The 144,179-nt window shown below is 45.1% G+C and overlaps 1 protein-coding gene and 1 non-coding gene across 2 annotated transcripts; one reads left to right on the top strand and one right to left on the bottom strand.

Moving 5' to 3' along the window:
• Positions 1 to 36,849: 36,849 nt before the first annotated feature.
• Positions 36,850 to 143,056, bottom strand: LOC126527524 (uncharacterized). Its single transcript, XM_072284478.1, has 9 exons — positions 142,900 to 143,056; positions 117,521 to 117,976; positions 53,100 to 53,210; positions 51,027 to 51,233; positions 47,571 to 48,026; positions 46,152 to 46,445; positions 44,097 to 44,420; positions 41,465 to 41,794; positions 36,850 to 38,772 (listed from the first exon to the last, which is right to left on the bottom strand). The coding sequence occupies exons 2-9, from the start codon at positions 117,951 to 117,953 to the stop codon at positions 38,516 to 38,518; spliced, it is 2,412 nt and encodes an 803-aa protein (XP_072140579.1). The 5' UTR covers positions 117,954 to 117,976; positions 142,900 to 143,056; the 3' UTR covers positions 36,850 to 38,515.
• TRNAS-GGA (transfer RNA serine (anticodon GGA)) lies at positions 127,846 to 127,920 on the top strand. The gene has a single exon. It is a non-coding gene; the product is annotated as a tRNA-Ser (tRNA).
• Positions 143,057 to 144,179: the final 1,123 nt, after the last annotated feature.

Here is a 144,179-nt window from a genome sequence, read left to right as displayed (position 1 = left end):
GCCCTGGGACTTGTCCTTGCCCTTCGCCATGATTCATGAGGCTCCTTGCACAGCGTATCGAACCACCAGCCTCTACTGTCGTCTTCTTCTGTCTCGAGGACAGGAGCTGGCTCGTGCCCACGAGCTGGTGATGATGGCTATAGAAGAACAGCCGAAACGGAGCAACAAGGAGCCTGCCGGCGTCTTTAGAGAAAGAGAAAGCTGAGGCTGGATCATGGCACGAGGGTGCGCTGTTAGATATGGGGCCGTTTCCTGAGCCTACTTCGAGTTCCCCAGACCACATCGAATCGCACCACTGCTAAGTAAGGAATGCAGAAGCAGATGCCACATTCCTGAGGCAATGCGCCGTGACAACCTGACGGCTGTAATGCGCCGTGACAACCTATCAGCGTCGCCCCCGTCCGCCTTTCAAGAGGGCATTGCAAGTCAGCAAGGCAAGACCGCAGGGAGCCGCCGGGTGGGACACCACCGCACGGGCGCCTACCATTGGCCGAAAATGGCGTCACCTGAGCGGGCTCTCCCATTGGCCAAACGTGACGTGTCTTCCAGAAATTGAAGGGCTTAAAAGACGCAGACCGGGAGCAGCAGGAGAGCATTCCTAGAGGATTCCAGAGCATCCCTTGATTCATCTCTCTCGAACTTCTTGCCACGGGCCGCAGCGTCCGAGTTGCTGCCGGCCCGTAATGACTCTAAGACTGTTAATTGACTCTCACTGTAAATAATGTAAATAAACCTCCCAAGTTTTTTTCATCTCGAAGTCCTCCTCAACTCCTTCAACTGGCGCCAGCGCTGGGATTTTCTCCAACTCCTACAGCGCAAGCATGTGGGGCTTGGGCTCTTTATTCGCCTCCATGTTGGCGATTAATGGACGTCTCAATTTCATGTTGGGAGCACCAGTATTTTTCGTTACATTTGTTGGCGCCGCAAAGCCTGGGACCGCCCCTCCAGAGACCTCCCTTCACATTGGGGGTATGGCGAACAGGGACCAACTGCGGAAGAGTGGCTCAGTCGGAGGTGTTGTCACGTGAACCCCACTGCTATTGACGGACCTGCTGCAATAACCGGATCTCAACGCTCCCCTGGTCACTTCGACTACCTCACGACGAAAGGAGCTGAACTGTCCAGCTTGCACGGTATCATTCTTGTGGCCACGGATGGAAAGACCCTCGACCAGAGAGTAAAATGACGGGGCTTTACGTGCCGTAGCCGCGACCTGATTATGAGGCACGTCGTAGTGAGGGACTCCGGAATAACTTGTACCACGTGGGGTTCTTAACGTGCGCCTAAATCAAAGTGAACATGTGTTTTCGCATTTCGCCCCATCGAAGTGCGGTCGCCGTGGTCGGGATTTGATCACGCGACCTTGCGCCTAGCAGCCCAACGCCATAGCCACTAAGCAACCATGGCGGGTTCGACCAGGAAGTTGTAATGGTGCATAACTAAAACGAAAAGATCCTGTACGCCTTAGCGCAAGCCCTGTTCTGGATGGAAGAGCATCGACAGGCCGCCATCACGCATGCTCAAGCAGCTGGAAGCGCGCCGGGTAACGTCATCCTTCAAGGCTCCCCAGACGCTCCGGGCCAGGGGGAGGAACCGAATCATAGCTCTGTATACCAATATTCGACGGTAATCTGAGTTGATGGCAGTCCTTCTGGGATACACAAGAACGCCGCGCAGCCCCCTTGCATAAAAACTTGCTTACGTACTTAACCTGTAGCGCTAAAAAGGACTATCGAGGGTATCCGGCAGGCAGAGCAAAACTACTACATCGCAATCAAGACGCGCACTGATCACTTCGTCCGCCGAGGTATTTTTGTTAATGGCACCATGGATTATGTGTTAGCGCTGACACGCGTGAAGAGCTCATAAAATATTCCGAACCTTGGCCTACTTCACGACAGCGTAATTTCGTGTCAGTGCTTTGGAAGGTTCAGGAGTGTCCCCGAAACGGAACTCCGTGCTACTTAACCACGTTTCGATGTGATGCTCACCCGAAGACTCTGCCATTACGTGCCAACATAAGGCTGAGGAAGCTGAGTGCGCATTCAGCAGCGCAGAAATTGCCGACGAGAAAATGCGGCTGGCGAAGTGCATATGGTAATCGGGGAGAAGTGCCGGCTCACAGAGCCGTCGTTGATCATCGGACGTTGAAGACTTGAGCCTCATGCCAGAAAACCACGTGTGTGGCGCACGACACACCTATTCGGCTTAAGTACTAACATGATCTACCTTACCGGTTGAGCCCAGTTTGCCCTTTGTGCAACAGCGAGAGGTGCAACATTGGAGTCTACAATGACAACCTGTCGCAGACAACAAGAGGGCAAGGCTGCAGATAGCTAACTGCTGTTTCCGCTGTGGAACGCGTTACTACGTCGCCAGATTGTGTAAGAAGTCCCGCAGTCTCACGTGTGGCAAATGCCAGCGCCGTTAATTACCTGTCTACTCCGTGTGATATCTCCAAGCTAGCCAGTGGTGCATGCATGCTCAATGCTCCTTTTGCATTGGTTCAGTGATGGATCGCCCCGTGCAATAACTGCACGTCCTCAGAGAGTCGGATTCCCTTTGACCCAGCGTTGAAGTATGTGGAAAACCAGCCGAAACAGACACAACACCTCGTCATTGAGGTTAGATCGGGCCATAAGGATACGGACACGTGCAGGGCTTGGCCTCTTCAGCTCCGTATGGGCAATAAACGAACGTCCCTATTTCAAGTCTAGTGCGCCAGTCCTTTTGCTAGAATGACTGTTTCCTAGGCTGTGGCACATACTCACAACGGGGCATCGGTCAAGAAGCGGGGGCGGTGGGTATAGAAAAGAATAGAAATGTATAAATTACAGGCAATAGAAAACGCAAAGAAGGGAAGCGCAAGAGGAATCGTGCAGAATTTGCGGAAGACGAAAGAAGCAAAACTCGGAAGTTGCTTGAAAACTCCTGAGAAATTAAAATCTGGAAGAATCCATCTGCCAATGAATGTGGACGTCAGTGCAATTAGCATTGAAGCCACGTAGCTACGCATAGTGTAGTTATTTCTATTACGCCGAACCGTGATGTGCATGAGGCGCTTATGCAGGCGGGCTCCTTCTCTCTCACCGCTTCCCGGAGGACACCCTGCGCTCTCTAGCGGTGTCGTCACCATGTCAGCGCGTGGCACGTGGGTTGACACAAATTTTTGTTTCTTGATAGTGCCTGCCCATCTCGGGACCAATATAAGAGTGGGAAGATACATACAAAAATGTACAAACGACTCACGATCGGGATGAGAACAAAGCAAGTCGCAGCAAACACGCAAACGATAAGCCCTTATTAGGCGGCTACGAGTATGGTATGCTATAAAAAACTTTATTCATGTCCTTCAGGTCGTGCTAGATTCCTAGCGCGAAGCGGGCCATTCCCAGGTGCAATAAATTATACTCAGTCAAACAAGCACAACGAATATACAGAACATACGTACACAATATATATACAATTCCTCACAATAGACATGGCAACAAATCAGTAGCTAACGAATGCGTAAATGATGCCTGCTTTCCTAGGTACTACGAAATACGATGCCCACGAGATGGCTTCAATACACGTGTGGCAAGCTCGGTTTCGCCCATCAGCGGGGAAAACTTAAGTGGTTCCCCGGTTCATGGATGAACATACCGTACCTAGTGACACATGGGCAGTGTGCCCAAGTTGGCGTGAAGAAAGTTTTCTTGTAATATATAGCCTATGCCTTAATTACGATTCTCACGTAGTCTTTGTGTTTCCATATTTGTGGTATACTACTTACGCATGTGTTAAATCTAACATCGGCCTTTTGTGAATGCCAGGTGGGCGGACCGCCGATTTTGCGTGTCGATGAGTTCATGTTCGTGCAGGGCACGCGCCTACGTGTTCGCACTTATGTGCGCGTCCATTGCCACGATAACATTTACCGAGCACTCCGTAACAAACTACGCCCACGCGTTGCCGCCAAGCCAACATCACCGAAATGTCTTCAGGAGTCGTCGATGACGATTTTCGACGGGTCAGTGAACTTCTGTCGCCTTCCATGAAAGTACCGCATGGTACTAGCCGATGCCGCGGTCCTGTTGGTCTCACAGGCACTATGACATGCGATAAATACGTAAACTAGGCTGGTCGTTATGTTAGGGCGCGTTTGATCCGCCAACAATCCAGCGGTTAGAGATCTGCAGCCGATAGGCATGCATCTTCATTGGATATCTTCACACAATATAACAAAGAAAACAGTTGTTTGATTTCTACTTTTGAAAGTTTGGGGTTAACTGACAACCTGTGAAAGGCCTCTTTATTCTTGTCGGGAAAGCACGTGGTAATAGTAAACTTCTAATGAAGAGTGCAAGAGTCACCATAACCTCTCAGTTGCGACTTAACCACCATTGCTCTTAAAGAATTCTTTCTTCAATAAATTATGAATCATTTGAATAATAATTAGGAATAATAATTATGAATGAATTATGAATAATAATTATGAATTTGCCCCCACTACAGTAACTGTCATCGCATGCTTACGAAATGCAGAAAAAATCTATTGGTTGAAGGGAGACGTCCAGCAAAGGTATGGATTGCAGCAGAAACTGCGAAGCGTGAACAAAGACCAAGCGTAGAAAAAACATTGACGCTTGAGTACACGTAGGCCGACGTTGAGAAAGGTGAGATAAATTTGGGAAAAGTTAGGGATCTAAAAGCTTAGAGCGAACTAGACTCGCCTCGCTGTCGCGGCCGTTGTTTAACTCGACATCTCCAAACTACCGCGAACGTTTCTCTTGACGCTAGGCAGTTTCTCGGAATGCAGAGCAGAACAGACAAGGCTAAATAAAAAGTTCAGGTACACTCGACGAGCTTTGGCTGGAGAGACGACGCGTGGGTAACTAATGTGGCGCCCCCTATCGAGATTGTTCTGGAACGCAGTTCCCAAGGCGAAGTGCAGCGTGGGCGCTAGTTGGAGACGTCAGGTCCACTTTCGCGCTCCATTGATACGCGGATTAGGGTCCAGGCACGAGACGTAACTCGGACCACAGTAACTTAGGTTCTGAGTGGAGCTGCATTTTCAATCCTCAACTGCTGGCGTTCAGGTTTTCTTTGAGTTGTCGCTGTTTTATCAACGTTTATTTATTTTTTAATGTTTAAAGACAGATGCAGCAATATGCTTCTACTTCCCGTGAAAGATTACCCAAATTCCGTTTCACAGCATATCAGATAGTAGGGGATCATGGATATTCATAGCGCGCTATAGTACTGTTGCTGTCAGGAATTCCCTCGCAAACTAGAGGAAAAAAAGAACTCAGCTGTCGTTGACGAATCAAGCAAAGGCCGAGACGAGAACGGAAGGGGATGAAAAAAAAAAGAAACGTCAATAAAAAATTATGCGCAGCTCTGCTGTCGCAAACACCAGACACAAGTGGAGCTGGGGGAAACCCAGTAAAGTAGTGCCAAACCGCATGCAAGACACACGAGCGCCGGCAACGCGTCCATACGGCGTCCGCCAACTAACGCGTCTGCGATTCGCCTGGCCAACGCCGTATGAGACGCCGCGGTCGTCTCCACTCTGTACGGAGCGGCGGGCGAGGAGGACATCGAGGCACCATAGCAGCCGCCGGAGAAGAACGTCCCTCCTCCCTCGCCTGACCCTCCTGCCTCGCGCGTCACAGGAGAGGACACGCATCCGGTCAGCGTTCCTCTCTCGCTGCTTCTCACCCATGGTTTTAATCCAGGTTCTCACCCAGGTTCTAACAGCTCCACTGTAAGAGAAAAAAGGGATATCGCGCGTACTGATGCGCGCATCATTCTGGGAACAAAATTTGCTGTAAGCTCTATGGCTCTGTCGCGGGCCAGTCCCTTCGTTTAAAAACGTTACTAGAATGCCTGGTTGGCATGCCTCGGGAGAAGTACGATGTTCAACAGAGACCTGCCGTACGCTACAGTGAAACCCCGAAAGATCTAGTATATGGGCTACCTGGTTAGCCGGCTGTGACACTGTATTGAAGAATAAGTTATGGCTTGAATAAAGCAGAAGAGAATACGGGCTCCAGCCGTTTGATTTTGACACCGCAGTGCTCAGTAGAGGACGTCACAATAAAATTTGCACACCTGTAAAGCGCGTTTCACGGCATGAAGATACCTTTTGTGGCAGAGCAATATTTACGAGTTCCAGGAAGTGTATTACTCAGCGAGACTCGGTAATCTTCCTAGACGATATCATTCTTCTCAGCTCCTCGAAGCAGGACAATTTTGCCTAAGGAGTATTTGCAGCTGAGAAAATCTTGTCACTGCAAAGCACAGCGTTGCCTTACAAAGAAGTGTGGAACCACGCAAGGAACACCTCCTACAAGACAAACAAACACTGTTGAACTTCCTGCAGCAGGTACCTCGGTCGCGGACCCTGAAATGATATAATCGGTCCTATGGCAAACTGCCGCAAGGATAAGCCGCGCTATGACGGCCTCAAACGCCCATTACTCTTTTTCACGCATGCGCACTTCCTGAAAGAAATTTTTCTATCCGTCTATATTCACTACAACGGCAGGAAGTACGAACTCGTACAGCCTCTTTTTAGACACCAAATGTAATCGTTTGCACCGCTGCAAGTACAGTTGGCTCCAAAAGTTTAAAGACTGCCTGATCTGAGAAGCTGAATAGTCCTGCAGCCTGGCCACGACGCCTAAAGTCCGCATTCCCTGCCGGTGCTACTATAAGCGAAGGACACAATGTTGTACTGTTTCACAGGGTACGGTTAAAGCTTGGCAAAAATTCATCGTTGTATTAAATCCCGTAGTCCGCAAACTTTTGAGGTGAACTGTTACCTTCTTCCCAATAGCGAATATATCGCACAGTAAGGTGAGGTCGTGGCTTACGCTTATATATTTATAAGGTAAGATAAGGTCTTAGCTTACCCCTATATATATATATATATATATATATATATATATATATATATATATATATATATATATATGTGTGTGTGTATATATATATGTGTATATATAGTATTTGCATAACCCAAACAAGTTCGTGGTATCCGAATGCGAGACCGGCCGCTTCTTGCCTAAGAAAAGGCAATTTCGTACACAAGTGCTCCGAAACAATAGAATCTCGGTAAACGGACAAATAGCCTTTAATTTGGTTTGTTCTTTATTTGGAGAATGTAATAATTTTTTCCAAGTGGTAAGGGAACCAAGAGGCCAGCCCTGAAGTATTATTTTTGGGTAATTATTTTCAGAAACAAGCAGATTTTTTTTACGACACTTGTATTCTACGCCAAAAGCCGTCCCTAAGTTGTGGTGGCCAAGACTCAATCGCGCAAAAATAGTTAAATATTTATTACATAGCATATGTACATACGGCCAACTTGTGGGCACTGTCACTCGCCCCATAAACTGTCGAAAAAATAATGACTCTAACTTCAGGCGCCTTACCAAGTGCCGTTCGATAAGGTGGACTACACCAACATGACCTCGTGCTAGTTCAGCCGCCGAGTCAAGTAAAAACAGCGATTTTTCAGCTTTCAAAAGGCGCCGGCGCCTCCTCCTAAGCAAAACTAGCAAAGCCTAGTCAATCCACAAATCTCCGACCGTGCCAGAACCATGGGACCAACTAGATAATACATACACGTCCTCATGCCCAACATTCCTAACACTGCTAGCACGGTGTATTGCATATGGTGCTGCACATCAGCATTTATTTCGCATTAAACGGAACTCTTGCAAGTGGGAACATATGCATACGGTCTCTTGAGGTTCAGTTGAACCGAATTCTACTTACATACGTTTTTATACGGAACGTTTATACTCTCTGTATGTAACCTATAAATAATGACATTACCTACGTGTTCTAGGTGTTAAATTCCTTTACAGCAGTGATATTAAAAGACGACGCAATAAAGCAAGAGAAAGAGCTCTAATTGAAGGTATGAGCTGAGGCTGCTATGCGAAATGTAGTGTTGTTTCATGGTCATTTGATTTTGCCCTACAAAATATAATCATCAAGAGAAGGAACCGATCCAGGGACTGAATTTTTGTGAGTCGATATCACTTCAAGGCCGCGGATAGGTCAATGCAGCTTACTTATTCTACAGATATTCACATATGCATGTAACCCGTACGTACGTATGGCAAGTGCTTTGTTACATAGGTAACTATGTAAACAACGCAAACGATGCAAAGAAACTATCGAATCATAGGTGCAAACAAAGAAAAACAAAGATATCGCTTATCATACAAGGTGGTGTTAAACAATCATCCATTTTTTTCCCGTAGATCAACTCTGCTTGCAGTGCTGATTCGTGGCAAACAAAACACAAGTACACTTTCTGTTCGAACTGTGCCTGCACAAAGAAGCCCCATACCGTGAACGTCAATGCAAAACGCAAGAAAACGAACGGTGTAGTGCAGGCGCATCAGCTATGAAAGAATGATAATTTCCCGAGAATTACGGCTGTTTAGGTAGATATCTAAATAAGGCTGGTGGCTATGAAAAGCATGGGTATGGAAATAATGAGCCAATAAATTGTCTGTTGGGTCGAGGGTCTACATCTCTGCGGGAAACTCTATATAAGATTGCCGAAACACCATAGCGGCTCGTTAAAGACCACTCGGGCAAATTGTATGTCGATTCTCTTCGCAAGAAGACCAGAAAAAGAAAGATAAAAAATAACAAAGCCGCGAGTCCCACCCCTACTGGTGTCTGCTCACAGAAACCATGTTTATGTAGCAGCGTTATTTCTTAGTAGTGAATAAAATAAACGTTATAATAGAAGAGTGCGTATACCACGATGACGGTAAAGAGTTTAGTTTGAGACCGCTTTGTTTACGCACAAATAAAATTTTAAAAATAATCTTATAAAGAACAGAGACGCGAGCTTGGCACTTCACAATCAAACAGTTACAAGAGGCAAAGGTACTTGGAAAGTACTTTAGCACAAGCAGACAGGATCGATAGGGACAACATTGACCCCACGGTGCTCTGAAATCGACATTTTATTATCTGATTTCACACACTCATATCAGCCTGCGCTATGACAATTTCCAGTGGCAAGAGTAATTGCTTTCTCGGCAGTTTTAAGTCGTTCTCGGAAAAAAAATACCTCGTCAAGATTGCAACAACAACGACGACGACGACGACAGCAACAGCAACAGCAACAGCAGCAGCAGCAGCAGCAGCAACAACAACAACAACAACAACAAAAGTCCTAAAGAGAAAGCGTTTGGGATTTCATCGAGTAGCCGGCACTTGGATTCTACTGCAGCAACATTTCGCGACAGCAAAGTACCTTTCATTCCCTAATCAAAGTAGTAGGCGCTCGGCCTCGGCTCGTATAATATTCAGAGTGCAGATTGTTGGGCACACGCTCGGGTTGTGCTCGCGACAGCGGTGGCGAAGAGGAGACAATCGACCATTTCTTGTTGTCTTGCAAACGTTTTTCTATTGTAAGAAAACGACTACTCGAAATCCCGCTTCACTCTATTGGTCTAAGTTAATCAGTGCCTGTGATGCTATCTTTCGGAGCCTCCATTATGGGGTTCAGTCACAGAAATGTTTGCTTGGCAATCCAAAACTACCTGATTGAAACCAATCGATTTCCATGTTAGACTGATAGTTCTCCCTCCCCACCATAGCTTTTTTTATTTCTTATTTCTTGTTAATTTCTTATTATTTTTCTTCTCTTTTTTGCACCCAGTTTCTTTTCATAACTTTTTTTTCAAACACTATACGTTTGCTTTTAAACTTCAATGTTCAAATTAACTACCTTGTTATTAGTATTTTTGTGCACCTAATTTAACCACCCGATTCATGGGCAATTCCCCACTGTGGGTATGTGCCATGGCCACTCAGGCAACAACAAGAACAAGAGCAACAACAACGACGACGACGACGATGACGACGACATAATTTGTTGTTCGTTACATACATCTCCGCACATATTCCGCACATTTCTCTATCCCCTGAATGATAGTGTGAAAATGGTCTATTGTTGAGTAGTCTTTACGAAATCCAACCAAAGGACCAGACAGTATTTCGTAAAGGCTACTCAACAATAGGCCATATTCGCACTATCAATCAGGTGATGGAGAAATCTGCGGAATATAACCAACCCTTATATATAGCTTTCATTGATTACAAGACAGCATTTGATTCAGTCGAATCCTCAGCAGTCACGCGGGCATTAAAGAATCGGGGTGTAGACAAGCCATATGTAAAAATACTGAAATATATCTATAGCGGTTCCACAGCCACCGTAGTCTTCCATAAAGAAAGCAACAAAATCCCAATAGAGAAAGGCGTCAGGCAGGGAGATACGATCTCTCCAAAGCTATTCACAGCGTGTTTACAGGAGGGGTTCAGAGACGGGAATTGGGAAGAATTGGGGATAAAAGTTAATGGAGAATACCTTAGTAACTTGCTATTCGCTGATGATATTGCCTTGCTTAGTAACTCAGGGGACCAATTGCAATGCATGCTCACTGACCTGGAAAGGCAAAGCCGAAGGGTGGGGTCTAAAAATTAATTTGCAGAAAACTATAGTAATGTTTAACAGTCTCGGAAGAGAACAGCAGGTTACGATAGGCAGCGAGGCACTGGAAGAGGTAAGGGAATAGATCTACTTAGGGCAGGTAGTGACGGCGGATCCGGATCATGAGACTGAAGTAATGAGAAGAATAAGAATGGGCTGGGGTGCGTTTGGCAGGCATTCTCAGATCATGAACAGCAGATTGCCATTATCCCTCAAGAGAAAAGCGTATAACAGCCGTGTCTTACCAGTACTCACCTACGGGGCAGAAGCCCGGAGGCTTACGAAAAGGGCTCTACTTAAATTGAGGACGACGCAAAGAGGTATGGAAAGAAGAATGATGGGTGTAAGGTTAAGGGGGGGGGGGGGGGCATAAGAAGAGAGCAGATTGGGTGAGGGAACAAACGTGAGTAAATGACATCTTAGTTGAAATCAAGAAAAAGAAATGGGCATGGGCAGGGCATGTAATGAGGAGGAAGATAACCGATGATCATCAGAGGTTGCGGACTGGATTCGAAGAGTAGGGAAGCGTAGCATGGGGCGGCAGAAAGTTAGGTGGGCGGATGAGATTAAGAAGTTTGCAGTGACAACATGGCCACAATTAGCACAAGACCGGCGAAGTTGGAGAAGTATGGGAGAAGCCTTTGCCCTGCAGTGGGCGTAGTCAGGCTGATGATGATATACATCCATTCTATTTTTGATGTTTATTATTCGCCCAATTCTTATCTTAACCATATTGTATTTCGCAATCAATTACGATTATGCCCATCGGGTGTCCTTTGGCCGTCCTACGACGTACGAGAAGCTCATTGTATTCTTCAGAATTCTCGGCACACCACGCAACGGTGTTGGGCGACTCTCTTCCGATAGGGCCTCCAAGACAAGGTAAATTGGCCAATAAGACACTACCTGACGTCCAGCGGCTCTTTGCGGGCGAGATACGAATCACGCATTTGGGCGAGACGGGTCTGGCGAGCTTCGACCGCGTTCTTAGCGTGGCTGCCGCAGTCAGCCCACTTGTGATCCTTGTCGGCACTCTCACTGGTGCGCCGAACGCGTGTAGCCGCGGCGCACTTGCATTTTCTTTCTTCAACGTCAGCAGCTGTTTTTTGACGTGGTGGCACGTTGCCTTTACGGATGCCCCAGAAACAACTTGCATGACGAGGGTAGCGATATGGGCTTGTTGGTCGGTCGTCATTGACATGTTGTTGATAGCTAGCGCTTGTCTTCGTCTTCGTTTCTTCTTGTGTCCTTGTTGTGTTGCGCTACACAGATACCTTGCAACTTACATGGCTGCATTAGAATAGCCCCGCCCCACTACCTAAGATAGGGGTCCCCTAACGACTAGCGTCTCTCAACAGCCCACGCACCGAACCAAAACTGTATCTTTGGGTTTAGCTCTTAATTTCAGAAAAAAAATTGCGCGGAGGTTTCCAAACGCCACGAACCTGATTGGCGCCGTCTCGACGTCGCCACGAACATCTCGCCAAACACGTCAACGCCTCCTCATTGAAGATATTAAACTCTCAAATATATTTTTCAACCTTAAGAAAATATGACGGATTCCATTATTTTCTCTTTCTTCTTTTTTCTCTGGCATTATGTATTCATGTTCCTTCCGCGTGCAGGATGGGCGCTACAATCACGTGGCGCTGACGCGAGCCAGGAACCCTATTTAAAGTGATTTCACCGTGGGGCAGACAGCGAACGCAAAGTGATCGCTCGTTGCGGGGAACCCTAGGCTCTAGACCTTTATTTTAAGCCTAACTAGAGCCTGGCGTTCTCAGCATGCCAGGCAGTGGCCGGCGAAGTGTGATACGTCACGCCGGCGACGCCAGAATTGAAGGATTTTCCCCTGCGTAGCCCGCGGCGCGATGAACGCGGCTCGCTGTGGTGCAGCAATCAAATTGTTGCTGTAGCGCATGCGTGGAAGTGGGCGGCGATCGAGTACTTTTTCAGAGCGCTCCAGACTACTCCAGGTAAAAACTCGGGAAACGACCGGTTCCGTAAATCTGAGCATGTCACTACCGGCGGCTGCTACGGACGCCACATGGGCACCGGTATCTTGAAAGTGTTCCGCGATGTGCACGAACTGCGCGGTCGAGCGCACCCCATCTTAAAAAAAATTAAATTATCGGATTTTACGTGCCAAAACCACTTTCTGAGGCACGCCGTAGTGGAGGACTCCGGAAATTTCGACCACCTGGCGATCTTTAACGTGCACCTAAATCTAAGTACACAGGTGTTTTCGCATTTCGCCCCCATCGAAATGCGGCCGCCATGGCCGGGATTTGATCCCGCGACCTCGTGCTCAGCAGCCCAACACCATAGCCACTGAGCAACCACGGCGGGTGACCCCATCTTCAAAGCGATCGGCGGTGTGTACAAAGTGCGCCGAGTGCTGAGGTAGAATCGCATGCGCTGGGCTTCGTCACGCGTGCGTCCCAGCGCGCGCCCCTGCCGTTCCGGTGGAGAAGTGGTAGACGCTCTGCGTCTGCCAAGTTATCACGCGTCTATGAAGGCTTCCTTCGACTTTCGTCGTGAGGCGCCACCCAGATGGTGCTCTCGCCCACGATTGTAAAGCAGGCGCGAACACTAGCCGACGGGGGAGAGCAGGAAAGGACGGCAGAATGGAGTGATGAACGGTTGGATCGGCCGCATGTGGCTGGCATCGAAAAAAAAAAAAAAGAAACAGGAGGCAATGCCCCAGTAAGGAGTAGCAGGCTAGAAACACGCTCTCCAGGCTGACCTCTCGTCCTTTCTCTTCGTTAAAATATCCTCCTCCTCCTCCCTCATTTCATTATTTCAAAAGTTAATTCGGTATCGGTTAAGCAAAGTATTTTGAAAAGCAGGGAGGTAAGACGCACGAAAAATTGTATAGAAGTGGTTTAAGCCTGTTAGTTTTTGCACCAGATTTCGTGAAAGCCTACTTTAATTTCGTCCTAGCCATCGTCGCAAACAGCGGGAAGCAACACCCCGCCCGAGATTTAAATTACGACACACGAAAATCGAGCATGAGAAATCTGTATTCAGACAAATAAAGGCGGCGTTTACCGTAAAGAACTAGTGGGGATGATTTTGCTTGTTCATATACGCAGCTTTCATTATCACCGTGGCGCGTGAAACAAGCAAATGAGGCTTTTCACGTTCGCACAGTATAACAGTCGGTTATAAAAATCGACGTGAAAATCCATTACGTCCCTGACGTGTCTCCAGGTCTCGGGTGGTTAATTGCACTATGGTTTCGCTAACAACGTGTGCTGCAGCGTTTGCAGAGTAAGCCAACCTGATATTACGCTTAGCCGCCTCGATGCAAGCCATATCGAACGAAATGCCGGAAGCATCTACGAAGCGCTCGTGTGAAAGCAATATCACATGCAGCAGAGCAGCAATACTACAAAGTGCGTCACAAACATTCCTTTACACCACAAGTCGAGGTCCAGGCAGCAAGGAAGATACAATGTCACTGCTCGGGAAGATAACTCGCTTCTGTTTCAGCGATGCGCTTAGTATGCAGCCATCGTTCGCCTGTACGTGTCTGACTTAAAGGAACAACGTGTTGTGACAGGGATAGAAGGAGATCTTGTTGCAAATAAACAGACATTTTTGGCAGGAAGCCCCTTATTTCTAAGTGGATGCCGTACGTGATAGGTGCTGCTGTGGGAGAACACTCCTGCATGCCTCTGGCATATTGAAAGACCGAATACTCGATGTTTATTTCAAAGTTGTTTCAGAGACCTCCTGTTCAAGTACGTATCCCTTGAAAGATATGTTGCTTTGAAACCTTTGAATCGAACACCATGGTGACGGTGTATTTTTGAACGGAAGGCTGCAAGTATGGTGTGCGATTGATTTTACGCAAAATGTGTTCAAGGAAAGATGAAACGCTGTGTTGAGAGGGAGTACAAGAGATAGAGAGAGAGAGATCAGTCCTTTTTGCCAGTCTGCACTTCTTCCTTGTTGTTCTTGTTTCTATTGAGCTGCATTGCCATTCAGTATATTTTGCCCGAGAGAACTATTTAGTTCTGGCGCTCCTACTCCTAATATATGAAAACGGACGTTTTTTTTTTCCAGTGTAGTACAGTGCATCGTTTTCAATTAAACTTGATGCATTTAAAAGAAGTTGTCGCCTAGTAACCTTAACAAGCGATTTTAAGTTTACGCCAACCATTTCTTCGGGAAAATTCTTGAACAGTGTGAAGTATAAAGAAACAAGTATCAAGTTTAAAACTTCGTCACTTACCAACAAAAACCGACACTAGAATTTTGGGAACTGCACTTATGAAGACATCTAAAGCGAATATTATTGATGAATTGCACGCTGCTTTTAAATATACCATTAATCTATAAGCAGGACTTCCGCAGTGCCCCCGTAACCATTGTAACAATTTGACATAGGCTGTTATTAAATCGCAGGCTTTTGATTGAGATGGTCCAACACATGTACTTTTCAAGACTGCGATATGGTGAAGAGTTTTACACTTGTAAAATTAATGCGAATATCTTTTAAGCTTACCAATCTTTGGCACTTTCTTCATAAATGTCGAAATATAAATAAGAACTTTATTCTGGTGGAGTAGCCATAAATTAACACCGCAAAGTCCAACGTATGACTTTTGACATGCTGAATTTGATGACCAACCACTTTGACTTAAGCGCTGAAAACCGAATGACGAGCCCATTATAACATTCTTGATATTCTGGAGGGAGGTTGCAATTGTGCATAGTTCAGCAACCCAATGACCAATTACTCGCCGTGGTTGCTTAGTGGCTATGGTGTTGGACTGCTAAGCACAAGGTCGCGGCATAGAATACCGGCCACGGCGGTCGCATCTCGATGGGGGCGAAATGCGAAAACACCCGTGTACTTAGATTTAGGTGCACGTTAAGGAACCCCAGGTCGTCCAAATTCCCGCAGTCCCCCACTACGGCGCCTCATAATCAGATCGTAGTTTTGGCACGTAAAACCCCACAATTTAATTTAGTTTTATTTACCAATTACTTCATTGCCCTAGTAGTTATTCTTAAGAAATTAATATTTCAAAGTTTTCTTCGTAACAATAGACTCTCCATTACGAGAATCAAATATCAACATCTTTTAATTTTCTTTCATGTGAAATCGCATTAGGGCTGTGTGACCGTAAACTTCTTTCTCAAATTCAACATATTTCATTCAAATAGGTCTTGCGGTTGTCTCATCGAAGTATTTATCTATTTTGTGTGTATTTGAATAGGTAAAGTGGAGTCAGCCCAGAGCTAAAGCCGCCTGCTAATGTCAAGCGTACACAATTGCTTACAGGATGACTAAGCTAGCGCAGGAAAAGGTTTTATTCAACATAAGCTATAGTACCATGACAACTGTGTGGTCGACTTCTGGAAGCATGATACCAGATTACGTTAGCTCCGATGTGGGTCTTCACACGTCGCGCAAGTCATAATAAAAGTGTCAGTGCGCGACTATTGTGGTAAAGTTTTTCTACATTCTTTCTCCGTCTTGTAATACGAGTGAACTTCAATTGTTTGCAGCAGCACTTTGTCAATATACCTTACTTTATTTTAATTTGTTTGTCATGTTATAGAACACGTCGGTTGGCATAACAACTGTTGTAACGTCTGTGCTTGTGGCACAGGTTTCCTTGCGTTGTTATTACTTTGCCCAATTTTCTGCGCCCATTTGGAATATTCTGGATTATTTCGCATAAATGGCTTTCAAAGATTAAAGAAAGAAACGTACGGCACCCCTTCCCATACGCCAGTCCAGGCCTTGCGGCTCTTTTTCTATGTAGGTAAATGAATGAAATAAAAGATACACGAACAAATAAGTAAGCGAACAAAGATATAAATATATAGAGAGAAAAATTCACTGGCAAACTCGTAACTTTGGTGCTTCAATCGCTGACAAGTATTTTTGTTTGCTGTGGAAGGGGCACGAATTACTGCTTCCTTTCAATGCCAGGAAGTTTGTAATGCACACCCAGCGTGCTTAGTGCACGTACAAACTTTATAACAAAACAAAACACAAGCACTTGAAACCTTGAAAAGCTAAAGCTCCTCTAGTGTAAGGAAGCTCAAGAGGAGAGCTGTTTGTTCTCGCGATCATTTTACCGGGGTATTGCGGCAGGTTTCACTTATTCATAAGAAAATGAAACAAGGCACCATATCCGAAGATAAGAACAATTTATTATACCGACAATGGCAACGTAGCGTGACAGCCCTGCGCGAGAAAAAGAAAGCAGTTCATACAGGGGGATAAAACTTTTTCCAGCCAATCGCCCGAGCACCTGAGCTGCGCTTTGTCGGTGGAGATGGAGTAGGTTCACCGTTTGGCGCTCTCACCTGAAAAAAAAAGAGATGAGAAAAAAAGGAAAAAAAAAGAAGAAAAGAAATTGAAGGCGTATTCAGAAGTGTGGAGTGAGGATAGTGCGGCCAAAAGTAAAAAAGGCTTTATCCACGATGATGAATGCGAAGCAACCGTCAGCTCTGGCGAAAAGGGCGTTCAATCTTTTTAGGGGGTGCCTCGTCAACAAAAGAACAAAAGCCGAATTAACAAAAGCTTTTCTTTCGTAAGGGCTCATTGTCACTGGGTGGCTGCCTTCGCTAATAATACGTCCAGCATCAGTATTGGCTGAAGCTTTCTATTACGAACTATTCTGGCGTAAGAGTTTTGAGAATTTGGGCCCAGGAGCTGAGTAACCTCAAGAGACAAAAAAAAAAAAAACGATGGAGTGGTTTTTAAGTTAGTTGGCTGGCTCAGAGATGAAGCGAATTTCATTCATTCATTCATTCATTCATTCATTCATTCATTCATTCATTCATTCATTCATTCATTCATCAAGAGTACCGGCGGAACGTTACATGAGGATGATGAACATTTTAGATGATAACTCCTGGTGGCCGTTTTAACTTGGTACCATACGTAAATACGGTACCAACATGGGAGGTAAGGTCGTTCCACTCTTGCGCCATATTGGGGGAAGAAGTACTTCAGCAAGGCCTTGCCCTTGCTAGGGGTTCGTTCGGAGTATAATGCGTTAGGATGGCCATGTCGAGAGGTCAGAGGTAGGTACAGAAAAAAAAGGCAAAAGGAAGGAATACCTTATCCTCTTCTGCGCGTCATCCGTGTTCGGTGTTTGAATTTGATTTAGTTTTGTGGTTATATGCACGAAAACAAGAAGAGTCTTCCGTAGTGTGGTGGGTTCCTGGATAATTTCGACAACTGTGGAACGAAACGAATGACAGGCAAAACGTTAGGAGACGTTATGACAGCGGTGTGAATAAAAGAGCAAATGAGCAAATGGCACCAGGGAAGATCGACCCTGCGGTGCACAGTGTATCGTGTACCTACGCTCCTTTGATACCTCGAAGTGTAGACGTTTAGTACGCAAAACTTTGCCGCGTTGCCTATAACAGCGTTTTCGATACGCTGGAGTAAATTTTCAGTAGTGAATGGTTTGGCAAACGCGTTACTAAATAATAAATCATAGTCCTATTTACCTTACAACACAAACAGGACTAGTTTTCTTGTTGTCTTCTTTCTGTGAAAATGTGTTGTACAAGGCCAGAAATAAAGCTGAAGTTGTAACCTAACTTTTCTTGGCGTCAATAGGTGTTTGAGTATTACATGGTCAAGATGGGAAAAAAAGGAGTTGGGCAGGTGTACCTAACGCGTACGATAATGAATGTCTGGTTAGAATTCGATAAGGTTAAGCTAAAGCTGTGCGGTTGCTATTACCCTCGGAGTCTCTGCAATGGGCTTCATGTAAAACACACCTTTGTGAGAATTGTACTGACGCTGGAAACACGATGGCTTAAGCAAGCTTCATTTGTCTTCATTTCTGTGACCGCGCCACCAAAGTGTTGTTTCCCGGATGGGATTAGGCCACAGAAATGAAATCTGTGTCATGTTTTATTTACTCATTCGCGATAATATTGTCGGGTCGGCTTCCTTTTGTTATCGCTGAAAATTATTGCGCTCCTGATGTCTTTTTTTTCTTAGCGAGCTTCTTCAACTAAGAATCTGCATCTTATTCTGTCTTCTTCAGTTTCTATATACCCTGTATATTCATTGCACGGCCTTTATTCTCTTTTATGATCGACTACTCACTTGCCTATTGCTTCTCTGGTGTTATCGCAGCTTTCGTTCTATAACTCGATTTATATTTTCTGCTCCCCGTTACCGCTGGGTCCTGAGCACCTAACCACCGCTCTGGTTTGGGCCAGATTGTCCAGCACAAACTGCCTCCCGTTTTTACTGCTCGTAAACCATGCATCCTTATATCGTGTTTACAACGGGATTGGGTTAGGCCCAGAGTTACGGTTTTCTTCTTGCTGGGCACGTGGCTGCATGATAAATCCAGCGCCGAGACCGACTGTCTTTTACTGCTTCCTTGGCAGGTAGCAGCTGAGGTTCGTATAATCTTCTAAAGCAAGTACAAAAGCGAGCAGCGCAGGTGTGTGGCCATTCCTTTTTAGTAGCGGCCAGACTTGGTAGGGGCTCTTTTGAGAAGGGCAAAGAAATAGCTCACGCAATGAGAAAAAAAAAACGAAGTGCGGTGATCCAGGGTGCGTGGCACGGGATGCTCTTCGTCTGCTTTCGAGAATAACGGGGCGGCGTGAGACGTGATCCCAAGGGCTCTCCAAGCGTGTTGCCTTTCACCTTGCTCGAGGCCTGGTCCTTTGAATAATGACGTCCTTCTGGTTTCAAATGAAACACGCTCTTCAAAAAGGGCACGCGTTGCTTTGTAAGGGCGTCGCTGTGTAATCAGCGTACAGAGCCCCGGAGCTATATTCGTGATCAGCGCAATTAAATACGATGTAGTTATCACTGAAGCAGGAGCTGAGATATAGAAAGAAGCTGCTTAAAGCTATACTGAAGACGATATTTCCCACCTGCTAAAGCAGTTACACATCGAACGAGAACAGAGGGCGCGTATCGGTGACCAGAGCTGATAAACCGGATCGATATCGATAAACTGAGAAACCGAAATCGGGGTGTTGATTTCCGAAACCTCCCAATCCAGGGGAGCCCGAATCCCTGCTCCTTCCCCGTGCCTCGAACTTCCATAACTTCCCCATGCCTCGAAGCAAGAGGTTACGCTTTGTAGCTTTTACTTACCTCACGTACTTTCGTTAAAATTCTCTCATGATATCCAATCTCGTGGGGAGACTAGCGAACATTGTGAAGCTCATAGTTTGTCTTAATTTCTTCGGCCACCGAGCGGATATGTACAGTCCACGTGACGTTTTCGCGGACTGAGTAGGGCGTGAGCGAATACATATTGCCCAACAATTTTTAGCTTTCATAAGGTTCCGTCTCGCTTTGCTCGTTTTCGTTTGAACGAAATCACAAGAAAAGGACATATGCTCATGTTGATTACGCAATTGAAATCAGCATTCAAACAGAGAAGTTTCAGAGAGCGTTATATTTTATCCGAAACATGAATTGAAACATAAAATTTGTTGACCAGTGAATTAGGGAACGTAATTACGAACGAACGAACGTATCACGAAAGTAAACATTCGTAATACTCGCTAGAGTTCAAGGCAATGCGCGCTTCTCTTGTCGCGACTGCAGTAATTAAGGCGGTTAACGCGACTCGACTCTGCACCTAAGCAAATGTCCAGTGGTACTGGAGCCGAAGCAATTGACACTAAATTCCTTCTATATTCGGCGTTCTTTGTTGCAGGCTTCCAGCCATAAGTCGAAGCCCACATGCGGCACGTAACAGGACTCCTTGTTACTACCAAGTTAAACAAGTTTGCTAGAAGCAAGTGAGCCATATGTTTGTGCTTCGAACACCCCGGCAACACTCGTTAGAGAAGACTTCGCTGCAGGCGAACCCTGCGCCGTACCGCTGATCTCCAAAGCACCCAGTGTCGCGTACGCGAATGATCGATGGACTGGAAATGCGCCACCGCTTGGCTTGATAACAGAGTTAATTACTGGGCGCGCTCACGCTGGAACACGCCCGCAATCCATAATGCTAGCCAATGATGATATCGCGAGGGATCTCGTGTGTTGGAGGAAATACTCGGTTGAGTTGCGGTGAGCTGAGTGGTTGTAGGCTACTGGTGGGATTAGCCGTGCAGTTGCTGCCGGCGATTGCTCCACCGTAGCGACACTTAAAATAAGTACTCCCTGCTTCGACACCGCTTGAAACTTTCGGCAGACACAGGCAGTGAGCGTGAGCAAAGGTGCACATAGGAAGGCGTGGATTTGCTCGCACGTTGTAAGACATCTGTTCGAAAGATTCCTGTAGCTAAAACAGTTGGTTATTTGAAAGGACAATCCCCGTCTTTTTTAACCTCCGATAAGGAAGGTGGCTTTGTTGTAATGCCGAAAGGATTGTTTCGCTCAAAAGCATCACAAGCTCTCTCATGGGTTTTTAAGAAGTGCGAAAAAAGTGGTCTCTTGCAAAAGTAAAAAGCAATGCCAAAAAGCTGTGTAAGAACCTGAATTTTACGAAACTGATGACCGCAATAGAATTGGAGAAAAACTGGAGCCGTGATGTATTCTTCACGGCGAAAACTCATAAATTTAATTGCCCCTTCCAGGTCATAGTCTCAGAAAATGGGTCATGGCAAAGACAGGTCTCCTTGTTTCTCCAGCAAAATTTGAGTAGACTACCCATTGACGACCCGTTTCGCGCGAACAATTCTGAAAGCGTCGTAAAATATATCGCGCAGAATCAAAACAAAACGCTATCCGGCTTCTCGGTTGACATAAAGACTTGTATTACTTGATACCGCAAAATGAATTGTTGGAATGCATCACTGACTGTATCGATAAATTTGGCGCAGTTGCTTTCCAGAACGCCTCAGGCATAGCAGTAGGTTCCTTTTGGAACTGCTGTACTGCTGGAACCTGAAGTCCACGCGCATAAAATGGAAGGACGACGTCTTTCTACAGAAAGAGGGCGTGTGTATAGGTACGTGTAATGCCCTTGTTTTAAGCGACACCTGTTTATGTTCAAAAGGCATGTTAAAGCAGTGCTTATAGGGGACAAATGTGATGCAGATCTTTAGATTTGTGGGTGTTTTTTTTAGTGTTCGTAGATTGTGACAGTCCAGCATGGGAGACCCAGTCATCATTAGTATTGTCAGAGTTTAAAACAGCCTTGCATCCTCTAACCATGAATCACGAGCTTCCGGCCGATAACTGTTTAAGATTTTTAGATGTGCAGATCACTTTCTCATCGTGTCTTTTGTTCTGGCAGTTCCAGCCAAGGGCTAGCAAACCTATCCTCTCCTACCATTCAGCCCACTCAAAAGTAATAAAAAGAGGCATCATTCAATCATGTCTAACCAACGCACTTAACAAGTCTGCGTGCATAGGCTGCAAAGCAGTTTTCATTGTCAGGTCAGCCGCCCGAAAGGGCAAGTTATCCTCACCATGTGATCATATCTGTTGCAGAAAAAATGCTCAGGCACCTCAAGGAACTTAACGTTGTATACCAGGGTCGAGCACGCCCTTCTGAAAGCAGGTGTGCTATCTCACAATCTGAAAAAAAGTAGGCAAACGAGCTGGTGTGCGGGTTTTGTTTACCGCTCCGAAACGTCTTGGCTTGATGTGTGCCAAGGTGAACGCAGGACATCGGAAAAATAAATAGGTGTGCGCAAAAAAAAAAAAAACATGGGCAGAAGCATGTAGGTTGTGTAAAAAAAGTAGTTCATTCGATTTCCTTGTCGTGTGGTTCATCTTATGTAGGCCAAACGGGCAGATGTCTGAATGACAGATTGTATGAGCATCGATATAATATGGAAAACCAGCTCTCCAGTCACATAACTACGCATTGTAAGGCTCACAAGTGCATTCCAGGTTTTATTAGAACCTGTCTCTTGAACAGAGCTGATGATCAACTGACAAGGGAGATATTGGAAGCGCTTGAGATCAAGAAGTGTGGTGACGATTGTATCAGTGAAGCCTCAGTTTCTCTTTCGACAAATGAACTGGTGTATCTTGGGAGCGGCACTTTGAAGTTGTTCTGTATCGTGGTTTCCCTGTGCGATGCAGATGATGGCCCTGTTCCTTCTTGTTGTTTTGAGCCTTGAAAGCAGCAATTTATTCATGTCTCAAGAAAAAAAAAACGCTCAATGGTTAGTGCGCCTAATTGGTTGTCTCGTGTCTCCTTACTTCGTCCGTTGTTTTATTTGGCGCCTTCGGTGTAATCATGTATAACCAACTCGTCCACCAGCCCGTGGTCAGTGCTAATATTGAAGATAGCCATGCGATGGGAAGAAATTCGTCATTTATAAACGTGCTTCTACGAAGTGCTTAAAGCAAAGTCTGTTCATTTTCTAAAACGCCTCAAGTATTCCAATCTACGCAGTAAATTCTTCTTTAATCTCTGATTGCTGTGCAAAATTGATTTGAATTTCTCATATTTTTCTTTTCCTTCAGGCTTCGGGCAAAATTTCGAATGAGATTCTGCCCCGAAAGGTGTGCGCATCACCTGGTGCGCAAGGCCAGGCATGTAAAAATTACCCAGGCTTGAAAATTATCACTGTATAGAAATGCTTAAATATGCTAATATATTAGACACGATGGAAGAAAGCTTGGGAGCATGCGCCACCATCTCGTTTCAATAGTTATGATCACGCAATCATCATTGTCATCATAACCTCCTTCGCCGTCGTCGTCATTATCATGATTGTCATCAAGCTTCTTGTTATGTTTCCACGATAATAGGCATACATTAAGAACTAGCAGTACACAAGATATCGCTCGTTAATCCGATCAGAAACTGTACACGCGGAGAGGTTCTCAAAAGCTCCTTAACCCTACCGAGATTTTTTATTGCGATAGCAATTACATGCACACTCCAGACGCATTTCTGCCGACGGCGTTGGCGTTGCTGTCGGCGTCGCTGTGAGTTTCCATATAAAGTCCAATGGCACTAAAATCATCATCGTGCGCCGTATGCCGTACGTGCGAGTGAAAACGTGCGAGGGTGAGAAGGCGAACGCGGTTCGATGTCGCGCACGCGAGCGAGGTACGCGGGCCAGAAGCGTACCCTCTCCTTTCGCGCACGAGACAGGGGCGCCAGGTGAGGGAGGAGAGTGGTTCTTTTCAGGCGGATGCTAGGGTGCCTCGACATCCTCCTCGCCCGCTGCTCCGTACGGAGTGGAGACAACCGCGGCGTCTACTACCGTAGGGACGGGTTGCCGGCGCTCGAGTGTCCTGAAAGCGGGCTGCGACGTGGATAAAGTGCGCGTCCGCGCGGGACTCGTCTTCAAAGCGATCGGCGATGTTTGCAGAGTGCGCGTAGTGCAGGCAGCTTCGTATGCGCGGCGATTTCGACGTTTCGCTCGCGTTGGGGCGGGAGATGCAAGAACGTCAATTCACTTGCTTCTGCCGCGATTCCTCACTCCAGCATTTAGACAGCGAGTTTCCGCGTTCATCGAGCGAGATGTGTTCATGTTTACCTGAGCGCGTGTGACAACACGCTTTTCAATTTAGTTAAAACACGTTGGCGGGCTGGTTGGTTTGAATCTATGATAGAAGTTCTAAACGCGACTGAACAAGGACGTAGAAAAATAGCAGACACACAAAGACAGTGCTTTTTGTGTGTCTGTTTCTTCTTACGTCCTCGTTCAGCCACGCTTACACGTTCTATCATTGTTAATTTAGTTAGTAAGCGAATCTTTAGAACATTATACGGCCTTTAATACCATCTTTACTTCGCACCGCTATCCACTAATTTGCTATCGCAACCGCTGCTTCGCCTAAACAGCCTCTTTTCTCAGGAAACAATCTGCTTTGAAACGTCGCTGAGTGAGCGACAAGCGCGAACGAACACACACAGAGAAGCGACGACAGATAGGCTTTTTGTTCTCATTTTCGCATTTATGCTTCTTGGCGCCGGTCATCTACGTAGTCTCGCAACAAATTTTGCCTCACGAAACAGCAGAACACATCTTTCCTGTTGAGCCTGCGTAGCGTTAAATAAAGCTCCCGTATATTACTTTCTGAATGTCCATCTGCGCTTTTCTAAGGATTTGCCGAGGGTGTCCGCTCTATTTTCCCCAACCGTCGAACCCCCCTTCTCCTCGCACCACACCCACAAAAACGCACAACACACCTTCGAGACGGCTGTCTGCCGGCGAGTGCGTCGGCACTTGATTCGCCATCTCGCCCTTGCGGAAACCACGTGATGTGCCCATTTCCCGAGACCCGCCTATCGCGAACTCGAGCGTCGGCCTCGACAGCCGTCTTTCGCGCACCTTTTTACACCGGAACAAAACGGAAGACGAGGCTCTTCGAGCCAGCATGCGCCGCCACGTTCAGCAGGGGGAAACGACCTTCTCTCTATGCTCGATTTGCGCTCACATTGAGAAAACGAGACCGCCAGCGGGCTTCGCGCGCGGTATGGGGATGTTTTTTGCGGCGGCAGAACACAGCCACCGGCTGAGCACCGCCTGGCTGATTGCGCAAAGGCTGCAATCTGAGTTGCGTGGTCCTTGTGTTTGTGTGTAGCTGCATTGGTGTATGCATTGGTGCATGCATTGGAAAGGGCATGCGTTTCCCCCATTTCATCGGGAAGCAAGGTATAATGACGTTTCCTGATTTCTTATACTTCCTTGATTGTCACTGACGCAGTTGCGGCTGCTTTTGTGTGGTTTCAGTTCCGTGGAAGGCTCGTAATTCCAAGCACGTGTTTCTTAATTCACTATACTTCTTTTCTTGTTCCGACGTCGCCCGTTTGTGATTTCTGCCACCGTGATGTTCGACAGGAGGAGAAGGAGGAGGAGTAGATTTTAATGAAGAGAAAAGAGGAGAGGTCGGCCGGGAGAGCGTGTCTATAGCCTGCTACTCCTCACTGGAGAAATGGGAAGTGGAAATATAGTGAAAGGTAGGTGGCAGGTGATTATGTTACGGTACAATGAGATAATATAAACAATGATGATGTTCAACAACCTGCGAATACACCCTGAACCTGCACAGCGAGCTCATTTTCTCCACACTATTCCATTTTAAATCCGCGGCGTCTTGCAGGCGATATTCCACAGAACGCAAGTAATGGCTTCAAGCCTACTGAAAACCTTTCGTGAGTATTGGTTCGGGTTAAATGATTCAACAAGCGAACTTCATCAGAATTCTATATCTGCCATTGGAGCACGTGTATGTCATCAGAAACTTTGTGGTGAACATTTTCTTACTTTCTGGCATCGAATTTGTTAAGTGGAGCTGTGCATTGCTTTTTTCGTACAGCGGCGTGGAAGCGCATGGTCATCACCAAATGTAAACGTAATGCATCTTGTGTTGCAGCCCCGAATTTGCTCTGTAACGTAATGACCAATGACTGTAAGACAAACAATTTTCTTGCGCACGTCTCACTCAAATACGAGGACGTTCCCAAAGTCAGCTTCGTCATTTATTTTCATATCGAAACTGTATTGCCAAAGAATTACACCATGGCATTAGGAACTATATACCTTGCACTACTTTTCCACATAGTCACCGCCGACATCGAGACGTTTGTCTTGGCGGCAATCAGTTTGAAGAAAACACTCTGATAAAACTCGGTGCACCCCTTTGATGCAAGGAATTGTCGCACAGCATTGGTTTGGAAGTGACGTCCCGAAAGTGCTCCTTCCAGTGCCGGGAACATTCATACCGGATAACAGCACGCACTTCCATTGGCGACCACGTGGTTGGCACACATCTGTCTGCCATCTTGGGTTGTACTCGAATAACCTCGAGCCCCACGCCGGTCTGCTGCTACTCTCTTCTTCGGCTCTCTGCGCATGCGTCATTCCTCCTCTTCTGACGCGCCTTCCGTCGTTGAACCAGCAACGGGCATGGATTCTTATGATGATTGTTTGTTTTATGTGGTGTGTCATCTTCTCCTTAAAAAAAAAAAAAATTGACGAAACTTACTTTCGGCATGCCCCTCGTAGAAGACAACATACATGCCAGTCTATTTCATTTCTAATTTTATTTATTTTTTTATTTTTTAATTTTTATAGCAATGTGTATTTTTTGTCCGAGGTCAGTTGGGGGTGTGCACGGCCTCGGCGTTGAGAGCTGACGTCACGGTGATGCGACGATGTATGCGCGGGAACCGACACCGGTTACAACCGCTCTTGAACACTGCGGCAGTTGCTGGGCGCTGCGTTCGGGCGAGGCCGTGAACCGTCGAACAGACCCCTGGTATTGTATTTTCCGGATTATAGGTCACACCTTGGTATAAGTTTCGCAACACTATCCCCCGATCCCCCTCACATACACACCCAGTTTTCGCAAGTTTCGAAATAATAATAATAATAATAATAATAATAATAATAATAGTAATGTGTATAAGTCGCACTGGTGCATCAGACCTACCTATTTTAACTATTTGTGGCACCAAAAAAAAATGCCAGTCTCTAAAGAGTCGCAACAATTTAATTAACCCCATAAAGCCCAACGTATCGTGCTTGATATGCTGGATTCGATGCCAAAAGATGTCATTTTGTGCTGTAAACCATACGCGCAGCCCATACTAGCCTTTTTGGATATTCTGGAAGGAGTGTCCAGTTGTGAATAGTTCAGCAAATGAATTGATAATTAAGTAATTATCATACTAATTCATTTTACTGAATTGAAATCTTACTGTCTTCTTGATGATATACTCTCTGTGACCAGAAATACGTGTGAGCAAGTTTTTTACTTTCTTTATTTCTCTGACGTGGAACGGTGTACGAGCTTTGCAGGTTTAAACTTCGAGTTTTCGTCTCGAAACCATGATGGGAGTGTGAGGCCTACAGCAGCAGGGAAATCCAAATTAATTATGATCACCTGGTGCTCTTTACGTTTCCCCCACCCCCCGTGGTTGCTCAGTGGCTATGTTGTTGGGTTGCTGAGCAGGAGGTCGCGGCATCGAATCCAGGCCACGGTGGCCGCATTGCGATGGGGGCGAAATGGGAAAACACCCGTGTACTTAGATTTAGGTGCACGTTAAGGAACCCCAGGGGGTCGAAATTTCCGTAGTCCTCCACTACGGCGTGCCTCATAATCAGAAAGTGGTTTTGGCACGTTAAACCCCATAATTTAATTTGATTTAATTTGACGTTTCACCCCATGGATGAAACACTAGCTTTTTTTTTTTCATTTTTCCTTTTCTTTATTACAGTACGCCATCGTCGGAATGCGCCCCCCACGTCCTGCATCAAACCCGCCATATCGACTGAGCTGCGCCAGTGGGTGTTTCACTATGTTTTATTACTTTGTCTTTTAAATGAGAGATATATTCAAGTTCGCTACGTTACTTCAAACAACACTCATCTTAAAGTACCTACGTCGTCTCGAAAATACTTCACCCCCTCATGTATATTGTGGTGACCTGCGCCCAAGTGACCACTTGTTGTTCTTGAAGCGCTAAATTAATTTCAGAAGCGTCTCAAAAAATTTACTGATACAGTCGCGGGATAGCTCAACTTGTGCTGCTTACGTCTTTCTTTGAGTGATTTCCCAATTGTGTTCTAAGCGCTTTTCTTCCTTTCCGTGTAAGACATATGTGTGCATGACTATGAAAATAAGCAAGCGCTTAGGCTCAGTGACCAGTTCCTATACTAGCGTCGTCGTGTGCGAATCGGTGATGAATTTAGCAGGTGGGATATGACGCTTAATACAATCTGCACATAGACGAACTGCCGGAGAAAAAAAAAAATAAACCACGAAATTGGAAAAGAAATATTCGCACGTAGGCAAGCTTTCAGACATCCGGCACAATGGTGACCGCAATAAGTAAAGAAGTAGAAGCGATGTGCACTCGAAAAAACAAGCGAAACAAAAGAATTATATGAAATGAATAGGTAAGGGAAAATGGAAACATAAAATTGCAAAGCCAATTAAAAAGAACAGTCATTAAGTTATTATAAATTAGCACATTGAACTGTTCGTTAAGAAACCAATTAAAGCTTTTCGCGCTTCGTTTCCCCTTGTGCATTATTACGATATTCTTAGTGTTTGTACTCCGTGGTTGTGCGTCTGCACGCGATCCGGCTCATTGCGCTCTCCTTACTTTTATAGAAGCCACTCACTAAGGTTCATGTTTGTAGCATACTGAAGCAGGGTTTAAGTACGGGATACTTGGTATTTCATTGTTTCAAACATACGTTTACAGCGCGCACATAGACAGGCACCAAAATAATGGCGAAGACAAGCGCTTGTCTTCGTAGTTCCTTTGGTCCCTGTCTATGTATGCGCTGTAAGTGGTGTTTGTAGCATATTCCCATTTTTCAAGTGACATGACCTCGGACACTGTTTCTTCTATATTAACATTCTTGGGCAGCGTGACCTGCAGTGACCGGCCCTACACTGTGCCTGCGTGACCTGTGCTGTGAGTGTTCCGCTTTATTCTTTGAGATTTGTCGCTTTGCTCTTTCTTTCCTCTTTCCTGCCCTTCTTCCTATCTTACATTTCTACGTTTCCGTTTCCTCCTTAGCTTGCTCCTCACTTTCCCTTTCTTTTCAAATGTATATTATGTTTTCAAATCAATAATAATATAATAATAATAATAATAATAATAATAATAATAATAATAATAATAATAATAATAATAATAATAATAATAATAATAATAATGATGATGATGATGATGATGCTAAAAATAATGGATTTCAGAAAATGGCTAGCCGGGCTTCCTAAAGAATGATAATGGACATTTGAAAGAAGAAAGACTGTTCTAATTTCTTCTACAAGCACCTGCACTGCGAACTTCATTTAACAGCACACAAAGAAGTTGAAATTCTAATGGCAGTACCCGCTTACGAATAATCATTCCGCAGCCATAACACGGCCGAAGTATATTTTTCTCAACCATTGTGGCGCGAGGAAACCACGATGTCTTAGGTAAGAGCTCGCGCTCCCATGCTAGAGCTTCCTCTCAAACCCTTCGTGAAGGCTCTGCGGGATATCCTGTGAGTTAAGTTTCAAAGCTGTGACAGCGTGACAGCCGGGCATCCATTATGCTGCAACATTCATGGCGTAGCGGGACGCACCCACGCGCTGGAGGATAGATGCCGTGGCGGCTTTGAAATTTGCATGCGAAACTCGTTATCCGTGCTCTGAAGGAGAACTCGCGGCACCAGTTTCACTGTTGTTATTTGCGCGTTACGCTAAGCGAAACTGCTTCGTTGACTGAACAACTCCGCGCAGTTTGTCTGAATACTTTCGAGCTGTTCTCCGAGCCTCACCTGTTGTAGCTGCTTGAACGCGTCGGTGGCGAATGCTCGCGCGAAGAGCGCTCAGGTCATCCTAATAACGTCGTCGTGTCGTACGGTTTACTTTACTCTTCATGTTTTCTACGCATGACGAATAATTACTCGCTGAGAAGCGCCATTATCTCATTCGGAAATAGCATTCTGCGAGGGAAACCGTTTTCATAGAACGAAACGAAGCAGTTCTTCGCGAAACAAGATTGTACTTGAAACTCGAAGCGACTGCCAGGTTCGGCGAACACACGAACGACTAATTACTAGAGCGCATTGCCTCTGAGTACGAAGCGTGTCTGCTAAGGTGGTCTAATTAAAATGCTTAAATGAAGGCTGCTAAACAAGCAAACTTGACTGGTCCCCCCTAAGCCTCGCAAGGTGTCTGTCGAAGCGTGCGACACAGGCAACTGGAGAAAAATGTTGTCCCCGGAAGCAGTGTCTAGGGACTTCGGCTTTACCTCTGAATAATTACCCCGGATCCTCTGCAGGGAAAAGTGTTCCCAAGGGGCTTAAAGTGCAGGGTTCCTTAAAGCTTGTTCTTCACCCTCGTAAAAGTTATCTAGAAGCGCACGTTGTGCAGTTTAACAGGCGTTTCAGTGTTCGCCTTTCTTAAGCCGAGGAACCAGCAAGGGTAGGGAGCACAATTATGCTTTTGTGGCTATGGCGAATGCGCGATTAAAGTGTACAGATACTGCGCATTGGCTGCGAATGCTCCTATCTATTAGTTTACAGGTTAATTTTAGTACATCAGTCGCTTAACGTTTTTAGAGCGAAGCTTTCTATTCGAACTTAGCGGCGGTGTTTGCTTATAGCGCACGAAATTAGGAAAGTAAGGACAGAGACGAGTAAAGTGCGCTAACTTCCAACTGGTCGTTATTTTCTACTTTCGTGCGCTACGCAAAACTCCGCCGTTATGAACCACGACCAACTCTCCCAAGCCTCTACCCTAACTCCTACTGGAACCCTCCTCGACATTGTTAACCATGGATGCGTCCGCGGTCTTGCCAAATATAACACCCGCATAAGAGAACGGCTTATATGTATACAAACATCTGCACTACCCCTACATATGTGCAGATGTCCGACTCTCTTCTCTACAAAACTACGCAGTAAAACCGCAGACGGTGCCTTACTGTCTCTATATAGTGCGACAAATACGAGCCTGCATGCGCATAATTCTGTAATTGAAGGGAAGCTTGTTATGCTCGCGTCCTCAGAATTTGGCGCGTATGCTGGGTCGGGTTCTTGCCGGAAAAGGTAGGCCGTCCCAGGAGATAATGGGATAGTGGACGGTGCTTACCGCGGAGATATCACGTGACGAAAAGTGCACCGAGCCCCGGAGACCATATAATCCGTGGTCGCGTGGATCACGTAGATCAAACGTTTCGACGTCTTGTTGATTTTCCGGACAGGCGTGCAATAGCTAAGCTGCCAGACGCGTTTGTAATGACGTTAACACTTTCATAGCATTTAATTATCCGCTTCACGAATGCATCGTTTCAAATAGGCTACAAAATGGACGTTGGAACTGCGTTTCTTTTTTTCATCTGGCACCTGCTTGTGATTGTCGGTGTCTAGCAGTGGATCGTCCCGAAGTTTGTCGTCTTGACAATAATAATTTCTTCTGTCATATTTTTTTGTCATATCGCGTTGTCACATTTATGCATATCACCCGCCGTGGTTGCTTAGTGGCTGTGGTGTTGGGCTGCTAAGCACGAGGTCACGGGATCGAATCCCGGCCGCGGCGGCCACATTTCGATGGGGGCGAAATGCGAAAACTAGATTTAGGCGCACGTTAAAGAACCCCAGGTGGTAGAAATTTCCGGAGTCCCACACTACGGCGAGCCTCATAATCAGAAAGTGGCCTTGGCACGTAAAATCACATAATTAATTAAATAAATAAATAAATAATTGGCACTTACGTTTATCAAGTATAACGTAATTCAGGTATCCAATATTCTGCATAATATTATGAGATTATGAACGAATGCGCGTCAATACGACATTGTTGGATCTATTGTTATGCATAACCACAGATGAAGCTCAATGACATTTTTCTTCTGCGCGTAAATATTGTTACGGAAGGATGAAAGAAGAGAGAGGATGAAGAAGATCGGAGACGCTGGCTGCTGTGTGTTGTTTGTGGTCAGCCATCTTAACTACTCTGACTCATCCTGTATATATATTTTAAATATAGTCTTTCGATACTCACAACATCCCCGTAACAATATGAACAGCTACCATTAGCCAAACCAGACAGCCAAATTAGCCAAACAACTTCGAAAAATACCATTTTCGGCAAAGTAGGCTTATGTAAATGGAAATTATATATCTGCAAGGAGAAGTACGTAGAAGTAAGTCTCCCCAAAATTCACTTTTCCTTCCAGAGAAGCGTGACTAGAATAATAGCGCTGTGGTTGCTAGGATAACTAAGAGACCGAAAAAGTTTGCTGGCCACACCGGAACTGCCTGCCGACGTACGGCCCACATTTCAACGTCTAACAGATGAACGGCGGGATAATGGGTTAAAAATCGGACTGCTTAGAGTAGAGCACACAGACAAAGAATTAAAAAAAGAGAAGTATTTACAATATTAATATAATATCTTATCAGTGAGAAAGACACGAGGACCCCAGAGAAGCCTCAAAACGTTTCTGTTTCATCGTTTTCGAAGCAAGTCAGCTGCTATGTAAGCCAATAATAAGCCAGGGAAAGCCGCTCAAGAGTCTCAACGTCAGCAACGCAAGTTCCTTTTGACAAGGGAACGTGTACCCAACTCTCCATGAAGAAAAAAAAAATGTGCGTTAATCTCAAAACCAGTACAGTCGGACCATCATTTTTAATAACGTTTATTTTCTTCTTCTTTAAAGTTAGCTTAGCGATATTTTCAATCTAAGAGTGCTGGAGGAACTTTCTATCTTTAAAAAATTGAGGGTGAGAATGACTCGCCTTATTACGTTTTCCCGAGTGGAACACTGACATTGACTGGAGAAAAGAGGCCACCGTGACGCTACTGTGTAATAATTTTTTTTTACAACTTTACATTACTAGTTCCAGACATTGGTCAACTTACTCTGAGCTATCAACTTGAGCTTCGCACATATGACGCCTCATGTATGAGTCGCTTCATCTTCAGTGCTATGCTTAGCTGGCGACGGGCTGGGAAGCCTTTCTCTTTTTCTTCTTGTCTTCCCCCCCCCCCCCTTCGGATTTTTCGATGCACTGGAAAGCCAATAACAAAATATTATTGAAAAAAATGTTATTTACGCAGCGCTACTACACAGTGACACTATGTTCTGTGGGGTTGACGTTAACTCTGGCTGGCTTTTTTTTTTTTGTAGACTTCAAAGTTTGTTTCGACCTGTGCACTCAGATAACCTAAAAGTGAAAGTACCTTTATTAAAGACTCCGTACACGGTTTTTCAATGTATGCAAGATACAATTCTAACTGTAGGGCGTAAACCCCACAACTCACCGGCCATTGCAAATACCGATCAGTCTGGGACAAGAGGATAGAGTCATACTGGGACGGCTTACCCTCCGATTCACTCGGATTTACTTTTGTAAGTTGATTGATTGATTGATTGATTCTTGATGTTCGCCTTCCTGATGAAAGAAAACTGACAACGTACACCGTACTGGGTTGCTTCGGATTTATTTTGACCAGGTAGAGTTTTTCAACAAGACACAAAAGAGAAAATGTAAATTGGGCAGTCTAGGCAAATATATTTTCTAGAATAGTCTGAAGGCCACTTTTACGATGGACTAAGGCTTGTAAAGGCATGAAAGATGCAAAAACAAAAGAAATGGCTCAACAACGGCTTGAAGTTTCCGCACCATCCAGCCGCTACGTCACAAATTTTGAGGTCCTTTGATCGGGCCTACTTACATTGGTAGAGTACAATGTTAATTTAAAAAAAGAAGGCCAGAAGCTAAGCTTAACAAGTTTCACCAAGTTTTCCTAAGCCACAGCGGCCAAAATACGTGAAAAAACTTTGAAATTCATGTCGTCGCACTTAGGCACCGGTACTGGAGATCATACGCGGAAATAAAGAAAAACAGAACTCCGACCTTGATTTCCTTTTTCAATCACCAACTGTAGTGCGCGAGCACTTTCTTTTTTTCGGCGCATGACATCAACAAAATTTGGGCATATCGCTGAGGTCAGGAACACGGCTCATCGTTCAGAAAGGAAAACACGGTGCACAGGCATTGGTGCATACTAGCTTCATCGTAAGGTGGCTGTCGTGATCTACAATCTAAGCAGCGACGTACAGAGTGCTCCAAAGCAAATCACCATAGCAACTAAGCAGCCGAAGCGTTTTACTATTACGATATCAGTTTATACGGAAGCTGGAGAGGCACTCCCGCCGTGGATGTTTTTTTTTTCGGCGCTGTCATGCTGTCCTACAAGCGAGGTGCGCATGCGCGAACCACGCACGGGGCAGGGTTACCAGGCCTTGTGCGACGCGCAGTGCGTTTTGGCCGCCAAAATAAGTGGTTGCGGTTCAACGTGGCTTGAACGTAGTTATACGAGCGAAGAAAGGAAAAGTGGAGAGGGAAAGTCAGGGAGGTTAACCAGTTTACCTCAACCGGTTTGCTACCCTACACATGGGAGCGGGATGGGGGGATGAAAGATGGGGAAGACAGAGAGAGAGAGCGCACATAGCACAACACACACATCGTCAGTTACAGTCCGTCGCTCTTGCGCGTACGAGACATCACTGTCACAGCTGCTTGTCCAAGCCCGTGTCTTTCAAAAACCGAAGTAGTCCCTTCGTCGCCTTCAGCAGCGATGTCTTCTGTCGGCGATATGTGAAAATCGTTACAACTGACAATGATCTATTGTTAAGGTGCGCTAGAACGGACGCCAGGAACTGTCTCTGAACATTATATTCAGGACAGTCCCACAGAATGTGTTCTAGCGTCTCCTCGCAAAGACAGGCATTGCAGATATCATTGTCGGCAATTCCAATGCGAAATGAGTAAGATTTCGTGAATGCCATCCCTAGCCATAGGCGATAAAGCAGTGGCCTCTCTTCGGCGGAGTCCAGTTGGCATACTTGGATGCATCAAAGAAGGCAGGTGGTATTGACGATTGCTTCGGTTGGTCTGGCTGTTTGGTGTGCACCATAGAGAGAGCGTGGTTAGACGCGGTTCATCAGTGCTTCTTCCGGGCGAGCTATATCAGCAGGGTGCCCAGACTAAGCCTCGCACCTGCGGCGAACAGTTGACGCCCTCCGACTGGCACGTGATTATTCCATGGCGAGACTGAGCGCGACCAAGCGCCAGCAAAGCAGCTGTTAAACCCCTCGCCTAGTCACGTGGTACACAGCGGCCAGGCTCGAGCGAGCGCAGCTGTGACGCCTCTGCGCAGCGGGTCACGTGACGTGACGTCACACCGTCACACTTTCCCGTATCCTCCCAAATTTGCGCGTGTGTGTCTTTTTCCGAAAAACTCGCAGAGTATGACTGCATAGGGGCTAACGTGACTGCAGTGTGCCGCCGATTTAAAGACAAGCGTTTATAGTTAGCTTCCCATGCACAGTAGCGGCAGCTCGCGCTCACGTAGCCCTTCGTGGAAGAGTATTATAAAACGAAAATACGCAGTCGTAGTGATCTGAAATACACGCATTTTCACCGATCCTTAGGAGTAAATCGTCAATTCGATACGCCTTTAATATTGCACCGTTTGCCGTGCATTGGTGGAGCGTTGGCGGAGGTCAAAACTAACCCGAAGTCCACCACTACGGCGTGCCTCGTAATTAAATCGTGGATTTGGTACCCGAAGCCCCAGAATTCATTCATTCATTCATTATTTATACAGCCTTACGAGTAAAGAAAAAGGCAACACGTATGAGGTCTAGTGCGCACTGCTGTAATTAAGAGGTTAATTTATAAGACAACATTTCGAATTTATTGATAGTTTAATGTTTAAATATTCACGTAGTGATTGCCTTAAATGTGCGAAACACTGCACAATGTAGCGGTCAAAATAACGTTATTTTTACTAAACTTCAAAGAGAGAGTTCGCGTCAGCCGACAGAGCAGCTTCCCGCCTCTGTTGGTGTATATTTGAACTTACCAGGAAATGGCGAACAAGTGACGCCTCAGCAGTGAGCAAATGTTTCAATACAAAAGTCGACACGTAGAAACGTTTAGGCCGTGCTGCCGGTGTTCTTGTTCGCCGACTGATGGTATTGGACTACACTGCCGAGAAGAAAAACAATAGAATTGACGCGTTTGTTTACCTGAAACCCTTCTTCAAGCAAAAAAGTGGACCACTGGCTTTGCCAGTTGAGGCATGAAAGTGCTGTCAAAACGTCACATCCGCGGTGGTTACTTCCGGACGCTATGGTACCTACTAAAGGTACCACCAGTTTTTCAACGTTGGGTATCCGTGGTACACGCTGTGGTACACCTTGTACCTCGCATGAGCCACATGTTTCTTCAAGGAACGCACCAACGAGTACCTTGCGTGCGTGCGCACGTACGTACAACCACCGCGGTGCCTTAACCGCTATATGGTGCTGCGCTGCTAAGCACGAGGTCGCGGGATTGAATCCTGGCCGCGTCATCCACATTTCTTTGGAGGTGACTTGCATAAACGCCTGTGCATAGGAGACACGTTAAAGATCCCCTGGTGGTCAAACTTGATACGGAATCCCGCACTACGGCGTGCTTCATAATTAAATCGTGGTTTTGGCATGGAAGACCCCATCTAACCACTCATTCATCCATACATTCCTCCATCCATCCATCCATCCATCCACCCACCCACCCACCCACCCACCCACCCACCCATACATACATACATACATACATACATACATACATACATACATACATACATACATACATACATACATACATACATACATACATACACACATACATACATACACACACACATACATACATACATACATACATACATACATACATACATACATACATACATACATACATACATACATACATACATACATACTACAATCTAATTTGTGCGTCAAGGGCTTGGTTTAGGCGTGGAAATAAACTTAATATATGGCCTATAGTAGCGTTTTTGATACGCCAGAGCAAATTTTCATTAGTGGATAGTTCAGCAAACCAAATACTCAAATTGTAATTCTCCTTAGGCATTCACTCAAAGACGATTTTATTCTATATTTTGTAAAAAATGCACTCTCCATGGCGAGATATAAAAGGGAGCAAGTTGTTTTTATTTTTCTTTGCGTGCAAGTGAAAGAGAAAAAAATATTTTTTTTACTAACCTACGTATTCTGAACAGCGCTTGAAGTTGAAGCCCATGCTTGACTGGCTCTAAATAAAGCCTGACCTGAACGCGCCGAAGGAGACACAATGAAAATCTTAGGTACATTCACTCCAGGCGTCATTGAGATGAAATCAAGCGTGGCTTCAAGTTAAGGCGCATTCTTTACCATGAGGGTAAGCCGAAGCACGGGGGCAGATTTTACGTGTACTAGTATGAACTCATTTCTGCAAAGAAAAAAAAACGCGTAGACGCCTTGGGTGGATCTCTGTAATGGATCATGTCATTAAGAGTTGTGAAATTTGGAAGGGGGCAACTCTTTCCGTATGGCCTCTTTGTCTACTGGGGCTTTCGTTAGTAAACGTTTAGCTCTACGAAATGCGTATTTCCTCCACACACGTGTAACAAAAAATTGAAACAAGTGCGGATAAGAGAGATGAGGACTACACAAGGCTTGCGTATAGAGCTGAGAACAGATATCGTGTTTTTGATTCTAATTTCAATTGTGCCTTGAGGTTATTTGTTTCCCAGTCGAGCAGCGGCATGCCTATCCTGCGAGATAAACAGAAAGATCGAAGATAAGGAAATAAAGGAACGTTTACTAGACGATATCTCCGACAAGCGACCACGTGCTCAGGAAAAGAATAGAAGAAATGACAGAAAAGTCAAATGAGAGGGAGAAGAAAAAGAAAAGGAGCTATACAGACTATTGTCTTGTACGTCTATCGTCGTCACAAAGCATGTCAAAGCGTCGCATACTCCCGAAGAGTATTATTTTCGCACATAGATATACAGCGTCATTCTGAGCCCAATGTCACGCAGTCGCATTCTGTAGCAGAATCCGGCTTCCTTGAAGCAACGCAGCCGTCCCTGAGATACGTGTACTTAAATCTACTCAGTTAAAGGTGCCTCATCTGAAAAAGAAAACGGTCATTTTGGTGCTAGCAACCTTCACGCGGTACGGACCATGCACCTCGGTTGCCGTTATTGCAATAGACTAGAGTGATTTAGATGTTCCGTAAAACTCCTTACTCTTCACGGCTTACGGGAGACAAGAAATTGAACAACCACATTGTTTGCGCCATTTCGTGGCATAGAATTTAACCAGAGAGGACACAAAGGCACTACTGCTCTGCTCAGTCATATTACACGTAGCTGCTGGTATGAAGATTTGGTAGCGACGTGGTCATTAACACACCGTTTCTTTTTTTTTTCTTCAACGAGAACACCCTAGGAGCTAAAAAAGCTTCTCACGCGTTAAGGTTTGGCAACGCATCACAATCTGTCGCTCCCAGCGTTGCCAGTGCCGTCTACGGTTCCGGTAATATTGTATTCCGTGAACGCTCATACGGTTGCGGCTGAGCCAAAACTCTCTAATGTCAGTTGGCGTCCGCGAAGCTTCCTTCCTTATCTACTTCGCGCATCACCAAACGGCAATCCGCATCAGGAAATCTCCGTAGCTCTTCCCCATGATATCGATAGCTGCTTATCTGAGTTCAGTACACTTTATACAGCACGTGAGCTCTGAGCTGTCAGCAGCTATCCGTCGTAGCGAGGTAGGCCTTGTGGTCTTTAATGTCCACAGAGTCAACGTCATCACGCCCATTCAAACTGGTGTCGCTCTTGAAATTCTTGTCTGGTGGCTTTCGTCGCTTCCTCTTCTGCCTCCTGCGGGCGTGCGTGCAGTAGATGCCCGTCACTGCCATCAGAGTGACAGCCAAGCTGCATGCCAACACGACGACGCTCAGGGCAAGTGTCCAGCGTCCGTCATGAGTGTTCCTCTTGATATCTGCGGGAGGGTTAAATTAGGCATTCAAAATTCGGTAGAAACGTTATTAATTTGAGTTGCTCAGATATCCCTGAGAGATCCCTGAGAAAACTGAGATAAGATAGTGTAAAGTCAGGTTAATGTCAGGAGAATGGCTGAGAGGGAGTCGTTCAGAACATCTCGTGTTCACCATAATTCAGCGTCATATCTTGATAGCGTATTGGAACTTGGGTCAGTGTGCCTGCACCACCTTGGATTGACCACCAACTTGTATTGTGATAGCTGGGGTGCACTAAAAACCCCAAAGAAGTTTGTGGGAGTGTCCAGGTTGCGGAAGACGGGATAACTTGTTATGTCAGTACAATGAGTTATGATTTCTAAGAACCACTACTTTTTGGACAACTTCTAGGTCCTGTGCTTTTAAAGCAACTTTCAAATTCCTTTTGATATTCTTTTAAGACATTGGCCTCGTTCGCATGCTATAGCTTGCTTACATCAATCAACACCGTCACCTTTGTCTTACTTGTATATAGCCTGATCGTACATTTTCTTGTTTTGATGACGGGGTCTTAGCTAACTCACATGAGTTTGGCATATCTGGGTCCTGGGCATCTTGTAACATTTTCGCGCTTCTAAAACATCGTCGCGTCTTGCAACATGTACAAAAACGTCCGCCAGGTCTCAACGAGGCACAAAGCGAGAATTAGTACCAGTGTAGTAACAGTACGGGCGTAATTAGCACCAGTGTAGTGAAAAGTCATCCACACTGTAAAGAGTGCACCGCCGTAGTTATAGCCTTGATGAGGCAAAGCCGCCATAAGGCACACTTTTGGGTGAATGAAGCGAGTTGGATTGGTCTAAGCATTGCTTGCACGAGACAATCATTACTAAGAGAGGTTTCAGCGGTTCTCAGAAGAAGCAGGAGTTAGTCACGTCGTTGGTAAAATTAACGGTAGGGCTGTAATTAGCGACAGTACAATCGTGAATTAACCACGCTGCAAGATATCTCTGTGAAGGGTGCATCGCCGGAGTTATAGGTCTGTTGAGGCAAAGCCACCGTACGGCACACTTGTTTTGTTTTTTTTTTTCTTACGTAGACTTGGAGGGACGGCGCGCGCTGTCGCGACTCGATCTCGGAGGTCATGGACGCAAGAAGTGTGTCGACTTCCATCTAACAGATGGCGCCACATGACTGTACAGCTTATATTGACGCTTAATGCAGTGACGCATCTGTTGATGGAAATCGTCACACTTCTCGGCATTGATGGCTTATCCCTAGGCCTATCAGCGTGTAAACAAGCAACGTATTTCAGTATTAAAGACAACATAGCGCTTATAATTTGTCCTCGGCATGAGATTAGACTAAGCGATGGCCGACTTTGCCATTTATTTCTTGCTGCCACGAAGAAGAGCAAGTGTCACGGTTGAATAAGGATCGAAGCAGACAGTCTGGATGCTGCCATGTTGTTGAGCAAACAAGGTATATCGCGGACCGTTCCGGTAAATTTATACTGGAACACTCTAAGCTATGCCTTTACGCAGTCTTGAAAACTAGTATACGGTAACCCTCATGATGTACGGGAACATTCCAGTAAAACTCACTAATATAGTCTAAAATTAATCGCATTTCACTACACCCTTATAAAGGATGCACCACTGCAGTTACGGACATGTTGCAGCAAAGCCGCAATACGGCACGCTTTTTGTTAAACTGAAAGAGTGCGCTTGGACTAAACAGGGTTAACGCGAGGCAGTGGTGGCGGCTTCGTCAGTGGCCACAAAAAGCGAGAACTAGTCGCACAGTTGCTAAAATGAACAGTACGCGGGTAACAGCTTTAATAAAATCCAAAATAGACCACATTGTAGCACAAACTGCCCCGTCTCCAGGAACGGCCCAGCTGGGTTCTTGGTCAAAAAAAAAGGGGGGGGGGGGGGGTCGACCAGTGTCGACGTAATTCCGGGCGAAATACGATACGAATAGCATATGAAATGAGTGAAAAATGAATATGAAAAGAAAGACGGGAAAAGACAGAATAGAGAGCTTTAACCAGCATTTAATGATCGAATTATGTGAACAACCATGTACGTGAGCCATGTCTTCCTTAGCGTCGACTCTTGGTTGAACTTTTCTTTCATTTTTGTTTTCGCCCTCCTCCTCCAAGGGCATTTCTCTTCCCGATCTCCTCCCTTATGCAAAGAAACATGTAGGAACCTAGAGATACGCCGGCAGAATTCTCCGAATTTCAATAAAGAGCTTACTTTTTCGCTTTCCATTTTATGGTATGTCGCACGGGAACCAGTATTGCGGAATGTAACGCAATTCATCACGTTTTAACTCAGCGATCTTCACATGCAGGCACTACTTTCCGCCGCTACTCAAGAAAATTAAGATCGTCTACCCAGGCTAAAATCAGAGGCGTCAACTCCTACCGAAGCAACTTAGAACACTGTCGACAGAGAAGCAAGATGGACTTGGAGGCCTAGTCGCAGGTCGGGGTTTCACGTTTTATGCGAACGACAATGAAAATCCTTCACACACTGCCTTAAGACAAGTTAGCCTATGCAAAAGGATACAAGCGCTCAGTCACACAGTCCTGTCAGGTTCGAAGCGGAGCCGACGATGTACTTCACTGTATTATTTTACACGTTCTACGAAGCCTCCACGACAAAAGAGGAGCATAAATTAAAGCGTCACGTGTTAGTGCAGTCTCACCTCCTTGACTAATCAGGGTTTGAGCTGGGCCCAGAGTGCGCACCCAGGTCTGGAAGCTCGCATCCGGAGGCATTCGAACCACGACCAAGTAGTCGGTGGAAGAGCGGAGTCGGTTGACGAGTATCGGGCCCAGGTCCGTGCTCCAGAAGCTCCGTTCAGACCGGTTGCCCTTCGTAGTGTCGAGCACCTGTACTCGGAGTCGCCGTTCTTGTCTCAGCCTCGTTGAGGTCGTCGGCGTCGTGCCGTTGACAAGAGGTGTGAAACATGTCAGCGAGAACGAACTGTGAGTGTAATTGCCGACCGTGCACGTAAGGTTGGGCGAGTCCTCTCCTGCGCAGACGAGACATGGACGCTGTTTCTAGGTATCGCTACAAATTACATTGCTTAGCAATGACACACAGAGAGAGAGAGAGAGAGAAGGGCAGAAGGAAATGCCGGGAGGTTAACCAGACTGAGTCCAGTTTGCTACCCTACACGTGGGGAGGGGAATGGGAGTGAAAGAGAGAGAGAGAGAGAGAGAGAACTTAGGTGTAGGATGTCTATAGTCGGGCACTCAAGTATGTTGCCCTCAGGTAGTGAAAAAGCGCTCGAACTGCTTTCTGGGCTAATGAACTGAGAGGCCAGGCTCCCAAGATCTTCGCTTCCGTAAATGGCCTGTCATCCTGTCTATTTAAGGCTCACTGGAGAGTCTCACGTTGATTATCGAAGCGAGAACAGTGGCACAGAAGGTGACACAAGTCTGATTAGTGATATCAATGGTCAAAGACTTCGTGAAGCAGCCATAGCTCTGATGTTTACTGAGGTGGAGTTAGCGAGTTCCTTTTGGGCATGTGGACGCACACCCTAAGGAGGAGGTCTGGTTATCCGGGAACTCTATACGATAAATGTTTTGTTCACTCATTTCTAATTCTTTTTATCGTTCGCCATCCACGACCGGCCAGTCCTGTTGATAACGCCGCTGGAGCGCCGCTCAGACCACTGACGAAAGGCGAAAAAGAAGTGATTCAGAATAAAACCGCGCAATTATTGTGGCTAGTTTCGATAACTTTGCTCTAGAAAGGGTATTTATCAGCGCAATTCGTCATATTTGGTTTATCGTACAAATTTTTGAAAGCACTTGGAGTGATTCAAAGACTAGATCTCAATACAAAAAAAAAAAAAAATGAGAAAGCCGTTTGAATCTGCTGCAGCTCGAAGAAGAAAGTAGGCTGGTAAAAAAACAGTTGCGAGTTAGCCAAACATGCGAGAGAAATGCATTAGCATTACGTCACACCTCTTTGACATTCCGCGCCCATGATTCAAGGAGCGAAGTGCAAGTGACTCTGGTCCGGAGCTGACCACCGACAGCTCATATATATATATATATATATATAGGGTGTTTCAGCTAACTTTAGCCAGAGCTTTAAAATATGCCGATGCACTCTAAAATGGCATGACCAAATGCATGTAGTGTGTCCCGCTATCTTTTGTACTTTGCTTAATTAGATAGTTCATCAAGATTATTTACCAACTTCTGAAGCAACGAAGCTAGACAAACAATTCCAATTAGAAAGTTGTAGAGAGCTTGCAAAACATCCGATTACACAGTTTCTAACTTTCTATCTATTAAGTATTAGTCTTTTTAAGCTTACTGCGGGTGCCCGCGAAATACAAAAAAAAAATCGCGTGACATACCCGCTGTGCGCCGTGATTGCAGCGCTCGCAAACTATCCGCGTACAAACGAACATAGCATCTAGCAGGGCGTGCTGCCGCTTAAAAGACGACAGGGGAGTGACGAAGGCGTTGGCTGTGCAATTTACGCCAACGATGTGCTTCTCTTGCGGTGGTTTATGATAGCGATAAGCTGGCGCAGCGGCAGCAGACCCGGCTAAATGCTATGTTTGTGCGCGGAACGCTGGGGAGCAGTGCAATCGCGATGCGCAAGCGGGCATGTGACGTGGTGTGTTTCTTTTTAGTATTTTGCGTGTATCTGCAATAAGCAGGAAAACACTAATGCCTAATAGACCGAAAGTTAGAAACTGTTTTTCGGACGTTTTGCAAACCGCTCTGCAACTTTCTAATATGAATTTTTTTCCTAGCTCCGTTGCTTCAGAAGTTGGTTAATCAATCTTCACTAATTATCGAATTAAGCAAAATGCAAGAGATAACGTGACACACTACATACAAAAGTGAGCAGCATGCATTTAGCAGCGTCCTCTTGGAGTGCATCGGCACATTTTTAAACTCTGGCTAAAGTTAACTGAAACACACTGTATACGCTCTTCCAAGCTCACCTATCCCTTCTCTACTTTTACCACGTGACTGGCTTCCCGCACTCCCCTCATATACACTTTTTTCCCCTTTAACACTCCTAATTTTACCTCATTGAAGTAATTTGTGTCCCGCTCAGAAGGCAGCGAAGGCACTTTTGTGCTTTCTCAGAACGTCTGATTTGCGCGATCGGCTTTAACTCAAGCGCTGTCCGTACACGTCTCTACGCCTTCTCTCTCCCTTCTCTCTCTTCCCCTTCTCTCTTCCCCAGCGTAAGGTAGCCAACTAGACTCTTGAGTGGTTAACATCCCTGCCTTCCTATGTTCCTCTCTCTCTCTCTCTCTCGGGAAAATGGTCTCGAACGACTAATTACGTACGTACCCTTGTATACGAACTTGAATCGGCAGGGCTTCCTCTGAGTTCCCACAGCATTCTCCGCCCAGCACGCGAGAGCCGCATTGAAGAGGGAAGCATTGGCGATGATCTCCAGGCGCTCCGACGCCGTCACCAGTGGTGCTTCCGCTTGCTTGGGGCGGGTGGGCTGGCTTCTCGTCGTGGCTTCCGTAACTTCCGTGGCGTTATCCGTGATCCAGAAATAGCGTAGGCCAACGCTAGGATCGGCTCGCACGTTGCACGTCACGTTGATGGCAGCGTCTTTCTCAACGCGCAGGATGCGATCTTCCTCAGAATCGCACCTGGGAGGGTCTGGATGAAAGTGAAAACGCCATGTGGCCAGACCAGAACAGCGTAATATTCTGTCTATATGGCTTTTCTTTTTTACATAAGTGACGAACGGTTCGAATATGTAAAAAGCCGTCAATCGTATCAAATGAAATAACCGAATACAGATGTAAATTTGACGTGTAATATAACAGATTTAACTAAATGGTTAAAGCTGTTAACTAAACTTTGTTCAGTTAGCAGTTCTTGACATCAGGTGCACCTCGAAAACGAGAAACTGTGTCAATCATGTCGTTATATGACCAACTAGCCTCCTACGCGTATACAGCGTTTTTAGGCAAACAGGAACATCATCAGCAAGCCGTGAGTATTGCATAAAGATATACAAACGAAACCCGTACATGCGCGTATGACGGAAAAAATTCTTCGAAGTTGAAGAAAAGTTCATCCAGGGTTAGGGGATTGAACCTGGGACCATTGTTCTTCCGGAGCGATCTTAACGCTATCTGAACTAAGCAGGAGGGTAACTCATGGAGTGGCACGTCGAATCAATCTACAACTTGAAGTGCATAAAAACTGGACAAGAAAATCAATTTCGCGGACACAGAAGCAAGGCGGTGGTAGAGAACCTGAAGAGGATCCGCGTGTGGGTCCATCAGTATCGGCCATGTTCCATAAAGCAGTTATGGTTGGACCGATAGGTTATTAAAACGGAAAACGTCCGGGAAAGGCGAAGCGCATTCGTGTATTGAGCAGAGTTGTTTTAGTTGCGCTTCTATGGTGTTGTCTAATGGAAAGCGGTCCTGCAAAACCTTTTAGGCTAACATATAGGCTCACAAGTAAAACAGTCAAGTTTAGCTAAACCAAACGATGTAATGAAGCGCGGAAATAAAGCTAGTGCATTGCTGGAACAAAAATGATGTCAATATCATTCACCGAATCAACCCAGTAATGTGATTAGACTGCATCCCTAATTGTTCTATATTTACTTCTGCTGCTTAAATGCACACGTGTAAAATCAATGGCGTTACAAGCACGATTTCTTCCCTAGAAAACTGCTGTCCTCCTATTCAGCTTCAAGAGTTTTCCTACGCACAAAAGGAGTATGTTTACTCAGTTTGTTCCATGCGTGAAGGGACGTTTTCCGTTTAAGGAGTTTTATAGCGCTACAGAATGTAGTTAAGTATTGGACAAAGAATTAGACCAGCTAATATTGTCCCAATGACTCCATTTCAACCTAGAGTCTAATCAACGTGCCGTCTTCATCCCTTCTGTCCTGCCTCGTTTGCCCAGCACTTGGCCCCCTAAAGACGTTCACAAACGTGCTACTTGATTGATTGAATCATTGAACCATTAGACCATTAGATGGATGGATGGATGGATGGATGGATGGATGGATGGATGGATGGATGGATGGATGGATGGATGGATGGATGGATGGATGGATGGATGGACGGACGGACGGACGGACGGACGGACGGACGGACGGACGGATGGATGGATGGATGGATGGATAACGTTTTGCGAGCCAGAGTAATACAGGGTCGGTGAAACACATCCCGGTGGAAGGTTCCGGATTAAGTTAGGAAGTCTGGCGTTCCTCAACAAGAACATAAACCTAAGCGCATCAGTATTTCTGCACTTCGCCCCCGTGAGAATGCGGCCACTGTGGCCGGCACTCAAACCCGCGACCTCGCGCTCGGCCGCCGAAGGACCTAGTCACGGAAGCACCGCTGTGGGTAACCAGCTGCTTACATCTGACGCGGATGAGAAGCGGCGTGCTCTCGACGGTGTCGCCGCGTGTGCTAGTGACTCGGCACGTGTAGCTACCAGTGTGGCTGGGAGTCACCCCTCTGATCACCAAGTAGAGAGAAGTCATCACAATGTCCTCGGTCAGGTCCTCGTCGAGCTCTTGGCCGTCACGACTCCATTTAACGTCGGCGATTCTCGCAGTGACGAGAACGGAGCACTCCATGTACACGTCCACTCCCTCCGTGATGCGGCTGGCGTTGAGACCCCTGCCAAGTTTGATGCTCACTTCCGGCTTGCCTGCGCGAAGGAAAGTAAAAAAAAAATACGATAAACAGTTCGTCCAAACGAAGGAACTGTGTTAGTTTTATCCGAAGTCAAGAAAAGGGCCGACCGATGCAAACACAGTGAGATAAAAGTGAGATCAAAAGTGGCAAGCCGCCTGTTAGAAACTGGGGAACGTTCCGATAGGTGGACCTAGATAACTCTGACAGGCTAACCAACATTTCGATGTGTTGACCTAGATAGGTTCACCTATCGAAACATTGGCTAGCTTGTTTGAGTCAGGTTACCTTTGCTTATCCACCTTATACTACTTTCGTGAGGCACACTTAGGCTTAATTCACGCAGCCGTTATACACCCCGCCCCGTTCCCATCGCTACACCGCCTTATGCCAAGGGTGAGCGTTTCCTTGTCACTTTCCCCTAAAAATTGGTACGGCGGCGACCTCAAAACATTCTTGTAGAGAAAGCAACGAAAAAAAAAAAAGAAATAGTAAAACGCTCTTTCATAGCGCAAACAGGTGTCGTGACAGTGACGGGATGAGGTTGATAACGACCGCTTGAATCAAGTTTAAAGGCCCTACCCTACTCTTTCCTTGCTTCTTTCATACGACATTACAAAGCCAGGTACTAAAGCTCGCTACGGCCACTGCAAGTTTCAGCACAGTACGGTGTTTGAAAGAAACATGTTACATTTACATTTAATGTTATTATTTTGGTTCGACTAAATTTATAGATAGCGGTTTAATGCAAATGGTAAGTAACTCGTTGACGATTCTAAAATGGGAGAGCGAGTTACCTACCGGTCACCCCAAACAGATCACCGAATAAAGATGCTGACTGGTGCGCCTCTGTTTAATGAATTGTGATTTGCCTTTAACGGCATTTACTGTTCACCAGTAAGGTCTCTAGCTCCAAACATATAAACACTCACAATAAGCCTGTAGGCACAGTCCGCCCCTCCCGCCTTCCTCCCTCCCTACGCCCCCCCCCCCTTCCCGGAAAAAAAAGGAAAGACTGTCTTTAACCAGGTTTTATTAGCGCTTTGCCCAGGACGCATGGTCGTGCAATTTTACAAACGTGTCGTGAATGACAAATGCGCGCTGTCACCCTTAAAACACTGCCATATCTCTTTTCACTTACTTGACACATTGACAGCCAAATAGCGACTGAGCACTCCTCGATGGTTCCGCAAATTGTCGTTGCTAGCCCGGCACTCAAGGAGCTTTCCCGCGTGAACTTCAGCTGGCAGGAGAAGCACGCTTGCCGTTACGTTGCCTCCGGTACGAGTGTGACTCAAGCGCGCGTCCAACGGCATTCCGTCCAGGAACCACGAGATGTTTGCTGGTGGACGACTTCCGGTTGCCTCGCACTCGAAACTGCGAGGAGCGTGGAAATCGGCAGCCGAATCCGGATCTGCATTTGGTGGCCGAGATGCTCCTTGGGAGAGGTGCGAGCTACCCTTCTTAGGCTCAAGAACGGAAGTCGAAGCCCTAGCCGAAGATGTAGTTCGAGTTGCCGAGGGGGCGACCATGACCCATCCGGAGGCATCGACATCGTCATGATGCCAGCTCCAGAGGGAAACTTCGGCAGGCGGCACTAAGAAAAGTGAGTATGGAGGTAATGTATTAATGCAAAAAGCATCATTTGCGTGTTAGACCAGTTTCCTCTCCGGCTATCTAGCTATGCCATCAAAATTATGGGCCCATCTCGGAGATTGTGCAATCTAGGAAATGTGAGCCGATCCCACATGTAGTGCATGATATGGGTCAGCGCAGGGAACGAGGACAAAGGAAGCGAGACGACAAACGCCACACCGAATTAGCAACTGGAAGTTTATTCAGGAAACGGGAAATATAATTATACTCTGAGCGCATCATGTTAATCAGAATGGAAAGCCAACGCCAAGAAGTGGCAAAAAAGAGCAAAGACGACACCAAAGAGGAAGACAGGTTAAGCATGTACTATCTTCATTAACTTGAGCTTGAACACGGGAGCCCATGGCATTCGCTACTATCAGCGCAGTTTAATAGTGGTGCCGAAAAGCTTTCCGCGTGCTCAGTTGGTGCAGCGTAAAGGAATTATTACTTCGTGCATATGACGTCACGCTATCGCGCTCGTCGTCTCCTACATACAATTTTACGGCTAAGAAACAAAGCATTAGCCTGTGCAACACTTATATCGGGGTGCATGAAGGAAGTCGTGGTAGAACGTCAATTTGTTGTAACACTACAGACTAGCGGTGAGCATTTGTTTGAGAAGAACTAGGGAAATCTGAGAGCAGACATAAGCTTAGTGCCAACTGTCTACAATCTACTCCCGTGTAGAATCGCAGAACTTGTTATGGCTGAAGACTGCTTCGCCAGGTATACCGTTGGAAGCAGTGGTTAACCTCAGCCAGCTGCTGTTAAGTTTGTAATTGAGCCTAAACTATTTGCAAACGTGAACTGCATGAAGAAATTGGTGTGTAGGAGAGCGGGGGAGGCTTCGTTCAGAGACCCTGCTTCTCTGGCTTCATAAAATTCCCGTAAGAGTAAATTTGCGCGCAGAAATGACAGCGACAAAAAGAAAATACTCCGCGGTGTGTAGCTCCAACCACCAGGTTGAGGAACGCACCGTTTTATCTTACAACCGAGTGGTGTGGCCTTTGAGTTAGCTGCGACCCACAGTGAATCAAAGAAATGCGCCTAGCGGACGACATGTGGGTGCTCCGATGACGCAATATGTGTAAAAGAAGAATACTGTCCTCACGCAGGAGCAAGACGATGTTACGGTTTCGCTAAACTACTCTCGTAGGAATGAAAGCCACAAACTCCTGTGTTCACGCTCAAAGTGATCAAGATAGTAAAGTAACGATTGTGGCTCCAATCCTGTTTTTGAACGCAGCATGTATATTGCTCAATGTTTAAACGACGATATAAGGTGCCGAGGGAAAACATGGAGGCCTTATACGTAAGAACGAAAAGTTTCACCTGTGTCAGCCAGCTATCACTCTCTTTGCTTGAGTGTAAAATATGTTTGCCAGATTTGGGAAGATGTCATGCGTGTGTTTAGTTTGTACCAATCATTGCTGTACCTTCTTAACCTGACATCGTCTTGGATATCAGCTTTTTTTTTTTTTGCCGCTTATTGCCACTAGCTTTTGATTGTGAATCACGTGATGGGCTCAGTGCATCTAAATTTGATGTTCTTTTGCGAACATAACTTTTACTTGCTAGTACCGCGTCGCAACTGTGGTCTCGGTTCCTTCGTCCTCGTCCCCTGTGCTGCCTCTAACCGCGAAACACTCACAATTACCTGCTCTTCTAAAGGTAGTGCTGCTCAAAAATGGGGGCCGTTCGCCTGGGTTTGCATTTATACATGTGTCCCTGCGTATGTGCCTCTCCTCGAACCTCTTTGATGCCAATTCGTGTATGTGTGCCACTGGACATGTGCCTATGGGTAAGTGCCGCTTTTCAGCGAAACTCTCTGACGACACCTTCAGTCACTGTGTATGCATGTGTTTAATGTATTTGAAGGCGGCTTCGCCAGATGGCGCAGCGTGTCAAGAGGGAGCGCAAGAGAAGAGCCGGGCTGTAAGTATTCGCCTGATACATGAATCGTTTCGTCAATTCGCATATTTGGATAGTCATGGTAAATGAGTGCCGCACGGATTTTTCAATTCTTTATATTATAAGGACAAGCACTTACGGGGGAATATTTGTGCCTACCGAAACAAATATTCAGCTTGTCATAATAGATTTTACGAACTAAATAAATAAATCAATGCGACAAAATTTATCACAGTGCATGTGACTAAATATGCTTAGGTCAAGCCTTTAACTAACTGTTCAGTCAATTGAATGAATAAGTGAACTAAAATGAACGAAGGAAGGAAGGAAGCAAAGTGCGAGCCTGAGTCATTGGCCAATCATTATTTGACGCATTAAAACAAAGGAGCAACGTGAGAAATTTGACTATAGTTGACGGGTTTACGAGCACTGCATTCTTGGGCAGCTGAATCAGACAAACATTAGGAACGTCCCAGGTACAAGTAGTATCACAACGCATACGTAAGGCAATATCACAACAAACTTGATACGGAAAAATGTGGCAGACCTTACTAATATTGTGGTTACCTTCTAGGTTAAAACAGAAAAGAGCAACTCAAACCGAATGTTGCGGAGAAAGAGCCCAGCTTCAGAAAATGTAAATACGCGCATCAGAATTTAAAGCACCCACGCCCACCAGTAAAGCATAACATTGAATAAAATTGACTAAATTTGATCTTGCTCAGGTTGCTAAAAAGAAACGCTTACTTTATACACTACAAAGTGATTAGGAGCCGAAGCATCTGGAAGCCGTATTTGGCGCATCTAGAGCGCGTAACTTGTTCGCGATGCCTCAATGCAAAACTCTGACCAACTAAAAAAAAAAAAAGCTTTTAGTTCTCAGCGCAGGTGGCGAGTGCCGCGGCATCGCAAATTAAGACGTCACGCGTTAGCCGATGTCTGTAACGGTTCATCGCGTTTTATGAGATGATAACTTTGAAGAGAAGCGTCATCCGCGCACTGGTAACACAATTCAGACATTCCACTTGCGCAGTTTGTACGTACTTACGGAACATGTCGATAAGCACCGAGCTTTCTGCAGGCAGCGTGACGTCACTGGTGGCCACGCAGCTGACGTTTGCGAACAAGTCCTCGCGGAATAAAGGACCGAGGTCGAGATGGTTCTCCCAACCTCCGCTAGGCGTCGCGACGGTAGCTGCCGTTGATCCCAGGGGTTGGCCGTTTCGTCTCCAGGCGAGCGTGAGTTTGTGGCCAGCTGCGCATAGAAAAGGCGAAATAGTACGGACGAAGGAAATAAACTAAGTGCTAACTTTGCCTCACACGTCCTGCCTTGGCCAGCGAACTGCACATGAAGCCACTCCCGGCGTGTTTTTCCTCGCAGTATCGGTTCAATGTGTGACCTCTGAGACTCAGGGCCCTGCCAGAGAATGTTTGGTTTCCGGTAGTTTTTTTTATTCGATGTGCACTTGCGCGGCTGACCTGTCGTAGCTCTTCCTGCAGAGCGGGTGCACTAAAACCTACCGCGCGGTCTCACGGGACGATCGCGTGTTGGGCCGATATGTTTGGCTTTGATAGCGTGGCGTAATGCTCTGCGTTAATTCCTTTCCTTCCTCCTCTCAAAATATTTCTCGGAGTTTATGCGTTAAGCTGGCACAGCTGATGTGGGGCTCGATGTGTCGTTCAGGGAATGTGAGAAGGAGAGGCGTAAGTTGGAGTCGTGTGGTGAAGCAGGCACGTGTTATATTGCCGTTTTTTTTTTTTTTTTTTTGACGCGCTGAGCACCGAGACATGCACACGGCGCTCTGATTTCGAAGCTTGCCTAGCACCCTGGTTACAAAATAACTATGTGTAGACAGGTAGGGGAGAAGGAGCGCTGCAGCGCTTCCCAAATACAGCTAGAATTTGCGACCGACTGTGACCGCGAAGTAAATTATAATGCGAGTGCGTTATTCGTGCGTTTACTATGTTTCCCGTCTTCTTCCTTCCCCTTTTCATCCTTCCTCAATCATAGGGTAGCCGAGTTGGCGTCTTATTGATTGGCTGCGCTGCCATTTCTTGCTTCTTTGTTCTCTTCCGGCGTCGCTGACCAAACAATTTGTATTACTGTACACACTGTTTACGACAGACGGCCGTTCCGACTTAGGAAAACGCGTTCTGCATCTCTTTCTCACTTTTGAAATCACGAGTACATTAGCTGTGGCAGAGTACACATGACGTATTTAAGTGATAACATTACAATCTGTAATAAGACATCAAAGGATAAAGATTACTTAACATGTCCTCACGAAGCATATTCAGGAACGATGTTCGCATCTGAAGGAACACCTCTCGAGGGTCATCATACCGTTTTTGTTTTGAAACGAACTTGAAGGCCACTACTCTCCTGTTTACATCTGAGTCTGTGTCACGACCCTCAATAAAAAAAATTTCAGAGAGAGAAAAGAAGCAGAGGCAGGGTGGTAAACTTATGATGTAATCATTTGTCTACACTGCCCTTTGAAGAAGGCAATGTACGAAATGAAACAAGAAAATGGAAGGATAAGTAAAACAATATAGAGGCAATCATTGTGAACACTTTTGCAGATAAACGTTCGCAAACAGTAACAAGCGTTCGCAGAGTGCAGTCATCATCAGGAAGTGCAATAGGACTTTTGTGACTTTGCACATGCAAGGCTGCTGAGTTAAAGCTCCCACCATCTTTTCTTCTGAGCTAAGTCTGTCATACAAGAGACTGAGTGTAGCTCAGAGAGCACATCGTTGAGCATCGAGGAATGGGGAGTGGCACACAAGGTGCTCGTTAATCTTGTCATACCTGGCGCAATCGCACGCGTCACTGTTGGCCATTCCTATTGGGAATGAATAGGCATTCGCAGGTGTGTCGTCCTTCTGATTGCAACACACGATACAGTTGTTTCACGGTGGCAGAGTCCCGATTGCTGGCGAAGTAGCACGTGGGTGTTTATAGAAGCAGCAGTCGACGAAACCCATTGAATTCAAATGTAGAAGTGTGATGTTGCGAGCTAGTGATCGAGGAAGAGTCTTGTAGACACAGAAAGGAGCAAGCGCTTGCGCATTGAAGGATTTGAGAGGGAAAGGGCGAGGTTGAACTTCGTTTTCATACCGGCTGGCACAGCGCAAGTCAGCACCACGGTGTCGCCCTCAGCGTAAGGCCCTGCTGTGGCGCGCAGTTGGTTGCCTTGGGAGTCCTTAATAACTGGCGGCTGCTGAGGAACTGCGCAAGGAGATGAACAAGAAAAAAAAACAAATTCATCGTAACTTATAATACGTAGAAATGACAACGAGTTTTGTAAACAAGAAGGATATAGGCCTTAAAGGTAAGTTGCAACAACATTTTGGACCGTGTCAATGGGCTAGCTTCAGATATTATACATACAGCAGCGTCACTGCAAAATATTTTTGTTTGAGATAGGAAGAGATGGGTCTCGGAACCTCGTAAAAAACGGCCATTTCTGATACCGTAACAATAATAAAAATAAAACGAAGTCACTAACGCTCGCTGGAAATGATGCAGAATCCAGAACGTTTAGAATTCACGTTATGTTGAAGACCTTGGAGGTCATGTTCTGGGATCACTGCCATATCTGATAACCAGCTTATGCTAGGGTCGGTTCTTACTGGGCAGTTAAAAACTAGCAATTGAGCAGCCCTGTACATTGGGTAATGTTAGACAGTAGTTTCATATAGTGCTCATATATAACCAAGTTATTCAAACTGAATTTTTTTTGCAGCTAATCTTCAATGGTAAGCTTTTGCCCGGTAAATCGACAACTATCGACTGCAAGAAAAAGTCATTGGTAAAACGCTGAGACTAAACTTCGTTCTAGCGGTTCAAGACACATGCGAGTGGGGAGAGGGCCGCAGGACACGCGTTAGAACTGCTGGTTTATTGTGCACGTAGTTAGCATACCACCAGGGAGGCAATCGCAAATATGAGTGCTAAATTCTTGGTAAGAGAGGAACGACATGACGACTAAAGGGCAGAAGGGTGCGCCGGTCTTACCACTTCGTGACGTGAGGACAAGAACAGCCACTAAACAGGACTGCTCTTTGGTGAACGTATCTTTTTCTAGCGTGCAGTTCTTAGGTGCCTGTTCCTGCGGCGAGCGTTGGCGCTGTCCCTCGTAACCGAGCGAACCGGCACAGCGAAAGATGGAAGCGAACGCGGAGCACAGCGGCAGATGAAAGACGGCGATAATGGAGAGAGCGCGAGAAGAAAAGCGAAGGAGGAGAATGCACGGAACCATGAGGCGAAAAGCGGAGCAGGAAGGTACGGTGAAAGTGTGAGCGGAAAACCGTAGTGCCGCGAAAGACGGGCTTTGCGGCGACGATGGCTACGAGGTGGCGCCAGAATAGCGTGCGTCGTCTGTATGCAAACGAAGCGCTGCATGAGCGGAGGTGTCACGGCGGCGGCGGCGGTTGTGAATCGTGCCCCCGCGTCAACCACGCGCTGTCTCTCGCGATGCATTTCGCTCCGTCTGCGACGTGCCGCGCGAGACAAATTCTCCGCGACAGCCAATATCTCGCGAAATGAGAAAACGCGTATGGAGCTGCGCCCAAATTTCGTATTAGGGAAGCGTAATCGTCCGCGAATGTTTTACAGGAAACGGACATATCTAACAAAGTGAAGGAAGTCTCACTCCGGAGACTTCGGGCTGATCGGCCTTTGCACAATGCGTAACCTGAGCCAGGGGCCCAGCACTCGAATTCCCCGTGAAGTGGCCAAAGTGCCCTGGAACCCCGCGGCTGCAGGGGATGCTCGCCATGTGCTGTGACTGTCCACAGCAGGAAAGGTCACAAGAAGGAAATTGCTTAGAGGCGCCGTTATGCGTACAGACCAGCCCTCGTGCTAGAAACGGTCATTTTCCAGAGTTAAACAATCGGTTTCTTTACGGAGAAGCATTACGCGCATTTAGTTAACCATGATATGCCGTATGGCAATCTGTATGGTTCAAAAAAGAGAGAGAGAGAGAGAATAAACTCTCACTCTGAGCCAGCGCAGTGTGCGCCTTAGGTGGGCGGCCTCCTTATTCCAGGTAGCCGCGGGCCATGGCCATCTCCCGCAATCATTCGATCTGGCTGCGCTGTTTGTTCGGGTCCGGTATGTTAGCTTCGCCTGCAACTGCTCCTCAGTTAGTGTTTCAATGTTTTACTGTGCCATGTATTTCTGCACATCCGCATACCTTATGATATAGGGTGCATGGGACATCGCAGATCTTGCAGATGTATGAGTGCTCAGTGGTTGAGATTCGGTGCAGTAAGATACCGAGGACGTAGGTATTGGTTTGCGATTTCCTGAATGTTACTGCCACTTCCCTAGTTACGTTGGAGTGAGGTGGCGGGTAAGTTATTCTTTCTGTCATGTACTGTTGCAAAATATTAGTGTACATTTTGGGGCGTCATCCTTCCTCCTTGGCACGTCGTGTGAGAAAGCAAGGTGATCATGAGCTGACGCGAAGGCGTCAGCTGCCTCAGTCCCCAGCAGGGACTCGTGGCCCGGAGTCCCAACGATATATTTATCTGGATTGCTGAGAGGATTTCTAGGACTTGGAAGGAGAATCTCCCTTTCTGAAAATTTCGGCAAGCAGCTTGTGAATCAGTGAGTATTAGAAAAGAGGACGCGGCTGCCAAGATGTTCAGCCCAACCTGAGCGGACAAAGTTGAATTGGTGGTGGGGTGAATCAGCCTGGAGGATGAGACGTAATTTTGTTAGTGTAGTAAAAGCAGTAGTACAATTTATTTTGTTTCTTTTATACGTACAGAACGATAGGGACAGATGCAAAAAATTCTTCGTATGCGTATCGAAGAACTAGCTGTAATTCTGCAATTTCAGGTTCCTTGTCGTGTAAAGGCTTTCCTCAGTACAAAAGATCCCAGTCTCACCCAAAAGGCGAGGCATCGATTGCGATAGCTAATTACTATACAGCAATGCGAAGAAAAGGATAGTAGTTTTATCGGCCGTATCAAATTGGAAACATTCGCTTGAATTAACCAGCGTGGTGTCAGCGTGCACAAGCAAGCATGAGCACATTACGCTCGATGAGCGCGGGCACTCGTTGCCAAAACGCCGATGTGAGCAACCGCGGCAGCAGCAGCGAGCGAAGTGATCTTCGTGAGGTCTACCAGCTTCAACGCAAGAGCGGCGAGAACACAGCGCACACCAAGGTATGAGCCGTCTGCAGATCCCTTGCGAGATACGGCGCGTGCAAAGTGCAAAGTACGAACTTGTTAAAACAATCAAAGCCGCCGCCCCCTCCCCCCCCCCCCCCCCCCGTCCCTCCTGCGCTGCCTCCCCGCTTTTCTCCGTATATGGCGCGCGAGATTGAGCCGGGATCGTCAGTTCCCCTTGCGACCAGTCGTGAAATGCGCAGTTGCCGGAGTACAACGCCACCCACCCCCTCTCTCTTTCCCATCACCCCACGGCCTTTCGCGCAAGGGAAAACGGCGCGTTTGTTATCCGCTTCCTTCGCAAGCTCCAGATAGAGATGCTTTCGTTTGCTTCCCTCGCGTGCTTTCGCTAGCACATACAGCATACGACACGCGACGATGGTGTTATCGCGCTTGGACTCTGTACGAAACATCATGGCAACGGCGACGGCAAAAATACGGCGGGTGTGTCCATATAGTAGCTTTCGAAATAAAAAGGCAATGAGGCAACAGAATTGAAACAAAGTGTGCCAAGGGCTTCCGTAGGGAAAGACTAATATGCTTCTGGAATGCTAGAGGCGCTGTCGCCACGGACTTCACTCAGGGTTCATTGTGGCCGGCATCGATTGTACAGTTCAAGTGCTTGAGGGTGCGCCACGGTAGCGCGGTGAGCATGGCGTTGCGCTGAAGTGCGCAAGGTCGTGGGTTCGATCTTAGCCGCGATGGCCGCACTGCAACGGGTGCGGGAGACAAAAACGCTATTGAGCCGTACTTTGGGTGCACTTTATAGAACCCCCTATGGTTAAAATTATCCCGGAGCTCCCCACACTACAGCGCGCCTTGTAATCAGAGCATAGTTTACTTGCGCGTAAGACAGCAGTCTTTATTTACATATTGCAAAGGTGTGTGATTGCTCCATGGAGCAAGGCGGCAACTTCTGTGAGTGGCAACGATATCCTCGATACGACAAACGAAGCCTCAACATAACTGCAGCCACGGGCTAATGCATAATTTATAGCACCCCCCCCCCCCCCCCCCCCCCCAGGAAAAAACAAGAGCAGCTCTGTCAAAGCTGATATTCTAGTTTCGGGACGGCATCGATAATTACACCGCATGCCGCATTTTCTAACAATCCATGCTTCTTATTTTTGCGCAGTATTTCAATTTTTTTTCTGTTGTTTCCGCAACTGCTAACACATGGTTGGGCGCGCGGAGCGATAGCTGATAAACAATGTGTTTTACAAAACAAAGTGGAGCGTTATACAATACGGTGCCAAGCATCGATTAATTATTTCTGGAAGCACGTGGCAAAACAAGCACTTTTCAATACACGGCTGCTTCGGCCGAGGGCACGCCGAGAAAACGTGCGCACTCGAGCGAAAAAAAAACAAAAAAAACGAACAAGTTTATCGCCAGAACTGGCAGCGCGGGCTCGATTTATGACCTTCCTACACCGTCTGTGCGTCGGCACCACGTTGAAACAACGTGGACGCCGGTGTGAGGGCGTTGTTCTCGCATGCTCATCTTTTTTGCGCCGAGTGTTATAACAAATGGTCGTTCCCCTATGCTTGGCACAGCAGTTCCACGCGATTAGCGTTCGAGCGGGCTCCGCAAGGACACTGAATATCATATATGCTGCGTAATTTCCCCCCGAGCAAGTGAAATATATTTCCGAGCAAATGTCCCTCTTACTAAGTGCCTCCGTAGAACAACTGTGTTTGAGTATTGTCCTTAGGTCGAGCTTCGAATAAAATGTAATTGCAACCGCGGCTACAGAAAAAAAAAATTGGAGGAAACTTAAGCTTCGGCTTCAAGAGTGGAACGGGATAGCGTTCGAAGATCCCTGATTGCTTCTCACGTTTCCCGGCAGCTACAGCTTATGTAACGTAAAGTTTAGCGGAAAACGCTGTCGGCGAACGCTATACACAAAGACGAACTTTCTGGTAGAAGCGTGGCCTCTTGCGTGGGACGCGGATGCGAGCGCCATCTGGATGGTGTTGGAAGGAACCAGGTGCTCCGCTCTATGTATGATAGAAAGGCTGGAAAAGGGGTTGGTGTCTGAGTGTCCGAGTAACAGAATTATGCTTTCTTCTACATTCGAATTACATTCCGACGCTATCATATCTGTGGGTTGTGTGCAAGTCGCACTTTAGGATTTTTCTGACGCGTCTAATTTTGAGAAATTAGTTGAGTAAAGTCTCTGCGCTACATAGAAGGCCTGCATGGTTGGGTATTGGTGGTGCAGAACGATTTGTCGCTCACAAGGCTGCAGACGCGGGATGTCAACGCCAGAATTTCTGCGCCACGGCGCCCTTAATGCTGTCGCGTTAAAACGAGGAGCTGTCAGTGAGCCTTCAATAGCTCCGTCACATAAAGAGCTATCTTGTGGGCATGCGCAGGAAGTGGTGCGCTGACTTATATGTGGTAAATTTGTGTGTGTATATATATATACCAATGGTGCGTCATTTCAATTTGTAAGTGTGAGTGTGGCGCATGTTCATACGTTCACAGAAATGAACACACACGTGCGTGGATTTGTGTGTGTGTGAATGACAAGCAAGAAAACCGACGGGCCTGGTCCTACGTTGGGTCCCATATTCCAACAAAAGTACAAGTATGGTACTTATGGTCATTCAGTATGGATAAGCAGGTAAGTGAAATTTCGCGGCGACAAAGGCAAACACCCGCAAATGCATGCATAACGCACCGGAGAGTATTAGCCTAGCCGTAAGCGCTTCATAACTCAAGGAGTGCGAGAACACCGTAGAAAGAAACGTGCGCAGAACAGGCGGCGCCGTTCTGCGTCACCGAAGTTAAGCAGAACGCACGTAACTATAACTGCGACAACTGTGTTACCTGTGGCTGGGTGAAGAAGCGTTAGTAACAGTAATCATTAACCTATAGTAAAGTTGTCCGTTTTATATTTTTTATGCTTCGAGGATTGCGACGAAAATGAGCTGCGGTGGATTAGCGACTATGCTGCTGCACTGCTAAGCACGAGGTCGCGGGAGCAAACCCCGGCCGCGGCGGCCGCCTTTCGATGGGGGGGGGGGGGGGGGGGGGGGGGGGGGGGGGGGGGGGGGGGGGGCGGGGGGGGGGGATGAAATGAAAAGACGCCGCGTCCCGTACATTGGGAGCAGGCTAAAATTATTCGGAGTACCCCATTACGGAGTGCCTCATAATCAAATCGTGTTTCTTTTTTGCACGTAACAACCCAAAATTGAATTAAATCAATTGCGACAAAGTACAAGAACGTCTCCAACCGGTTTGGGTTGAGGAAAGCGTCCCAAGGTGTCGCCAACAGCGATGGAGCTACCGTCGACCTTTGCCGCTTTCCGGTAGCCGGCAAAGTGTAAGGACGTTTACAGAAAGAAAAAAAAACGCATTTATCACGTGCTAATTACTCGGGAAGTTGACAGGCTACATAATGAATGTATTTTGCCCTCGCAGCAAGAAGAAAGGCACGCAATAAGATAAGCAGCCAGAAATCAGGATTCAACGCATCAGAGCTACAGTGACATGAATTTAGGAAAATCGCAAACTAAAAGTAATTAGAAATGACGCTTCTCGTGAAGTTCTCCCCTAATATTAATAACATTGATAACCGCTTCTCCTCATTTATAGCATTACTCGTGGTACGATTCTGCGACGTTTACTGCTCTACCTACAAGTGCTGAGCCTTCAAACGTGTAGGCTGGTTATCTACGGGTGAAATATATGGTAAGCAGTTTGATTGGCGTTTGAAAACATATTGTGACATTCAAATTCACTTACAGAACAACTATGACCGGCTTGCTCTCGATCAAGTTCGTCGCATGCAAGGAGATGACCACGTAAATTTTTTGCTCAACACGTCCTGTCCTCAGCTCAACCTCAGCGAGTGCTTCCAGGTATTATGTAAATTTTTCTCCAGAAATAATTTTAAAAAATGATGAATCAGCTTAGCATGTGTGCCCTCCAGCCAGTAATACGGAGCGGGTCGCGAACTTCGGAACAGGAGAGCTTCTTCGTATATATGTAATAATGTGCCGTAATAAAAACGGCACGTGTCAGTGTTTATGCAAATTCGTTGCTGGCACATTGCCCCACCTACGCGTTAGAAGACGCCTGATTATATCAACAGCAGTGGAGAGACGCCTCGTTCCCTACTGGGACGTATGGCGACGTCCTGGAATATTTCGGGAGCATTGCAGACGATTTGAAATCGATGAAGCGTACACGACTTTTACCGAGCAGTGCATTTCGTGATTGTTCAGGTGCATTTTGACTTAGCTGTAGATGATTTAGCCTGACCGCTAAAGTTTAATGGTTGGTAAGCAGTACCTAAGCGCTTCTAAAAGTAGAAGTTCCTGTGATGAAGCTAACCGCAAAGCCTTCGTTAAACTTAAGGTCGCACAAAAATATAACTGTTTACTCTCGCCCTATACTGAATTTATTTGGTTAGGTAAAATGGCAGTTAGGTTGCGTTTGATAAGAGTCACGTACGTTACATTTGACTCAGTTGCATTCATTATTATACGAGTAATAATAAACATACCAGTGCATTTTTTGGCTTTGAGGCGGATACTAGTCCAAGGAATTGGTAATGATTTTGGCTACCTTGGCATATCATTATGAATTCTTGTTCTGTGGCCAGACTATGGAACATTTGTCTTCTTCATATAAATAATGAACCCTACTCTTATAGTATCTCTGCGAAGGCCATCAATCGTTTGTCGTAATTACTCACCGGCATTGCTAAACAGGAACTTTCTGTTCCCACAGCTGTCGCATTTGTAACATTTTTCTCTCTGGCTAATTCTGCCTACTACTTTCTGCGTCCTTTCTCACAGTCCGTTGCTTTGGCCGTCCGGTGCTGCTTCATTCCCATGGCGAGCTTCCGCTAAGGTTGCGCGATATGACCTGTAGGACGAACGCCAGAAAGGCGGTCTTATAAAGGCTGTCTCAGAAAGGCTGGGCTACCTGTTATGGATTGACGCTTAAGACAGAAACAAAACGAAAAACAGGACATCAAAGATGTAAACAGCACAAGCGCTTAATTCGCCATAAATTATTTATTCTAGACGCAACCGGCCTATATATACGAACTGAACACTGCCATTAAAAAAAGAAAACCATTTTTTGTCAGCGATCATGAGCATCTATGTATGTATGTATGTATGTATGTATGTAGTTATGTATGTATGTATGTAGTTATGTATGTAGTTATGTATGTATGTATGTATGTAGTTATGTATGTATGTATGTATGTATGTATGTATGTATGTATGTATGTATGTATGTGTGTATGTATGTATAATGTCAACTATCTGCAGAATACACTTCTTGTTGCGCATTCATCGCTTATGTTGTCTGCATATTTTCTTCGTTCCTCGGTTTTTCACGTTGTTTAGTTCGCAAGCGTGAACCCTTGGTTTCCAGTCCGCATGCTTAAAATAACATGTAATTACGCGCAAGTTGACCGATAGTCCTTTAGTGAAGCCTTCTCGACTCCCCGCTTCCTGTGCCTGTGGCCAGACATAATATCAGCAAAGCGAGACTTCGACCCTCTTAGAAATGCTAGTACACACAGAGCTAGATTAAAGGTAGTGTAAGCGGGCTTTGGATACGAACACGCAATATCCGAATCCCCCTCTCTAACTTTTTCATCGCTCATCATATCCGCTTCCTTTTAGTCTCTTCGGCTTCCCCTCGAGAAGATTATTAGCAAGCTAGAAGGGCATCACCTCAGGCCTATTCTCTCTGCGTTTCGTCAAATAAATTATGTCTCTTCTCTTACAGTATTCTGTCCGCAGGACAGCCAACAGTTCTTCATCCTTATGATGAAAGATCCGGCGGGGAGCATTGACTAATCTTTTCTCCTAATGAGACTTTCATTATTGCTTATAATTCTGCCGTAGATTGGGTTGAAATAAAAGGCCAGGAGGTCTGGACCAGTGACTCGTCTTGTGGTGCTTGCCAGCTTGAACCGTAGATTGCTGGCTGTCGTCGAGCTAGCTGAGTTAGTTTACAGTGAGGTAGAGGTAGGAGGCTGTAAGCGAGTAGAGGTAGGAGGCTGGATGTAATCACCAACGTCAGGTAGGAGCGGCTTCAGTAATTCCTTGATCGACTCCACGTAAAAGCGAGAGCGCCAAGGCCTCGGGAACGGGGAGGGGGGCCTCAGCACCTCTCCTCCCCCCATCTGCTCTCCATTCAGCCTCCGCAAACTGATATGTTTTAACGCGACAGCATTAAGGAGCTCGTGTTGCAAAAAAGCCGGCGTCAGCAGCGTCAGCCGTGAGCGAAAAATCCCGGAAGACAACTCGTAAATAAAAACAACTTGCAAGATGGGCTGGGTGGGAATCGAACCAGAGTCTGTGGAGTGTGAGACGGAGACGCTACCACTCAGCAATGAGTTCGATGGTTCAAACGGGACAAAAGCGCCTCTAGTGAAGGCGGCGTTGTCTTAGAAACGTGCCGTAGAAAGTTTGCCGTAGAACTTTGCCTTGCGCTGTGTATCGGTAATTTATCATCATCATCATCAGCAGCAGCAGCAGCAGCAGCAGCAGCCTGGTTACGCCCACTGCAGGGCAAAGGCCTCTCCCATACTTCTCCAACAATCCCGGTAATGTACTAATTGTGGCCATGTTGTCCCTCCAAACTTCTTAGTCTCATCCACCCACCTAACTTTCTGCCGCCCCCTGCTACGCTGACCTTCCCTTGGAATCCAGTCCGTAACCCTTAATGACCATCGGTTATCTTCCCTCCTCAATACATGTCCTGCCCATGCCCATTTCTTTTTCTTCATTTCAACTAAGATGTAATTACCTCGCGTTTGTTCCCTCACCCAATCTGCTATTTTCTTATGCCTTAACGTTACACTCATCATTCTTCTTTCCATAGCTCATTGCATCGTCCTCAATTTAAGTAGAACCCTTTTCGTAAGCCTCCAGGTTTCTGCCCCGTAGGTGAGTACTGGTAAGACACAGCTATTATACACTTTTCTCTTGAGAGATAATGGCAACCTGCTGTTCATGATCTGAGAATGCCTGACAAACGCATCCCAGCCCATTCTTATTCTTCTAAATATTTCCGTCTCATGATCCGGATCTGCCGTCACTACCTGCCCTAAGTAGATGTATTCGCTTACCACTACCAGTGCCTCGCTACCTATTGTAAATTGCTATTCTCCTGAGAGACTGTTAAACATTACTTTTTTCTGCAGATTAATTTTTATACCCACTCTTCTGCTTTGCCTCTCCAAGTCACTGAGCGTTTGAGAAAGACAGTGTCCGTTAGAGGAAGGTTAATGTTTATTCTCTTCTTGTACATCAGTATGGCATACGTGTCTTACAATTAGCGTTCCGGATGCCTGCGTGACTTGTCCATTCTGACATCGCCAAGCTGCGCTCTCCCACCGCCACAAATGGTCCGAGATGCGCTGGCTAAAACTCCAAGTGTCTCATTGTCAGGGCGTACATAAATGCGTAAGTACGTGTACGCGGGAAGAGCTGTCACCGTAGCGCAACTGGTGAGGCAACGCACGGGTAATGCATACACTGTGTTCTCCGCTCCTACAGGCGTCAAGTAATTTTACTCATCCACTTTTCACTTCCCTTTAACTTCTCTTTCTTTTTGCGCCTCAAATAAATCCATTCATTTCCCCTATGCTTCCCTTGGTTTCATTATTTGTTGCCTACACATGCTTATGACCGATCCTCTAGAATCACGAACCACCCTATAATTATAACTACACTTCTTGCTGTGTTTAGGTGGATCGGTGTTCTGGCTTCTAGTTTGTAGTTTGAAGTGCTTCATCATTTCTTGGTTCCTGTCAGTAACAAATTAGCGATGCATAAAATTTGCAGACATTGGGTCAAGTACTTGGATGCAACTATGTTTCTCCTAGAACGACGATGGCAGTGCCACCACTGTAAGGTAAAACAAGCAGAAGGTGATCACGTCTGCGCAGCACGGATAATGTGGTTCAAATGTGTGCGGTTATTCCCGCAACCCACAGCAGGAGCCAGAGCACACACGATCCGCCGTCGTGGCCCATTGTATAGGACGCCCAGCCCCGCTGCGGAATGTGCTTGGATCACTCCCGGCCCCCGGACGCCCACCAACTTGTAAGAGAGGTACAAGCGCACTAGCGGTCAGGCGTCCCCATTTCCACGGACGTGTAGCTCAGGAGAGGTTCGCACAGGCCGTTGTGTTGGCTGGGCAAGAACGAAGACCAACGTAACAACACCCAACTAGCCAAAAAGAAAAGCAGTCTCGCGATCTAATGTCTTCACACCAGGAACACGTGCAAAACTCCAGTAGTTGACGAGCACTAGGACGGGAGCACAGCCGCACCTATGCCACCGGTCGGTGTCCGTCGGCCGCACTCATGTGCCTCCCACACCAGCGGCAGAGGCTCGACTATTTCACCTAAGCTGTGGTGGGGACGAGGCATATTTGCAGCTCCTTACAGGACGCCCTTTCGAGGGGTCTTACAGACCCCCTTTCCGGCGGCACCCGGATTCGAACCCAGCACCTCCCGCATACGAACCGGACGCTCTCCTAAGGTACCTGATGGCGCCTATTTACGCGATGAATAAAGACATATTCAAAGATTGGCTTTCCCTCAACGAAAGGTGTCTCTAGCCCTCTACAATGTCGGCGCGTCTGGTCCAACCAGTCCTCTGGCAAGAGATAGCAGGTTCGGCGAATTAATCACTTCTCCGGCTGATCCAGCTGCTGGCGCTGATTTACGAGATCAATAGACCGTCATGCACAGATTGGTTTTCCAACAAAGAGGGCAGTCTAGCGATCGTTTTAGTGTCAGCGCGTCCAGTCAACGTACACGTGGCTATGGATTAGCGGCTATGGAATTCCGCTGCTCAGAACGAAGTCGCGGGATGCAATCCCGGCTGCGCCGGCCGCGTTTCGATGGGACCAAAAAGCAAAAGCCACGTGTCCTGTGCATCGCGCGCAGGATAAAGATATCCTGGTAGTCAAAATGAATCCGGAGTCCCCCACTACGGCGTTCCTCATAATCAAATGGTGGTTTCAGCACGTAAAACCCCACTATCCAAGCCCATAGTAATCTAAGAAACACCGCGGTTAGGCGAATACATAGCTCACTTATAGCTAATGCAGCTGCTCACGTCTATTTACGCAATTAATAAACAGCCATGCTCCGATTCGCCCTGCCGCAAAGAAAGGTAAGTCTGAAGCCCGTTTGAATATAGGCACGTCATGTCCAAACAGTTCTCTGGAAAGCGCTTGTACGGCACGCTCATCACACCCGCTGCTAATACATGAGCTGATGCCGATTAACTAGTTGAAGAAACGGACACTCACAGATTCGACATGCTGCAAAGAAAGGTAAGCCTAGTGCCCATTACGAAATATCGGCATGTCAGGTCCAACCAATTCTCTGTTAAGCGGTCGCTCGGCACGAACACCACGTCGGCTGCTAATGCGCGAGCTTACGCTGAATGACCGGTTGCGTCAACGGACAAGCACAAATTGGAATTCCCGCAAAGAAAGGTGAGCCTGGAGCAGTTACCTATTTTTTCCAAGAAGGTAGATTTTTAATAACCGGTTTATTCTTCGCATCAACTGCTTGCAAGCACGTGCATTATCGCAGGCAATTATTTAGGCGACCAATTAGTGCTTTTTCGGAGGATATGGAAATCCCCCCAAAATCGAAATTTTCCTGTGCCTTACCTATAGCCTTCCCTTGTTTCTAAAAAGGCCGATATTTAATATCGGTTTATTCTTCCAGTATACCTCTTGTAAGCACCCGCGTTCTTAGGCGTGGAAATAGCGCCTTTTTGGGAGGATATTGAAAACCCCCCGAAATCGACATTTTCCTGGGCTATAATAGCGTTACCTTTTTCCAAAAAAGCCGAAATTTTATTATAGGTTTATTCATCGCGTAAACAGCTTGCAAGCACGCACATTATCGCAGGGAATTATTTAGGCGAAAAATTAGCGCTTTCTGGGAGGATACTGAAATCCCCCCAAAAATCGAAATTTCCTGGGCGATAGCTTTACCTTATCTTAGTCCCCAGGCTTGTGTTTATGCCGTTTAACGCGATAAATAAACGAATAGGTGCTGAATAATTTTCCCCAAAAAACTGAAAAAATGGTTCCGACGAAAAACACCAGGATGGCTATTTTTCGTCGAAAAAATGCGCTGACAATGAGGCAAGATCGGCCTCCTCTTGCTCTGATGAAGTACGAATTGCCTACTCGCTTCCTGACACCAACTCCATGATCAAGGTACTGTCTCATGTACATAAGCACTCACCACTTTTCTTATCATCACCATCCATACCAGAACTTTCCCTCCGCTTCCCTCTTCCCCAGTGCAGAGTAGCAGACAAGAGCGCTCTCGCTCAGGTCGACTTCTCTGTCTTTCCTATCAATAAATTCTATTCATTCATTCATTCCGACAAAAAATAAAGTGTCTTGAAAGCGATGGTTCTCACCATATATGAATTCCCGGGCTTGCGCTGATGCCGTTTGGATGCTTACCGTTTTTTTCGATTTTCGGGGAAAAATTATTCTTTGCCAGATCGTTTATTTATCGCGTTAATCAGCGTCTACACATGCTGGCGAACCGATATATGTAGAGAACCAGCGCTTTCGATCCACTTTATTTTTCCTCGGAAAAACGCTAATTTCATGGGCTATAGGCTTACCGTTTTTTCGATTTTCAGGAAAAATTATTCTTTGCCAGATCGTTTATTTATCGCGTTAAACAGCGTCTACACATGCTGGCGAACCGATATATGCGGAGAACCAGCGCTTTGGAGCCACTTTATTTTTCCTCGAAAAAACGCTATTTTCATGGGCTATAAGCTTACCGTTTTTTCGATTTTCGGGGAAAAATTATTCTTTGCCAGATCGTTTATTTATCGCGTTAAACAGCGTCTACACATGCTGGCGAACCGATATATGTAGAGAACCAGCGCTTTGGAGCCACTTTATTTTTCCTCGGAAAAACGCTATTTTCATGGGCTATAGGCTTACCGTTTTTTCGATTTTCGGGGAAAAATTATTCTTTGCCAGATCGTTTATTTATCGCGTTAAACAGCGTCTACACATGCTGGCGAACCGATATATGCTGAGAACCAGCGCTTTGGAGCCACTTTATTTTTCCTCGAAAAAACGCTATTTTCATGGGCTATAGGCTTGCCGTTTTTTCGATTTTCGGGGAAAAATAATTCTTTGCCAGATCGTTTATTTATCGCGTTAAACAGCGTCTACACATGCTGGCGAACCGATATATGCAGAGAACCAGCGCTTTCGAGCCACTTTATTTTTCCTCGGAAAAACGCTATTTTCATGGGCTATAGGCTTACCGTTTTTTCGATTTTCGGGGAAAAATTATTCTTTGCCAGATCGTTTATTTATCGCGTTAAACAGCGTCTACACATGCTGGCGAACCGATATATGTAGAGAACCAGCGCTTTGGAGCCACTTTATTTTTCCTCGAAAAAACGCTAATTTCATGGGCTATAGGCTTACCGTTTTTTCGATTGTCGGGGAAAAATTATTCTTTGCCAGATCGTTTATTTATCGCGTTAAACAGCGTCTACACATGCTGGCGAACCGATATATGTAGAGAACCAGCGCTTTGGAGCCACTTTATTTTTCCTCGAAAAAACGCTATTTTCATGGGCTATAGGCTTGCCGTTTTTTCGGTTTTCGGGGAAAAATTATTCTTTGCAGGATCGTTTATTTATCGCGTTAAACAGCGTCTACACATGCTGGCGAACCGATATATGCGGAGAACCAGCGCTTTGGAGCCACTTTATTTTTCCTCGAAAAAACGCTATTTTCATGGGCTATAACTTACCGTTTTTTCGATTTTCGGGGAAAAATTATTCTTTGCCAGATCGTTTATTTATCGCGTTAAACAGCGTCTACACATGCTGGCGAACCGATATATGTAGAGAACCAGCGCTTTGGAGCCACTTTATTTTTCCTCGGAAAAACGCTATTTTCATGGGCTATAGGCTTACCGTTTTTTCGATTTTCGGGGAAAAATAATTCTTTGCCAGATCGTTTATTTATCGCGTTAAACAGCGTCTACACATGCTGGCGAACCGATATATGCTGAGAACCAGCGCTTTGGAGCCACTTTATTTTTCCTCGAAAAAACGCTATTTTCATGGGCTATAGGCTTGCCGTTTTTTCGATTTTCGGGGAAAAATTATTCTTTGCCAGATCGTTTATTTATCGCGTTAAACAGCGTCTACACATGCTGGCGAACCGATATATGCAGAGAACCAGCGCTTTCGAGCCACTTTATTTTTCCTCGGAAAAACGCTATTTTCATGGGCTATATAGGCTTACCGTTTTTTCGATTTTCGGGGAAAAATTATTCTTTGCCAGATCGTTTATTTATCGCGTTAAACAGCGTCTACACATGCTGGCGAACCGATATATGTAGAGAACCAGCGCTTTGGAGCCACTTTATTTTTCCTCGAAAAAACGCTAATTTCATGGGCTATAGGCTTACCGTTTTTTCGATTGTCGGGGAAAAATTATTCTTTGCCAGATCGTTTATTTATCGCGTTAAACAGCGTCTACACATGCTGGCGAACCGATATATGTAGAGAACCAGCGCTTTGGAGCCACTTTATTTTTCCTCGAAAAAACGCTATTTTCATGGGCTATAGGCTTGCCGTTTTTTCGGTTTTCGGGGAAAAATTATTCTTTGCGAGATCGTTTATTTATCGCGTTAAACAGCGTCTACACATGCTGGCGAACCGATATATGCAGAGAACCAGCGCTTTGGAGCCACTTTATTTTTCCTCGGAAAAACGCTATTTTCATGGGCTATAGGCTTACCGTTTTTTCGATTTTCGGGGAAGAATTATTCTTTGCCAGATCGTTTATTTATCGCGTTAAACAGCGTCTACACATGCTGGCGAACCGATATATGTAGAGAACCAGCGCTTTGGAGCCACTTTATTTTTCCTCGGAAAAACGCTATTTTCATGGGCTATAGGCTTGCCGTTTTTTCGATTTTCGGGGAAAAATTATTCTTTGCCAGATCGTTTATTTATCGCGTTAAAGAGCGTCTACACATGCTGGCGAACCGATATATGCGGAGAACCAGCGCTTTGGAGCCACTTTATTTTTCCTCGAAAAAACGCTATTTTCATGGGCTATATGCTTGCCGTTTTTTCGATTTTCGGGGAAAAATTATTCTTTGCCAGAACGTTTATTTATCGCGTTAAACAGCGTCTACACATGCTGGCTAACCGATATATGCAGAGAACCAGCGCTTTGGAGCCACTTTATTTTTCCTCGGAAAAACGCTAATTTCATGGGCTATAGGCTTACCGTTTTTTCGATTTTCGGGGAAAAATTATTCTTTGCCAGATCGTTTATTTATCGCGTTAAAGAGCGTCTACACATGCTGGCGAACCGATATATGCGGAGAACCAGCGCTTTGGAGCCACTTTATTTTTCCTCGAAAAAACGCTATTTTCATGGGCTATATGCTTGCCGTTTTTTCGATTTTCGGGGAAAAATTATTCTTTGCCAGAACGTTTATTTATCGCGTTAAACAGCGTCTACACATGCTGGCGAACCGATATATGCAGAGAACCAGCGCTTTGGAGCCACTTTATACACTTTATTTTTCCTCGGAAAAACGCTAATTTCATGGGCTATAGGCTTACCGTTTTTTCGATTTTCGGGGAAAAATTATTCGTTGCCAGATCGTTTATTTATCGCGTTAAACAGCGTCTACACATGCTGGCGAACCGATATATGTAGAGAACCAGCGCTTTGGAGCCACTTTATTTTTCCTCGAAAAAACGCTATTTTCATGGGCTATAGGCTTACCGTTTTTTAGATTTTCGGGGAAAAATTATTCTTTGCCAGAACGTTTATTTATCGCGTTAAACAGCGTCTACACATGCTGGCGAACCGATATATGCAGAGAACCAGCGCTTTGGAGCCACTTTATTTTTCCTCGAAAAAACGCTTTTTTCATGGATTATAGGCTTACCGTTTTTTCGATTTTCGGGGAAAAATTATTCTTTGCCAGATCGTTTATTTATCGCGTTAAACAGCGTCTACACATGCCGGGGAAGCGATATATGCAGAGAACCAGCGCTTTCGAGCCACTTTATTTTTCCTCGGAAAAACGGTATTTTCATGGGCTATAGGCTTACCGTTTTTTCGATTTTCGGGGAAAAATTATTCTTTGCCAGATCGTTTATTTATCGCGTTAAACAGCGTCTACACATGCTGACGAACCGATATATGCAGAGAACCAGCGCTTTCGAGCTACTTTATTTTTCCTCGGAAAAACGCTAATTTCATGGGCTATAGGCTTACCGTTTTTTCGATTTTCGGGGAAAAATTATTCTTTGCCAGATCGTTTATTTATCGCGTTAAACAGCGTCTACACATGCCGGGGAAGCGATATATGCAGAGAACCAGCGCTTTCGAGCCACTTTATTTTTCCTCGGAAAAACGGTATTTTCATGGGCTATAGGCTTACCGTTTTTTCGATTTTCGGGGAAAAATTATTCTTTGCCAGATAGTTTATTTGTCGCGTTAAACAGCGTCTACACATGCCGGCGAAGCGATATATGCAGAGAACCAGCGCTTTCGAGCCACTTTATTTTTCCTCGGAAAAACGCCATTTTCATGGACTATAGGCTTGCCGTTTTTTCGGTTTTCGGGGAAAAATTATTCTTTGCGAGATCGTTTATTTATCGCGTTAAACAGCGTCTACACATGCTGGCGAACCGATATATGCAGAGAACCAGCGCTTTGGAGCCACTTTATTTTTCCTCGGAAAAACGCTATTTTCATGGGCTATAGGCTTACCGTTTTTTCGATTTTCGGGGAAAAATTATTCTTTGCCAGATCGTTTATTTATCGCGTTAAACAGCGTCTACACATGCTGGCGAACCGATATATGTAGAGAACCAGCGCTTTGGAGCCACTTTATTTTTCCTCGGAAAAACGCTAATTTCATGGGCTATAGGCTTACCGTTTTTTCGATTTTCAGGAAAAATTATTCTTTGCCAGATCGTTTATTTATCGCGTTAAACAGCGTCTACACATGCTGGCGAACCGATATATGCGGAGAACCAGCGCTTTGGAGCCACTTTATTTTTCCTCGAAAAAACGCTATTTTCATGGGCTATAAGCTTACCGTTTTTTCGATTTTCGGGGAAAAATTATTCTTTGCCAGATCGTTTATTTATCGCGTTAAACAGCGTCTACACATGCTGGCGAACCGATATATGTAGAGAACCAGCGCTTTGGAGCCACTTTATTTTTCCTCGGAAAAACGCTATTTTCATGGGCTATAGGCTTACCGTTTTTTCGATTTTCGGGGAAAAATTATTCTTTGCCAGATCGTTTATTTATCGCGTTAAACAGCGTCTACACATGCTGGCGAACCGATATATGCTGAGAACCAGCGCTTTGGAGCCACTTTATTTTTCCTCGAAAAAACGCTATTTTCATGGGCTATAGGCTTGCCGTTTTTTCGATTTTCGGGGAAAAATTATTCTTTGCCAGATCGTTTATTTATCGCGTTAAAGAGCGTCTACACATGCTGGCGAACCGATATATGCGGAGAACCAGCGCTTTGGAGCCACTTTATTTTTCCTCGAAAAAACGCTATTTTCATGGGCTATATGCTTGCCGTTTTTTCGATTTTCGGGGAAAAATTATTCTTTGCCAGAACGTTTATTTATCGCGTTAAACAGCGTCTACACATGCTGGCTAACCGATATATGCAGAGAACCAGCGCTTTGGAGCCACTTTATTTTTCCTCGGAAAAACGCTAATTTCATGGGCTATAGGCTTACCGTTTTTTCGATTTTCGGGGAAAAATTATTCTTTGCCAGATCGTTTATTTATCGCGTTAAAGAGCGTCTACACATGCTGGCGAACCGATATATGCGGAGAACCAGCGCTTTGGAGCCACTTTATTTTTCCTCGAAAAAACGCTATTTTCATGGGCTATATGCTTGCCGTTTTTTCGATTTTCGGGGAAAAATTATTCTTTGCCAGAACGTTTATTTATCGCGTTAAACAGCGTCTACACATGCTGGCGAACCGATATATGCAGAGAACCAGCGCTTTGGAGCCACTTTATACACTTTATTTTTCCTCGGAAAAACGCTAATTTCATGGGCTATAGGCTTACCGTTTTTTCGATTTTCGGGGAAAAATTATTCGTTGCCAGATCGTTTATTTATCGCGTTAAACAGCGTCTACACATGCTGGCGAACCGATATATGTAGAGAACCAGCGCTTTGGAGCCACTTTATTTTTCCTCGAAAAAACGCTATTTTCATGGGCTATAGGCTTACCGTTTTTTAGATTTTCGGGGAAAAATTATTCTTTGCCAGAACGTTTATTTATCGCGTTAAACAGCGTCTACACATGCTGGCGAACCGATATATGCAGAGAACCAGCGCTTTGGAGCCACTTTATTTTTCCTCGAAAAAACGCTTTTTTCATGGGCTATAGGCTTACCGTTTTTTCGATTTTCGGGGAAAAATTATTCTTTGCCAGATCGTTTATTTATCGCGTTAAACAGCGTCTACACATGCCGGGGAAGCGATATATGCAGAGAACCAGCGCTTTCGAGCCACTTTATTTTTCCTCGGAAAAACGGTATTTTCATGGGCTATAGGCTTACCGTTTTTTCGATTTTCGGGGAAAAATTATTCTTTGCCAGATCGTTTATTTATCGCGTTAAACAGCGTCTACACATGCTGACGAACCGATATATGCAGAGAACCAGCGCTTTCGAGCTACTTTATTTTTCCTCGGAAAAACGCTAATTTCATGGGCTATAGGCTTACCGTTTTTTCGATTTTCGGGGAAAAATTATTCTTTGCCAGATCGTTTATTTATCGCGTTAAACAGCGTCTACACATGCCGGGGAAGCGATATATGCAGAGAACCAGCGCTTTCGAGCCACTTTATTTTTCCTCGGAAAAACGGTATTTTCATGGGCTATAGGCTTACCGTTTTTTCGATTTTCGGGGAAAAATTATTCTTTGCCAGATAGTTTATTTATCGCGTTAAACAGCGTCTACACATGCCGGCGAAGCGATATATGCAGAGAACCAGCGCTTTCGAGCCACTTTATTTTTCCTCGGAAAAACGCCATTTTCATGGACTATAGGCTTACCGTTTTTTCGATTTTCGGGGAAAAATTATTCTTTGCCAGATCGTTTATTTATCGCGTTAAACAGCGTCTACACATGCCGGCGAAGCGATATATGCAGAGCACCAGCGCTTTCGAGCCACTTTACTTTTCCTCGGAAAAACGCTATTTTCATGGCTATAGGCTTACCGTTTTTTCGATTTTCGGGGAAAAATTATTCTTTGCCAGATCGTTTATTTATCGCGTTAAAGAGCGTCTACACATGCTGGCGAACCGATATATGCGGAGAACCAGCGCTTTGGAGCCACTTTATTTTTCCTCGAAAAAACGCTATTTTCATGGGCTATATGCTTGCCGTTTTTTCGATTTTCGGGGAAAAATTATTCTTTGCCAGAACGTTTATTTATCGCGTTAAACAGCGTCTACACATGCTGGCGAACCGATATATGCAGAGAACCAGCGCTTTGGAGCCACTTTATTTTTCCTCGGAAAAACGCTAATTTCATGGGCTATAGGCTTACCGTTTTTTCGATTTTCGGGGAAAAATTATTCTTTGCCAGAACGTTTATTTATCGCGTTAAACAGCGTGTACACATGCTGGCGAACCGATATATGCAGAGAACCAGCGCTTTCGAGCTACTTTAATTTTCCTCGGAAAAACGCTATTTTCATGGGCTATATCTTACCGTTTTTTCGATTTTCGGGGAAAAATTATTCTTTGCCAGATCGTTTATTTATCGCGTTAAAGAGCGTCTACACATGCTGGCGAACCGATATATGTAGAGAACCAGCGCTTTGGAGCCACTTTATTTTTCCTCGGAAAAACGCTAATTTCATGGGCTATAGGCTTACCGTTTTTTCGATTTTCGGGGGAAAATTATTCTTTGCCAGAACGTTTATTTATCGCGTTAAACAGCGTCTACACATGCTGGCGAACCGATATATGCAGAGAACCAGCGCTTTCGAGCTACTTTAATTTTCCTCGAAAAAACGCTATTTTCATGGGCTATAGGTTTACCGTTTTTTTCGATATTCGGGGAAAAATTATTCTTTGCCAGATCGTTTATTTATCGCGTTAAACAGCGTCTACACATGCTGGTGAACCGATATATGTAGAGAACCAGCGCTTTGGACCACTTTATTTTTCCTCGGAAAAACGCTAATTTCATGGGCTATAGGCTTACCGTTTTTTCGATTTTCGGGGAAAAATTATTCTTTGCCAGAACGTTTATTTATCGCGTTAAACAGCGTCTACACATGCTGGCGAACCGATATATGTAGAGAACCAGCGCTTTGGAGCAACTTTATTTTTCCTCGAAAAAACGCTATTTTCATGGGCTTAGGCTTACAGTTTTTTCGATTTTCGGGGAAAAATTATTCTTTGCCAGAACGTTTATTTATCGCGTTAAACAGCGTCTACACATGCTGGCGAACCGATATATGCAGAGAACCAGCGCTTTGGAGCCACTTTATACACTTTATTTTTCCTCGGAAAAACGCTAATTTCATGGGCTATAGGCTTACCGTTTTTTCGATTTTCGGGGAAAAATTATTCGTTGCCAGATCGTTTATTTATCGCGTTAAACAGCGTCTACACATGCTGGCGAACCGATATATGTAGAGAACCAGCGCTTTGGAGCCACTTTATTTTTCCTCGAAAAAACGCTATTTTCATGGGCTATAGGCTTACCGTTTTTTAGATTTTCGGGGAAAAATTATTCTTTGCCAGAACGTTTATTTATCGCATTAAACAGCGTCTACACATGCTGGCGAACCGATATATGCAGAGAACCAGCGCTTTGGAGCCACTTTATTTTTCCTCGAAAAAACGCTTTTTTCATGGGCTATAGGCTTACCGTTTTTTCGATTTTCGGGGAAAAATTATTCTTTGCCAGATCGTTTATTTATCGCGTTAAACAGCGTCTACACATGCTGGCGAACCGATATATGCAGAGAACCAGCGCTTTCGAGCTACTTTATTTTTCCTCGAAAAAACGCTTTTTTCATGGGCTATAGGCTTGCCGTTTTTTCGATTTTCGGGGAAAAATTATTCTTTGCCAGATCGTTTATTTATCGCGTTAAACAGCGTCTACACATGCTGGCGAACCGATATATGCGGAGAACCAGCGCTTTGGAGCCACTTTATTTTTCCTCGAAAAAACGCTATTTTCATGGGCTATATGCTTGCCGTTTTTTCGATTTTCGGGGAAAAATTATTCTTTGCCAGATCGTTTATTTATCGCGTTAAACAGCGTCTACACATGCCGGGGAAGCGATATATGCAGAGAACCAGCGCTTTCGAGCCACTTTATTTTTCCTCGGAAAAACGCTATTTTCATGGGCTATATAGGCTTACCGTTTTTTCGATTTTCGGGGAAAAATTATTCTTTGCCAGATCGTTTATTTATCGCGTTAAGCAGCGTCTACACATGCTGGCGAACCGATATATGTAGAGAACCAGCGCTTTAGAGCGACTTTATTTTTCCTCGGAAAAACGCTATTTTCATGGGCTATAGGCTTACCGTTTTTTCGATTTTCGGGGAAAAATTATTCTTTGCCAGATCGTTTATTTATCGCGTTAAACAGCGTCTACACATGCCGGCGAAGCGATATATGCAGAGAACCAGCGCTTTCGAGCCACTTTATTTTTACTCGGAAAAACGCTATTTTCATGGGCTATAGGCTTACCGTTTTTTCGATTTTCGGGGAAAAATTATTCTTTGCCAGATCGTTTATTTATCGCGTTAAACAGCGTCTACACATGCTGGCGAACCGATATATGTAGAGAACCAGCGCTTTCGAGCTACTTTATTTTTCCTCGGAAAAACGCTAATTTCATGGGCTATAGGCTTACCGTTTTTTCGATTTTCGGGGAAAAATTATTCTTTGCCAGATCGTTTATTTATCGCGTTAAACAGCGTCTACACATGCTGGCGAACCGATATATGTAGAGAACCAGCGCTTTCGAGCTACTTTATTTTTCCTCGGAAAAACGCTAATTTCATGGGCTATAGGTTTACCGTTTTTTCGATTTTCGGGGAAAAATTATTCTTTGCCAGATCGTTTATTTATCGCGTTAAACAGCGTCTGCACATGCTGGCGAACCGATATATGTAGAGAACCAGCGCTTTGGAGCTACTTTATTTTTCCTCGAAAAAACGCTATTTTCATGGGCTATATGCTTGCCGTTTTTTCGATTTTCGGGGAAAAATTATTCTTTGCCAGAACGTTTATTTATCGCGTTAAACAGCGTCTACACATGCTGGCGAACCGATATATGCAGAGAACCAGCGCTTTGGAGCCACTTTATACACTTTATTTTTCCTCGGAAAAACGCTAATTTCATGGGCTATAGGCTTACCGTTTTTTCGATTTTCGGGGAAAAATTATTCGTTGCCAGATCGTTTATTTATCGCGTTAAACAGCGTCTACACATGCTGGCGAACCGATATATGTAGAGAACCAGCGCTTTGGAGCCACTTTATTTTTCCTCGAAAAAACGCTATTTTCATGGGCTATAGGCTTACCGTTTTTTAGATTTTCGGGGAAAAATTATTCTTTGCCAGAACGTTTATTTATCGCGTTAAACAGCGTCTACACATGCTGGCGAACCGATATATGCAGAGAACCAGCGCTTTGGAGCCACTTTATTTTTCCTCGAAAAAACGCTTTTTTCATGGGCTATAGGCTTACCGTTTTTTCGATTTTCGGGGAAAAATTATTCTTTGCCAGATCGTTTATTTATCGCGTTAAACAGCGTCTACACATGCCGGGGAAGCGATATATGCAGAGAACCAGCGCTTTCGAGCCACTTTATTTTTCCTCGGAAAAACGGTATTTTCATGGGCTATAGGCTTACCGTTTTTTCGATTTTCGGGGAAAAATTATTCTTTGCCAGATCGTTTATTTATCGCGTTAAACAGCGTCTACACATGCTGACGAACCGATATATGCAGAGAACCAGCGCTTTCGAGCTACTTTATTTTTCCTCGGAAAAACGCTAATTTCATGGGCTATAGGCTTACCGTTTTTTCGATTTTCGGGGAAAAATTATTCTTTGCCAGATCGTTTATTTATCGCGTTAAACAGCGTCTACACATGCTGGCGAACCGATATATGTAGAGAACCAGCGCTTTGGAGCCACTTTATTTTTCCTCGAAAAAACGCTATTTTCATGGGCTATATGCTTGCCGTTTTTTCGATTTTCGGGGAAAAATTATTCTTTGCCAGAACGTTTATTTATCGCGTTAAACAGCGTCTACACATGCTGGCTAACCGATATATGCAGAGAACCAGCGCTTTGGAGCCACTTTATTTTTCCTCGGAAAAACGCTAATTTCATGGGCTATAGGCTTACCGTTTTTTCGATTTTCGGGGAAAAATTATTCTTTGCCAGATCGTTTATTTATCGCGTTAAAGAGCGTCTACACATGCTGGCGAACCGATATATGCGGAGAACCAGCGCTTTGGAGCCACTTTATTTTTCCTCGAAAAAACGCTATTTTCATGGGCTATATGCTTGCCGTTTTTTCGATTTTCGGGGAAAAATTATTCTTTGCCAGAACGTTTATTTATCGCGTTAAACAGCGTCTACACATGCTGGCGAACCGATATATGCAGAGAACCAGCGCTTTGGAGCCACTTTATACACTTTATTTTTCCTCGGAAAAACGCTAATTTCATGGGCTATAGGCTTACCGTTTTTTCGATTTTCGGGGAAAAATTATTCTTTGCCAGATCGTTTATTTATCGCGTTAAACAGCGTCTACACATGCCGGGGAAGCGATATATGCAGAGAACCAGCGCTTTCGAGCCACTTTATTTTTCCTCGGAAAAACGGTATTTTCATGGGCTATAGGCTTACCGTTTTTTCGATTTTCGGGGAAAAATTATTCTTTGCCAGATAGTTTATTTATCGCGTTAAACAGCGTCTACACATGCCGGCGAAGCGATATATGCAGAGAACCAGCGCTTTCGAGCCACTTTATTTTTCCTCGGAAAAACGCCATTTTCATGGACTATAGGCTTGCCGTTTTTTCGGTTTTCGGGGAAAAATTATTCTTTGCGAGATCGTTTATTTATCGCGTTAAACAGCGTCTACACATGCTGGCGAACCGATATATGCAGAGAACCAGCGCTTTGGAGCCACTTTATTTTTCCTCGGAAAAACGCTATTTTCATGGGCTATAGGCTTACCGTTTTTTCGATTTTCGGGGAAAAATTATTCTTTGCCAGATCGTTTATTTATCGCGTTAAACAGCGTCTACACATGCTGGCGAACCGATATATGTAGAGAACCAGCGCTTTGGAGCCACTTTATTTTTCCTCGGAAAAACGCTAATTTCATGGGCTATAGGCTTACCGTTTTTTCGATTTTCAGGAAAAATTATTCTTTGCCAGATCGTTTATTTATCGCGTTAAACAGCGTCTACACATGCTGGCGAACCGATATATGCGGAGAACCAGCGCTTTGGAGCCACTTTATTTTTCCTCGAAAAAACGCTATTTTCATGGGCTATAAGCTTACCGTTTTTTCGATTTTCGGGGAAAAATTATTCTTTGCCAGATCGTTTATTTATCGCGTTAAACAGCGTCTACACATGCTGGCGAACCGATATATGTAGAGAACCAGCGCTTTGGAGCCACTTTATTTTTCCTCGGAAAAACGCTATTTTCATGGGCTATAGGCTTACCGTTTTTTCGATTTTCGGGGAAAAATTATTCTTTGCCAGATCGTTTATTTATCGCGTTAAACAGCGTCTACACATGCTGGCGAACCGATATATGCTGAGAACCAGCGCTTTGGAGCCACTTTATTTTTCCTCGAAAAAACGCTATTTTCATGGGCTATAGGCTTGCCGTTTTTTCGATTTTCGGGGAAAAATTATTCTTTGCCAGATCGTTTATTTATCGCGTTAAAGAGCGTCTACACATGCTGGCGAACCGATATATGCGGAGAACCAGCGCTTTGGAGCCACTTTATTTTTCCTCGAAAAAACGCTATTTTCATGGGCTATATGCTTGCCGTTTTTTCGATTTTCGGGGAAAAATTATTCTTTGCCAGAACGTTTATTTATCGCGTTAAACAGCGTCTACACATGCTGGCTAACCGATATATGCAGAGAACCAGCGCTTTGGAGCCACTTTATTTTTCCTCGGAAAAACGCTAATTTCATGGGCTATAGGCTTACCGTTTTTTCGATTTTCGGGGAAAAATTATTCTTTGCCAGATCGTTTATTTATCGCGTTAAAGAGCGTCTACACATGCTGGCGAACCGATATATGCGGAGAACCAGCGCTTTGGAGCCACTTTATTTTTCCTCGAAAAAACGCTATTTTCATGGGCTATATGCTTGCCGTTTTTTCGATTTTCGGGGAAAAATTATTCTTTGCCAGAACGTTTATTTATCGCGTTAAACAGCGTCTACACATGCTGGCTAACCGATATATGCAGAGAACCAGCGCTTTGGAGCCACTTTATTTTTCCTCGGAAAAACGCTAATTTCATGGGCTATAGGCTTACCGTTTTTTCGATTTTCGGGGAAAAATTATTCTTTGCCAGATCGTTTATTTATCGCGTTAAACAGCGTCTACACATGCCGGGGAAGCGATATATGCAGAGAACCAGCGCTTTCGAGCCACTTTATTTTTCCTCGGAAAAACGGTATTTTCATGGGCTATAGGCTTACCGTTTTTTCGATTTTCGGGGAAAAATTATTCTTTGCCAGATCGTTTATTTATCGCGTTAAACAGCGTCTACACATGCTGACGAACCGATATATGCAGAGAACCAGCGCTTTCGAGCTACTTTATTTTTCCTCGGAAAAACGCTAATTTCATGGGCTATAGGCTTACCGTTTTTTCGATTTTCGGGGAAAAATTATTCTTTGCCAGATCGTTTATTTATCGCGTTAAACAGCGTCTACACATGCCGGGGAAGCGATATATGCAGAGAACCAGCGCTTTCGAGCCACTTTATTTTTCCTCGGAAAAACGGTATTTTCATGGGCTATAGGCTTACCGTTTTTTCGATTTTCGGGGAAAAATTATTCTTTGCCAGATAGTTTATTTATCGCGTTAAACAGCGTCTACACATGCCGGCGAAGCGATATATGCAGAGAACCAGCGCTTTCGAGCCACTTTATTTTTCCTCGGAAAAACGCCATTTTCATGGACTATAGGCTTGCCGTTTTTTCGGTTTTCGGGGAAAAATTATTCTTTGCGAGATCGTTTATTTATCGCGTTAAACAGCGTCTACACATGCTGGCGAACCGATATATGCAGAGAACCAGCGCTTTGGAGCCACTTTATTTTTCCTCGGAAAAACGCTATTTTCATGGGCTATAGGCTTACCGTTTTTTCGATTTTCGGGGAAAAATTATTCTTTGCCAGATCGTTTATTTATCGCGTTAAACAGCGTCTACACATGCTGGCGAACCGATATATGTAGAGAACCAGCGCTTTGGAGCCACTTTATTTTTCCTCGGAAAAACGCTAATTTCATGGGCTATAGGCTTACCGTTTTTTCGATTTTCAGGAAAAATTATTCTTTGCCAGATCGTTTATTTATCGCGTTAAACAGCGTCTACACATGCTGGCGAACCGATATATGCGGAGAACCAGCGCTTTGGAGCCACTTTATTTTTCCTCGAAAAAACGCTATTTTCATGGGCTATAAGCTTACCGTTTTTTCGATTTTCGGGGAAAAATTATTCTTTGCCAGATCGTTTATTTATCGCGTTAAACAGCGTCTACACATGCTGGCGAACCGATATATGTAGAGAACCAGCGCTTTGGAGCCACTTTATTTTTCCTCGGAAAAACGCTATTTTCATGGGCTATAGGCTTACCGTTTTTTCGATTTTCGGGGAAAAATTATTCTTTGCCAGATCGTTTATTTATCGCGTTAAACAGCGTCTACACATGCTGGCGAACCGATATATGCTGAGAACCAGCGCTTTGGAGCCACTTTATTTTTCCTCGAAAAAACGCTATTTTCATGGGCTATAGGCTTGCCGTTTTTTCGATTTTCGGGGAAAAATTATTCTTTGCCAGATCGTTTATTTATCGCGTTAAAGAGCGTCTACACATGCTGGCGAACCGATATATGCGGAGAACCAGCGCTTTGGAGCCACTTTATTTTTCCTCGAAAAAACGCTATTTTCATGGGCTATATGCTTGCCGTTTTTTCGATTTTCGGGGAAAAATTATTCTTTGCCAGAACGTTTATTTATCGCGTTAAACAGCGTCTACACATGCTGGCTAACCGATATATGCAGAGAACCAGCGCTTTGGAGCCACTTTATTTTTCCTCGGAAAAACGCTAATTTCATGGGCTATAGGCTTACCGTTTTTTCGATTTTCGGGGAAAAATTATTCTTTGCCAGATCGTTTATTTATCGCGTTAAAGAGCGTCTACACATGCTGGCGAACCGATATATGCGGAGAACCAGCGCTTTGGAGCCACTTTATTTTTCCTCGAAAAAACGCTATTTTCATGGGCTATATGCTTGCCGTTTTTTCGATTTTCGGGGAAAAATTATTCTTTGCCAGAACGTTTATTTATCGCGTTAAACAGCGTCTACACATGCTGGCGAACCGATATATGCAGAGAACCAGCGCTTTGGAGCCACTTTATACACTTTATTTTTCCTCGGAAAAACGCTAATTTCATGGGCTATAGGCTTACCGTTTTTTCGATTTTCGGGGAAAAATTATTCGTTGCCAGATCGTTTATTTATCGCGTTAAACAGCGTCTACACATGCTGGCGAACCGATATATGTAGAGAACCAGCGCTTTGGAGCCACTTTATTTTTCCTCGAAAAAACGCTATTTTCATGGGCTATAGGCTTACCGTTTTTTAGATTTTCGGGGAAAAATTATTCTTTGCCAGAACGTTTATTTATCGCGTTAAACAGCGTCTACACATGCTGGCGAACCGATATATGCAGAGAACCAGCGCTTTGGAGCCACTTTATTTTTCCTCGAAAAAACGCTTTTTTCATGGGCTATAGGCTTACCGTTTTTTCGATTTTCGGGGAAAAATTATTCTTTGCCAGATCGTTTATTTATCGCGTTAAACAGCGTCTACACATGCCGGGGAAGCGATATATGCAGAGAACCAGCGCTTTCGAGCCACTTTATTTTTCCTCGGAAAAACGGTATTTTCATGGGCTATAGGCTTACCGTTTTTTCGATTTTCGGGGAAAAATTATTCTTTGCCAGATCGTTTATTTATCGCGTTAAACAGCGTCTACACATGCTGACGAACCGATATATGCAGAGAACCAGCGCTTTCGAGCTACTTTATTTTTCCTCGGAAAAACGCTAATTTCATGGGCTATAGGCTTACCGTTTTTTCGATTTTCGGGGAAAAATTATTCTTTGCCAGATCGTTTATTTATCGCGTTAAACAGCGTCTACACATGCCGGGGAAGCGATATATGCAGAGAACCAGCGCTTTCGAGCCACTTTATTTTTCCTCGGAAAAACGGTATTTTCATGGGCTATAGGCTTACCGTTTTTTCGATTTTCGGGGAAAAATTATTCTTTGCCAGATAGTTTATTTATCGCGTTAAACAGCGTCTACACATGCCGGCGAAGCGATATATGCAGAGAACCAGCGCTTTCGAGCCACTTTATTTTTCCTCGGAAAAACGCCATTTTCATGGACTATAGGCTTACCGTTTTTTCGATTTTCGGGGAAAAATTATTCTTTGCCAGATCGTTTATTTATCGCGTTAAACAGCGTCTACACATGCCGGCGAAGCGATATATGCAGAGCACCAGCGCTTTCGAGCCACTTTATTTTTCCTCGGAAAAACGCTATTTTCATGGCTATAGGCTTACCGTTTTTTCGATTTTCGGGGAAAAATTATTCTTTGCCAGATCGTTTATTTATCGCGTTAAAGAGCGTCTACACATGCTGGCGAACCGATATATGCGGAGAACCAGCGCTTTGGAGCCACTTTATTTTTCCTCGAAAAAACGCTATTTTCATGGGCTATATGCTTGCCGTTTTTTCGATTTTCGGGGAAAAATTATTCTTTGCCAGAACGTTTATTTATCGCGTTAAACAGCGTCTACACATGCTGGCGAACCGATATATGCAGAGAACCAGCGCTTTGGAGCCACTTTATTTTTCCTCGGAAAAACGCTAATTTCATGGGCTATAGGCTTACCGTTTTTTCGATTTTCGGGGAAAAATTATTCTTTGCCAGAACGTTTATTTATCGCGTTAAACAGCGTGTACACATGCTGGCGAACCGATATATGCAGAGAACCAGCGCTTTCGAGCTACTTTAATTTTCCTCGGAAAAACGCTATTTTCATGGGCTATATCTTACCGTTTTTTCGATTTTCGGGGAAAAATTATTCTTTGCCAGATCGTTTATTTATCGCGTTAAAGAGCGTCTACACATGCTGGCGAACCGATATATGTAGAGAACCAGCGCTTTGGAGCCACTTTATTTTTCCTCGGAAAAACGCTAATTTCATGGGCTATAGGCTTACCGTTTTTTCGATTTTCGGGGGAAAATTATTCTTTGCCAGAACGTTTATTTATCGCGTTAAACAGCGTCTACACATGCTGGCGAACCGATATATGCAGAGAACCAGCGCTTTCGAGCTACTTTAATTTTCCTCGAAAAAACGCTATTTTCATGGGCTATAGGTTTACCGTTTTTTTCGATATTCGGGGAAAAATTATTCTTTGCCAGATCGTTTATTTATCGCGTTAAACAGCGTCTACACATGCTGGTGAACCGATATATGTAGAGAACCAGCGCTTTGGACCACTTTATTTTTCCTCGGAAAAACGCTAATTTCATGGGCTATAGGCTTACCGTTTTTTCGATTTTCGGGGAAAAATTATTCTTTGCCAGAACGTTTATTTATCGCGTTAAACAGCGTCTACACATGCTGGCGAACCGATATATGTAGAGAACCAGCGCTTTGGAGCAACTTTATTTTTCCTCGAAAAAACGCTATTTTCATGGGCTTAGGCTTACAGTTTTTTCGATTTTCGGGGAAAAATTATTCTTTGCCAGAACGTTTATTTATCGCGTTAAACAGCGTCTACACATGCTGGCGAACCGATATATGCAGAGAACCAGCGCTTTGGAGCCACTTTATACACTTTATTTTTCCTCGGAAAAACGCTAATTTCATGGGCTATAGGCTTACCGTTTTTTCGATTTTCGGGGAAAAATTATTCGTTGCCAGATCGTTTATTTATCGCGTTAAACAGCGTCTACACATGCTGGCGAACCGATATATGTAGAGAACCAGCGCTTTGGAGCCACTTTATTTTTCCTCGAAAAAACGCTATTTTCATGGGCTATAGGCTTACCGTTTTTTAGATTTTCGGGGAAAAATTATTCTTTGCCAGAACGTTTATTTATCGCATTAAACAGCGTCTACACATGCTGGCGAACCGATATATGCAGAGAACCAGCGCTTTGGAGCCACTTTATTTTTCCTCGAAAAAACGCTTTTTTCATGGGCTATAGGCTTACCGTTTTTTCGATTTTCGGGGAAAAATTATTCTTTGCCAGATCGTTTATTTATCGCGTTAAACAGCGTCTACACATGCCGGGGAAGCGATATATGCAGAGAACCAGCGCTTTCGAGCCACTTTATTTTTCCTCGGAAAAACGGTATTTTCATGGGCTATAGGCTTACCGTTTTTTCGATTTTCGGGGAAAAATTATTCTTTGCCAGATCGTTTATTTATCGCGTTAAACAGCGTCTACACATGCTGACGAACCGATATATGCAGAGAACCAGCGCTTTCGAGCTACTTTATTTTTCCTCGGAAAAACGCTAATTTCATGGGCTATAGGCTTACCGTTTTTTCGATTTTCGGGGAAAAATTATTCTTTGCCAGATCGTTTATTTATCGCGTTAAACAGCGTCTACACATGCCGGGGAAGCGATATATGCAGAGAACCAGCGCTTTCGAGCCACTTTATTTTTCCTCGGAAAAACGGTATTTTCATGGGCTATAGGCTTACCGTTTTTTCGATTTTCGGGGAAAAATTATTCTTTGCCAGATAGTTTATTTATCGCGTTAAACAGCGTCTACACATGCCGGCGAAGCGATATATGCAGAGAACCAGCGCTTTCGAGCCACTTTATTTTTCCTCGGAAAAACGCCATTTTCATGGACTATAGGCTTACCGTTTTTTCGATTTTCGGGGAAAAATTATTCTTTGCCAGATCGTTTATTTATCGCGTTAAACAGCGTCTACACATGCCGGCGAAGCGATATATGCAGAGCACCAGCGCTTTCGAGCCACTTTATTTTTCCTCGGAAAAACGCTATTTTCATGGCTATAGGCTTACCGTTTTTTCGATTTTCGGGGAAAAATTATTCTTTGCCAGATCGTTTATTTATCGCGTTAAAGAGCGTCTACACATGCTGGCGAACCGATATATGCGGAGAACCAGCGCTTTGGAGCCACTTTATTTTTCCTCGAAAAAACGCTATTTTCATGGGCTATATGCTTGCCGTTTTTTCGATTTTCGGGGAAAAATTATTCTTTGCCAGAACGTTTATTTATCGCGTTAAACAGCGTCTACACATGCTGGCGAACCGATATATGCAGAGAACCAGCGCTTTGGAGCCACTTTATTTTTCCTCGGAAAAACGCTAATTTCATGGGCTATATCTTACCGTTTTTTCGATTTTCGGGGAAAAATTATTCTTTGCCAGATCGTTTATTTATCGCGTTAAAGAGCGTGTACACATGCTGGCGAACCGATATATGCAGAGAACCAGCGCTTTCGAGCTACTTTAATTTTCCTCGGAAAAACGCTATTTTCATGGGCTATATCTTACCGTTTTTTCGATTTTCGGGGAAAAATTATTCTTTGCCAGATCGTTTATTTATCGCGTTAAAGAGCGTCTACACATGCTGGCGAACCGATATATGTAGAGAACCAGCGCTTTGGAGCCACTTTATTTTTCCTCGGAAAAACGCTAATTTCATGGGCTATAGGCTTACCGTTTTTTCGATTTTCGGGGGAAAATTATTCTTTGCCAGAACGTTTATTTATCGCGTTAAACAGCGTGTACACATGCTGGCGAACCGATATATGCAGAGAACCAGCGCTTTCGAGCTACTTTAATTTTCCTCGGAAAAACGCTAATTTCATGGGCTATATCTTACCGTTTTTTCGATTTTCGGGGAAAAATTATTCTTTGCCAGAACGTTTATTTATCGCGTTAAACAGCGTGTACACATGCTGGCGAACCGATATATGCAGAGAACCAGCGCTTTCGAGCTACTTTAATTTTCCTCGGAAAAACGCTATTTTCATGGGCTATATCTTACCGTTTTTTCGATTTTCGGGGAAAAATTATTCTTTGCCAGATCGTTTATTTATCGCGTTAAAGAGCGTCTACACATGCTGGCGAACCGATATATGTAGAGAACCAGCGCTTTGGAGCCACTTTATTTTTCCTCGGAAAAACGCTAATTTCATGGGCTATAGGCTTACCGTTTTTTCGATTTTCGGGGGAAAATTATTCTTTGCCAGAACGTTTATTTATCGCGTTAAACAGCGTCTACACATGCTGGCGAACCGATATATGCAGAGAACCAGCGCTTTCGAGCTACTTTAATTTTCCTCGAAAAAACGCTATTTTCATGGGCTATAGGTTTACCGTTTTTTTCGATATTCGGGGAAAAATTATTCTTTGCCAGATCGTTTATTTATCGCGTTAAACAGCGTCTACACATGCTGGTGAACCGATATATGTAGAGAACCAGCGCTTTGGACCACTTTATTTTTCCTCGGAAAAACGCTAATTTCATGGGCTATAGGCTTACCGTTTTTTCGATTTTCGGGGAAAAATTATTCTTTGCCAGAACGTTTATTTATCGCGTTAAACAGCGTCTACACATGCTGGCGAACCGATATATGTAGAGAACCAGCGCTTTGGAGCAACTTTATTTTTCCTCGAAAAAACGCTATTTTCATGGGCTTAGGCTTACAGTTTTTTCGATTTTCGGGGAAAAATTATTCTTTGCCAGAACGTTTATTTATCGCGTTAAACAGCGTCTACACATGCTGGCGAACCGATATATGCAGAGAACCAGCGCTTTGGAGCCACTTTATACACTTTATTTTTCCTCGGAAAAACGCTAATTTCATGGGCTATAGGCTTACCGTTTTTTCGATTTTCGGGGAAAAATTATTCGTTGCCAGATCGTTTATTTATCGCGTTAAACAGCGTCTACACATGCTGGCGAACCGATATATGTAGAGAACCAGCGCTTTGGAGCCACTTTATTTTTCCTCGAAAAAACGCTATTTTCATGGGCTATAGGCTTACCGTTTTTTAGATTTTCGGGGAAAAATTATTCTTTGCCAGAACGTTTATTTATCGCATTAAACAGCGTCTACACATGCTGGCGAACCGATATATGCAGAGAACCAGCGCTTTGGAGCCACTTTATTTTTCCTCGAAAAAACGCTTTTTTCATGGGCTATAGGCTTACCGTTTTTTCGATTTTCGGGGAAAAATTATTCTTTGCCAGATCGTTTATTTATCGCGTTAAACAGCGTCTACACATGCTGGCGAACCGATATATGCAGAGAACCAGCGCTTTCGAGCTACTTTATTTTTCCTCGAAAAAACGCTTTTTTCATGGGCTATAGGCTTGCCGTTTTTTCGATTTTCGGGGAAAAATTATTCTTTGCCAGATCGTTTATTTATCGCGTTAAACAGCGTCTACACATGCTGGCGAACCGATATATGCGGAGAACCAGCGCTTTGGAGCCACTTTATTTTTCCTCGAAAAAACGCTATTTTCATGGGCTATATGCTTGCCGTTTTTTCGATTTTCGGGGAAAAATTATTCTTTGCCAGATCGTTTATTTATCGCGTTAAACAGCGTCTACACATGCCGGGGAAGCGATATATGCAGAGAACCAGCGCTTTCGAGCCACTTTATTTTTCCTCGGAAAAACGCTATTTTCATGGGCTATATAGGCTTACCGTTTTTTCGATTTTCGGGGAAAAATTATTCTTTGCCAGATCGTTTATTTATCGCGTTAAGCAGCGTCTACACATGCTGGCGAACCGATATATGTAGAGAACCAGCGCTTTAGAGCGACTTTATTTTTCCTCGGAAAAACGCTATTTTCATGGGCTATAGGCTTACCGTTTTTTCGATTTTCGGGGAAAAATTATTCTTTGCCAGATCGTTTATTTATCGCGTTAAACAGCGTCTACACATGCCGGCGAAGCGATATATGCAGAGAACCAGCGCTTTCGAGCCACTTTATTTTTACTCGGAAAAACGCTATTTTCATGGGCTATAGGCTTACCGTTTTTTCGATTTTCGGGGAAAAATTATTCTTTGCCAGATCGTTTATTTATCGCGTTAAACAGCGTCTACACATGCTGGCGAACCGATATATGTAGAGAACCAGCGCTTTCGAGCTACTTTATTTTTCCTCGGAAAAACGCTAATTTCATGGGCTATAGGCTTACCGTTTTTTCGATTTTCGGGGAAAAATTATTCTTTGCCAGATCGTTTATTTATCGCGTTAAACAGCGTCTACACATGCTGGCGAACCGATATATGTAGAGAACCAGCGCTTTCGAGCTACTTTATTTTTCCTCGGAAAAACGCTAATTTCATGGGCTATAGGTTTACCGTTTTTTCGATTTTCGGGGAAAAATTATTCTTTGCCAGATCGTTTATTTATCGCGTTAAACAGCGTCTGCACATGCTGGCGAACCGATATATGTAGAGAACCAGCGCTTTCGAGCCACTTTATTTTTCCTCGGAAAAACGCTAATTTCATGGGCTTAGGCTTACCGTTTTTTCGATTTTCGGGGAAAAATTATTCTTTGCCAGATCGTTTATTTATCGCGTTAAACAGCGTCTACACATGCTGACGAACCGATATATGCAGAGAACCAGCGCTTTCGAGCTACTTTATTTTTCCTCGGAAAAACGCTAATTTCATGGGCTATAGGCTTACCGTTTTTTCGATTTTCGGGGAAAAATTATTCTTTGCCAGATCGTTTATTTATCGCGTTAAACAGCGTCTACACATGCTGGCGAACCGATATATGTAGAGAACCAGCGCTATAGAGCGACTTTATTTTTCCTCGGAAAAACGCTATTTTCATGGGCTATAGGCTTACCGTTTTTTCGATTTTTGGGGAAAAATTATTCTTTGCCAGATCGTTTATTTATCGCGTTAAACAGCGTCTACACATGCCGGGGAAGCGATATATGCAGAGAACCAGCGCTTTCGAGCTACTTTATTTTTCCTCGGAAAAACGCTAATTTCATGGGCTATAGGCTTACCGTTTTTTCGATTTTCGGGGAAAAATTATTCTTTGCCAGATCGTTTATTTATCGCGTTAAACAGCGTCTACACATGCTGGCGAACCGATATATGTAGAGAACCAGCGCTATAGAGCGACTTTATTTTTCCTCGGAAAAACGCTATTTTCATGGGCTATAGGGTTACCGTTTTTTCGATTTTCGGGGAAAAATTATTCTTTGCCAGATCGTTTATTTATCGCGTTAAACAGCGTCTACACATGCCGGGGAAGCGATATATGCAGAGAACCAGCGCTTTCGAGCCACTTTATTTTTCCTCGGAAAAACGCGATTTTCATGGGCTATAGGCTTACCGTTTTTTCGATTTTCGGGGAAAAATTATTCTTTGCCAGATCGTTTATTTATCGCGTTAAACAGCGTCTACGCATGCTGGCGAACCGATATATGTAGAGAACCAGCACTTTAGAGCGACTTTATTTTTCCTCGGAAAAACGCTAATTTCATGGGCTATAGGCTCACCGTTTTTTCGATTTTCGGGGAAAAATTATTCTTTGCCAGATCGTTTATTTATCGCGTTAAAAAGCGTCTACACATGCCGGCGAAGCGATATATGCAGAGAACCAGCGCTTTCGAGCCACTTTATTTTTCCTCGGAAAAACGCTAATTTCATGGGCTATAGGCTTACCGTTTTTTCGATTTTCGGGGAAAAATTATTCTTTGCCAGATCGTTTATTTATCGCGTTAAACAGCGTCTACACATGCTGGCGAACCGATATAATTAGAGAACCAGCGCTTTCGAGCTACTTTATTTTTCCTCGGAAAAACGCTAATTTCATGGGCTATAGGCTTACCGTTTTTTCGATTTTCGGGGAAAAATTATTCTTTGCCAGATCGTTTATTTATCGCGTTAAACAGCGTCTACACATGCTGGCGAACCGATATATGTAGAGAACCAGCGCTTTCGAGCCACTTTATTTTTCCTCGGAAAAACGCTAATTTCATGGGCTATAGGCTTACCGTTTTTTCGATTTTCGGGGAAAAATTATTCTTTGCCAGATCGTTTATTTATCGCGTTAAACAGCGTCTACACATGCTGACGAACCGATATATGCAGAGAACCAGCGCTTTCGAACTACTTTATTTTTCCTCGGAAAAACGCTAATTTCATGGGCTATAGGCTTACCGTTTTTTCGATTTTCGGGGAAAAATTATTCTTTGCCAGATCGTTTATTTATCGCGTTAAACAGCGTCTACACATGCCGGGGAAGCGATATATGCAGAGAACCAGCGCTTTCGAGCCACTTTATTTTTCCTCGGAAAAACGGTATTTTCATGGGCTATAGGCTTACCGTTTTTTCGATTTTCGGGGAAAAATTATTCTTTGCCAGATCGTTTATTTATCGCGTTAAACAGCGTCTACACATGCTGGCGAACCGATATATGTAGAGAACCAGCGCTTTCGAGCCACTTTATTTTTCCTCGGAAAAACGCTAATTTCATGGGCTATAGGCTTACCGTTTTTTCGATTTTCGGGGAAAAATTATTCTTTGCCAGATCGTTTATTTATCGCGTTAAACAGCGTCTACACATGCTGACGAACCGATATATGCAGAGAACCAGCGCTTTCGAGCTACTTTATTTTTCCTCGGAAAAACGCTAATTTCATGGGCTATAGGCTTACCGTTTTTTCGATTTTCGGGGAAAAATTATTCTTTGCCAGATCGTTTATTTATCGCGTTAAACAGCGTCTACACATGCCGGGGAAGCGATATATGCAGAGAACCAGCGCTTTCGAGCCACTTTATTTTTCCTCGGAAAAACGGTATTTTCATGGGCTATAGGCTTACCGTTTTTTCGATTTTCGGGGAAAAATTATTCTTTGCCAGATCGTTTATTTATCGCGTTAAACAGCGTCTACACATGCCGGCGAAGCGATATATGCAGAGAACCAGCGCTTTCGAGCCACTTTATTTTTCCTCGGAAAAACGCCATTTTCATGGACTATAGGCTTACCGTTTTTTCGATTTTCGGGGAAAAATTATTCTTTGCCAGATCGTTTATTTATCGCGTTAAACAGCGTCTACACATGCCGGCGAAGCGATATATGCAGAGCACCAGCGCTTTCGAGCCACTTTATTTTTCCTCGGAAAAACGCTATTTTCATGGGCTATATAGGCTTACCGTTTTTTCGATTTTCGGGGAAAAATTATTCTTTGCCAGATCGTTTATTTATCGCGTTAAACAGCGTCTACACATGCCGGCGAAGCGATATATGCGGAGAACCAGCACTCTCGGCCCACTTTATTTTTCCTCGGAAAAACGGTATTTTCATGGGCGCTTACCGTTTTTTCGATTTTCGGGGAAAAATTATTCTGCGCCTAATCATTTATTAATTGCGTTAAACGGCATCAGCGCAAGTCCGGGGGTTAAAAAAAGGTAAGGCTTTAGCCCAGGAAAATTTTGATTTTGTTAGGTTTTCAATGTCCTCCCAAAAAGCGCTAATTTGTCGCTTAAATAATTCGCTGCGATAAAGCGCGTGCTTGCAAGCAGTTTACGCGATGAATAAACCTACAATAAAAGATCGGCTTCTTTGGAAAAAGGTAAGGCTATTATAGCCCAGGAAAATGTCGATTTCGTGGGGTTTTCTATATCCTCCCAAAAAGCGCTAGTTCCTCGCCTAAATTACCTGTGATAACGCGGGTGCTTGCAAGAGGTTCACCCCAAGAATAAACCGATATTAAAAATCGGCCTTTTAGAAAAAAAGGCAAGGTTTCAGGTAAGGCCCATTAAAATTTTGATTTTCGGGGGTTGTCAATATCCTGCGAAAAAGCACTAATTCGTCGCCTAAATAATATCCTGCGATAATGCACGTGCTTGCAAGCAGTTTATGCGAAGAATAAACCGGTTATTAAACATCTACCTTCTTGTACAAAAGAGGTAAGTGCTCCAGGCTCACCTTTCTTTGCCGAAATTCCAATTTGTGCTTGTCCGTTGACTCAACTGGTCATTCAGCGTAAGCTCGCGCATTAGCAGCGAACGTAGTGTTTGTGCCGAGCGACCGCTTTACAGAGAATCGGTTGGACCTGACATGCCGATATGTTGTAATGGGCACTAGGCTTACCTTTCCTTGCAGCATGCCTAATCTGTGAGTGTCCGTTTCTTCAACTAGTAAATCGGCATCAGCTCATGCATTAGCAGCGGGTGTGATGAGCGCGCTGTACCAGCGCTTTCCAGAGAACTGTTTGGACGTGACGTGCCTATATTCAAACGGGCTTCAGACTTCCCTTTCTTTGCGGCAGGGCGAATCGGAGCATGGCTGGTTATTAATTGCGTAAATAGACGTAAGCAGCTGCATTACCTATAAGTGAGCTATGTATTCGCCTAACCGCGGTGTTCCTTAGATTACTATGGGCTTGGATAGTGGGGTTTTAGGTGCTGAAACCTCCATTTGTTTATGAGGAACGCCGTAGTGGGGGACTCCGGATTCATTTTGACTACCCGGATATCTTTATCCGGCGCGCGATGCACAGGACACGTGGTTTTTGCTTTTTGGCCCCATCGAAACGCGGCCGGCGCAGCCGGAATTGCATCCCGCGACTTCGTTCTGAGCAGCGGAATTCCATAGCCGCTAATCCATAGACACGTGTACGTTGAGTGGACGCGCTGACACTAAGGATCACTAGTCTGCTCTCTTTGTTGGAAAACCAATCTGTGCATGACGGTCTATTGATCTCGTAAATCAGCACCAGCAGCTGGATCAGCCGGAGAAGTGATGTACTCGCCAAACCTGCTATCTTTTGCCAGAGGACTGGTTGGGCCAGACGCGCCGACATTGTAGAGGGCTAGAGACTTACCCTTCGTTGAGGGAAAGACAATCTTTGAACATGTCTTTATTCATCGCGTAAATAGGCGCCATCATGTGCCTTAGGAGAGCGTCCGGTTCGTATGCGGGAGGTGCTGGGTTCGAATCCGCGTGCCGCCGGAAAGCGCCTTTTGTACCACGACGTGGCGCTTTGTTTTTCTTTTATTTTGCCACCTCGAAAGGGGGTCCTGTAAGGAGCTGCAAATGCCTCGTCCCCACCACAGCTTAGGTGAAATAGTCGAGCCTCCGCTGCTGGTGTGGGAGGCACATGAGGGCGGCCGACGGACACCGACCGGTAGCATAGGTGCAGCTGTGCTACCGTCCTAGTGCTCGGCAACTACTGGAGTTTCAAACGTGTTCCTAAAGACCCGCACCTGGTGTGAATGTGACGATATGGGATCGCCAGACTGCTTTTATTTTTGGCTAGTTGGGTGGTGTTCCGTTGGTCATCGTTCTTGCCCAGCGAACATAGCGGCCTGTACGAAGCTCTCCTGAGCTACACGTCCATGGAAATCGGGACGCCTGGCCACTAGTGTGCGTGTACCTTTCTTACAAGTCTGTGGGCGTCCGGGGGTCGGGACCGATCCACGCACTTCCTGCAGCGGAGCTGGGCGTCATATACAATGGGCCACGACGGCGGGTCGCGTGTGCTCTCGCTCCTGCTGTGGGTTGCGGGTATAACCGCATACATTTGAACCACATGATCCGTGCTGCGCAGACGTGATCACCTTCTGCTTGTTTTACCTTACAGTGGTCGCACTGCCATCGTCGTTCTAGGAGAAATATAGTTACATCCAAGTACTTGACCCAATGTGTCCAACTTATATGCATCACTAATTTGTTACTGAAAGGAACCAAGAAATTATAAAGCATTTCAAGCTAAAGATTAGAAGCCAGAACACCGATCCGCCAAAACACAGCAAGAAGTGTAGTTATAATTATAGGATGGTTCGTGATTCCAGAGGATCGGTCATAAGCACGTGTTGGCAACAAATTATGAAACCAAGGGAAGCATAGGAGAAATGAATGGATTTATTTGAGGCGCAAAAAGAAAGAGAAGTTAAAGGGAAGCGAAAAGCGGATGAGTAAAATTACTTGAGGCCTGTAGGAGCGGAGACCACAGTGTATGCATCCGCCTGCGTTGCCTCACCAGTTGCGCTACGGTAACAGCTCTTCCCACGTACACGTACTTACGTATTTATGTATGCCCTGACAATGAGACACTTGGAGTTTTAGCCAGCGCATTTTGGACCATTTGTGGCACTGGGCGAGGGCAGCTTGACGAGGTCAGAATGGACAAGTCACGCAGGCATCCGCCAGGCTAATTGTAAGACACGTATGCCATACTGATGTACAAGAAGAGAAGAAACATTAACCTTCTTCTAACGGCCATTTTTCTGTGGCTTTCTCAAACGTTATCGAACGTAAAAGAGCTAGGTCATTACTACACGGCAAAGCCGATGGCCAGTGAGCCGTTTCAGTGAGGAGACACCATCCTCATGGGGCGCGATTGAAGCCAGCGATATCCGACAGCCAAGAGAGGGAAGAGGCCGTCAATTTAATTTGTCTTTTCTTGCAATGAAAGCAAAGAATAAAAAAAATGTCAATCTCTAATGGGGGAAGTAAGGTGATTCTGGTAACTGCGCGTAAAAAATAACCTGCGCAGAGTTGCGCAGGTGTGCCTGCGCAAGCCCACTGACAGTATATTTCTTTGAGCCTTTGGTCTACAGTGGGCTGTTGTTAAAGTTGTATGTGCCTCGCGCTTTTAAATGCGACACATCTCTTTGCTCAGTCACAGCTAGGGTCAAACGTGAGGTCCCTCAAGCTAACAGAGTTTGTCACTGTCACTGTAATACATAAATATAAATAAATAAATAAATAAGTAAACATCCTTAAAATTGTTTGACTGCAGGATTAGAACAAAGGACCTCTAGCACAGAAGACTAATGTTGAATATAATATTCCAAGAACGTATCACGTGCGAGACCACTGCCATAAGAAGCAATTATGTGCGTTCTCAAAGACTTACTGCCTTCTGCATTAAAAATATAGACTGCCTTGAGATTTAGGGTAATAAGGACAGATAGATCCTAATGAACGACGTCACAAGAATGCATGACGCCACAATCACGATGATCAGGCAAATCCGTGTAGTAACCATCATTCCCATCGTGGATTAGCGATCGCAGTGCTGCAGTTGTCTCTACTGGTTATTGTAGAAAACTATATGGCACGCACAGTTGATAGCATACCCCAACTTAATGTTTTCTATTTTTTGAACTTCTTGTTATCAGAGCCGATAGCCGAGGTTCGACGGTTTTTTCACCACCATATAGGCAGGGGCGTTCTCCAAGGCTCGCGTCTTGCGAGAGTATGAACTGAGGAGGAAACACACACGAGGCTTCGCCAAATCGCTTGTGAACCTGTCCCGGTTTCCGGCCCGTTCTGTGTAACACGTGCACGTCGATACCACAAGAAAACGAACGCGTTGTCGTTGGTAGTCCAGCGGCTCGGACACGCGACCAATGAAAGCCGTGGCCGGGGGAAGTTTCGTTTACGTTCAGTCCTACAGCAAACAAAGGTCCTCCGCGCCGAAGCCCACTAAGCGTGCGACCGAGTGCTAAGTCAGGAAACCACGCCTCGCATCGCAATGAACCGGCCTCATTGAATACAAATTGGCTGTAGAAAGTCCGGGCCACGATCAGTCAGGCAGTGTCCGTGGATACAACGGTGCACACCGAATAATCCCAATAATACACTCTTGTGCCCAGTATCGATAGTGAAGACGTCATTGTGCTCCGAAACAATGTCAACACGAGGTCGGCACCGCGGTCGGGAGTTTGCGTGCTTGTTCGGAAGAGCAACTAAAAAGCACATGCCCTAAGGGGACGTGCTTAGTCTCTTAGATAACATGCGATATAAACGTGGAGTGTGCAATAATTCTTTTTTATTTTTAGTGATTGTTCTGCGCCCAAACGTTTCCGCATCGTGCTCTGGTCGTCCGGGCATGGGCCACCGTGGCTGCTGCTCGGAGTTTTATGCTGGCCTATCATAAAATTTTCGAATACTGGGAGAAGTCCTCTCTGCCAGCTTCGAGCGGTGAGGTACGCGATGGCGTTTCGTTCTTGCTGAGGTCTGTTCGCAATTGTAACGGCAAGCTTTCAAGCTTTTTTTTTTGCGGCTCTCCTTGATCCCAGCGAGGGTCGTAATCTTCAGGCGAATGTATTAGAGGTGCCAGTGGCGAATTATTTCTCGGATATCATTGCATTTGCCCAAGTTGCCACTTACCTACAGGTGCCGTTACATTTCTTGCCCGATTATTTCACATGTCGTAGTAAAAGTAGGGCATAGTACAACAGCATGCTCGAAGTTACGCTGTACTTTAAGATTTAGTGCTACTGGAGGCTTAACGGAATAGCGGCGAGGGGCTCGGTTTGTAAAATATACAAGGCGACCAGTCAAGTCGCACACGCAAACAACGGTCCATCCTTATCCATGGTTGAAGAGGCCCGTTTCTAGCTATACTATAAGTAAGCAGCTTGCGCATAAAACCGCAATCATTGCCACATTTTTATAGGCGAAATGTAAGACACTCAAATGGGCATTGGTTTACCAGGATAAGCAAGCCCATCAGTTGGTGCACAACAAAAGAATGTTAACGAAAGTTTGCGACAGCCTGAACGCACTTGTCCTAACTTGCGTAGAGCGAAGCATTCTTGAGTCGTTTTATATAAACGATACGCAAACAGACACGTGATGCGCGTAATTTCATTTTATTATAGCGGTGCTCCAGTATTATAATTTGGAAATCGAACAAAATGTTGGGAATAAGTGGCCTCCAGGTATCGAATATTATATTATTTTTGAATCAGTGTATATATACACACATCGTGCGCCCTACGGTTTGGTAGAAAAGTAAAGCATTCTTGGTGTGATTGGATCATGAAACTTGCGTATGGGTATATCAGGTGTTTTCTAAGTATGAATATTAGCATTGAAGAGCAGCCTGTCATACGAAGAAATTATTTTGTTTTCAGCGACTTATGTACATGCTGGATACCATACACGCATATTTACACGCAATGCATCATAATAGCTACATCACATTATAAACAATTGCCTGTGACAGGGATACAATAAAGGGAAAGACAAGCAGCTCAGTCAGTTCTCAGACCAGCTGGCTTCCCTGTGCAGGGAAAAACGAGATAATTCTAACGCTTGAACTTGTTGAGGCGGCCATTACTTGTACGACGAGAAATGCTTAATTAAATAATTAACATATTACTTTAATTAGCGCTTTAATTGAGTACCATAAGTCCCATATACAATCTACGAATTACAGCAAGTGAGCTCGCAAGGTGTATCCACTTGGAACGAATTCTCAGGATTGCGCCAGTTTCGAGATAATTTTCCACGTGTCCGACGAAATGCACTGGTGTTCTAGTTATGTTTAAGGAAACGCTCTTCTATGTATTGAAGCACGAAAGTAGCCCAAAAATAACAGATACCTGAAAGTTCAAACCTCTTCAAGCTATTCCCGTAGTGGTTTGTGTCATCCGCTTAAAAGGAAACGCAGGTACACGTGACCTAAATGGTCTTCGACGTGTATGCAGTGACGACTTGCAGGCTAACGCGAAATTTTGCCGAGTTGTGAAGGAGGCATTGTGATAAATGTAGAAAAAAAAATTCGCAGTCCCGCCCGAAAGGCGAAGCACCGATCGCGATAGCAGATTAGTAGACAACTGTACGAAGTAAGCATAGTAGTTTGATCGGGCGTATAAGCTTGTAAACATTCGCTTACTAACTAAATTAACAATGATAGAATATGTAAGCGTGATTCAACTAGGATGTAGAAAAAAACACACAGAGACAGCACTGTCTTCGTGTGTCTGCTTCTTTCTACGTCCGTGTTTAGTCGCGCTTACTCATTCTATTATGGATTCAAACCAACTAGCCAGCCAACGTCTATCAACTACATAACCAGCACGGTGTCACGCACGCACAGGTAAACGTCAACATATCTCGCTAGCGCGGAAACTCGCTGTCAGATTTCTGGAGTGAGGAATCGCGGCAGCAGCAAGCGAATTGACCTTCATGCCTCTCTCGCTTCAACGCCAATGAAACGTCGAAAGCACAGCGCATATGAAACTATCAGCACTACGCGCCCTCTGCAAACATCGCAGATCGCTTTGAAGGTGTGGCCCGCGCGGGCGCCCACTTTGGCCACGTGGCAGACCGCTTTCAAGACACACGAGCGCCAGCAACGCGTCCCTACAATGTCCTCCAAAGGCGTCTACTAAGGCGTCCACGATTCGCGTGCCCAACGCAATAGTACAAATCGCAGGGTCCCGCGAGAGGAGCTTTCGAACGCTGTGGTTGCATGATGCATCGGCTCCGTCTTTTTTCGTGTGCTGCGTCCAAATTCTTGCCTCGACTCTTGTGATTTTTGGATCACTGGTGCTGTAAGTGACCCGCTGTCGAACGACACCTCTTCAGCGGAAATCGGACCTGTCATCTTCAGTTCATCGCCGTTTATTCGAAACATCCGAATCCCCGCGCCCCTGCCGCGCAACGCCGGCAGCGTGCGTCGGCGGTAGCAGCTGCAGCAGCCATGAGTCAGGACGGCGTCGTCGACAGCGTCGACATGACTCCGGAAGAGATCCTCGATTGGCGCGAGAAATTTATTTACTCCGACACCAAGAAGCCTTCGCCAACCTCGCCCAGCACCCTCAAAACTCCACCGCAAGTAAGCCACATTCTGCCTCGTCCTCCTCCACTTCCAGCCGCAGAATACAAAATAATTCTTCGTGTACATGGTGGAGTCAACTGCGCCAACATACATCCAGTCTCTCTCCGCGACACCGTCATCAAGTCCACTGGTCTCTCCACGGCTGCAGCATCGCTAGATCGACTCCGGGCCAACGAGATTAACAACACAATCATCATAAGCACTCCCTGCATGGACAGGGCTGATCGCTATTTGAAGATCGTCACCCTCACCATCATGGGCAAGAGCTACGAAGTCTCCACGCACGTGGCAGACCCTAAAAATTCGTGTAGGGGTATCATCCAGCTGCCGGCCTCCCTGGTAGAAGGGAACGTGTTGGCTAACCTTCGAGAGTCCAATCCAGCAATTAACATCCTAGCTGCTCGAAGAATGGGCTCTACAGACTCCATCCTGGTCACTTTCGAAGGCTCAAAGGTCCCCTTCTACATTGACTACCTCCGCACAGACCTCCGCTGCCGACCATATCGACAAAAAGTGGAGGCGTGTACTAAGTGCCGGCAGCTTGGCCATCGCCAAGACATCTGCCCCAATGTGACCATATGTCTCTGCCCAAAATGCGGCACGCCAGATCCTCCTCAGGACCACAGCTGTACTCCCACATGCATCATCTGCACCGGAACACACGAGACTGGTTCCTCAGTGTGCAAACTTCGTTACAAACCAAGGACACCGCCCCCGGCACCTCCAGAGTCTAAACTGACACTTCCGGCCAGGAACGCTGTACAGGCCCCCAATCAACGCACTGGACAAGAGACGCCGCAGAGCAGCTCTGGCCGCAAGAACACTGCAGCATCGGCGCAGCTCCCATCATCGAAGCAAGCTTGGCCTCCGCTGACCCCACGCAACGAGGAGACACCGCCCATCAACCATAAAAAGGTGAGCTGGGCATGAGTAGTCTCCCACAATAGCAGCTCCTACCAATATGCTGATAGCTATCTCATCAAATACTTGCTAAATCAGAACGAAATGCTTAAAAACGAAATCAAGCAGCTCAAAGCAATGCTCCACCCCCCCATCGATATCACTGACACTCCGGTTGCTACTTCCAAACCACTCCCACAAACGCTTGCGCCCACACTCACACGTCCTCCGACAGAACACATGGACACACTTGCATCCACTGCTAGGACGGAAGCCGCAACTCCAATGCTGCCTTCATCACACACGCAGCCCCCACCCGCAAAAAGGAAGAATGCCGAAATAACAGACACCGAGAACACCGTTGAAAACGCCATATTTGTCCTCACTGACCGCATGGACATTCTGGAAAACAAACTTGTTGCCCTTGAAAATCGACTACAGAGCAAGCTTGATGCATTTGTTTGTGAGGCATCTGCACAGTTTTGCCGGTTTCAAGAGCTAATCGACAGCTGGGGAAGACGCTCCGCGACGTCACAAATTCCCGTCCTTCAAAATGACAATAATGATGAAGCCAGCCCGTAGTCTAGTCATCTGGCAGTGGAACTGCAGGGGGTTCCGCAACAAGCGCACATCTCTAACACTATTTCTACAGAGTCTTAACGAGCTCCCTGACATTATAGCCTTGCAGGAAACACACGGGAAAGTCACGCTACCTGGATACGATACGTTTCAAGATCCTCACATAGACAAGCCCAACACTGCCATACTTGCAAGGCGACATCTTTCTGTTAAACGGGAAACATTCAGCAGTACTGAAATCCCCCACGATTTCATCAGAATTCTACCTCAAAGCCACACACAACCCACCCTATGCGTGTTGAATGTTTATAACCCTCCCAATGCTCGACACCACCGCTTTGAGAACATGCTTGCCCAGGCCAAAGCTAACGCCAATAAACAGCCGCTAGTCGTAACGGGCGACTTCAATGCCCCCCATCAAATGTGGGGCCACTCCGCATCCACTCCTAAGGGAAGAGCTCTATGGCAGCACATACAAAATCAAGGTTTCACCATCTACAATGACTTCACTCTTCCTACCCGGCTAGGAAATAGCGTCAGTAGGGATACATCCCCCGACCTCACCCTAACTCACCGCATCACTCAGGCGACGTGGCAAAACCTCCAAAACAACTTGGGAAGCGACCATTACATCCTCGAACTCCGTGTAGATTTTAAGCACAGACCGCTAGCCACGAAACCACTAAGGCTTACGAATTGGACGGAATTCAGAAAATCTCGCTGCAACACTAACGAAGAAACCATTGCCGACATTGAGCAATGGGCGAACGCCTTGCAAGCAGACGTAGAGGCCCATACCACCACTCTCCCGCTAGACACACCCTTGGCCACAATTGACTCCAAGCTATTACACATGTGGGAAGCGAAGCAAGCTTTACTTAGGAAATGGCTAACAGCACGTTACAATCGTAAATTCCGAATCCGAATAGCCAAATTAGACTCTCAGATCCAACAATATGCTATCAAATTGGCGGCGCAGCAATGGACTCAGGTTTGCGAAGGAGCGCATGGTACTCTCAGCACTAAAAAGACCTGGCAATTGCTCCGGCACCTGCTCGACCCCACCACGTCTAGGACGCACAACAACCACCAGATGAATAAACTGCTGCATGAACATGCAGCCGACCTGCCGACCATGTTCAGCAACCTGGCTTCCAAACATATGCCCCCTCCTACGCAAATACCCATGCCTGACTATGCTGGTGAACCCAATGAGGAGCTTTGCAGCCCCATCAGACAAGCGGTGGTTCGACATGCCCTCAACCAAGTGCGAACCACCACGGCACCAGGCCCAGACTCTGTGACTAATAAAACGCTTCGCAACCTCGATGAGCAATCCATAAGCAAACTCACCGAGTATTACAACCACTGTCTCGAAGAGGGAGAGATACCCCAACAATGGAAAGCAGCCAAAGTGATATTCATTCCAAAGCCGAATAAGCCAATTCACATTGATAACTTCCGTCCAATTTCTCTGACTTCATGCATAGGGAAGATCTTGGAGCACGTAATCCACCTACGCCTCTCCAAATACATCGAACATAATCACTTGTTCCCTTCGGAAATGACTGGCTTTCGCAAATCTCTTTCTTGTCAGGATGTCATCATCATCATCATCATCATCATCATCATCAGCCTGATTACGCCCACTGCAGGGCAAAGGCCTCTCCCATACTTCTCCAACTACCCCGGTCATGTACTAATTGTGGCCATGTTGACCCTCCAAACTTCCTAATCTCATCTGCCCACCTAACTTTCTGTCGCCCCCTGCTACGCTTCCCTTCCCTCGGAATCCAGCCCGTAACCCTTAATGACCATCGGTTATCTTCCCTCCTCATTACATGTCCTGCCCATGCCCATTTCTTTTTCTTGATTTCAACTAAGATGTCATTAACGCGCGTTTGTTCCCTCACCCAATCTGCTCTTTTCTTATCCCTTAACGTTACACCTATCATTTTTCTTTCCATAGCTCGTTGCGTCGCCCTCAATTTAAGTAGAACCCTTTTCGTAAGCCTCCAGGTTTCTGCCCCGTACGTGAGTACTGGTAAGACACAGCTGTTATACACTTTTCTCTTGAGGGATAATGGCAACCTGCTGTTCATGATCTGCGAATGCCTGCCAAACGCACCCCAGCCCATTCTTATTCTTCTGATTATTTCACTCTCATGATCTGGATCAGCAGTCACTACCTGTCCTAAGTAGATGTATTCTCTTACCACTTCCAGTGCCTCGCTACCTATCGTAAACTGCTGTTCCCTTCCGAGACTGTTAAACATTACTTTAGTTTTCTGCAGATTCATTTTTAGTCCCCCCCTTCTGCTCTGCCTCTCCAGATCAGTGAGCATGCATTGCAGTTGGTCCCCTGAGTTACTAAGCAAGGCAATATCGTCAGCGAAGCGCAAGTTACTAAGGTATTCTCCATTTACTCTTATCCCCAATTCTTCCCAATCCAGGTCTCTGAATACCTCCTGTAAACACGCTGTGAATAGCATTGGAGAGATCGTATCTCCCTGCCTGACGCCTTTCTTTATTGGGATTTTGTTGCTTTCTTTATGGAGGAGTACAGTGGCTGTGGAGCCGCTATAGATATCTTTCAGTATTTTTACATACGGCTCGTCTACACCCTGATTCCGCAATGCCTCCATGACTGCTGAGGTTTCGACTGAATCAAACGCTTTCTCGTAATCAATGAAAGCTATATATAATGGTTGGTTATATTCCGCACATTTCTCTATCACCTGATTGATAGTGTGAATATGATCTATTGTTGAGTAGCCTTTACGGAATCCTGCCTGGTCCTTTGGTTGACGGAAGTCTAAGGTGTTCCGGATTCTATTTGCAATTACCTTAGTAAATACTTTGTAGGCAACGGATAGTAAGCTGATCGGTCTATAATTTTTCAAGTCTTTGGCGTCGCCTTTCTTATGGATTAGGATTATGTTAGCGTTCTTCCAAGATTCCGGTACGCTCGAGGTCTTGAGGCATTGCGTATAGAGGCTGGCCAGTTTTTCTAGAACAATCTGCCCATCATCCTTCAGCAAATCTGCTGTTACCTGATCCTCCCCAGCTGCCTTCCCCCTTTGCATAGCTCCCAAGGCTTTCTTTACTTCTTCCGGCGTTACTTCTGGGATATCGAATTCCTCTAGATTATTCTCTCTTCCATTATCATCGTGGGTGCCACTCGTACTGTATAAATCTCTATAGAACTCCTCAGCCACTTGAACTATCTCATCCATATTAGTAATGATATTGCCGGCTTTGTCTCTTAGCGCATACATCTGATTCTTGCCAATTCCTAGTTTCTTCTTCACTGCTTTTAGGCTTCCTCCGTTCCTGAGAGCTTGTTCAATTCTATCCATGTTATACTTCCTTATGTCAGCTGTCTTACGCTTGTTGATTAACTTCGAAAGTTCTGCCAGTTCTATTCTAGCTGTAGGGTTAGAGGCTTTCATACATTGGCGTTTCTTGATCAGATCTTTCGTCTCCTGCGATAGCTTACTGGTATCCTGTCTAACGGAGTTACCACCGACTTCTATTGCACACTCCTTAATGATGCCCACAAGATTGTCGTTCATTGCTTCAACACTAAGATCCTCTTCGTGGCTTAAAGCCGAATACCTGTTCTGTAGCTTGATCTGGAATTCCTCTATTTTCCCTCTTAGCGCTAACTCATTGATCGGCTTCTTATGTACCAGTTTCCTCCGTTCCCTCCTCAGGTCTAGGCTAATTCGAGTTCTTACCATCCTGTGGTCACTGCAGCGCACCTTACCGAGCACGTCCACATCTTGTATGATGCCAGGGTTAGCGCAGAGTATGAAATCTATTTCATTTCTAGTCTCGCCGTTCGGGCTCCTCCATGTCCACTTTCGGTTATTCCGCTTGCGGAAGAAGGTATTCATTATCCTCATATTATTCTGTTCTGCAAACTCTACTAATACCTCCCCCCTGCTATTCCTAGTGCCTATGCCATATTCCCCCACTGCCTTGTCTCCAGCATGCTTCTTGCCTACCTTGGCATTGAAATCGCCCATCAGTATAGTGTATTTTGTTTTCACTCTACCCATCGCCGATTCCACGTCTTCGTAGAAGCTTTCGACTTCCTGGTCATCATGACTGGATGTAGGGGCGTAGACCTGTACAACCTTCATTTTGTACCTCTTATTAAGTTTCACAACAAGACATGCCACCCTCTCGTTAATGCTATAGAATTCCTGTATGTTACCAGCTATATTCTTATTAATCAGGAATCCGACTCCTAGTTCTCGTCTCTCCGCTAAGCCCCGGTAGCACAGGACGTGCCCGCTCCTTAACACTGTATATGCTTCTTTTGGCCTCCTAACTTCACTGAGCCCTATTATATCCCATTTACTGCCCTCTAATTCTTCCAATAGCACTGCTAGACTCGCCTCACTAGATAATGTTCTTGCGTTAAACGTTGCCAGGTTCATATTCCAATGGCGGCCTGTCCGGACAGGATGTCATGTTAAGGCTCAAAGAAGACATTATCGAACCGAGCGACGCACGTGACACACAAGCGTTGCTCGGCCTCGACCTCAAGGGCGCCTTCAACAACGTGTCCCACTTGGCCACACTACGCGAACTTAGCAGTATAAACTGCGGGGAGCGAATCTACCGCTATATACGCAGCTTCCTCACGAAGCGTACTGCGACGCTACAATTAGGCAGCGAACAATCTGGCCAAATAAGTTTAGGAAGCTCTGGCACGCCCCAAGGGGCAGTACTTTCCCCCCTCCTCTTCAATTTGGCTATGCGACCTATAGCTTTCACTCTCAAGAAGATTCCTGACCTCCGATTCACACTGTACGCGGACGATATTACGCTGTGGATGACCGGAGGTTCTGACGGGCACATCCAAGACACCCTCCAAGCCGCAATTGATCAGGTCGAACAAGTGGGTCACGAGTTGAATCTCAGGTGCTCCCCCACCAAATCACAGCTTCTCCTTCTACGCCCCACAAGACGCTTCAGGACTTCACCCCCGAATATACAACTCACGATTGAAGGGCACCCTATACCCCAAGTAGATAGGATAAGGGTCCTAGGATTACACCTCCAATGCAACCGAGCAAATCAGCATACCTTGCAAACACTACAAACAACGGTAGATAATACGCTCCGCCTGATAGGGAGGATCTCCAACAAACACGGAGGGCTTCGAGAGAAGGAGCTAATTAAGCTAATCAAGGCTTTTGTCTTAAGCAAAATCACCTTCGCACTGCCGTATCTCTCACTCTCTAGGCAGGAAGAGGATACTGTGAATTGCTTGATTCGCAAGATACACAAAGTCGCTCTTGGTGTTCCAATTAGAGCATCCACACAAAGGGTGATGGCCACCGCCACACTAAATACCCTTCAAGAATTAACCGAAGCCCATCTATCATCACAATACCATAGACTCACCACCACTGAAGCTGGGCGTGAGATCCTGAGAACTTCATCGTGCTCCACCATTCAACGAGAGTAGGCGACATCAACTTCCTCCGAACATACATGGCCAATACCACATCCAGCCCCTACCCAGAAACATGCACCCCGAATTTCACGTCAAACGCCGCAAACATCGAGCCAAGGCGCTACAACGCAGCTATGGACAGGCTGAAGGAGTGTACTATGTGGACGCTGCAGCCTACACCCCTAAACATCGTTATGCTATAGCGGTCGTAGACAACCAGGGCAACACTGTTTGTTCAGCATCTGTCAAGACCACCTCGGCGGGTGACGCGGAAGAGGCCGCCATTGCACTTGCATCGGGGCTACCCGATTGCGACGTCATTATTAGTGACTCTAAAACTGCTATCCGGAACTTCAGTAACGGCTACATTAACAACCTCGCGCACTCTCTGCTTGTAGCTCACCCACCAGAAAAAGACATCGCTCTCGTATGGGCTCCAGCACATCAAGGACTCCATGGGAACGAAATGGCTTATGCCGCTGCTCGAGGATTCACGGACCGAGTGGCCGCAAATATGGGCCTAACTCTAACACCCAATGACTCCCAACAACACACCAATAAAGACACACTCGTCACATTCCATGAAATTTGCACACATTACAGAAACCAACGCCTATTGTATCCATCTCTGTGTGTCTAGAACGCGCCAGAGAGAAATACTGTGGCGACAACTACAAACTCGCACCTTTCTTACCCCGCGCACTTTGCACTTATTCTTTCCCGCCACATACCCGACACCCAAGTGTCGCTTTTGCCCTGTCCCCATAGCAGATCTCTCCCATATCATGTGGCAGTGCCCCTTCAAAACTCCCCCCCGCAAGCTCAAACCATTAATTAGTAGCGAGGAGCTGTGGGAGACTGCCCTGCGCAGCTCCGATCCCACCCTACAGGACCGAGTCCTGAGGTGGGCTGAGGAGGTAGCGGAGGCCTACCACGACTGGTAGACGGACTTCTAGCCACATAATGTGGTGATGGACGCCTGCTGGGACTGGAGTACTTAGACCTCCCTCTCTCCCCCCCGGCTCCTCCCCTTTCTTAAAAGGGGAATAAAGTTCATTCATTCATTCACAAATTGCAGCGGGCGAGGAGGACATCGAGGCACCGCAGCAGCCGACGGAGAAGCATGTCCCTCCTCCCTCGCCTCCCTCCTCCACTGCCTCGCAAGCCACAGGAGAGGGCACGCGTTCGGGCCGCGTTCGTCGATCGCCCACGCGAGACTGAACCACCGTCCGTCGGCTCACCCTGACGCGCTTTCACTCACACGGAAGGTCACCGCGACGGCGGAAATGCGCCTGGAATGGCCATATATTTGCTATCGCAATAAAAAATTGCGATGCATATTTACCGCTACAGCGACTATTGCGAAACCAAATGTATCAGAACATTACACGAAGAAAGGCTCATTCTTGTAAGGGCGTTAACACATCCTCGAACTAGGGACGATGTCCGTTCGCGTCCTGCTGCCGAAATTCGGGGTCCCGTCGGGTCGTTTCCTCTTGGCGTCGGTCTTCATGTTTCCGCATTGCCGCGATCTTGGCAACTCCGGGTGTCCACCTACATGCAGCCTTGATCGAATTTACCGCTCACATTCCTCCACTTCAGGTGCACGCCCTCCGGGAAGTTGCGATAATCCCAGTCGGGGACAGTATGGAGCGTGCTTGTCGCGTCCATGCGTGCTCTAGATCGGCCGTGGCTCGGTACACGCCGCAACGCGGCGCCGGTTTCAGGTGACGGGAAGTGGTTGGGGAGCCTGACTTCACGGTGCCGATGTTTATCCTCCCGGCTGGGCGCGCTGTCTGATGACGTAAAAGGGAGAGGTTAGCGACACGCAAGAAATATAGACAGTCAAGGTAATGAGGTGATGCGCGAACTCCGGAAGTATTTTGTTCACGTTGGGACTTGTGTCTGTTACACGTGGTTCAAAGGAGAAGACATTTGAGGGAAGCAAACCGTACACTGAGGGAAATTTACGCGCAGTTTTTCTGTACAGCTCACTTTCCGCGTACACATGTGCGCTTAAGACATATGTGCTTCGTTTTTTTTTTCTTTAACAAGCACCCGTTTCGAAAATTCCATTTCATTTTCAACCGAAGCTATTGATGGCTCCTATTTCAACCGCATCATTTATCTTTCCGCCTGATCAATAGAACGCGTGATAATCCCCGAGTCCCTCTTTGTTATAGTGCTTTAACCAGTGCCCGTCTAGCCAGGATCTTTCCACCGCCAGGCGCCGTCGCAGCCTTAACAGCCAACTCTATCATTATTTCTTTTATCCCCCATGTTTCGCGGTCCAAGGATCCCTATCCTTGGCCCTACCTTTATACGCGCATGACGCTGACGCCGCAAGTTTGGCCGAAGTGTCGGCATGATTGCTATAGCAATGAAAGGCTTTCTTCTCGTATTCGTAACGTACCGGCGGGCAACGGGAACCGACTTGAAGAGATTTTGTGCTCAGGGAGTGTGTTTGGCCTCAAGGGGACATGGCTAATTATAGCGCCCCACAGAAGGCCAGCGAAGGTATACGAACAGCGCACTTTAATGCATCATGGCGTTGAATATAAAACGGGACCGGGAAGCGCGGGAGAAACCAAGGAGGAAAGGGAGGGACGCAAGTATATAAGTCTTTCCGAAGTGGGCAAGTATATACGGTAGCACCTGACGTCAAGTCGAGTTGCGAATGACGCCGAAAAGATAGAGCGTTACTCAACCCACAAGTGCGGCGAGCTGTAAAGAGATTCCAGTATCTGCACCGAGCTCGGGAACCAGGTCACGCGTCTACGCTCCCCGGGAATCTAATTATCTGCTCAACTTCGGAGGCTGCGCTTAGCCAAGATCAACGCATCATAAAAGACTACCGGAAATCACAGCGCACATGAGTGGCTTAAAAAACTCGCTCGATTTCGTAAGTACATTATGCGAAGCGGACCATCGACTGCTCCTTTCTAAATGCCAGACGCACCTCTACTGAGGGTACACATTATATGTATATTACACGTACAGATAAGAGAAAAAAATATTCCGTGACAGGGTGTTACACAAGGGCGAGGTACTGCTACTCTCCGTCCAGCGATGCCTAAGAATGGCAAATGGCAAATATTGTAGGCATTATAGTATATAAGAAGACCAGCAGTAGTCCCCGATCTCGAGCATCTGAAATAGCCAAGAGCACGATAACGTGGGGGTCATTGTATCTGCTATTTCTTGCCCAGTGCCCCTTAGTGATGACGATGAAGTAATTTCCCGCAAGGAGCGTTTAAGGAAAAACAAACGAAGACGACGATGATGATTATCATGATGCTGATGATCACGACGACCATAACAATATCTTACGCTTTCAGCGGATCTGGCAAGTGGATGTGTGCATTCACTGCAAGTCGTTTTTATGACTACATTGATTGTGTGCCTGCATTTCTAGACAGAGCCCGCCATGACAACAGCAGTCTTCTAGGCAAATTAAGCGCGTCCTTCGGGCACTTCCGCGAATATAACGAGGTCCATCTTTGGTGGGCAGTTTCGTTGTTTGCGAGTTTAAATGTAAAACTTCTTCTTGGGCGAGTGGGTTAATACGCCTTGAAGCCACTGTAGCGCAAAGAAACACCGACAAAGAAGAAGACCGGACACCACGGGCACTGGCGCCGGTGTAGTCCTGTCCCGTGTTTCTTCGCGCTACGATGGCTTCAATAGTATAACTGTGTATATTATTAGTAAAAATACGAGTACATACTAGACTTCTTGATGCCCTCCCTCATGTAGTAGTCCGCAATGGGTCTTAAATAAAGATAACAAAAATACAAAGGATAATGATGGTAACAATTACAAGTTATCGTACTATTTCATTCTGTCTTAGCTGAGAGGGATATTGCAAGTTGAACGTAAATTTTGTGTTTAACCTTGTAATTTATGCTGTAATCTTCGGATTTATGCCAAGCCCACATGACTCACCTACTACTCGAGGTAAATTTAGAAATCACAACACCTGCCTTAAAGCCAGCAATTGAAAAAGTTAATGGACCTAGCTTAGTCAATTGGCGGAAAAACTATAAAAAAATTTTAACTGTCAATGTTCGCCCATGGCCACGTAATCTATCTGAAAAACTGATAGAGGCCTAGATGCGACTGTTTTTAATGCGTAAGAATTCTTGGGCGAGTAGCCCAGCAAATTCTGGCCCTTCCGTGACGCCTTCTATCTCCAAAATATATGCACAATTGGCCAAGTTAGCACATGTAACTGTCATAGCGTAGTAGTGAATGATTGGCAGCATTAGAGAAATAAAATTAAAAATTTGCCAATCAAGCACTCCGTACAGGTGGTTAGCCAGTGAAGCTGAGACATGTGGCCCCAGTGTTTATCACTGGGTTAATCACCACGGTTGATTAAACGACCGCTTGGTAGGCTGCCGTATCCTCGGTACGCATTTGCTGCTTGCGCTCGGCTACACGAGCCTCTTCTTGTGCCCGGGCTGCAGAATTGGCCTGGCGTAGCCCAGCCCGTTCCCGGTTCTGCTGGCGGCGTTGCTGATCGAAAGCTGCCTGCTCCTCAGGAGTATGTATGGCGCGTGGCCTACCCATTTCGGAGGTGGAGAGAAACTGCTGTGTGCACGCTCGGCTGCGACGGAGAGCAGCGACGTCACTACTGGCACAGTCAATCGCACGCCTCTCTTTTTTTTCCTTTAGCGCATGCGCATGGGGTCGTGCCGGAGAAGTTTTCGGTGTACAGGCGACAAATGGACGGAGCAATCGGTTAGCCATATACAGCTTCTCGCTGTAAAATAAAAAAGCCGGTTACGCTGCTGTCGACGCATCAAGGTCGTAACAAAGAAGTAATATAGAGAAGTTCACACATGTATACGTTATAATAGTGTAACAGTAGATAACTGGTAGCATTCGAAAAAAAAAACGGTTACGTCACTGCCAAGGTCGTAGCAAAAAAAAGGAAGAATAAAGGAACATAAAACAAAGCTGCGGTGTGGCAAAGAAAGGCCAGTTGTGACTGCGTTTAGGCTCATTCGATATATTTGCAAAATATATGCATAAGTGGCCAAGTTAACAAATGTAATCGTTATGGTAGTAATAGTAGATGATTGGTAGCGATTGGAAGACATGCACAACCTAGTTAAATACGTGAATAACAGCGAAGTAGCCGCTGAGTCAAAGCATGCTCACGTATTAGTAGACAATTCTTAGAATTTCTGTAGCGTTTTTGTTATCGTTCCATATAAAAAGAGCCCTCTCGTGTGAAGAGAACCTGAAGGCAGCGAGTATTCCTCCCGAACATTTTTTTACTCAGTTATACGGGAGATATGCCAGCTTGAGAGAATGATGTAAGTTTGAAATGGCAGCAACATTTTTAATGTCGAGCGGAACTATGTGGCCTTTGAGAAGGAGAAAAAAAATATGATCGCGAAGTTCGCGTAAGATATAAAACGTGCCACAAACCAGCCTGAAGTGGGGCAGGAAATATTTTTTTTTTTCCTAGACGGAGTAGCTAATGTCAAAGAAAGTAAGCGAGAAAGTACGTATTGACAAGGAAAAAGTGTACATAGAGAAAACCCAGTAAGAGCAACTAACCATACAAAAAGAGGAGCAACTGTATTATGCTCGTAAATCTAGACTCTGAGATGTATGCTTTCTTATATTCAATGCCCCTAGCGATTTGTTGATTTTTTTTTCCCCGACGAGCTGCCTCTTGGTCGTTTACAATGTGGCCCTTGGGGTTCTCAGCCTTAGTCGTATGCGAAAGTTCTAATGAGCTTCTAACACGCCAGCTACTTACTATGGAGGAAGTTCGCTTTGCCCTTACCGTAATGATATACACCAGCGCACTTGAAGATTTGTCAGCTCTCTAATAGTACCTATCATCGCGCGTTCTTTAGACTGAAAGTTGGCTCTGCTTTCGCAGCGATGCCATCTTTTACTCCTGCTTCAGGATGTAACTATGACGCAACATTTTACAAATCCCCTTTAATTCTTATGCTAACGTTATTTGAGAAAAATATGTGTGGCATTCATTTCAAACCTACTGTTTGGGCTGCATGAAATAAATACTAAGTAATGTGAGGATGAATGCTCACATTACTTCAAGAAATTAAAAATGCATGAATGAGTAAATTAATTCAAGTTCAATGATCAACTTTTGACTAGTTACGTTAGTGCACATATGCAATTTACTAATTAAAGCCCGTTATTTAGCGTGGCCCTTCCATTTGAAAGCAATTTTGAAAGTAGCAGCTGCTTCGAAATAAGCGCTGTCGAAATTGTAGTAACAATGGTCTGTTTCCCCACAAAATTTTTTAACGAAACGCATATTGTCCACTGAAGTTGAAACATCACATGAACACCAACGCATTTCGTTGCAAACTTTGCTACGCATATCACGAGACTGCTATCATCCACAGATTTCACTCCAACCGAATATGACTTCGCAATTTGTCGGCTATAATTCATAAATTGCCGTATGTTCCGCACTGATTAATAATTTCAGTGCTATTTAGTGATATTCTGGTATCAAGTTGACCACGCCTTGCGATTTCTCGCGCAAATAATGTACCCTGTCTACGCAGTAATACAGTTCAAGGAATAGAAATGTGTATCAAGCCATTCAAAATTTTTTTTATAATTTTGTCGGCGATAAAGAAATCCATATATATTTGTTGCTAACTGGCCGAACGAGGGATGTCTTAGTTTCGAGGGGGCCGGGAAAGAAACAGGACAACGTATAGAAAAGTTGCCTTGAGACTGAGACTTCGGTTGAATACATACACGTGCGCATGTATGTGCGCATGTGTATGTGTGTGCGCGCGCATGCACATATGTGCGTTCTTTGCCAGACGAAGGAGAGAAAGAATATAGGCCAGTCGGTACTTCTTTAGAGACAGAAGCCCGTTAGTCCTCCTGACTCGAAGCACCGTGCCACTGACAAATGCTTCTCAGCAGGAAGATGCCTTCAACTAAGCTGAGCTAAAATGACGGATGGGAAACGGAAAGACATCATTGGGTACCCTCGTGTGTGAGTGCGCATGTGCGTACGCATATGCGTATACGTATATGTGCACACGTAGATGTGTATGTACCTGCGCATGTGCGCGCATATGCGTATGTGTACATACGTGCACATGTAAGTGCGCATGTGCGCATGCGCATCCACCTATGTGCATACTTTCGTAGACGAATGGGATAAAGAATAGAGGCCAGCCGATACTTCTTTAGAGACAGAATCCCGTCAGTCCTCCTGACTCGAAGCACCGTGCCATTGACAAATACATCTCAGCAGGAAGATGCATGATACTAAGCTGAACTTGAAGACGGGGGAAAACGGAAAGACATCATTGGGTACCCGCGTGTGTGAGTACGCATGTGCGTACGCATATGCGTGTGCGCATTTGCGTACGTAGATGCATATGTACGTGCGTATGTGCGCAGGCATGTGCGCATGTATGTGCGCGCATATGCGTATATGTGTACATATGTGCGCATGTATTTGCGCATGTGCGCATGCGCATCCACCTATGTGCGTACTTTCGTAGACGAAGGGGATAAGAATAGAGGCCAGTCGATACTTCTTTAGAGACAAAATGCCGCTAGTCCTCCTGACCCGAAGCACCGTGCCACTGACAAATACTTTCAGCAGGAAGATGCCTAATACTAAGCTGAGCTAAACTGACGGGGGAGAACGAAAAGACATCATTGGGTACCCGCGTGTGTGAGTGCGCATGTGCCTACGCATATGTGTATGCATGTGAGCATGTGCGTACATAGATGCGTATGTACTTGCGCATGTGCGTATGCATGTGCGCATGTATGTGCGCGCATGTGCGTATAAGTGTACATACGTGCGCATGTGCGTGTTCGCATGCGCATCCACCTATGTGCATACTTTTGCAGACGAAGGGGATAAGAATAGAGGCCAGTCCATACTTCTTTAGAGAGAGAATCCCGCTAGTCCTCCTGACCCGAAGCACCGTGCCACTGACAAATACTTCTCAGCAGGAAGATGCCTAATACTTAGCCGAGCTAAACAGACGTGGGAAAACGGAAAGACATCATTGGGTACCTGCGTGTGCGAGTGCGCATGTTCGTACGCATATGCGTTTGCTTGTGCACATAGGCAACACAACGGCAATGGTGAAAAATAAATAGAACAAAATACAAATCGATTGGTAAACTACTTAAGAGGGATTTAACGTTCTATTGAATAGTGGCAAAAATAACAAAGAAAAGAATGTAAGAAAATGTGTGCGCTATACAAAAAATGTGGAGGACGCTTAAACTTAGTCTTTAAAAGTCGAACCCGATAGCATTCAAATATCCATGACTGCTTCTCACGCTTCCTGGCAACTGCACCTTATGTGACCGTAATGTTTACCGGGAAACGCTCGCGGCGAACGCTATGCACGATGGGCGGCTTTCTGGTCGAAGCGTGGCCTCTTGCATGGGCCGAGGTGTGGCGGAGGCGAGCGGCATCTGGGAATGTTTCAAGGAAGCGGGCGCACCACTGCGTGGACTGAGATATTTACGTCGGCGTTCTCAAATGGCCGACGCCGTCACCGGTCTGTGGATTGGAGAAACGCTCGAAAAGGGGTTCGTTTGAGTTTTCGCGTAACAAAATTATGCTTTCTCGTGCATTCAAATTACAATCCGAAAGCTATCATGTCTGTAGGTTGTGTGCAAGTCGTAGTCTGCAATTTTTCACGTATTTTAGCTTGAACAATTCAATTACTTTAGTGAATTAGTTGCGTCACGCGAATGGCCAGGGTATGTGCGGTTCGAAAATCTTTTTGCCTAAACGACTTCCTGAGCAGGACGCCGACTACAAGTTTTCTGCGACTCACAACTCGCGGCTTATCAAACGTTGGAGATGATTAATTGCTAGGATTTGAACTAAATATAACCAATATATACCTCGTCACCAGATGTTTAACGGCTATCGCTAAAAAGTTGACATCTATTTAATGAAGCCGTTCGTAATTATTAGCTTTCGAACTGTTTAATAGTGTAGACATTCTTGTCCGTAACAATAAATGCGATAACAGACGTGTAAAAGAGCACGTAAATATTAAATAAAATTAAGAAAGTAGTTTGCGTAGACCCACGGGAAGAAATGCTGTCTATATGACAGGTCTATAATGATCTCATGATAAGGTATAAGTGTAGTATTTTTAAAATATATCTTCACTATAAGTTTGATTTGTTGAGAACATTTGTCGCGGAACTGTTAAGGCAATTACAGCAACGAGGGATCTACTGGCATCCTGCGTTCAAAGCCCCTATACGCCCAGGTCACGTTTACGGATCAGGGTGACTCGGTGACTGGAGCATTCGTGGCAACGAGGCCATCATCCGAACATCGCGCGTTTAAAGTCCGGCCAGGTTGATGAAATTGTAATGGGGATTAAAGGCACAGTTAACCCTGTTTAAAGCTGGAAATTAGCATTGAGGGATCGCAGTCAGTCACTGCTAATAAGGATCCTTCCAAATGCACTGAAGCTCACGATCCAATATGTATCCATAGAGCGTGAAGCGTTATTAATTATGAACGTAGATTTCTCGGCTGGCTGTGACGCGTGGATTCAGTATGCGTAAGAGGACCAAAACGAAGAAATAACGAGAAAAAATATTGTCCCCACCTTCGTTTCCGATAGACTCATACAATGAGGAACACGTTTTACATTAGGGAGCTTTAGTAAACGGCTCCTACTTCGGCTATCTGGTGCCGCTGGAGCCACATCACTGATGCACCTGGCTCACTCTTCGCAGGCACAAAGCTGTCGGATACAGCAGTGGTTATTCAGGAGCCAGTAGCAGTACGCTAAACCTCTCTATGAATTGAAGACGTACCAGAGGAATCAATAGTTTGGAGTTACGTTCATGTAAATGTTTAAGCACCTCGCGAATCCTCGACCAAAGCAACACGCTGTTGAGCGGGGCAGCACAGGCATTGCCGAAATCAATTTCCGTAAGTGGACGCAGTCAATGGCTACTGTTAAGTAAGGCTGCAGAACTGTTGACCCGGGAAGTGTGCAGTCATTGGTAAAGCACTAGAAATATTGTCACGTGGCATTAGCGAACGTAGTTAGCGGCCGCCGCACTGAGGACGATGAAGTGCTTTTGTGCCTACGTGCTGGCCTCCATCTCCATGGTCACATAGCTTTCTAACTTCTGGACTGCCAAGTAACAATGTTCTACACTATCAATATACCGAAACGGAATGTCCTCCGAAATGATTAGAATTATTTGGCTACGTTGTGGCATATCTTGATGAGGGAAGTGCGCGTCGTGGTCTCATACAACGAACAGGTACGTGTCGTTTCAGGTCTTCTCCCCACCTCATTACTGCCAACTCTCTTACTTGCTTTATAAATGTGGAATAACATACTTATTTAGAATTTCTGAGTTATAAGACGAATAGAAACGAAATTTTAGAAGACTGGCTTAATAGGTGCTCCAGTAAAGGTTGCGTTAAGACGCAGCTTCTCTATATCGACGTGAAAGGTTTTTCGCTTCGGTTAGCAAAAACTGCACGTAATAAAATGTAACGAATACATGTAACCCTAACATCACTATGTCTTTGCGGCCCTACTACCCACGCACTTTATGTTATATCGTTGTGTAGAGGAAAGAATATATTACTCTATCATTCGTGTGCCGTCGGCACAGAGGGCATTGTTCTGGCGCCACGCATGACACAATCGGAGCTAAATTTACCCTCTTGCTCACCATTCAGACAGGCGTAGCTCTGCGGCATGTCTGTCGATTCGAGCGGGAGGGTTCATATTCTAAAACTCGCCCTGCCATAGACGACATAATTCATCAAATTCAGACTTCATAATTAATAACGCTTACAAAAATGTAATGCGTTGCCGAAATTACACGGTTGTCCGACTATGGTGTCCCCGAAATCTACACGCAGGCTCCGCAAATGGCGTGAAGGAGCTTGGGAAGCAAAACACAGGGACACTGATCCGCGCCCACTACACATAAACGATCACGATTGTGAGATTAATGCGTGGAGCTCCCACCAGCTGTACCACAAGTTAAGGACGTACGCATTGAAATGCCTGAAAATAATGTTACTTGTGTATTTGGTCACGTCATTACTCTTTATATATATATATATATATATATATATATATATATATATATATATATAAAGCGGGAAATTTAACAGAAGGTCCAATGAAAGTGTGAGGCCAAGTTGTCATTACATTTATTGCCAAAGAGCGTTGTTGAGAGCAGCGAAAAAGAAAATGGGGCACGTAGCCGGTGTTTACTTTTTGTCCATTGTATACATGTTTTCTTTAGAAACATAAAGATTGCTTATTCACGCATTTGAAATCCAGTGAACTGACAAAGTTACTCACCTGCTATAAACAGATCCACGACAGCCTCCGTTATGGTCACATCCGCGTCGGTTACGTTGTCACCGTTGTACGAAACATTGCACACGTAACTTCCGGTGTCGGAGCGATCCAGCCGATTCAGAAGCAAAGCGGGTGGATCACTGAGCAGTGAAAAGAACGCCCTGCCGATCCACGGTGGTTGCTTCCAGTGAGCACCATCCACTAGTCCAACGGTCGCTCCCAGCACTTTGGTAGGTGGAGGTTCGGGAGCCACCAAAGCGTAAACTTTCTTTGGTTTCCGATGACTGTCCATGCTTTGAGGTAAGCCACTAGACAAGTTCAGCCTGACGTCTGCCACGTGGAACCAGACGACAGAGACGGGTTCTTTCGAGGCCATGTTGATGGGACAAGGGAGCGACGTCTGTTCGGATTCCAGGCGGCTTAGGCTTAGCATCGATGGAAAGTATGGCGTCGATCCTGCATTGGAAACAAGCGAAAACCTCCTTTGATACCGTTTTGCCTAGAAGTGCACGCAAAGGCCGGCTTCTTCACGTTTAAATTATCTTAGCACCGGCTGCTGAACTGGCACGAGATGAAAACGCCCTGAACTGCCATTCAGCTATTAATATTGTGACAACCACCGTCTTTTCATCTAAATGTTGTTACGAGAGAATCCGTAAGAGGACTGTTTAAACATTTCCAGCTGAGAAGAAATCTCGACTGTTATGCGAGCGTGTTAGGCGTTCTGCAAAGCGATGTTTGTGGAGAATAACATTCTAAATTTGAAGTTTTCACTTCCTTTAGCATGTTACACTTAGCCACAGGGTTGGAGCAGGAGCGAGTAATGAACAACGCAACAGAATAAAAAAAATATTCACAGCAGTTAAAATTTTCAGAAACAGCTGAAAACTTAAGTGGCACAGGCCAATACTTACGGAAAGGATGCAATGGCACGAGGGAAAACTGTGTTGAAACACGTTTTTACCAGCATGAAATGACGTAATATCCAAGTGGTTATAGTTTGTAGTTATTAAATGTTTTTAAAATTTTCGCACATTTCATTGAGAGGCAGAATTGCGAGCTTACAAAGATGTGCAAAAACGTGACGTATTCTGCAGGGTGGTGCTCCTAAAAATACCATGAAATTAAAGATTCGAAGATTAGATGCAGCTGAGAAACACATTAAATGACATTGTATAAATCGAGCTTCGTTCTCTTTTTTTTCCTAATTGTGAGTTCCATCCCTGAGAAACCTCCCTGAGACACGTCCACGGACATTTCCGAGGACACTAGTGAGGCTTCAAAATACCCGCAATTACGCAGAAATCCCACATTTCTTCCATTGGATTGAAACAGCTCAACCTGTCCCATATATTTACGTTATATAGTGGGACTGTACAAGTATATACCGAAGGTTCGTCCACACCACCTGCCACAACGGCAGCATTTGATATCCCACAACTTGGAATTACTCGGCTATTTCAATTAGACCACAAATCGACATTATGGTTGCGGAACTACGGTTGCGGCAATGCGGGAAGCTGTCCGTTTTATGAGAAAGCAGACACCTCGTAAATGGACGGTGCTATGCGATGCAAAATCAGTGCTACGAACCCTTTTTAAAGAAAAGACCATAATACTTGCTCCTGCTGGAAATCGCCGAAGTTCATAACAGTGGTGAGTTAGGTGGCCACGTGATCGCTCTTCAATGGATGCCTAGTCATGTGGCGTGATTGTCAATGAACTCGCAGACAGTAAGGCAAGATCGGCGTTCTCTTCCTCTGATGAAGTACGGATTGCCTACTCGTAATCTGACACTGTGATCAAGGCACTCATGCAGGAGCTTACAAAGGCACACAGAGCCTGCGATGACAATATCCACAGACGCCTACATATGATCGACCCAGACGGTAAGTTCTGTTTGCCCCCGAAGGTTACGCGGAGTGAAACGTCATTGCTACACAGGATTCGGTTGGGCATTGCTGTCACCCGTTGCTACGCGCACCTCATCGGCCAGTGGAACAGCCCTGATCTTGAACACTGCAACATGCCTGAAACACTGGAACAGATAATCTACGATTGCCCAGCATATATTCTGGAGTGGAGGACGTTGGAAAGCTCCCTGGCCAGGGTTGGCAGGCAACCACTGACTGTCGGAGGATGTTATCCTTGGCCCATGCCCTGACACTGCAACTTCAATGCGGGCAACTAAAGCGCTGTTGAAGCTGCTGCAGGGCACCAAGCTAGACGGGTGGCTCTAGTGGGCCACTGTCTAATATACATAAGCACTGACCACTTCTCTTATCACCACCTATCCCAGTACTTTCACTCCCCTTCCCTCTTCCCCAGTGCAGAGTAGCAGACTAGAGCGCACTAGCTCAGGTCGACCTCTCTGTCTCTCTATCTTATCTTCTGAACTTAAAAATATCAAGTCCCTGTTGAAACTTAAAAATGTTGGGAGAAATTATGGCCTAACTCGGAAACGTACTCATTGCCGTTGATAGGTTTTAACGCATTTAAATGCAACCAACTCCAACAAATTCAGTGCAGTGTGTGGCGGAAAATCGAGTTGAAGTAATAGTGCGAGCTCCCAAAAGTTTTCTCTTAATGCGATCTAGCAGAGCATTTCGCTTAAGAAATGTATGAAGTCGTACAGTTTAATTATTCTCTGCGCTTCACGCTGACGTGACCACTGTACAGGAAATATCTAAACTCCTTTCGATCGGCGCGTCTTAAAACTGGCGTTGTAACGAATGAAATCCTGCCACACGTGTATGGTGGACAAATGCTTATTCAAGGCGACGTTTTTTTTTTGTTTCATTACTTCGATGCACGCATAAAGAAAAGAATCAAGTACGCATATCGAGGTTTCCGAGCATCTGAAATGACGTGGCAAAAAACTTCTGCCGGAATCACCAGTCTTTTGCATACGGACATATGTTAGTTCAATCACTAAAGCGATGCGTCTAGAAGGAACATGCGCAGAATTTTATTCAGTAAATGTGGCACTAATTGTTGGACGCTTAAAGAACTATTAAAAACAACAAAAGTGGTTCCACTTGCTGCTCGATAATGTGCGATAAAAAATTATTAGGCTATGCGAACTCCAGAAGAAGCCCTACCAATCGTTATTCTCGAATACCGAAGCACTCGCTTCTTTTTTTAGTTGGGTATTCCGTCTCGCGGATATCAGTTTCATTGGACATTCCTTCTCTGTTTAACATTCTGTCTCGATTAGACATTGCGTCCCACCGGTCATGTGACCGATTGGGCATTGCGTCTCGTTGATCATTCAGACTGAGAATCGGTTGCATGAGGGATTCAGCCACAATGGGGGATTTAAAACGTCTTGTGCTGGCTGGTGAGGGTACAGCTACAGCTAGGGTGCAGAAATCAAGTAACCTAACACGCAAGCGGCATTTAATCACGCATTATAAAGCTTACACGCATAACTTATGATACAGCTAGTTGGGGGTCCTAGGGTCTGATCTTGCAATCGAGCTCGATCTGTTTTGCAGTGGGCCCACCGTGGTCAAGGGTGGTGGACGCGAATTGGCGACTCTGTCTTGCGGCCCGCGTCTCTCTATGCCATTTCTAGACCATACGTGTCGAACGCGGGGTCGCGCCATAGCTGAGCAAGCGTGAAATTTCGGAAACAAATAGCACACTTGCAAACCTCTTAACTGCTGATGAACGCAGGCTCGAGTTTGATGGATTATAGCTACATTGTCCGAGTGAGCTCTCTCGAACACGACCCCCCCCCCCCCCCCCCCTCGGGTTGACAAACGTAATACCGAGCTATGCCTCTCTGAATTGCGTACGACAGGCTAAATTAAGCCCCTATTGCGTCATGCATGTGGAGACGACGGTGCCATCCGTGTACGTGACCCATACAACTGTATCAAAGTGAAGTGTGTGGGTAGTACGGTAGTAGCGATATAAGTCATAGTATTATGTTTTTCTTGGATGCGGTTCTGACAAGCGATCCCGTGTGCTAACCGACCTGAAGTACCTTTTATATCAGAAAGATTATGCTTGACCAAATGCACAGAGTTGTTATGCTCAATAGTATGAAAATTGAAAACAGTAAGAAAAGTGCTTCACAGAAGTTGGTTCACAGCAGAATATACATTTAAATACGACTACAGGCCAAATCAGTAATGAATACACTTTGGTACACAAAAACGAACTGTCCGAACTGCTTAAAGTTGTTTATTTGAGACATGGCCCCTTTCTTCCTTCACTTGAATATTTTACGTTTCCTAATTTGTGTCTGCTAGCCATTCTAGAATATCCTATTTGTGCACTAACGCACATCAGTACTGTCTCGATGCTGCAAACAGGCAGTACATTTTATTGCCATCTTCTTTTTGCAAATTGCGTACAAGAACCATGAATTAAAAACTGCATTATTTTCTATCACTGAAACAAATTCATCGACTTTGGGCGCCATTTCTACGTAGTGCTACACTGGGATTAAAATGAAAATGATATGGAAATTCGAACCTTTCCGCATCTAAGCTTTTCCACTCCATCAATTGTCTCTCATCAATTCCACTTTTCAAATTCAAGCATGTTTACCTGAAGACACGCTTTGTTAGCTGGTTAGAGTAAATATGATGCTCATATGACGTTCATAGTATACTTCGAACTAGACGTATGCTAACACATACTAACGCATACCTCTAGTAACTGGTACATGTTACTAAGCAACCTATGTGACAAGACCGGCATTGTAACCTGAACATTTCACTGCGTAACATTACCTGAAAATTACCAGTTGTACTTTGGCATGCAGCGTTTAAATTAGAAGTGCACAATAAATCAGAAATGTATATCTTCAACTTACATCATCACATTAAGACTGTTTCGTCTTCTAATATTTATACACTAGGTAGAATTCATATCGGAGAAAAGGAGAGGCAAATCTCGTGACAGTGTTCCTACTAACTACGAGCTGGCATGTCCATTTTCAAGCTTCTTCTCCCTGACGTAGCAAAATGTTGCGACACAGGAAGTCCACCAATATCAGCAAAACCATTAAAAAGTGATAAAAAGCGTTGTGGCCTGAAGGTCGAACGAAGGGTGGTCGATAGCTTATTTATTTTGCTTTTCAGTAAAGCAGTCCGGCTGTCCCGGTGAATGGAAGGGCCAAGTCGACAATTCTAATCACTGCGCCTCGTCATTGAAAAGTCTTCGCACGTCGAGGAGGTCTCTCTTCCCTTAGCTCAAGGACAGTGGACTCCACAGGCTTTCAGTTTGCAAATATCGAGAATTCACCTAGAATCTTGGGCTAGAATGTTTGTATTGTGTTCTTTTTTGCTGTTGAAGGCAAAGGCCAGAGATCATCAGAAAAACTGGATAGAAAAAGAAAAGAAATCGGGAACATCGCAGTTGAGGATCGAAGAAAGTAAACAGGAACGAATCCTAGAAGTGAAACTGTGGGTCTGCGCATGACAGAAGAAAAAAGGGGGAAGAACAAGAAAAACGTAGTTTTCGATTTCTCGTTTAGCAGGAAAATTCTTGAGAACACCATCTAAGCTTCGTAACTCCGGTACTCCACAAAATACACAGTAGAGGAAAAATACATTTTCGAACTTCGGAACCCTTTGAAACAAGAGTACTTCGAAAAAACGCCAACATTCGATGCCTATGCCCTAAGGGTAAGCGAGGTTTTCGATACTGAGCGTTTTGCTTCCTCCACAGCAGTGCAAACAAACATGACAGCGAAGCGTTGTTCACTTCAAAGGGAAAGAAGATTCGCCAACATTGAGAGCATCTTCTTAAGCACACTAAGCAGGCTGCAGCAAGGCCTCTGTGTGCTTTAAGTTATGATGATGACACAGTTCAAGTTACTCACACCATGGAAAAAAAAAAGAACGAGCGCTTCGGGGGAAAAGAACATTCGAAAATCGTTGAACATGGTTTAGAAGAACGAAAGCTGAACGCCGGAAGACGTAGCGCCTAAAATTGGTGGCATATTTTAAACGAAGAAAGCAGTCAAGATTAAACAACGACAGTTAGGTAGACTTTCCAAAGAGGGCAACTCAGCGAGCTCCCCCTCCACCCAAAAAAAAAATGAAAGAAAGCAACTCTCATTATGAAGTCTCCGAGATGAACACAGGACAACAAACAGGAAGCAGCGAACAGGACATAAGGAAGAGTTCGGGAAAATATTAATTATACTGAAGAATCAAACCAATGACAAAAATTGACAAAAATGACAAAAACGTCTGTTGATGCCTACCAGCCAACCCAATTTCCATAATTCATAGGATATCAAAGCATGGGCGCATGTTTTTTTTTTTTTTTTTTGTCTTGCTTGCAATATTTTCTCGTTGTTACAAGTAGCTTCATTGTTTATGTGAGGCCGTGCCTTCTCCAGCTCAACATCGGTGTTTTAAAACATGCGTATTGTATTTAATGTGAAGGGCGATTTCGCAGCGGCTAAATAGAAGAATAATGTATTTACCTGACAGACAATGACTTAACTATAACCGATTTAGATGAGCTAGTTGGTTGCTGGTTTGATGGAACATGGTTATGACGGATATGAAAAGCGCAGAATGTGTTATAACGTGGTTAGAAATCTGTTTTTATTCTTGCCCAGATCAGGCCTTTCAGTAGTGAAGATATGATGATCTCCTTTTGTGCTGACAAAGTGTGCTGTGAAAATACTGTCTCTAACGTATCCGCGCAGCAACTGCTGCTCGTGTAATTTTTACGCAGTAAAGCTCAGTTAAAGTTCGGCGACTGTCCTGTGTGCATTCTTTCCCTATCCTGTCCTCAAATCGCGCTGTTATAACCGTGTTCCATCAATAACTATCTTACCTCGTCCTCGTCATACGCCAAAAGAATAGCTACCCGTGATAACGGCCCTGAATATAGCCCAGATGTAACTAAAGAAAATAAAATTTCACCCGCCAAAATTCGAAAGAGAATCCCGTGTTATAAGTGCTATTTTTCTGTATCTTTCTCTACAACGCGTCAAAAAAAAAAAAAAAAGAGAACGACACGAAGTTCAGAATGGAGAAACAGACATAATATTCAACACACCGCTAGAAATATATTGCATTTCAGGGAAGGTACGCAAGAAGAAAGTGGCAGCTTATGCCCATGTCAGGTTCCCAATTTCTGAGACTTTCCCTACGCTTCATGCACATCGTGTACTGCTTTTCGTCTGGATATCATGCGGTATGACAAACGCAGTCCTTTCGATTGCATCAAAAATTCGCAACAGCAAGACACCGCCGGCGTCTTGTTATTGTTTGGACACGCGATGTCCGTCGACGGAAGTGCAATAAAAGGAAACATATGATGCATGTCCAACGAGCACCTGCCGTAAATGAGACATGTCCAATCCAGGAGCATCGAATGCAGGCTCGATATAACATGCTCTGCAACACTAAAGCATGTACTCTCAACTTATGCTTGTAATGTTTCTTTTTTTCTGCTGCTGCATGCAGAGAACCAGAAATCGCAAGAAAACGGGAATCCAAAATAAAAGAGAGAAGAAGCGAACTTCGAAGAGACCCTGCAGGAAGGAACGCAAGCTTGAGTGAACCCTGAATAAGATGAAATTACGGGGTTTGTTCATAGCGCACAAAAAAGCTTAGTCGACCATTTACCATTGGAGATCCAGCTTACAAGCGCATCGTACAAGTTCCCACAACGCGCATCTGCTCCGAGACATGCTCCAGGGACTCATGCCTGATAATGACGCTCGGCACGATCAAGATGTGCGGTCGATTGGCTGTGCGATAAAGGCTGTGCTTTGGCAAGCTGCATGCGCCGGAAAGGCTCGCGCTGTCGTAAACACGTCACGGACGCCATTTTTTAGACACCACCTATTCTTGGGCTCGCCATGCGCATCTGCCGAGGTCTGACGTAATTTAGGAGCGCAATGGAATGGAACGAGAAATGTGTAGATTTGGAACCCGCGTTAAGATACCAAGAGGCCCAGCGAAACGAAAGAAGCATTGAACTTGACTTGCATTAGTATCGTGTATTTCGGAAGAGGAGCGCCCAAATTTCATCACGTGACAAAATGAGCTTCGTTTCAAACATGGCTCTTCGTGTTCATGCGAATCGTGTGCACTCACAAGTGAATCTTGCACCATTTGCAAAGCGTTTATGCTGCTTTCTGCGGCTGAACCAACGTGTCGCGACATGGCGTGTTGAATGGATGAACGTCGACAACGACGCCTGCGAGAACTATACGTCCGAAGTGTGTGCCCACGTATATACACAATAAAAACGCGAAAAATGAACTTCACTGAGTAGCAATTTCATCTTTGGCGGAATGACCTAACGCTGAAATTTGGTGGCTTGCACGGCAGCAAATACACTCATTCAATATATTTGAGGCTTGGTTCTTGAAGCTTTCGTTTTTGTGATTTTGCCATAAGCTTTATATTATGCTTCAGACTATGTTTTTGAGGTTGCTGGCGTTGTTCTTACGATTATTATTTTTGTTAGTATTGATCTTTTAACGCGTATGAAATCCATGATGGGGAGTGTCCCGATTGCTTCGTTTTGCATTTTTCTCGCCTCTTCCTCTTCTCCGTTTGTGCACATCGGTCATAGGGCTTTGATTTTCTCTTTATGGCCTCTCAGTTCGCGTTGAGAAAAAAAAGCGGTTCAGTAGAAGCTGTCACCAGCAGACTGATGTCTCATCTGAGGCTAAGCGTAGAAGTTTTATCGTTTTCATTATTTCTAGCCACTCCGTGCACTCACAGTCTAGCCATGCTTGTACAATGTACGCCAAAGGTTTGCTGACCGCTAAGAGAATATTTGGCAAATTGTGTTATTCGTTATAAATACAGCGCAGCTGCGAACGGAGGACAGAAACAATGAAAGAAAGTACACATTCGAAGACAGCGCTAAATTCCAATTGAGGCTCAAAAAAAGGCTTACTCGAACACGTGATGGCATTAGAACTGTCCCTGTGCGAAGCTGCTAGCAAGGCTAAAACGATACATAAATTTTATTATGCAAAAAAGAAGTGAGGCGCGCAGACAGGACACAAGAGTAGAGAAGTGGACAACACGAACGCCAACTATCAACTGGAGAGAGCACTGAGGCGAAAAAAGAAAGAAGACACAAAACTCATCTGCGCAAGCTCAGGAATGGTATATAAATTTTTGTTTGTTCATTCCTTCTTTCTGTTCTTCTGTCCTCTGTCCGCTGTACTTATTGACTACCAACCAGGCCGGTCCCACAGATTGTGTTATTCCCACGTATCACAACTCATCAACCCGTGGCTCCCATTAAGACTCATTAAGACAGCCGAGGTTTCAACTGTAACGAAAGTGCATCCGCAACTTTTTGTTCTCATCGACGAAGCACTTCTGAAGATCGATGCCTCGTTAGCTGGTGCTAGTTATGGTTTCGACAACGCCATGGGGTGATCTTACCAGCCACTTTTTCGGCGTTGCAGGCCTCACTTATGAGCCAAGACCAATTGTGATTTTATCCACTTCTCGGTTTTCCACGGGAAAGCCGTGTTCTCTTGTTCTCCTACTCGCAATGTTCTTTAACGCAGCAGAGACCACAAGCAGTGGAAGAACAACCAAGTCCAGCAAAGTCATCAGCTTAACGAGGGTCTTCTGTATCTCTTCGCAGCGATACACCACACGGCGCCGGGCCCATAGAGATAATAAATACCTATAGTACTACAGCGCGCGGCGAAGGCGGTACTACGTTGGGAAATGGCAGTGCTAATCGCCGAATATTCACTGGAGATTGCGTATCGTGACTGAGTATACAACTTGATCGGTAAGTATAGCAAGGCACTCTGAATTATAGGCTATGCCAGACTGCTGAAGAGAGCGAAGTTGTGGGCTCGAGACCTAGGTTCCGTCGGCTTCGTTGACAACAGAACATACACAAGAAAAGTTCATGTTAAGTGTTTTGGATGCTCGTTAAGGAAGTCCTGGCGATTAAAATTTATTCGCAGTTCCCTTGCAACGGATGTCTCACGCAAACTCTGAGTTGCTATGTGACGCGGAACGACAGAAAAAAAAATTTAATGTGCTAAATAAATTTTTCTGGCGTAGTAGTTCTGCGGATACCCGCAAGGTGGAGAGAAGTATTGAATAAAGGGAAATCAGACATCCACCCGTTCGTAGCAATTGCTACAAAGGGAACCCATACGGGTTCCTCGAAAGGAAAGCCTCATAGTTGAAGAAAAACTCGTCCTGGTCCGGGACTCGAACCCGGGACCACCGCCTTTCCGGGGCAGCCGCTCTACCATCCGAGCTAACCAGGCGGCTTTTGCAAAAGGCAGGGCGAAGTCGAATTTGTTGACAACACGAAGCATAGGGAAGTGTTTGACGTTGCTAGCCGCCTGGTTAGCTCAGATGGTAGAGCGGCTGCCCCGGAAAGGCGGTGGTCCCGGGTTCGAGTCCCGGACCAGGACGAATTTTTCTTCAACTATGAGGCTTTCCTTTCGAGGAACCCGTATGGGTTCCCTTTGTAGCAATTGCTACGAACGGGTGGATGTCTGATTTCCCTTTGTTCATAAATTGTTCTAGCGCGCCAAATTCTCTGTTTCTCTTACACTTTGCATCCGGGACAGTGAATAGGCATGATAGTTAGTCTTCTGCGGAAGCATAATTAACTCGAGCGATCCTATCTGCATACGTAGGAGCGCAGAAATCGTTTTTCTTAGCAACCAGTGAAATTAATTTGATATTGTTTCCTGCCTTTAAACAAAACAAAAAGTCAAAATCAAGCGACTGTTCAAGGGAGCTGTTATTTTGGCTGCCAGTCTGCTTACAAAAATTGTAGAAAATCGCAAGATGGGCGGAAAAATGAAAGTAAAACGTTTGCAATTCTATAGATGAGCAAGGAAAAAAGATATCTGAATTCTAAAAACTGCACCTAATATTGCATCAAGCGCGAGCAAAACTCAGATTATACAACCTTGTGAAATATATTGCTATAGTGGGAATAGCACTTTTGCAAAAAACATTGCAAACTTCCACACGATTGGCGAGTGAGGCATTGAACAAGAGTTTGTTCCTTGAAATCAAATTTGAGAGCGATGGTCAAGCGGCGCACAGGCGCGCAATAAGGCGCGACATTTAATAATTAGCGCACTGCTGTAAAAGTTAGGAAAAAATAATTATGTGGGACATAACAAAATGAAATGGAGTGTATAGGTTGTCTCGGTACCCAAGCACACTCGCGCACTCTACCAGTTTTTGTTTAAGCCAAACTTCCTTTGCCTACCTTTATGGGTTTTCCGGGGCTACCTGGCCGCTGCTGGGTCGGCCGCTATCCTAGCAGATGTATTTGTGGATACATTATACATATATACATACATATATACTTACGTAGATACATACATAGTGGCCGAATGAAAGTACCCAGCGAACGGCCTGCCGTAAGTCTAGCAAGCTGACAAAGGCTGCGGGCCTCTCTACTGCATAAAAAAAAACTTCCTACATAAAACGTGGGCACGTCACGGCAGCCCACAGGCATCTCTAAAACACGCCCATCTGTTCGCAAACTGGTGAATTATGTTCAATGGTTTCTTGAATTTACTATATATATATTTTTTTTATTTAGCCATTTGGTAGGTGTCTTTGGGTGTGTGTTCGTTCTTCGCCAGTCTTCCACAATGAATACGCCGTACTGCGACACAATATGTACAGATTCCCTAACTGTGGCTTGATACGGGTCGTACTTTTCTGGGCATCCGAACTGTCATCACCGCTTCTCCCTAAACAATAATCTTACCTCACATTCGTCCTTGTGCCATTGCTACCCATACGCCTCACATTGTGCAGTACAGTAGCGCAATGTAGCATTGAAGTGCCGCAAGCACTTCAGTGCTCATTGAAAATGCCGCAAGCGGTCACTTCTGCTAAGCCGTTTCTAAATGATGTATCCATACACTAGTATGGAAGTTCTTTTTCGAAAGCAGACCGACGACTAGCCAATCGTACCAAAAGCACTCAAAATTACATCTTTGTCACGCTGCTCCTCCATTTCTACAACAGTGCGAACTTTCTTCTATGACTCAAACCCTGCGCAAAAAGTAAAAAAAAAAGGAGGGGGAACGCAACTATGCAACTTAAAGAGCAGTTGTGTCGCTATAAGCTGATATCACACAAAAAAAATTACCTAACAACACTGCCATTTACTCGACACGAACTATGCGCCAGCAAATTCAGCAACGATAACTGCCTAGATATAAAGTGAGGGGAGGGGGGAGGTGCATCACGCATCAAAGGGCCCGCTGCCTTTCATCACGAAAAGCCCCTTTTTTTCTTTTTACTCTCTTTCACTGGCGTCGTCCTCAGTGTCGTCCTCAGTGGCGTGTCGTCCTCACAAAGACGAACACGCCTTCGCTGCGGGCTCGCATTGGGCTCACATTTTGCGCACAGCATCGTGAAAGAATACTTTTACATCAAAGCCAAATTTATTACTATCATGATCCTTCGTACAGAAACCGAGCTCGCTTCCTCAAATTCATTCTTTCGTTACAGTACATAGCTTGATGATGACATTTTTGTGTACTTTACTATCACCAGGATGTTACCTGGAACGCCTACGCAAAAAAAAAAAAAAAACCGTTCTCGTAGGTTAACAGGCGAAGCGGCTGCATCAGACGAAGTTATGCGGAAGGGATGGGAAAACTGGTGAAATAAAAGAAAGGGAGAAGGAGCAAAATTAAAATTCACTACCCAAAAAACAAAGATGATTGAAAGCAAGAAAGAAAGAAAGCGAAGATAGGTGGGCACCATCTCCTAGCGCATCACGAAGTAAAAAAAAATATCCCTAAGTAGAAAGTTGTGAACATGAGAAGCCTCGTTAATTCACAAATATGCTCTTTGATAAGAAGTTTAACGTAAGAGACAAAACTTCAAAGTGAAGCTAAGCGTCTATTTCAGATACACAATAGACGAGTATTCAGTTCCCTGAAAGCCTGCGTACGTTGGGCCTACAATGAGTCTGCACAGAGTGAATTTGACCATTTTGCGGCATGGTTCTTTACCAAAAACATTTATTCTGTGCCGCGCCTAATCCTTCTTTCAAGGCACTATAAGAAAAGAAGAAACTTAACTAAAAAGAATGGTCCAGCAGTTTTCGCTGTGGTGGCATCATCAAAAAAAGTTTCAACCCAAAGCGTTTTGCTTACTTTTTCTTCTCAACTTTCACGGTTGAAATGAAATGAAAATTTATAGGTAGGACAGAAAATGCACAAGTGTTACGCCTATTGTGCTTACAGAGCCTGAGCTCCAATTACAGCACCGTTTCTTTTTTCTCTTTCGGAAACAATACTTGAACCGCGATGTTGATTATTCCTTCGCAGTTTCATAAAAGCTTTCTTCTATTTTTCTTGCATAATTCTGCTTACAGTTTTCTCCTCAATTTCAGCATCCCTAAAGAATGTACTGGGCAACATTTACAAACCAGCCGTTATCATTTTTCAGTCACTTCAAATGAAATAGCCTGTCATGGGGGCTTTTATTGTTGCTCTAATCGAAAGCGCGATATGCTTATCTCGTCGAAAAGGTGGCGCTCGAGTTAAATGTACTAGTTAAATATTTGTACAGCAATCAGCGAGCAAATAAATGAGCGTGGTGGTAATGTTGGCACGTCATGACGAAGCCATTCATCTGCTCAAGCTGTCTTGTGCAAAACACACATCGTCCACCTAAGCTTCGGGCAGTGAATTCACGATCCGTCGTACGACGGCGAGATAAGTAATAAATGATAGGGCTAGCGCACACAGCTGAAGTAAATGGCGGCTCTTCGAGAGCAATTTAATAACGTCTTAAACTTCTCCCGTATCCATCAAATATTTGTTCGTTTTCCATAGCAACTTAGGTTGATGCGCTTTCACGTCGAGGCATGACTCAAGCAAAGCTCTGAAACTCGTAATAAACGTTTTGCGTTGTGTTGATAGGCGTCATTTTCCTAATCTACAAACAAAGTACAGTAATAAGTAACAGAAGCAGAAAAAAATGAACATCTGCAGCGTAAAAGACAAAACTACTATACTTTGAATCTTCTTCAGTATCCGCCTTATTCATTAACTTTTTCAAAATCATATAGCCCACCTTAGCGCTCTTTCAACACTATGTAGAACATAGCTATTGCAACCCATCCTAATTTAACCGTAGTAAAACAACCTTCCAAAGCCGGAACAACCGCAAAGCACACATGCAAAAAAAGAGGAATCGACATTAAATATGCACTTGGGTGTATCGCAGAAACGCGCGTATGTACAGATAGTCATCAAACACGCAAGACTGGCCACGGAACGCCCATAAAAATTTCACAGTTACTATTTGAGCGAACCTCTTTGGTCAAGAAAAACTTGGCTTTAAACCGTATGTGACATGGATTAGGTAGATGCCGAGGTTATCTCGCCTCCTACCAGCACAGCAAAGAATTCCTCAAGAATGAGGAAAGCGGGTACCTCGTAATGGTTCTGTAGAATATACTGTAGTTTCTGCCCGCAAGCTATTTTTTAGTCTACACACGTGCACTCTTTGTTGTTTTTATTTCTCGTTCTTGCCATGTTATCAGTATAGTAATGATATGACGAGCTATAAATGTTCTGTTTCCGCGTATGCCCAATGAGTGTTCCTAGAGATAACTCAGCGATTCGAAAGCTTGAAGAGTTTCGAAGACAATTAAGTGGTCGCAGATAGTGAAAATGAACGTAAACGTTGGCGAAGGCGATCGACAAGTCGTGAGTAACTCTTAAGAACACGTAGTTCCGCGGAATCGGCTCCCAGGTCGTTACTATTTTTCCCCCATGAACACTACTTCAAACATGTATAACTTTATTTTTTTAATATATAAACTGCTTTTCTGTAACAACATTGTGCTGAACGCTGAACAGAAAGTGCAAAATATGATAATCACGAATATGCCAAACGCGTCAGTCTATAATTAAGTTAACTTTTCTTTATTGTATACCTGGCTATACAACGCATGATTTGTTCTTTAGTACTACAAAACATTGTTTGCGCAGATCAGTTGCACATATCAGCTCAAATTGTTCGATTCCAATACGCACCGACTGTCTAGTGAACTTGAAATTTTCATACAGGGCAAGGGTGAATGCTTCGATTTTCTGAGATAGCTGCGAAACGTCACACCGCTAGCGACTACACATGCTCATAGAGCCCATGTATTATAATGAACAAACATAGGAAACTAATCAGTCGTTATTTTATTGTTAAGCAATCACACGACAAGGTGGCCCTTATATTTTGTATAATATCCAAATGTTGCAAGTACAGAGAAAATTTATTCGCACCCTGTATCTTCACAACTGTCTTTCTGGGAAAACCAAATTTGCGTTACCTTCTTGCATCCAGCGTATTTTTACGAGGAGAATACGACACACGCATGATTTTTCTCTAGCGCCGTTGTTTGCTAGAACAAATTTATATAAGCACAGTGTTTTCCCACAAAAGGTATTAGAATAAAATTGTCTTCCCCAAAGCTTTTTTCTGGCCATGAATTTCACGAAGGAACTAGATCATTTTCTTTTCCATACGTAGTCCTTGTATTCAAGTAATGACATTCTTGTACTTGTACGTTTTTTTATGTGTGTAATCACTGTCCCGCTTGGTTTCCATTATTTTGTAGTGTAGCCCCTCATGCGTGGGCCTGATTGGCCTGCAGTATTCTATAAATAAATAAATAAATAAATAAATAAATAAATAAATAAATAAATATATAAATATTCCCTATCTACTTTGCTCCCAATTCGATTACGACTGAAAGATTTGCCTTCATCGACAATTGAAAGTGTAGCACCAAGGAAAAGAAACCTGTATGTCTAAGAGCTGTCTATCTGTAACAGACTACCTACCATCTCAACTCTTGGGTTATGAACCGAAGACCATGCTAACAAACTCATAGCGTCAATAGAAAACAGTGGCAAACCTAACTGCTTCATAACCTCTCAACTATGATGATGGCAAAAAAGAGTTGCTTTCAAAGCAGATCAAAGGCACTGCTGCTAAGGGAGCATCCTAGAACCTAACAACCAATGCCTGTCTTCAAAGCTATAGGGTTCCTACAGGAAGGGTTCTATCATGTCCAATTGAACATATGGCAGTGATATAAAGCAATACGCAAATGAAACAATCACAGCGCCTCTTCTTTGCTAGGCCGATCACAAGAAAATTTGATATAGCATCTGATGCAGTGCGACACGAAGATTTGGTATCAAAGGGTATCAAAGACATGGGAGCACATCAAACATCCATAAATCTAACAACCACTGCATAACCCCCTCCCCTCCAACTACAGAGCAAGACTACTGGAAGTTTTCTGTCATATTCAAGGACATATCAGTACTGTAAATAAAGCTCACATATTGAACGGCAACCACACATCACAGCTAAAGTGTCGACAACTTTTGCTAGATTCGCTGACAAAGTACATGCCATCCTAAATGAAACCGTAAGCTGAACAACTAAACGGTGAAAAACTAAAGAAATAAAACTAGCCTAATCTTAATATCAACATTTACTCACCATTTCGCTTGTTCCCAGTCGAAGCCGAGATCAATGATGTTGCCAGTAAGAGAAAAACTTGAGTCACCAGTAACTCCAAATTGCAAGTTTGGAACTGCATTGCTTCGGATATCCGCAACTAATTTCTTGCTTGAGTGCGCGGCAAGTACCTAGATGGTTCAGATTACTTTAAGAACTAAGGAACTCGCAAATGTGGTAAGCAAAGTCCGAAGCGCGAACTTCTGCGAAAGCGCCCAGCGCGAGCCGCTGAGGGTTTGAGAGTATCTGAGGGCCTCAGTGCCTGGACAGCGAGTGAGAACCCGTTCACGGAAAGCGCGCGCTTTCGAGCCGAAAGGAGAAGAAGGCGGGAGTGCACGATGTGATGACAGCGCCATCTGTTGAGGCAGTCGAGAAACTTGCAGTGACCTAATAAGTCCGGAGTCACGGGGCGTTGTCGATCCTCCAAAGCCACATTCGACTGGATCTGTGCACGCACTCGTACGAGGCTCGGGAGCTCGTTTATCGACGCTCCATTGTGACAGCAGTCATGCGATGACAGCGCCATCTGTTGAGGCAATCGAGAAACTTGCAGTGACCTAATAAGTCCGGAGGCACGGGGCGTTGTCGATCCTCCAGAGGCACATTCGACTGGCTGGTTCTGTGCACGTAGTCTTACGAGGCTCGGGAGGTCGTTTATCGACGCTCCATTGTGACAGCAATCGCGCTCTGTGATGCAATAAAGTTTCAAGAACGCTATTAAAATTTTCTTTTTTAACACCGCTGCGTTGTAGGAAACGACCATCAGAATAAACTGACGACACTGCGAAACGACTGGGCGAACATGCCATAAATTGCGCCGTCACTAACCACTTCACGCGATAAGAGCGTTCATTGTAATACTGGAACTCCTGTGGAGATGCAATTTTCCTGAAGTTACACGAGCAGACCAATTTCAGCATTCGGGGCTGTCTCTAATAGCGAATGTGGCTATTCCTGGTTCCAGAGTTGTTCTAGAAGCTTGGATTCAAAAGTGTTTGCTCGCGTCCCTTGATCAGTTATGTTAGCCCGATGAAACAGTTACCGTCGCCCGACCAACCACCAAATATTGCGTACCAGCTCTGCGTGAGTAATTGACTTGCATAGACACTTTGCCCTTCTTTCTTGAGTGTCACAAAACGTCAACTTCTAGCTAAACTAATTATTTTCGTAATATGACGCTGTTTCATATCCCGTATTTTGTCACTGACTGCCTCTGATGATTTAGAGCACGGAATTCGCGACGAAATAACAATTTTTCAATGACCAAGCGGATTTAACCGAGCCACACGCAAACACACACACACATAAACGCAGCAAAACGGGCTTCCGGATAAAAATGCGAGAAATTCCTTTGCAGGATGACGTGTTATGTTTTCTTTGTATGCAGAAATTCTGCCCAAAGTTACTTATCCAGTTTTTTATGTCAATTGTTCCCACTCTGTTATAGCCCCTTTGCTTACTATATTGTCTGTATAGGCGAAATAGGCCCATAAAGAAACTATACACACTGGATCCATACACGCAAAACGTTTTATCTTACGTTTTTCTTCGAAGATCTGCATACTTCCTGCAGCCTACAAGAAGCAATGCAGCATGTATACAAAACAACAAATCCGTGCAGTAATTATGCCATAACTACTCTGAAAACATGGAAACTCAGAGAGAGAGAGAGAGAGAGAGGGAGGGAGACAGAGGGTAGAAGCAAGCACGGATGGAAGGAATGAAAAAGGAAGGAAAAATAAGACTGAAGGAGGAAAGAATGACTCTGAAAGAAAGCTAGAGAAGTTTGCACGGTGGCACAACTACTTTGCTACTGCATATGAAAATGACCGCAAATGAAAACACACGTGCCGGGCCCCGCACTAACGCACATCATACACAAAACACAGCAGAACACCCACTAAGCCCGCAAAACTATTTCAAGTACACCACTGAGATTACTAACAACATGAGCTTTCCATGCACTGGTAATGCCAGAGTATGCTGCGCATAAACTGCACTGCACAACCACAGAAGCCGAGTATTGTGCAGCGACGTGGCCGCGATATCGCACTCGCTGAGCCTCACTAAACTGAGGCCAGCTGCAGGAAGTGGGAGTGCAAACATACCGCCAGCGACTTGATGTGTGGTCGGGGTGAACTATACAGAGCACAAACTGCTCATGATAATAAAAGCTCCCAAGAAACGCTGAATGCGCTAACACTGTCGTAGGCTTGCTCGAAAACTCAAGCCCGCGTAATGGGATTCTTCGGAACGCTGGTCTCGCCGAAGTTTATTGCGGAACTGCGGCATAGCTACTACCGAGAAATTGGTATACGGGGCACAGCCGAAGGAAGTAGATGGAATTCTATTGTGAAAGGCCCTTCCAACACCGCAAATCAATACATCTTAGCTGTTAGGTATACAGCTGTGAAGGCTTGTAAAGCGAAGGAATTCATTGCACGTCTATCAATGCGGTAGGTCTGTCACACGTCCTTTTCGGTCTTGCCCGTTTATATTTTGCAAGCAAAGACTGATCTCGAGCAGTCATCTTTTTTTTTTGTGTGTGAATAGGCCAGCGAAATGTCGCTTCCAACTGTTGACTCTACAAGCCCGTTTTTCAGATGTCTTCGACCAAGCCGCACCGCATAATCGACTGAGGGTTCTCCAGATCCCTATTTCTAAACTCGAAGTTTTGGCCCTTAGACGCGCTCAAGTTAAGGTATTGTAGCTTCTTAGTTCGCGGTCATTTTTTCTTTTGTTGTATGGAAGAAGCAGAGGTACTTTTCTTGTTTTGAAACGTCTCTATTCAATGAACGTTAAGTGTGAAATCTTACGCTTTCTTGAGCAGAAAACTTAGATAGCTCAAGGATGCTATATTGCTGCACTCGCGATACGTCTAGACACGTATCACAGGGACGATGCTGATAATTGAGTTTTTATTGTGCAAGCTCCGACGCCAATAGAGGAAAATTTGGCCGGAGCCCTATTACAGCGGCACTTAGAGTACGAGAAAGGGCGGGACATGTGCCTGGGGCAGATAACCGGTTATGTATTCGTGTTACACAAATGGTGCCCATAGAAGGGATGCGCAGTTTGAGAACAGCAGAGAATTAGGTTATGTGACGTAATTTGGAAATTGGAGGCATAATATGGGGGTAGGGCTGATCTGGCGCAAGACAGAGGTAACTGGAGACAGCTGGCAGAGGCTTTTGTCCTGAAGTGGATATATATTGGATGATGATAGTGATGGTAGCAACAGAACTGGTGCAAAAACATGGGAAACGTGGTTGATGACGACATAGGAATGGATGGAGGGATAACAGCTGGAGAATGAGTGCGAACAACATAGTCTAGACGGCGTAGGCCATGTCCTGTCCCCTCACGCATCACCTGGCGCGCTAGTGCATGAGCAGGTGTTCCCTATCACCCGCCGTGGTTGCTCAGTGGCTATGGTGTTGGGCTGCTGAGCACGAGGTCGCGGGATTGAATCCCGGCCACGGCGGCCGCATTTCGATGGGGGCGAAATGCGAAAACACCCGTGTACTTAGATTTAGGTGCACGTTAAAGAACCCCAGGTGGTCGAAATTTCCGGAGTCCTCCACTACGGCGTGCCTCATAATCAGAAAGTGGTTTTGGCACGTAAAACCCCATAATTTAAGGTGTTCCCTTTCACCCGCTTGGCCACCAGTGCACTTCGAACTATGACGTCATGCTACCTTGCCCGACTGCTGTAGAATCTAATCGGGATGCTCCCAAGTAAGTCGCAGTGATTTTGACGTCACAGCTTTCGTCATGCCAGTCTTGACAGCGAAAATTTTGATCCAAGTAGCACAACGTCAAAAAGCAGAGTGCAAAGGCCTGCTATCTAGGAGGTGTCGGAGGTGCTTTGTTAAGGAGCGCTTGTGCCGAAAGCGAGAGCGAGGGTGACGTGGCGTCGCGGCGATGTCCTCATCCCTCATGCAACACTTGGTGCGCTCTAGTGGCAGCAGGTGTTCCCTTTCTCCCGCTCTGCTCTGCAGAGGCGCGCTCATAACGTGGCGTCGCAGCCAATGGCAATGCGAGTTTATGTGCAGTTTCACTGCTACAGACAATAGATGATGGATTTTTTGCCCAATGGGCCATTCGGCGCTTTCGCATCAATAAAAAAAACACTCGTATATCTTTGTACACTGTGCGCACAAATTGGAACTACACAGAATTATTTGAATAAAACGTAGCTTCAAGATAGCTGGAGAACAAGTATAATTATCATAGATGCGACCCTACTTATGGGACGCAGTAGGCAATATAAATTGGATGCTCCCTTTGTCATATTCTGTAATAGGACTTGTTGTTGGGATAGGTGCGGTTTGCTTACCGACATAACGTAGCGCGAAGGCACAATTACAAAGCAGAGACACAGCGCCTGCGATGTGTTCTGTGTCTCTACCGTGTAACTGTGCCTTCGCGCAACATTATGTCGGTAAGTGTCCACTTGCCATAGTTTTTCCTACATGAAAAACTAACGATTCTTTTGTAGCTTATACTGAAATCGGGCATGTTTTGCATACTAAAGGAGGAGTGTTGACCGCTGCACGCGCACCTAGCCTTGCATAAGTTGTCGGCAATTTGCCCACATGTACTCCACCTATAAAACGCGATACGGTCTGAAACGCTTCGCAGTCCAGGTAACAATAATAGGTATCGAAATGAAAATTTACATAGAGACCAATATGCTGCGCGTTTTTCAAACCACGTAGACCTACACGGCTCACCATTCACTTTCCGACTCTATATCAGGTACGGCATTTAGGAGGCGCCGAAGTACCTCTCTCCTAGATATCCAATGGCCTCGCGGCAAGTGAAGGTCACTTGGATTTACTTGGGTCAATTGGAGGAACTAAATAACTTCAGTTTACCTATAATACCCTACGTATAACACTTCTTAGGCCGCCTGTTTTTCTTTTTAATGTTTCATGCCCTGCCCTTCAAATAATACCTGAACAACCACCTAATTGTCATGTGTTGAATAAGGTATCCTGTTAAGCTTTCATTATTTTGTTCTCGATGTTATCTAGAGGTTTGAAAGTCAGTCATTTCCACCAATTGGGTCACAGACTACAGACATGCTGCAGATAAAGGCAGTCGTGCCGAGACTTGGCAAAGTGATTGTTTTCCAGAAAACATCGACAACTGGTTGCTCGTGGACAAAGGCTAACACAGTTCAAATGTGCGCACACACAGAGCAATGCAAAATTAGCGAGTGTTCAAAACTTCAATACCGGTCAATAAATTTCAACTACATCGGAATAAAACGCCATCAATTACACATACAGCAATACTCTTCGAAGCTCACATCGTTATGCCCACTGGAACGTCAATGGCAGTAGTCATATTGATCATAAAACGTTGGCATAGATTGCGCAGCAGCGCATTCATTATCATTGTAATTACGATGCAGCTGAAAGAAAAACAGCCATCGTCCTGTAATCTATGAAATGTAGCAACGCTCGCCTCCAATAACACCACCAACGATATAAACAAAATGGTAGATGAAAACAATAGAGATTGAATGCGGAGAAACAGTTAAGACCGCTTCCCCTAAGATTTCCCGATGGGGACTACTGTTCCGTTACCTGCCTCTAGCGAAAGAGTAATGGTCTCGACAGCGGAAATTAGAGTACTTCCAAACTGGCCCATACGTGCGTTAGTACAGACCGTTGTACAAATAAATTTGTTTTGCCAGTTACCGCAGTCACTGCTAATGGAACTTCGATTATGCGTTCGATGAGCTGACGGCCGTCCTTTTCAAAACATGTTGGAAGACATCGTTTTGTTCTCGCGAGCATGCAGGGTATTGTAGTGCTCCATTTATTTTACCTTTGTAATAATGCCCGAAAAACGAAATTATAGAGCATCGCACATTTTCTCCAGGAATATTTTGGTTGTACGCCTTCGTTAAAGTATGACCACGTGCACTGGAAAAATACAAGCAGGACCTGTTTCCTTGGTATGTTGATGAAAGCCCCTCGAGCTGCAGTTACACACTGTTTTCCGCCGCTCAGTTACTGTGCACTGCTGTTTGACACTCGCATTAGGTATAGACACTGTGCGAGTATCGTCGCCCATACTTATGTTTTTTTCTTTTTTTTTGTGACGAGCCAAATGAATCGATGTGCAAAACGTGCCAGGAACCGGCCACTACAAAACGCGCGATGTGGCTTTGACCAAAGGACGAGGCGATCCGGCCAAGGCGTCATGGACGGAATACCTCGAAAAAAATCAAGCCAGTCACATTGGATGATTGAAATTGGTCTGGCCACATCAAACGTTTTCTTTCGGTGGTCGACAAAGCGTACCGAATTCATCTGCGATGAAGACGGGCCAGTCCACCACCTCAATTTAGAGCCGCACACAAGGACGCGAAGAACCAACACCCCCGCAAATAGTGAGGAGTGGTTTCCGCGCGCGCGTGTAATATTTAAGACAACTGGGGCCTTTCTTTTTTTCCCAAAAGAAGACGTCAGAAATCAAATTGGATCAGGACTCTTCAATAGTTCAAACCGCGGCACACTCCTTCAATTCGTTAAGGAAATGCGCCGGATTGATGCATTCAGGTTTCGGTCAATTTTACAAGCTCGTAACAGTCGCTCCTTAGTGGGCTTTTGGGACAGCGCCATCACCGGTCATGGTGGACAAGTTGTCATTGCGTGCTGCCACTCAATACAGGGTCGCTTGTTGGAGACCCGGCAAAGGCGGCGGCAGAATGTAAAAACGCTCGTGCACCGTACTCCTTGTCTGTTTAAAGAATTCCAAATGATTAAAAACAATTGGGATACTCTGCCCGGCTATGAAGTGAATTACATTGAGAAAGAGCCTCCTACCTCAAAGTGAACTGCAAAACTTGTCAGAAACGTTAAAGGACAGAGCTCGTACAAAATAATTTATTGAACTCACTCACTAGTGACTCCAGATCAACGAAAATTAGGGACCTCGGCTATCTACGCAGAGCTGCGACAGTTTCTGGAAATTATGAAAGTAAGCGTAGAAAGCTTCATGCCGGATCTTCTTTAGCTCATTATTACATTTTTAGAAATTATCTACGACGTAGGTAAGGATGTGCATCGGTATGTCTTGGAGATAGGTGTGTAAATTCCGGACAAAAATGGTCCGTTTCTTTCAGGAGACTGAGAAATAACCGAGGAAAACGGCGTCAAATAGAATCCTTTGACCGCACACCACCAACTAATGGAGAAAGAATAACTGAGAGCATTGCGAAGTAAGCTTATACGGGTTGCGTCTGCTCTTAGCTTGAAACTTGACCATACCGAGAAGGCAACTCATTAAAAATGGGTACTTCGCAGTCATGCTCACGTAACTTCCTCAATCTGGGTATCGCTGAAACATATCCGCTTGCCAGACTCATTAGCAGCGGTGAAAGACGAGCTCCTCAAGCCCGCTTTGGAGCAAGGCAACCGCGCTCTGCACACGTGGCCTCTCTCTCTTCCGTGATCTTCTACAACTGTCATTCGTGGAGGGATTGGAAAGATTGCTACCTTAGACAGAGTGCATGTCTCAGCGAGGAGATCATCGAGTGAGCCAGATTCACAAAAGCGCTCGCGACGTCGGCGGCTGATCGAATGAATGGATGGACGAAATTCTCATTTAAAGGCTTTTCACGAGCTAGGCCTTCGAATAATTTTCGAAAAGGTGGCTGTGTCAAAGTTGACCTTTCAAAATTAAACTGATTCAGTGTGTGCCACAAAATACGTGCATGTTGGCGACGACGATTTCTATTTGCAACCTCTTGAAAACATGGCGGTGACAAAGACAGTGATGCAGATTTAACAAGGCATGGTGGCTTGGCATGTTCGTGCTATGTTCTATATTTCCGTGTTATATTGTGGCATTCAGAACGCACTTTCACAGGTGCTTCTCGCTGCGTATGACGATGCAACGGTTGGTATCAAATTAGTGCCCACTGCCACGAGAGCTACTGGCAAGGATTTAGCTGAACGGCTCCCGCACATCTCCGTATGGTACCTGGCCTCATGTACTAAATAAATATGTTACATAATCGCTTCACTGAGAATATTAAGCAGGATGAAAGGCAATGTACCGTGTAATGTGCCAAAGTGTCTCAGAAGGACGCAACTCAAGCATAAATATCTTTCAAAACGCGTTGTCTTCTTTCTGCTCAGAGCTTCGCACTTTCTTTTGAGCCTGCGTACTAGCTGCTACCCTCTCCTGACTTTGGATAGTTACGCTCTTCTTCCTTAGGTGTTCTCCGTCGCGCAATCATGTGTTCATGCTGTGTTTTTGATCATCTGGCTGTTTCAGCAGTTCTTTTTTCTCATTCAATTTTTTTTTATCCCGTCACTCAGCCGCAGTTTATTTAGATTCTCTACGCCTTTTAATTGTCTTTCTGTGCACCAGCTCCCAGGCCACCGTGTTCTTCCTGGCCAGAAAAATTAACTATTATTATTATTATTATTTTATTCAACTACCATTCTACACCCTTTTTTTGTTGTAGTCAATTTGCGCTTTGTCGTATGAACACCCTTGTTTTCAAACTTGTTCTTTTTATTGGTTTTCTACGCGCAAGCATACCTGCCTCGCCTGTGGAATTGGCAAGATTATGTACGTCGCCACGAGAGAAGCGAGCGACAGAGGAGGAAGGCGCTTGAAGGTGGAGAAGGTAAGCTTCCGCGCCGAGGAAAGTACGGAGGAGTGCGCCGAGCGCGCAGCACAGCAACGCCACCCAGAGGAAAGTCTAAGTTGCGTTGAGCGAAGCGGGAAAGGAGAAAGGAGGCGAAGCGTTGCGGAGGAGGAGGGTAGGTGGAGGCGCGCTGGGTTGACCTCCTCTGGCCGTCGCTACGGGTTCTGTGTGCGCTGTGGACTTACCGGGTTCGTCTCGTGATCGAGAGGCCAAGCGTTGAGAGAGAAGAACGGAGCAGCGACGCAAGCGACGGCAGGCTCAGCGAGAGTTGACCGACCCCCCGAAGTCGCCGCCGCCAAGCGCCGGGCACGAGCTGAACAAGTCCGGCAAAAGGCGCGTGCTTGGTATGCCCAAAGGACTCCACATGAGGAAAGAAGGAGAAGGAGGAGAAATTGAACGTGTGCATAGTGCATCACCAAATTCCCTGAAATAAAAATGACTGTATTTCCTTTACAGTGACTGACCATCTTTCGTAATGGCGTTTTAGACTTTATAGAAATCGAAAAACGGACATAAGACGTACAAAATAAAAATAAACCTTAAAAGAACAGCCATACTCGCACAATATCAAAGCATTTTGAAGCATCCTAAGTGCAAATGCACAAAAAGGGAATAACACCCATACACACTGAATGACTGATACTCCTGTAAGGAAGCAAAAAATGCAATGGCCCTTACCCACGTAAGGCAAAAGCTACAAGCGCTCAGAAAAGTGAAGCGAACCATGCATACATTCATTAAACTCACCCATAAAACACTCAGAACAGCATGTTTCAACAAAGAACAAGTTTAAAAGCAGCATCCGCACTATCACTAAAGCACAGCGTACTCCCCTCAGCGAATGTAGAGGTATGTTTTTGCAATAGCACCATGAAGTAAACCCTAATTCACTTCAATTAATACTAAAGGTTGTGCGTTGAACTTCCATCAATGGTGGAAGGCTTGATGCCTTAATGAATTCTTGTAACTGTAGCTAATTCACTTGCCTTAATTAACAACAATGGTCGCGTGTTCGAGTGCCATAATGAAATCTATATTAATTAAACCGGCCTTATGTTCGCCATCGAATACGATAAGCTAACCACTGGTGTGTTTATTGTGGTAGGATCAAGTTCCGAAACATTGTTAATGCCACCAAACTGCGTAAAGATGAACAAGTGGCACAATGCTTACGCATACGTTTATATATAACTACGAGAGCAGTTTATGCGTGAATTTTTTACTTAATTTCCCCTGCAGTTCTGATTTCTTTTTTTAGTGTGTGTGCCAGGACTGAGGCCTTATTATATTATTTTATAATATTATTATTTATAATATTATAATAATATAATATTATAATATTATTTTAAACATAACAGCATTCTTTAATTCCAGGTAACGGAATCCTGTAGCAGCTGTATCAATAGTCGAGCCTTAGAGATATGTTCCTTTTGAACACTTAGAACAAGCATATGGATAACGTAAA

Source organism: Dermacentor andersoni, chromosome 9 (genome assembly GCF_023375885.2).
Source record: "Dermacentor andersoni chromosome 9, qqDerAnde1_hic_scaffold, whole genome shotgun sequence".
Taxonomy (NCBI): Eukaryota; Metazoa; Arthropoda; class Arachnida; order Ixodida; family Ixodidae; genus Dermacentor; species Dermacentor andersoni.
Note: the sequence above shows the minus strand (reverse complement) of the source record. Positions and strands in the feature narration are given on the sequence as shown.

Coding starts and splice junctions, on each gene's coding strand:
- LOC126527524 (XM_072284478.1), bottom strand. CDS start 117,953: ATGCTAAGCCTAAGCCGCCTGGAATCCGAACAGACGTCGCTCCCTTGT. Junction 44,421..46,151: donor GCTTCTCATCCGCGTCAGAT/GTAAGCAGCTGG, acceptor ACTTTCATCCAG/ACCCTCCCAGGTGCGATTCT. Junction 38,773..41,464: donor AACCCTGATTAGTCAAGGAG/GTGAGACTGCAC, acceptor ACCCTCCCGCAG/ATATCAAGAGGAACACTCAT.